Source organism: Sinohyriopsis cumingii, chromosome 15 (genome assembly GCF_028554795.1).
Source record: "Sinohyriopsis cumingii isolate HCF-2022 chromosome 15, ASM2855479v2, whole genome shotgun sequence".
NCBI classification, from domain to species: Eukaryota; Metazoa; Mollusca; class Bivalvia; order Unionida; family Unionidae; genus Sinohyriopsis; species Sinohyriopsis cumingii.
The window spans coordinates 103,444,862-103,589,040 of record NC_142975.1 but is presented as its reverse complement, the minus strand read 5'-3'; the positions used below and the strand labels follow the sequence as shown (position 1 = coordinate 103,589,040).

The 144,179-nt window shown below is 35.6% G+C and overlaps 1 protein-coding gene across 2 annotated transcripts; it reads right to left on the bottom strand.

The window, feature by feature from the left end:
- Positions 1-25,785: 25,785 nt before the first annotated feature.
- LOC149782402 (immunoglobulin superfamily member 10-like) lies at positions 25,786-126,008 on the bottom strand. Of its 2 annotated transcripts, XM_089933784.1 has the most exons (16): positions 125,880-126,008; positions 117,325-117,416; positions 113,949-114,269; positions 109,760-109,890; positions 99,297-99,528; positions 96,421-96,750; positions 92,812-93,093; positions 84,898-85,152; positions 83,312-83,611; positions 81,079-81,411; positions 78,444-78,755; positions 72,052-72,192; positions 71,422-71,452; positions 64,404-64,543; positions 30,461-30,555; positions 25,786-27,906 (listed from the first exon to the last, which is right to left on the bottom strand). In XM_089933784.1, exons 1-15 carry the CDS (start codon positions 125,903-125,905, stop codon positions 30,482-30,484), a joined length of 3,000 nt encoding a protein of 999 aa, XP_089789910.1. In that variant the 5' UTR covers positions 125,906-126,008; the 3' UTR covers positions 25,786-27,906; positions 30,461-30,481. The 2 variants fall into 2 exon arrangements, with proteins under 2 accessions (XP_089789910.1, XP_089789911.1); XM_089933785.1 differs by lacking the exon at positions 72,052-72,192.
- Positions 126,009-144,179: the final 18,171 nt, after the last annotated feature.

Here is a 144,179-nt window from a genome sequence, read left to right as displayed (position 1 = left end):
ATACATACATACATACATACGTACGTACGTACATACATACATACATACATACATACATACATACGTGCGTGTCTTCCGGAATGTGTGCTTGCGTACGTCAGTTATAGTAATAGGCCTTGGAATTCGGTGGTAAAGTATTTATTTGGCATAATATTTTGAAAAGCTGTGGCGAAAGAAAAAAGCATATCAGCATCGATGCGTAGAATCTCTGCGGGTTCAAAAGCATCGCGAGCTGAATTGAAAGTGTGTTAGGATTATGACGGTAAATGAACATGGCGCAAACACTTCATTGTAATTTGCTGCTGAAAATTTAATTACGCATTAGTGCAATGTTGCTTATTATATACGATGTCCAAGCACATGTAACATTAGAGGCTTTGATTATAGGCATGAATTTATTTGAAGTGCATGTTCAGAGCAGTAAGATAGAATTACGTCATGTATGATTAACGAAAATGGTCTTAATACCAGTTTCGGTAATTTAAATTTACTTGGTTGTGAGCTCATCTCCCCTCTCTGATAAAAATCTTATGAATTTCAACATCTGCCAACAGATGAACATGCAACGAAATGAAGCAATTAATGAATGTGCTGTATCCGCTAAAATCATTATGTATGCCCTGACGCAATGGTTGCTTTTCTTCTAGTAACAGAAGCAGCGAACAAGCTAAAAAAAGCAGAGGTTCTTCTCAATAAAAGAAGCAGAAGTTTGTCTATATCACTGAATTTACAACAGACACATTTTCACAAAACTGTTTGTACGTTATTGTTATATGGCTGTGAGATATAGAATTTGAGGAGAATTCCAATGTGGAATATGCATGTATTGACGTCGTAAGAATAGGTTTATAGTCAAGAAAATGTGGGATACTACATATATTATTTGGAGAGACCGATATGCTTATTACTATCATTTATATCAAAATTAGGGTTATGATATGATGTGGACTTGTTACTGAAGAAATGAAGGAAATCTCCAAAACATTAGATGATATTATCCAATATTGTGATGCTGCTGGTATGTAGCTGATGTTTATCAGTCATGTTTTAGTGATTTAGGAATGAATATTATATGGTTATTTCGGTAATTCACTTCTGCCAGTTGAATGAAAGAGACATATACACAGATGTGGCATTGTAATGTTTCACATGCCTTTACAGGTAGAGCCTATCAGATATTTAACAAAATTAATATTTATTTTTTAATCGTATAAATTCGTACAGCGAATGAAACTGAAAGGGAGTATTGTTTACATAGATATGTAAGAAAAACTTGTGAATTATGTTTCTCATAGAGTATAAGTAATGCATTTCAATATCTTATTCAATCTCAACATTTTGCTAAATTATGAAAAGAAGATAGCAGTAAGAAGTATTTGAAAAATGTTAATGAATACAAATTGAGTGACGAATTAAATAATACACGTGTTAAAGTACACATTACATTCAGCAAATATATATAACTGATTCTGAAATCATTATGTTCCATGTAAACTCAGAATAGTTGTATTGCTAAGAATGTCTCAATATCATTACCTTTTCTGCTCATGATGCCAACACTCAATAATAATTTGCATTGTTTGTGATCTTAAGTCTATTGTTAGACCTGGTTTGGCAATCAATTTGATTCGTTCTGTTCTAAGTGCTCTAATTTATCTGTATTTGTCTGTTCGTTTGTGTGTCCATTGTTTTATGCTAGTATTAATCGTATTTTCTTAGCTTTAATATGTATATTTTACAAGAATGCGTGTTGTATGGTAGCTTTTCATTGTTTATTTCAAATGTACTTATATTATTTCAGAGATATGTTTTTGGCGGTAATAGCTTTCCATAGGCTTGTTCTGCATTCGTAGCTGTTAATTCCTCTGCATGGCACGATGACTCACATTTCACAGAACATACTTCCACAAAATAGTAGGTTTTGATTTCCAAGACGTGAATTGCTTTCACTTTAGGGTCTCTTTCTCTTTTGTCATAAGATGAGACGTACACTTTATAAAGTGTTTTAAAATGTAATCCTATCTGAACAGTCACATCATAATAGAGAGAAGAACCCCATTTAATATCCATGAAGTAATTTTATCATGCAGATGAACAGATTACCTGAGATCCCAAAAACTGTATTAGAATTTAAAACGCTTCATTCTAAAGTTCTGCGTAAGTAGTTTTTTTTTTCTTTATTTAAAGGCGTTGCATCTGACTTTTTGAATTGTATATACCTTGGTATAATATATTCTGATATATGCACATGTTGAATACCCCCCTGAACACACACACACACAGGCACACACATACACACACACACACACACACACACAAACACACACACACACACATATATATATATATATATATATATATATATATATATATATATATATATATATATATATATCCATTTCAAGACTGTTAATGACCTGTGTGAACGTACTTAAGTGTGCATCAATGTATTATCACCTGTTAACACATTAAGGACACGTGGCAGATTAAGCTGTCATCTAAAATGTTAAATCTTCACTACAGCCAGGTTATTATGAGTATTATTATTATTATTATTAATGTTAGTATTATTATTATTATTTGAAGCTAGACAATTCGAGTACCAGATTGTTCATATCAGCATAAATTACATTCAACTTTACAAAGCATACATTTCGTCTGTGAACAACAGAGAAATCGGTCATTTACGGTCTCCTTGAAAGTCAAACATACTTTTCTAAAAATATTATCAAAACAAGTTCGGCGAAATCTGAGTCATCCCGCTATACAGTGGTAATATCAGTTAAAAATACAAATGACCCACTTTGAAATAACGACAAAAGCTCCTTACATATAGACGGTTACCAGATAACCTTAGCTATAATTACCAAAGAATCATTTGTGTCACGTGAAAACGTGTTTTATTTTTGCTTCTAAACGTGATCATTTCGACTTCGATTTCGGCTACACTATTCGTTCGATCTAGCAATTTGGCATCGCCATCATTGATGGACCTCAGGTAGATGCATTATATTTTGACAGTATTGTTATGTCAATAAGGTCATTGTTTACAGGGTACGATGAAAACAACGTCTTGACATCTATATACAACACTTGCAAACAAAAACACAATATTACAGCCTTCTATCAATCACTTTGAATGCCATTGTTCCTCATTATCATAAGGTGGCATGCATTGACATGTGAAACTCTGCAGCATGCGCTATATAGGTTCAGAAAAGGTAATATATGGAAGAAATAGAGTGAGAGAGGGAGAGAGAGAGAGAGTGATTTGGGTTTTTAACGTAGCTTTAACAATTGTTCAGTCATATCGCTACGATGCATGCCGTGTGGCATTTTATAATGATGTCTAGTACTGGAGCCTCATGCCGCAGTCATGTAGCATCATGTGTCACTGGGTCACATTGTTCTGACACCAGGCTCACCAGTTCTAGCACTAACCTCTTAATGTTGAGTGCCATGCAAGACATCTGCTAATATCATTTTTATACGTCTTTGGCATAATTAGGTCGGGGTTCGAAGCCACGATATCCATAATCTGAGGAGGACACTCTAATCACTTAGGCCACCGGGGCGCTTAGTGATTGGAAAGATTTGCCATGAAAAGAGAAGCGAATGTTTTGCACGCATGTACAGAAAACGTAATAGACCTTACAAATGATGGTATGTACAACTCAAGATGATAGTATGTACAATAGCCCAATGTGTTCAAGAGTTGGGAAAACACCGTTGCGCCCTGCAACTCAATGTTGTTACATTCAGAAGGAGAATGGATCGAAAATTTGTATGTGATCATTGTAGTGGTCAAACAACAAGCTCTACACCTATGGGAAATTGCATGCATCTCAGGAAGCTGACATATATACATGCGGTGATAATATAACTTTTCAAAAGGTTATTTATGATGTACAATCATGATCAAATAGAGTCTATTAGAACGTAAATTTTAATTTCACATAGAGGCAGGGGCGTAGCTACCTTATAGCAAGAATATGCGTAGCAAAGGATCCCAAGGATGCAAGGATGCAAAACAAATTATTTGTTAACACTATGGAGAGAAACTTTCAACAGGCAATATTACCCATCAAATATTGTAATTTGTGATTTGCGTTGACATTTGATATTAATACAAAAAAGGCAGGAGCCCATCGGGACCCTTTTGGGCCCAAATAGCCTAGTTACTTCATGGAGGTATAAAAACTCTGACAGTTGATCCTGATATTTTATAGTTTTACTACGGGGCGGTTGAAGAGATTCATAAAGCTGATTAAACATTTCCTAAATCTTCCTTTGACAAAATCACATAAAGTTTATTGAAAGATCTAATGCATTTATAAATCTGATTCCAGAACAAATGCAATATTCTGCAATCGAACATAACATTTTTGTCCACAATGCATAAGAAAGTTACAAGGCAGTATCTATATGAATAAAACTGATTGAGCCCTACATACTCACAACACTCTTTAAGATCTTCTTTCTCTAAAATATTCGAGACATATCCAGTATCTTTGGTTTGCATAATGACCGTCTTACTGAAAAAATTAAATAAATACAATATCGTGAAAATAGGAGACGGTGGAATTTACCATGATGTAAAGATACATATTTCAGAGAGAATGCGAGGGATAACTTTTGAAATGAAAAAGTTTAATGCTGTCTATTAAAACTCACCATGTTAGATTTGCTTTCTGCATGTAAACTACTTAAAAATGAATACATATTTAAAAACTGTATTTTCATGTAAGATATAAGTGTGCTTATTTACTAACTTATAAAATGTCATATTCGAAGTATGTCATCAGGCGACTTACTGTGTAAGTATAACATAATAAAATAAATTAAAACAGATAAAACGTACAACATATTAACATCATCATTATGAATAAAGTTATAGCACGAAAAGTAACTACTCATTTGTCATTATAACTGTAACCAATATTTTTTGAAAATAATATGATCATGTAATTGTTGTGGTAACATATCGCTTATTGCCTTGTAGAATAAATGAAGTGGGCAATCATATTTGACATCGTTTACAAACCATCGATCTGGAAGGGTGCTTTTGTCGGTAGCTCAGACGAGAATTGATTTGTATTCAAAATTAGCACAGGAGTGGCATGAAGTCACAACTCATCTTTCTCAAAACGTTATGTCCCTGATATTGATGGAAAAATAGGGTTAGACTTCCAAGAAGAACGTTACTTAAACTTTAGGACATATTTCTTTTGTCAGCAAAACATATATATATGTTAAACAATGTAATAGATGGAAGCGAAACAAACAATTTTAATTAAACCGATATATGTGTGTGTGTGTGTGTGTGTGTGTCTTATCAACATACTTTGTTCGACAGATTGAATTTAACTGTTCCTTGATACGGTAATTCATATAATCCCTCCCTTTTTCAAATGGACTGGAGACTCGCCCAACCCACACGTCACACACAGATGCAATTTAAACTTATACTACTGATCCTGTAATAAAACTTTGAAAATGTCTAGTTACTTTCAATTAACCTGAACAAATTAATTGTCAAACAAAATTAAGAACTTAGTTGCCTTTTCTCCCTTTGAATTTTACACGGTCTGTTTCATATATTGCTGTCAAAGCATGATTTAATGGAGATGTATTGATCAGTCCTTTATTGTTTGGCATATATTTGTGACCTGGACAAGTGCTCCACTAAGATGGCTTATTGTTTGCTTGCTTTTCTTACATTTTTTTAATTCCGTGACTGGCTGATAACGATTGGTGACACAGTATATAACATACCTTATATTACTCAACAATGTTCATTTACATATCATAGCATTCATAACCAATCCGAACTTACTTGCAGCTTCCTTCAAAGAGCAAGTAACCAATGGTACACCAGCTGCTCTTCAATCATTCTACTGACGTAAATTTCTGAATTTCTGAGAATGCAGGCTTGAATAGGTCTACACGTTTCTTCCCTGTAACAGGTTCCCTCGTTAAGTGTTGAAAAAGTATTTAATAATTGATCTCATTACTATTGACAAATTGCACACCTTCATAATCATCTGTTAAAAAAAAGAGATCAACATGTATCTCCTATCAATTTTTCATCACAATAAAAGGTATCGTAAATTTAAAAAGTACACGAAAACCAGAGTGCCAGAAAATATTACATGAGCGCTGTTTGGTAACATTGTTTCACGTTATTATCCGTACAATATGTTTTTACTTAAAAATTACATTGATATGGTTTTTATTATAGTGACTTTGTCTTGAAGCCAACTGTACAATATCCTGATAGGAATTTGCTATGCTTGACAAAAAAATCCACCTGGAATAAAGATAATCTTTTCAGGTGAGTTGTGAGAACAAGATTTTTAAAGAGACATTGTGGTAGCCATATTTTATGTATACTTGGCACCAACTAGGAACGTTAACGTATCTTAGTAAACTTCCATGTCGATATAGCCATCCATATGGAGAGGAATTGGAAAAGCAACATTTTAAGATATGAATTTCTATTCACAAGCAGTAGATATGCCAAATGTTTTACCATGACTGCTGAAATTCAGATCGGCATAATTTTCATTTGAGACGAAAAGGACATCATAAGAAATCTTCTGTTGAAAACCCCATGTCAATATGACTTTCTATTTAAGTAGAGCGATAACAAGATTTCAAGATGGCGGCCATATTAGATGCCAGATTGGCGCCATTGATCCTTAGGGCTATGAAAACTTATTAAGAAGTCTTTTAGTGAATACAAGATTAAAAAACTCGACACGCGTTTCCATAGCGCGAGCGATTGTTTCGAAGCTGGATAGGATGATCTTTTATATTAAATCATTCCTTTTATTAGTAATGGGTCTGCATACGACCGCCTAGTCATTATTCGCAGCTGACTGGTTACACTTATTCAATATTTGACTAGTTTCTGAAGGATCATGGGCGAATTTTCGGCGTCGATTCTATTGATAGTAATGTCTAGCCGCTGGGCCAAACCAGGTGGGAAAATGAGTAATTGTATATATAGGTTTTGGAGTTAGGTAACAGAATATTGATCTAGCCTACTATGTTTGGAAAGCTATGGAGAAACAAAAAAGCATGAAGTCCTTGGTGGGTAGAATATATCGGCGGGTTCAAAAGTATCGGGGCTGAATTGAAATTACATATTAGGACGATGACCGTCAATGACCATGGCGAGAACACCGGATTGTAATTTGCTGCTGATAATGTACATATGCAGTAGTGCAATTTAGCTTCATGTATACAAAGATCAAGCAGATATAACATTAGAGGGTCATCTTGAAACGCATCAATATATTTTAACTGTACTTGCAGAGTAGAAAGATAGAATGACATCACGCCTTTTTTAAGTAAATGGTTTTAATACCATCTTTTGTAATTTTAAATGCCTTAGTTGTTTGTGAGCTATTCTCCAATCTCTGCCATATGGCACACGATTTACATCAGATGTAAAGAGTTGATTATAACTTGAAATGAAACAAAGAATTAATGAGCTGTATTCGCTCAAATCATTATTTTCGACCTGACATAATGGTTAATTTTATTCTGCAGCAAAGATAATCATCGAACAAGTATAGGTTCTCCTCAATAAAGGAAGCAGAAGTGTATCTATATCATTAGATTTTAGAGCTGTTTAAGTTTGTGTGTCAATGTACTTAGATTTATTATCACCTATTAACATAGTAAGGACATGTGGCAAATTGGTGTTTCATTAACAATTGTGATATCGTCAGAACAGCAATTGTATTATTATTATTATTATTATTTAAAGATGAACAGTTCCATAATGAGATTATCAGATATATAGTACATGCATACAACGTCACACTGTATATATCTCCTCTGGGGGCAACAGAGCATTCAGCCCTAAAGTGAAAATGCTGTTCATCTTGAAACTCAAAAAGAATTTTCTAAAAATGTTAGTAAACCAAGTTCGGAGAAATCTGAATCATCGTGTCGTACAATGTTAATATCAGTTACGAATACTAAATATACTCCTTTTGACATAAGCTCGCTTTGAAATCGATGGTTAACAGATAGTCTAAAGTATAATTAACCACACTACAACATTCAATTTTGACGACACATTGTTTGAACTAGTCCAAACCACCCTCACATTGTGCAATGGTCTTTTTCTGCCTATAATGCCCTCCTCCTAGTAGAAGACAAGCTGGCTGAATCTCTCTTTATGTAGCAGTTTTCGAATCTCCTGGAGTACGGAAATTCGATAGGTGGCAACCTGATTATATTACCCTCGTTTATATTTACACATCGGTTTAGTTGGTAAGGTCTTCTGTGAGTAATGACATAGCTTGCAATGAGCTATCATTCTCATCTTTTAACTTCTGCCATCCAGTGCCATTCGCTGGTAGCCTGTAGGGTAGAACTGAAAGAGTAGCACTAGCCTAACGCCACCTAATGTGAATCTTACCAAACATAGACCTGGCTACTGAACAGAAGAAAGTTTTACAAAGATACAACTTGCACATGTTAATGATTACTCTTCCAATAAGCTGAGAAAACGTTTTGCAAGAGAGTACTAATAACATTTCCGTATTCTGAAAACTTTTTGACGATCAGGCACTTACGCGTCTTACTCGTTATACCGTTAATGAAACAATAAACTAATCAGATTTTTGTAAACGGGAGAACCAACAAGAACATGTGCACGCAATATATTAATTCATGTTGGAAGCAAAATAAGGATATGATATGTTTATATAAATACATTTTAAGGAGACTGGTACCGTGAATTATCCCACCAAAGAAACTTCAGCATTAGCAACAATATATATGAAAACGTACCTCATATAATGGACACTGACGTTCTGAATAGGCAAAGAAAATAACGAAGCACATGATCGACATTACATTCCTTCTGTTTTATGTCCACACATTCAAACAGCTCGTTACTAATAAATCTCGTTGCTAATAAATACTCACATGTATTGCATATTAATGTTCCATGCACTACATGTTGTAATCTTTCAAACAAGCGAACATCATTGTTCGCTCTCCGACGTACATGAAATCTAGATAGTTCTTTAAATCATCCTTCTATTAGAAGTTTTGACTAATCTGAATTGCGCGAAAGATGCCCTTTGTTACAAACGTCTGAATAGCAAATCACCCTGCCTGCAACTTCTGCCTAAGACTGACCACTGCCCCATACTAATATCTGGTATCGCAAATGCATTTTCACTTAACTAGAATTGTCACGTTGCGGAATAATTAAATGAGTTTACAGGTTGGGGATATCAGTAGAAAACTCGTTTATATACATTCAACAAAAAATAGAGTCGTTACATAAAAATATGAGAAAAAGTATGGCAACACTTTGTTCGTCATCAACAATAAAACTTGTATATACATAAACTACACATTACGTTATACACTGTTATATATGTAATATTGTTATCGTACGTACCATTAATTGTTGCAATGCAGCACTAACTGTTGCTACTATTGCTCTCAGTGTGACACGTGGAGGAACGATGAACCAGTCATCACGACTTTGTATTTCCTGCAACCGATGAGCCTGAATAGCTGCTTTCTGGGCCAGGTCCTCACCAGCTCCCATGTCATCCACTAAACATGAAACCAGCAAGTAAAGGCCTTCTATGTTATGCTCGTTTTCTAATTCCCTTAATCGCACTGCGAGGTCTCTATCAGTACAACCAATTTTTATGATGATTGGTGGAAGTCGCATAATTTAAACATTTCCTCTGACATGCCGTTCTCGTCTCCCTCCACCAAAAATATTTGCCAACTGTTTATTAAAAAAGAATATTTTAATGCTGATTATTGTGTCTCATGCCTCAATTGCTCAATACCTGCTACATATATCAATATAGAACCTGTCTCAAAAGATCATTCCTTCTATAAATAATAATGGTCTCTAAAGACAGGTAATTTCTCAGATAATAACATTATCTAATCAATAAAAGTGTTCATGGATAACCTTGCCTCTCAAGACAGATGGTCTCTCAACACAGGTTTTATTGTAGTGCTACGTGGTAGGACAGACAATTTGTCAGAAATAGCTTTGCAGTTTATTTTGGATAGGAGTCAGCTTACTGTCCGGTGAGGAGGAATCACTGTTTCTAGCAGCTTTCTAAAGGTAGTTGTCACAATGATGCCTGCAGTTTTAAGATAGTGTATGGTCCTACCCTTTTGTATCATCCCTGCTTGTAATGCTTCTGAGATACTGGCACTTTTGATGGTATTTTCAGACGTCTGGTGGGGAAAACAGCTACAAGCTGGCCACCCAGTTTAAAATTGTGCGCAGCTATATCAGGGTGGTATAAAGAAATGTTGTTTGAAAGCTTGTTAATGCCCCATCTTTTTTCTTCCAGTATAGGGATGGGTTCGGATATAGTACAACTTAAAAGCAATATTTATTAGACACCAATTTCAGGCTGGACTCATCGTAATGCTCTTAACTATGTGGAAATGCTTGAAACTAAACATGATGTCTCCATCTCTGCAATAGATCCTCAGGGTGTATTAATGTGTTATCATCCAGGACGTGGAACTCTGTACATGATGGGAGGTCTTCTGCCTGTTTACCAGTCTGTAGAATAAATGTTGATACAATTCAGCGGCTACCAATATTTCGGTATAGAGCTTGGCTCAAACCTTCTAGAGGTTCTAGAACTCTTTTCCTAGTTCACACTTGCTATTCTGCAGCTAATATGCAGAGGGTCAACTCTATCCTGGCTTGGGCCGCTCATTAACTATTTTTTGTGCACTTGTTTCAATCTTTAGCAGGCAGCCAATATATTTTCATGCCATGGACTTCTGCCTTTTCATTTGTTTTTAGCATCTATGACCCAGAATTCCAGCTGATGTGGCTTCCTTCAAGACAATTTCCAGATGGAGTGCATATAGTGTAATTTAGAATGGGCTATTGCTGCCTTGACAGTTTAATAAAGGTGTTTTCTGTATATATATTGCAGGTCGCACTGTTTCCATGTGGGATTGTTTGGCCTACTTTCATGAGTTTGCTTGCTTTTTGTTGGTTGTTGAGGTTACACCTAATGGATGATTTCAGCAGTGTATGATCAGATGTTTTCATTAGATCATCGTAATGTATTAAACTAAGTAACGGAAAATAGTGAAAACCAACATAATTTGTGAAATTCAACAATGTTCCTTGAATACAAAGTAAAAACTTAAAAATAACTAATAGTATGGTGAATGAAATCCTAAACAGTTCTAAACGTTCTATAACAAGTCCAAAAGTGTAGAGTATTCCAAATGAGTTCCATTGATGTTCTGAATGAGTGTGTGTGTATGTGTGTGTGGATTTGTAACGTAGTTTAAAAAAAGTTTCAGTCATATCGCTATGGTGTCTGTAGTGTGGCAATGTATGATGATGTCTAGCACTGGGGCATCATGCCGCAGACATGTGGCGTGATGTTCCACCCAGTCACATTATCTTGACACCAGGCTCATCAGTCCTAACACTAAACTCTTAATGCTGAGCGCCAAGCGAGGCAGCTGTTAGTACCATTTTTAATGTCTTTGGTATGACTTGGCCGGGGTGCGAACCTGCGACCTCCTCCATCTGAATGAAGTTCAATATATGGTGCGGATGTGCTAATAATCTTGATGTATCACAATGATATAATCCTAAACTCTTTAAACGAATTCGCGGTAATTCCAATGTATTTACTTAGTCCTCAAGTTTATGAACAACTTGTCATTACAATGAATATTTGAAATAAACGAATCCTCTCAAAACTAATTGAACACTCCTAAAAGAATTAATTCTTCTTCAGATATTTATCTAGGAATACCTAATTCTCAGGTAAGCATCTTTTAAAAAAACTAAGATGCAATTTCAGAAGCAGAATAAAGTCGAATAGCCATTTCGAAATCATTCTAACTTTCCTACAAAGTCATGCCCTCTAACATCCAACGAAACATAAATTATATCACCTGGTTTTCCTAGGATAAAAACGATTATCGCAATTCAAATTAGTGAACAAGATTTCTTCTACACCTTCCATGATTCTTCTGTCTAATGGCTTCATCCCAATGTACAAACGTTGTCTACCAAATGATCCTTTATAATCTATAATCATAAAAATGTATACACATAATATAGATATACATAACATCATGTGGCGCTATGTTTACAGTTCAAACATTGTCAATCAAGTTAATGGCGATGTAGGCAAGCTGGGTTTCAAGGGTTTTCATTGCCGAGGGTGGATGGTGCGGATGTGGGGCGGATGGGGCGGATGTTGGAGATCAGCACCCACTTCCCTTGGAAATCTCCCAATGGCTTGCGTCTGATAGAGCCTCTGACAACCAAATAGCTCCAGCCCTTCACGAGTGGCGGAACCTGTTTAAACTGACTGGAGAAGGGATGACAGGCGAGCTTCTGGCGCCTCAAAACCAGATACTTCGGGCAGATGGGGCTCGATAACCTTGGGTGGTCGCCCATCTAGGAGAAAGTAAACTCCGATTTCAAACCTTCGCTGCCTTGCGACTATACCCTCTCGGGCCAAAGGCTATGGGAGTAAACCTCAACAGAAAATCCGGAGTCGGAGTCCCTAAGGAGACTTGGCATTGATTTCAGTGTCATCTCGGCAACTCCTGCGACGCAGCCGGTGCCATGACGTATCGGCTTGTCCTTTCCCTTGGATCCATCAGCTGCGTGGAGGGGGGGGGGGAATCAGCTGCATGGGCAACAGTTGATTCTCCATATCACCCTGCCCAGGCTTTCGCCCTGGATAGGACACTGCAGCTTCGCCCGATAGTGTCGACACAACACAGGAAGCAGCAGTTTACCGGTTATAAGTCAACGCTCGATTGGCGTAGAGCCAGACGCTAGGGGATGCTTCTGACGGATGTTTCACTAGACAGCTACCGCCCGCCTCAAACTGGGCAGCCTCCAGCCAATAATGTGCCGTCCCGCCACAGTTCACATGCTTTGCTGGGTGCGTAAGGCTTAAGGTACGCGAGTACCTGACAAGAGGACTGCAACTACTGCACCAAGAAATAACAAAATAAAAATGAAGAAGAAGACTTCAATCCTCAAGCTAGATACCTGGAATGTCCGGACCATGCTGACTGTGCTTTCAGATGATCACAGACAATCAGTCATGTTCGTAAGACTTCAGTCATCAACGATGAACTTGCAAGGCTCCAGGTCGACATCGCCTCACTACAGGAGACACGACTACCAGATTATGTGACCCTCAGAGAAAAAAACTACACATTCTTCTGGCAAGGAAAGAGTGCAGATGAAGCCAGAGAGTTTGGAGTTGGATTCGCTGTCAGGAACACTCTGCTGGGAATGATAGAACCCTGCCAACAAGGAAATGGAAGACTGCTATCCCTCCGCCTCCACACCACAAACGGGCCTGTCAACCTGATCAGTGTTTACGCTACTACACTAAGATCCTCCACAGAAACCAAGGATGAGTTTTATGATGAGTTAAACTCGCTCATCGACAAAATTCCCAAGGAAGAGATCTGGGTGACTTCAATGCTAGGGTGGGTGCCGATCAGGACTCTTGGACCTCCTGTCTTGGCAAGTTTGGCGTTGGGAAGATGAATGAGAATGGTCAGCGCCTGCTAGAGCTGTTCTCGTACCACGAACTCAGCATCACCAATTCATTCTGTCAGACAAAGCCACAGCGCAAAGTGTCTTGGAGGCATCCCCGGTGTAAACACTGGCACCAGCTGGACTTGATCATAACAAGACGGTCAGCCATGAAGGGTGTGCTTCTTGCCCGTACCTTCCACAGTGCTGACTGCGACATCGACCACTCGCTGGTGTGCTGCAAAATGAAGCTTCAGCCAAAGAAGATCCACACCTCTAGGCAAGAGGATCAACCACGAATTGATGTGAGCAAGACATCCTATCCAGACAAGGCTGTGGAATTCACCTATGCTCTTTCCAAGACGTTTGACTCAGAAGCCCCCAACGGCAGTGCCAAAGAGAGATGGGATCACATCAGAGAGACTGTATACAGCACAGCCACATGGATCTTTGGTAAGAAGCAATCAAAGAACAATGACTGGTTTGAGGCTAACTCTGCCACACTCATACCAGCCATAGAAGAGCGTCGCAGTGCTCACCTGTAATACAAGCGATCCCCCTGTCAGAAAACACTATAGGCATACAGGTCTACCAGAAGCAAAGTACAAACATTAGCACGGCAGTGTGCCAATGAATACTGGCTTCGGCTCTGCCAGAGTATCCAGTCAGCAGCAGATATTTGAAATATCATTGGCATACACGATGGCATAAAGAAAGCAATGGGTCCCACGAAGAAACTGACAGCACCACTGAAGTCTGCCACAGGCGATACCATCCACAACAAAGGCAAGAAGATGGAGCGTAGGGTGGAATACTACTCCGAACTGTACTCCAAGAGAACCACGTGACCAATGATGCCCTCAACACCATTGAAAACATCCCTCTCATGGCCCAACTGGATGAGAAACCTACTGTAGACGAACTAAAGAAGGTCTTAGAGAAACTGTCCCTAGGTAAAGCCCCAGGGAAGGATGGCATCACAGCAGAACTCATCAAGTGTGGATATAGCGTGCTGCTCACACACATGCACGACCTCCTCTGCCAGCGCTGGGACGTGGGTGCAGTGCATCAGGACATGAGAGATGCTAACATCATAAACCTGTACAAGAACAAGTGCGAGACAAGCGACTGCAACAACTACAGAGGCATATCACTTCTCAGCATCGTGGGTAAAGTTTTCGCAAGCGTCATCCTGAACAGACTGTAGACACTTGCTGACATAGTTTACCCAGAGTCGCAGTGTGGGTTCCGCGCAGAGAGGTCCACAATCGACACGATCTTCTCTGTCAGGCAACTGCAGGACAAAATGCAGAGAACAACAGAGACCCCTCTTCCTGGCCTTTATAGACTCACCAAGGCATTCGATCTGGTCAGCAGAGACGGACTCTTCACAATCCTGGCGAAAATTGGTTGCCCTAAAAAGATGCTATGCATGATCCAATCCTTCCACGATGACATGAAAGGCACAGTGCAGTACGATGGTTCAACATACGACCCCTTTGACATCCGCAGTGGAGTTAAACAGGGCGGTGACCTTGCTCCCACGCTCTTCGGCATTTTTTCGCAGTCCTGCTAAAGCACGCTTTTGGGACATCCACAGAAGGTATTTACCTTCACAAACGATCAAACGGCAGACTGTTCAACCTGCCACGACTGAAGGCAAAGAGCAAACTTCGTGAAGTAACCATCAGGGACATGCTCTTCGCAGACGATGCTGCTCTAGCCACCCACACAGAAGCTGAGCTTCAGCGCCTGATGGCCCGCTTTGCTAAAGCATGTGATGAGTTTGGATTAACCATAAGCCTAAAGAAAACAAACGTGATGGTTCAGGATGCGGAACCCCAAGCATCATCATCATCAACAACTACGAGCTTGAGGTGGTGAGTCAATTCATGTACATCGGCTCTACCATCACCAACAACCTCTCCTTCGATGCTGAGCTCAACTAACGGATCGCAAAGGCATCAATGACTCTCTCCAGATTGTCGCAGAGAGTGTGGAACAACAGCATGCGGACCATGAACACTAAGATCACCGTGTACCGTGCATGCGTGCAAAGCACTCTCATGTACGCCAGTGAAACCTGGACTCTGTATGCCTTAAAAGAGAAAAGACTGAGCGCCTTTCACATGCGATGGCTCCGACGCAAACTCGGGATCACCTGGAGCGATCGAGTAACAAACAACGAGGTGCTCGAGTGTGCAAAGATTCTCAACATGATCACACTCCTCCGCCAACGCCGCATCAGATGGCTGGGCCATATACGTTGGATGGTTGACGGACGGATCCCCAAAGATTTTCTTTATTCGGAACTCGACTCTGGCAAAAGGTCGATCGGACAGCCACATCTCCGCTTCAAGGATGTCTGTAAGCATGACATGAAAGCCCTTGATATCGATGTCAACACCTGGAAGAGCTCGCTCTAGACAGATCAAGCTGGCGACATGCTCTGATCACTGGTCTGAAAACCGAAGAGGACAAGCAACGCTTGCTAGCTGATGAAAGACGATCGCAGAGGAAGAAGATGCAGCTCCAACCAACACCTGACACAACCTTCAAGTGCAGCAGGGACTGCCACTCCCGCATTGGATTACGTAGCCACAGCAGACGCTGCACAACCACCAACCGGGACATCTCTCATCGACGCAGTTCCATCGTCTCTCGAGACTAATGGATGCCAACCAGCAGGCAAGTTGGGACCGTGGTACTCAATCATGATGGTAAAATAAGGCTTGACAAGAAAACTGGTTGTAGGGATATGTTTTTTGGCTTCTAATGACTGCTAAGACTCCTTCGCCAACTCATTTTGGTTGTTTCCTGTACATAGTGATATTCAGATCACCACAAAGATGGTTGTGTGAGTTCTGCTGCACATGTCAATGAGTCCTTCAAGTTCTGCTAGGGAATTAATGAAGTCTGCTAAAAAAGATGTTTTCCCCTTATACACCATGAAGAGGCAGGGCAGGGTGAATGACATTAGCATGATGATTGCTCTAGTTCTCCCTCTCCCAAGTGAAGATGATTGATAGCATGGTCAAAAGATCCTGATCCTTTTATTCTGACCTCATTTTTCTTTCCTTCCCCAGAATCCAGTCTCCAGACTGTCTTGTCTTTCTCTAAGAAGGCTGTTCCTTATTGCCTTTCTCTTTCATAAATTATTTGTCCTAGCACTAAACATGTCTTTGTTTTTACAAGAAGACCACCTGGTCCCTTTCCTGTTTCACGAGGAAAGTACTAATCTCTTTTTGCTTCCCACAGAGTTGAGACGAAGTTTCCTCTTCTAGGAAATTTTCAGACTAAAGACTTTGAACTAAGGTCATCACATTAAATTTTGATTGCTCTAAAGTGTATGCCCTAATTTATTCTGCCCAATCGTAGGCAGTGGTCCCTAATTTTTCCCAAAGAAATAATTCCTTTCATCAGGTTTAGACAGCTTGGAATCTGTGAACGACAATACGTGACAATTTCCCCTTGAAAAAAAAGATAAGCGGACATAGGTTCCTACCAAGCAGTTAAGGTTTTTAGCTCAAATGTTTACTTTCTAAGGACTATGTTAAGATACCCCAGTCAATTTCACTGCATCAGAATGCTGTCCCTTTGAAACGTATACTGACATAGGGAGATGAAAGAAGAAAGGTTGTAGTGACCCCTCAGAACGACTTTTCTGGCTTAAATGAGATAAAATTTTAATGTTCAGTGCATTCAACTTTTAAAGTTTGATGCAATTCAAAATTTGACCCTTCACAACAGCATAAGCAAAGTTTATTTTACATAAATAGCATCAACCCTACCACAAGATGTTTAACACTAAGTAACACAAAAAAAAAACATCTTTCTTCTCTCAGGTTAAAGAGAGCGAGGTTGAGACTGTACACAAGAGACGTATTCATTATTTGTTTCAGTATGGAGCATATTTAAGTGTTATATAGCCTATATATATATATATATATATATATATATATATATATATATATATATATCTTTTTCCTTGATCATTAAACATGCTCTTTAGTGTTTATATAACTTATATATACTTTCTCCTTTGTCATTATTCCTCAAACATCCTCTTTAGTGGCATATGTTTATATAATTGAAGACAGATTTAATTCGCATCCTTATGTATACATATTCAGTTAGCTATGTATAATTTATAATACATTTTGATTAAGGCTAGATGTAACTGGCCATAATAAATAGAGAAAGAATTCAAATAGTTTGAAAGAATCTCTCAAAGTTAGTGATGTTGTACTGACCAAAATAAAGACAAAGAAACCATGACATATCCCATTTTATCCTTTTTTCAAAATTCTTTCTAAATGCAGGGTGTTGTGTCATCACTGATATTTTTGGAAATTTCTTCATCGAATATACACTACTTGAAAAGTTCCAGTCAGTTTCTTCACCAAACTGTGTTATTGTGTTGTGGCCATTTGGGATCCCAGACATTTATTTAAACAGATATTAACAAGTATCCTGAAATTAATCTCAAAGTAGTCTGGAATTTGTCTATAAGCTTTCTTAAGTGTATTTTTGAATAATTCTTTGCAAATTTGTGACCAGACATATCATTTCATGTGGCTCTTCCATCTTAACAGGTTCAAACTAATGTATTGCTAGATTCTAGTCTTAAACTAAATAACACTAAGAAGAAAAACCAGTTCATTTGTTAAAATTTAGAAAGCAATTTATTTCCCTATAATGCAAAATTAAATTCAAAATCACTTACTGTATTGTGAATTAAATCACAAATAATCCCGAAAGTTCTCTCACATGTCCAACAGTGTAGAATGTTCTTAATGAACTCACCTTGAATGTGGTGCTGTACCCAACATTACTGATGCATCCCAATGTGATAATGATATAATCCAGACTTTGAACTCATCTTGAATGTGCTGATGTACCAACATTATTGATGCATCTCAATGAAATGATATAATCCAGAATTTGAACTCATCTTGAATGTACTGCTGTACCAACATTATTGATGCATCCCAATGAGATAATGATATAAACCAGAATTCCTTTGAATGAATTGACAATAATCAAAAAGTATTCTTACACTAAAAAGTCAATGAGTATGTGTTATGTACGATTAATTTGCATGGTTTTATAGCTTTTTTTATAAAATTCATTTTATGTCATGGATAATGGTGTCTTGTATTTGACCTTGCACAAAATTAAGTTCACTGTGTTCTGACTAGAGTCACTGATGAGATTTTAGTTTGGCAAACAAATAATACATAGCTAATATATTTTATAGGAATGTGGGTTAAATATTAGGATTAGAATATAAGTTGATATACTATTAGGATCTGGTTCATGGCTATTGGAATTACCCCCATAAAAATACTTAACCTACCTGATGTTTACTGTATTCTATATTATGATCTTAGGTTCTTCTAAAATGGAGAATTTCATTAGATCATGGCATTTCCATAAAATGCTAAATGTGACCTTGGTCACGTAGAGGTCTTTATAATCTTGTTTACCTAAAACTTATTCATTCTTGCTTTAGCATCTTTAGGAAGAATCAATCTTATTGTTGTGTTCAGATTTGATTTGTTATTATTATTTATTCAAGTTAGTATTCACTGGAAATACAAGGCACTGTTAAATAATATTCTTGGACAAAAATATTAATTTTGGAATCACAGTGAATTCAGACAAGGATATATTGAATTACGTTATTGTGATTACTTAGAAGACTGTTAGTACATCATCACATTTCAGGCTACTTTTGCATTAGTACATTCAAGCCTAAAGACAATCAGCACCTTTGGCACTGGATCTTATTTTGAACACCACTGAAATTTAATTAGAACTTTATTCATTAGGAATGATGATAGAACATTTTAGACTATTTGGGATTTAACTAGCAATACAGTAACTTCTTAATACATTTTCACTTAGTATTTTAGGGAGATAAGTTATTTGTGAATTTCGCAAAACCTTTTGTCTTTTGCTCTTTTCTACTACTTAGTTTAAGACCATTGACTAGTAATAGTTGTAATTCCAATGAATAATTTAAATAAATGATCCTCTCAAATAGTTTTTGAACAAAGCTAAAATCTTTGATCATAGAGTTCCAAAGACTGATAAAAAACAAGAACAAACAATTGATCACTTAGCTCTGCTATTTGCAGACTGTCATCTGATCTATCGTTCAACAGATTTTCTGAAAAATTAGAGAAACATTTCACTAACTCTTAAGCAAAGTTAGACCTTAAATTTATCTTATTTACCACTTAGAATTATGAACAAAATAGGTAGACATTATATAACAATAGTCAGTTAGACCAAAAATCGATTCTCACTAACAGACAAAGTGCGTGCATATTTTATGAACTAGATAAGGTAACCATCACCCATCTACTGTATGTTACCCTGTTATCTACTATCCACCATGCAGTGATATTCTAACACATATGTATTTATTAGCCAATATTAGTCATTTGTAGTAACCATTTGCCAGTATTCTGCTAAACAAAATCAACATTATCAAATCAACATCCCCCTGGAGGGACTAATACCGACAGATCTAGTATCCAAACTTCACACACTGCCCAACACTCCTTTTTAGTGACTAATACACAGTGATGTACAATGCAGTTCCAATAATATGCAGTCAACATGCAGTTTGAGCGACCATTTTTACATCGTTCATTCCAGTCACGAACAACATCCACATTTTTAAAATGATGCTTCCATGGGACCTGGTTAAGTGCACCTTTGTAATTTTGATGGTTTTGTTTGATCTTATGTTTCTCTGTGTATTGTAATTGTCTTTGTTGTGGTAGGACAGGACGGAAATAATATCAATTTTTCGACGTTCACAGAATGATACTATATTGCATTTATCACACTTCAATGACTTTAAAATTTCCAACTTCAAATTGTTTTAAAAAGTCTTTTTCTAATTTTCTGTATCATTTGATATCTTCGTATTTGCTTTTTATTTTCAAACATGTTTTCAATTTTTATTTTCATGTTCTCAATTTGTAGTAATTATTTTAGTTTCAATTTTCATTTTCAATTCAGATTATAGATTTCACTGATTTACCATTTATTAATTTTCAAGATTTTAGTTCTCATTAACGTTCATTTTCAGTTTCGTTTTCTATTTCTATTTTGTGTGGTTTTCTATTTTTAATTTCTAGTCATAAAACCTAGCTTTTTCACATCTCATTTTGAATTCTCGATTCCAAGTTGAATATTTTAAATTTTCTTTCAAACTTTTGTCTTGCAATTTTCAATATTTAATTTCATTTTTCGGTATTCACTTTTTGATCCACATATTTTCATTTTTAATTTTAATATTTTTCATTTTAATCTTTTATTAACATTTGTCAGTTTTTTATATAGATTTTTTATTTGCTTCCTTTTTATTTTAATGTTCTTGTTCCAAAAGTCTAGTTTTTCATTTCTTATTTTATAAATTTGATTTTCAATTTTTAATTCCATTTATGGTTTTTCAATTTTATTTTGATTTACAGAAAAGGAAATATTTTGTTAGAGACCAAGCAACGCAAAACTTGAGTAACAATAACAGCGTCATCATTATAATCAGATCCATAGCTCAGGAGACTGTAGAACCACACATTTCTTCACCACTAATTCTCTCCATTCTTCCCAGTTTTCCACTTCCTTCTGTGTATCTCCGAACCCCATGCCTGTCCATTCTTTAATGTTTTCTTCCACTGCTTATTCTATCTGCTTCTTATGCACCTTCTCACTATGCATTGCAAGACTGTTTTTGCCAATCCCAATGATCTTGAGACATGACCGTGCTACTTTAGATTTTTTCTTTCAACGTGGTCAAGTGATCTTTGAAGGTTCCACTGACTTGTTTGATGCTGTTGTGTACCTCTTTGTTGGTTACATGGTCAATGTATAAGATTCCCAAGATCTTGCAGTAGCACCTCATTTTGAAGATTTGAATCATTCTTTGTAAATCATATTTGAGCATCCATGTTTCACAGTCATACAGAAAAATGGATATTACAATGGAGTAACATCAGCCTTATTTTAGAAGCAAGAGTAATGTTGGTATCCTTCCATATTGGTCACAGCCTTGTTACTGCTGATGTTATCTGGGCAATCCTGCAAAGTAGCTCTGGTTTGGACCCCTCATATGTGATAATTGATCAAAAGTATTTGAACCTAACTAAAGTAACATAACCTTCTACAACAAAAATTAAACAGGATGAATTACAAAGAAATTATGAATTTGTACATGAAGTGTTTGTACTTGACCAAAGAATAATCTGTAAATAAAATTGCAAAGAGTATGAGTAAATATACACACCATAGCAACAAACATATCTTGTCAGATCCAGTCTAGGTTTCACAGAATAAAGGAAAAACTTTGTTTCCTAAAATGTGTGATGCCCATCATTAAAGATAAAGAACAAGAAAGATTTTCTGTTGTTGTCTGCTTTGGGGTCTGCTTTTTATAGTTTTCTTTTGGCTTTTCACATTTTGTTTATTTATTTCTTTTGGATTGATTTCAATAATTAACATTTGTTGCACTGAGTATGAAAGGAAGCATGTTAAATATATTTTTATTCCTTCCTTCAAGGTACAACAAATTTACATTTCGAACAAGCAACAATTTCACAATTCTGGCTGATAATTATGAATGAAAGAAAACATAAATTCAACATGTCTGAACACGAAGTATTTATATTGTGCTTAGTGACAGGTCTATTTAGCAAATGTGTAATATGGCTTGCCATGCCATATCTTCTACATCTTCCTGATAACAGAATACAATTGTTATTTCAATCAATGGAAGGAATGGCATATATGATCGAAGATTTACAAATTGTCAATCAAAAATAGACTTCTAACAAGACTTCTGAAGACAGAAAAAAAACTTGACTATTTTCTAGATAAATCTCAAATTGAACAAGGTGTATCATACGAATTATAATTACTGTCTGATGCAAGCCTATCATCATTTATGTTTATCACTTTCGTAAGCATTGTAGCCTTGCACAGGAAATGGAATATTTTTACCATGAGGTATATTATAAATTATTTACAACTATATCTTTATTATGCAATATCAACCTTCTAAAAGAACAATAAGTGTACACTTACACCAGCATACTAGCATTGTCAATATTTGTATTTAGTCAAAATGTCTTTCAGTTGATCACTTAAATTGGAGTGCACATTAAATTCAAGCATATATTAATATAAACTATAGGAACTAGAAATCATTAGCACAAATGTCTGAGGAATCGAAATTATAAAGACACGTCCAAACTCGCACCTCTGGTAAAAATTCTATTGTTTCCTGTATATTTGTGATAAAGTTGTTATCAGTCTGGGCCGAACTTTAATAGTCCATGATCACCTGCTTAGAACAGTGATATGGTAGTTTGATAAGTGCATTTATTTTCTCCTGATAGATTTAATATTAATGATTTTAGCATTGATGATTTTTTATTTACTTACTGTGTCAATCGAACTGTTAATAGAATGTACCAGTTATCAAGTTGTGCTCTTTACAGTGTAAAATATGGTCCTATTTTGATTCATATACAAATGGCATTCTGGATTTATAGTATGAGGTAAGTACACGTTTACTGTTCATTGGTCATTACAAATGGAGTGTTGGATTGTATCGTCTGGGGTAATGGACAACATAAAACGGGGCATTGGTCACTACAAATCGCTTGGCCTGGCCCAAGACAGCAAGTGATGAGTGTGGGACCCCAAGCAAAACAACTGCATTGATGAAAGCGTGGGACCCAGGGTGGTTGCCTTGTTTGCCTTGCCCTAGGGCCAGGCCTGCAAACATCATACTATGTAGTGAATATGTGGCATTGGATAGTACATAACCAGGTGCTGGATAACAGATCACAAGGTATTGGTCACCTAACTAGTTCTACAATCGTAGATGATGGGTGATTGATAAGTAGACTGCATATTGAGAGTTTAGTGTGGAGTGTTTGATAGTAGATTACTGAGTATTGGGTAACTAGGTAAGCTGTTGGAACTCAAACAGAAAATGTTACTTCCCTTGTCGATGTTTGGTATGGTCCTAAAATTCCAAAGTTTAATGTAAGATTAAGATCAAGGTGTATTTAAAAAATATCGATTAGAATAAAAGTGTAAAGAAATTAACTGACATTAAAGAAGGTCACTGAAGTGTATTAAAATCTGGATTGAAAAACCATAGATTTTTAGCAAACATATTCAAGACCCAATTCTGCATGATGAAGCATGGTATTGCAACACTCTTTTTATTGGTGCTTATCAAGTGACAAATGGGTAACCAGCTAGTGACAGAATATAATTTAGGACAGCAAAATAATGTATTACAAATTTCAAACTCCCTTACTTTAAGGCTACATTTGTGACTATGTGTACATATTCCTACCCTTTCTTCCCACCTTGCTCTCTCTTTGCATGATAATGTATAAGGATATTTGTGTTTGCATTGCAACAGCAAGCCAATGTATGTACTTAAGTGCATATTTGTTCTTGAAAGATAAATATAGGAAGGCAAATAAAGAAAAAATACAGCATTACAAATTTTAAACCCTTCCTGGCTCAGAACATAATTTACAAAATGTTTTAACACACTTCTTGAATTGTAAAAGCTGGTCAATGCCTTTTGTTAAGTGTGTTTTTGTTCTTTTCTCCATCATGTTTTCTATCTATAGATATGTGTATGTGTGTAAGTACTGCTAATATTTGTCTTCTTTAACTCCATATATGATAGTGTATATGTATATTTATGTGCGCAAGCGTTATTACTTTTCTCTTTTCATTAACTCTTCATTAGGGAAGGATTGGAGGATGTGGGTTTAACATTGATTACAAGGGAATACTAATGAAGTTGTAGTGGGATAGGACCATTGTTGTCTTTTGGGGGGTTTAATACAATTTCTCAACACAAGATAGGCTAGATATGGCAGCTAGTATAAATGGAGGAAGAATGATAAGAAAGTTAGTTTTCTTATAAGCATTATAAATTCTTGTTATACCCATTCTTTTTTCCATCCTACCCTACATTTTCTCTTATCGATATACAGACCCATTACATGAAGGCTATATAAATTTTTTAAAATAGGTTTTCACACTTGTGCTGGGAGAGTCCCACGCATGCATATCCTAAGTAAACTTTTAACATTACATTTCCCGTTGTTCCTATAATGCCTAAACTAAGAGGCCTGACCTTAAGTTTCCCTATAACCACCCATCATGTTAATCCTATGGACATTTATACCATTACATTTCCCTTTAGAGGCCAGACAGTCCCCTAATGTTAAACCTATGGGGACAGTTTCAACATTACATTTGCCACTCAATGACAGAGAGTCTTATATGAACATTCCCCATAGATTTAATGCTAACTAATGTTAATTTTCTGTATAAAGCTAAAGTATCCCAATGGATAGTCCTTGATGGAATGGTTCAAGTGAGTTGGTAATTCCAGATGGACCTTATTTACAAACTTAGTGTGTTCCTGAAGCAAACTTGTGACCCACATCCTAGGCATTTTATATTGTATCTTAGATTATGTGACACTGGTATAAAATTATGTGGAAAATTTTTCATTCTCCTTCAAGTTCAGTCTTTAGAATTATTTACTGTTGTGTTCAGATATGATTTGAGAGAAATCATTTACTTAAATTAATCAGTGGAAGTACAAAGTGCTTGTTGACTTTTTTGGACAAAAGCAATACTTTGGAATAATTGTCAATTCCTTCAAAGTTATTCTGGATAATATCATTGTGATATGTCAATAATATTAATTGATACATCAACTCATTCAGTTCTACTGGTACTTAAGCACATTTAAGACTAGGAATTCATTTGAAACATTCTAAACGTTTCTATTTGTGATAGAATATTTAGGAGTATCTGAGATTTTAAAACCATCTAACACGTGCAGATTTTAAAAATGTTCTTGTTGGTGCTCCTCCTCAACAAAAAGACAAAGACATGCAATTATCTCCCTTGCCATATGGGCCACATAATTTCAAATACAAATTTTGCAGAATGCCTTTTTTCACCACTTTTTGAACAGATTTAAAATATGATGTGTAAGCATTATTATTAATTGTGTTCCATTTTATTAATTACAACTTTAAAACATCATCTGCCGAAGACTTGCTTTTTGTCTCCAGCTGACAATAAAACAGACAGCAAAATAAAACTGAATGCTGTAGTTATAAAAGAAATCTTTATTGAAGAAGGGGATTGTATTACAGTGTAACAAATTTTTACTCTACTTGCGATTTAAAGACATGTATAAAATATTATTTTTTATTTTAATAATGAGAACAGAATTCTTTTCAGTCAGAATTCATACTACCCAAAAACCACTACATGGCAACAAGTTATCTATATATAATAATTTGTAATGATTTTAATGACTGCAAGTTCTCTAGACCTAAATGTTATGTCTGTATACAACTCCAACTGAATTATAAATCAGCTGTTCAAGCTGTTCATTGAAGCATAATAGGAAGCTTAATTATATGTATGTATTATTTTGCTTCCACTGATTTAAGTTTGTTCCTCTTATGGTATTTCTTTCTTTCCACTGTTCTTTTGCATGTCATCAACCCAAGATTTGAAATGGCTTAAACATAACATGTAAAGAAATTTGTTTTTAATTACTGCTATTTTATCTGATTACTTAAATTGTCTCTTGTTCATGTCACTAGATCTCAGTGCTGGCTAGTACACATCTTTTAGTCAAGGCCATTCATGTGAGAAAGAAAGACAGAAATGCACTAAAATGGCCATATCGAGAAAGCTGCTCCATTTCTAAATCAAATATAAATGAGCAGTTTGATCGTGGGCCTCAGCACTGGTAGAAAATTCTCCTTATCCTTGAGTAAACAGCCCACTTTAAAAGGTCTTGATGACCCTGGACTATTTGTCTTGATGACCCTGGACTATTTGTTTGAGCTTGTATGCATCTGGCTGGGTACAGTCTCTCATGAATATGAATGAACTCCATACTGATGCAAATGTAAAATATTTTGGATATTTTCAAACCAGAAGTTTTTCCCAATTTCCTGGTTAATTGTTTCTCAAAACCATGAAAGTGGTGCAAATCTTTTTAAGGTTTAGTTCTATGTTCACATCATTATAAGAAGACAAATGTTATCATTGTCAACTTGAAATTCAATGCCATACAAACTTGTCTACTTGCAGTAGAAAGATTCAGGTATACAAGTTTCCTAATGAGAACTGGTGCATATCTTGATAATATAAAGGACCATCCTTAATCTCCGTGTCAATTAAATTAAATTATGAAGACTTGGGGAAATAAATACAATAATATTACACGATTTTCTCCAAAAACTAAATTTAAAAATTACATTTACCACTGAATATACTTGAGTGTAAGGGATAAATACTATTTATTTAGAAGAATCAAAAATGAGATAATTGTTAAACCACAACAATGACAATGATATTGATAGTAAGATCATAGATAGGGGGAGGATAATACATTTGTATTAATCTGTCTTTTTGTTTTCATTCACTCATTCTGGAGACCCAATTGACATAAAAGATGTGATGTGATTTTTATTTTTAACGTAGCTTTAACAATTTTTCAGTCATATCGCTACGATGTCTGCAATGTGGCAGCTTATAGTGATGTCTAGCACTGGGGCATCATGCCGCAGACATGTAGCGTGATGTCCCACCCAGTCACATTATCCTGACACCAGGCCGACCAGTCCTAACACTAACCTCTTAATGCTGAACGCCAAGCGAGGCAGCTGTTAGTACCATTTTTTAAGTCTCTGGTATGACTCGGTCGGGGATCGAACCCATGACCTCCCGTATACGAGGCGGATGCTCTAACCACTAGCCCACCAGAGCGGTTTGATATAAAAGAAACTGGTGTATGTTCATTCATCATTTTGACAATAAATGTATCAAAATTGACATCTTTGGTTGGTAAAGTAATAAAATTGTGCAATACATGCTGAACAGGTGTCTGACAAACCATCAAGTTTTACAGATTTTATCACTGACTTGTATGCACATTGCATGCAACTACCTAATTTAGGATTTTATATATTATCAGCAATGATACATGATAGGAGCTTCTTAACCAACATATGTAAAATCTAAGTATATAGGTACTACAAGAGAGAAGACAATTATGGGCAATTTAACAAAATATTCTATCTATATCTATCTATATAAGTTTTATCGAGATCCCATTATGGGTCAAAATTAACAATTATAATTAGGTAGACCTAACACAAATATTGTAGAGACTATGTTGACAGAAGTTCATACACCAGTTGTGTCAGGCTATTTTATCACTGTGTTTTCATATTTTGGTTCAGAATCTGAAAACAAGAGAAAATGAATATAACTACAGAATCATATTACTAAACTTCAATAAACATCAGTGCATGTACTTGAGCAAATAATTTATGATAAGAAGATAAGTGTTTATAGTTAAACAATGAATAAATGTTACAAAAAAACTACTAAAGTTTTGATAATAATTATTACTAAATAATAATAAATAGTGATAAACCTCATAAAAATATAACAAAGAGGCACACAAATACACAGACATGATATTGGTCTTCCATAAAAAAGCTGAAAAAATGTTAAGGGGGCTTTGGGGTCTTCATCCAACGGGGTCGTGAGGGGCAGCGCCCCTGATTTGGGGGTCCAGGTGGCCAAAGGCCCCCTGCCAAAAACACATTTAACACTCATAAAAAACTCCTTCTAGTGCAATTTTTGCTCATAAAATAAACCAAAATAATCATCTGAAAAACTAATAAACTTGCCAAAAATATTCAACTTGACTTGAATAATTTCACAATATTTATAGTCACATAAATTTGTTCTCCAATACTATTGATGCTGAAGTTATTTCATGTGCGTGTCAGTGTTCACATCATAATTAAGTCACAATAATTTCTCAGTTTTTCCAGCAAATATATTATACTTCTCTCTTTTCATAACAAATCTGTAAAATAAACACCCAAGTAAATCAACTATATACAAATAGTCCCATACATTCACTTGTCTTTTTCTCCATTGGACACAACCTGTTGATATGCCAGTCGAGCTGTTTTTGCAGCTTTGGCAAAGATTTCTTTAGCCTACCTTTTTGTCACCACTGACCTTTTTGGCTCAATGCGCAATCGTTTATTTTACTTCTCAATGAGAGCCTTTTCCCTTTCAAGCTGTTGCTTGTATTGGCAACAAGCAGTGCACATATTCTGACAAGGGGCTACATCTGTTCTCTCATGCAAGAAATCTTTCTTCTTATAGTAATTAATAATTAACTGCACCTTTTCCAGATGTCTTCTGAGCATCAATTTTTACAAATGAAGCTTCTTTTGTAGGTGCTGTTCCAAACTCTTCCACCGTTGATTACTGTAATTCCCATCTTTATTGCAGAGGCCACAAAATGCCAGCCCTCTAGTGTTTAGTTTTCTTATAAACTGACCAACTAAATTTCCGTCAACTTTTCTCTCCAGCCATTCCCATTTCCATCAGGTTTTTAAAATTTTATCTAAACTTTCTGTGTCGGGGTCTCTCTCAACAACTCCATGTTTTGCAAGCATGCTTTTTCTTTCCATTGCCATCAGTTTCCATTACAAGAAGATTCATTGGATGAATTTAAACCCTTGACCAATCAGAATAATCTTTACAAGAGTCGTATGCTAACCAATGTATGGAACAAATAATTTACAAGGGTTGTTGTGGAATGAGAGTGGACAGACCATTTTAAAAAAACTGGATTCGAGATGATATAAAAAAATGGACTATATAAAAAAATCTGATTCAAGTGAGGAGAAAAGGGATTTCCACTTTAAAATGGAGAAAAATTATGTTTGAATACATTAAGCTATTTTGCTTAACTCTGAAGATATATTAGCATTCAATATTAATTTGCCTGCATTATTGTGGGGTTTAATGCCATTTTTCAGCATATGATAGGCCATACATGGTGGCCAGTATAACTGGTGGAGGAACCCAGGGAAACCTCAGAAAGAAACACTGACCCATGGGAGGTTACTGGCAAGCTTTCTCATGTACCCACATTGGTCAAACCCAAGAATCGAACCCACACAAACAGAGGTTACAAGGCAGTGATCCATAACTGAGTTCTTTAGACCACTCGGTCACCTGGGGCCCACAATTTGCCCCTGTGTAAATTAAAGGAGTAATTTCTACTTAACACTGGTCCAGCAAGTTGCTGTTTTGATAACAACAAGGAATTTGACATTGATGATTGCTAAATTGAGCTTTAGAAACCCCTAAGGTATGAATTGGACATTGATGTTATATTAAGCATCATAAAGCACTAAAGTATAAATCTGACATTGAAGATGTCTACATCAGGCTTTAGGAACCATTCATTTTAGTTTTCTCAAAGTATGGAATATTGAACTGCCAAAAATATGACTCAACAAGGAAATGTACCATGGTGATGGAAGCAAAAATTCATCTTACTAATGCAGACATTATTCCTAGATATGCAGCTGGGACAAAAGTGTTTCCGAATACTTCTGATTAAAATAACATTGTATACATGAACATAGTTACCACATATAAATTTAGTGAAACAGATGAACACAAAATTGTACTCTGCCATACAAATCAGATGTTCAGCCCAAATGAAATGAATATTAGATCAACTTCCATGAAATGTTTAACTTAAAGGGAAACAGAAAACTATATAGTAGGACAGACTGACAAAAAATGACCAATATGTAGATAATTAAGAATGCATGTCATCTGTGAGTTACTATATACCTTAGGTCTACAGGAGGCAATCAGAAAACAGATTACATAATTATATTAATATGATCTAGTAATTTTTATTTCTGTGGTAGTACAGTTAAACAAATTTAAATACATTTCGAATGAAGTTACCTTTGGATGTTTCAGGGATCTTCAGCGAGCTATACATCTGGATGTCATTGTTTGTATACAGGTGCAATTTTTCATAGGAATCATTTTCTGGATGCCTAAAATTAGAAATTGGAATAATTACTAATATATAAACACTGCTGGAAATGAATTTTTAAAAAGAAGTATTCAACTATCTATTTGTAATAAAATGATCACTACTTGTACATACATTTTGTTAAAAATAGGTTCAGCAACTGATTACGTCTTTCATGTCAGTGATTACACTCCAGTGGCTTAAGCATACGTCTAGATTTAAAGACAACATTAAATAAAGTTAAATTAAACTGCTTAATTGATTTCTTGATTGGAAATTTGATCTGTTTTATTTGTCAATAATGTACATGTAGATAACCATTATAAACATGTAAAAATCAATTATCACGATTCATTCAATATTGACATCATGTGCCTGTACCTTATATTGGGATTTCTATTCTCTTCCAATATGATATCTGGGAAAAAATGAAAAGTGCAAAATACAGCATCATAAAATAATTAAAACACTACATTGTATCACAGTCTGATATTTCAGTGTATTGAAACTACAAGTTAAAAAGTGGAAATGAGAAGTAAAAGACGATAGTTTAATTGCATGAACCTTCATTTACATCGAACACATTGTCATGCCCATCCCAACCATCCTTTACGTAACACATTGTCATGCCCATTCCAACCTTCATTTACATAGAACACATTGTCATGCCCATTCCAGCCTTCATTTACATAGAACATACTGTCATGCCCATTCCAACCTTCATTTACATAGAAAACACTGTCATGACCTTTCCAACCTTCATTTACATGGAACACATTGTCATGCCCATTCCAACCTTCATTTACATGGAACACATTGTCATACCCATTCCAACCTTAATTTACATGGAATACATTGTGATGCCCATTCCAACATTCATTTACATAGAACACACTGTCATGCCAATTCCTACCTTCATTTACATGGAACACATTGTCATGACCATTCCAACCTTCATTTACATGGAACACACTGTCATGCCCATTCCAACCTTCATTTACATGGAACACATTGTCATGCCGATTCCAACCTTCATTTACATAGAACACTGTCATGCCCATTCCTACCTTCATTTACATAGAACACACTGTCATGCCCATTCCAACCTTCATTTACATAGAAAACACTGTCATGCCCATTCCAACCTTCATTTACATAGAACACATTGTTATGCCCATTCCACCCTTCATTTACATAGAACACATTGTCATGCCCATTCCTACCTTGATTTACATAGAACACATTGTCATGTCCATTCCAAATTTCATTTACATGGAAAACATTGTCATGCCGATTCCAATCTTCATTTACATAGAACCCATTGTCATGCCCATTCCAACCTTCATTTACATAGAACAAACTGTCATGCCCATTCCAACCTTCATTTACATAGAAAACACTGTCATGCCCATTCCAACCTTCATTTGCATAGAACACATTGTCATGTCCATTCCAACCTTCATTTACATAGAACCCATTGTCATGCCCATTCCAACCTTCATTTACATAGAACACACTGTCATGCCCATTCCAACCTTCATTTACATAGAACACATTGTCATGCCCATTCCAACCTTCATTTACATAGAACACATTGTCATGCCCATTCCAACCTTCATTTACATGGAAAACACTGTCATGCCCATTCCAACCTTCATTTACATAGAACACATTGTCATGCCCATTCCAACCTTCATTTACATAGAACACATTGTCATGCCCATTCCAACCTTCATTTACATGGAACACATTGTAATGCCCATTCCAACCTTCATTTACATAGAACACATTGTCATGCCCATTCCAACCTTCATTTACATGGAAAACACTGTCATGCCCATTCCAACCTTCATTTACATAGAACACATTGTCATGCCCATTCCAACCTTCATTTACATAGAACACATTGTCATGCCCATTCCAACCTTCATTTACATGGAACACATTGTCATGCCCATTCCAACCTTCATTTACATGGAACACATTGTCATGCCCATTCCTACCTTCATTTACATGGAACACATTCTCATGCCCATTCCAAACTTCATTTACATAGAACACACTGTCATGCCCATTCCTACTTTCATTTACATGGAACACATTGTCATGCCCATTTGAATCTTCATTTACATAGAACACATTGTCATGCCCATTCCAACCTTCACTTACATAGAAAACACTGTCATGCCCATTCCAACCTTCATTTACATGGAACACATTGTCATGCCCATTCCAACCTTCATTTACATGGAACACATTGTCATGCCCATTCCAACCTTCATTTACATGGAACACATTGTCATGCCCATTCCAACCTTCATTTACGTAGAACACATTCTCATGCCCATTCCAACCTTCAATTACATGGAACACATTGTCATGCCGATTCCAACCTTCATTTACATAGAACACACTGTCATGCCCATTCCAACCTTCATTTACATGGAACACATTGTCATGTCCATTCCAACCTTCATTTACATATAACACACTGTCATGCCCATTCCTACCTTCATTTACATAGAACACATTGTCATGCCCATTCCAACCTTCATTTACATAGAACACATTGTCATGCCCATTCCAATCTTCATTTACACAGAACACATCGTCATGCCCATTCCAACCTTCATTTACATAGAACACATTGTCATGCCCATTCCTACCTTCATTTACATAGAACACACTGTCATGCCCATTCCAACCTTCATTTACATAGAAAACACTGGCATCCCCATTCCAACCTTCATTTACATAGAACACATTGTCATGTCCATTACAACCTTCATTTACATAGAACCCATTGTCATGCCCATTCCAACCTTCATTTACATAGAACACACTGTCAAGATCATTCCAACCTTCATTTACATAGAACACATTGTCATCCCCACTCCAACCTTCATTTACATAGAACACATTGTCAAGCCCATTCCAACCTTCATTTACATGGAAAACACTGTCATGCCCATTCCAACCTTCATTTACATAGAACACATTGTCATGTCCATTCCAACTTCCATTTACATAGAACACATTGTCATGCCCATTCCAACCTTCATTTACAAAGAACACATTGTCATGTAAACTCCAACCTTCATTTACACAGAACACATTGTCATGCCTATTCCAACCGGCAATTACATAGAACACATTGTCATGTCCATTCCAACCTTGATTTACATAGAACACATTGTCATGCCCATTCCAATCTTCAATTACATAGAACACATTGTCATGCCCATTGCAACCTTCATTTACATAGAAAACACTGTTATGCCCATTCCAACCTTCATTTACATGGAACACATTGTCAAGCCCATTCCAACCTTCATTTACATGGAACACATTGTCATGCCCATTCCTACCTTCATTTACATGGAACACATTGTCATGCCCATTCCAAACTTCATTTACATAGAACACACTGTCATGCCCATTCCTACCTTCATTTACATGGAACACATTGTCATGCCCATTTGAATCTTCATTTACATAGAACACATTGTCATGCCCATTCCAACCTTCACTTACATAGAAAACACTGTCATGCACATTCCAACCTTCATTTACATGGAACACATTGTCATGCCCATTCCAACCTTCATTTACATGGAACACATTGTCATGCCGATTCCAACCTTCATTTACATAGAACACACTGTCATGCCCATTCCAACCTTCATTTACATAGAACACACTGTCATGACCATTCCAACCTTCATTTACACAGCGTCATGCCCATTCCAACCTTCATTTACATAGAAAACATTGTCATGCCCATTCCAATCTTCATTTACATAGAACATACTGTCATGCCCATTCCAACCTTCATTTATATAGAACACATTGTCATGCCCATTCCAACCTTCGTTTACATTTAACACATTGTCATGCCCATTCCAACCTTCATTTACATAGAAAACACTGTCATGCCCAATCCAACCTTCATTTACATAGAACACATTGTCATGCCCATTCCAACCTTCATTTACATGGAAAACACTGTCATGCCCATTCCAACCTTCATTTACATAGAACACACTGTCATGCCCATTCCAACCTTCATTTACACAGAACACATTGTCATGCCCATTCCAACCTTCATTTACATAGAACACATTGTCATGCCCATTCCAACCTTCATTTACATGGAAAACACTGTCATGCCCATTCCAACCTTCATTTACATAGAACACATTGTCATGCCCATTCCAACCTTCATTTACATAGAACACATTGTCATGCCCATTCCAACCTTCATTTACATGGAACACATTGTCATGCCCATTCCAACCTTCATTTACATGGAACACATTGTCATGCCCATTCCTACCTTCATTTACATGGAACACATTGTCATGCCCATTCCAAACTTCATTTACATAGAACACACTGTCATGCCCATTCCTACCTTCATGTACATGGAACACATTGTCATGCCCATTTGAATCTTCATTTACATAGAACACATTGTCATGCCCATTCCAACCTTCACTTACATAGAAAACACTGTCATGCCCATTCCAACCTTCATTTACATGGAACACATTGTCATGCCCATTCCAACCTTCATTTACATGGAACACATTGTCATGCCCATTCCAACCTTCATTTACATGGAACACATTGTCATGCCCATTCCAACCTTCATTTACATGGAACACATTGTCATGCCCATTCCAACCTTCATTTACATGGAACACACTGTCATGCCCATTCCAACCTTCATTTACGTAGAACACATTGTCATGCCCATTCCAACCTTCATTTACATGGAACACATTGTCATGCCGATTCCAACCTTCATTTACATAGAACACACTGTCATGCCCATTCCAACCTTCATTTACATAGAACACACTGTCATGACCATTCCAACCTTCATTTACACAGCGTCATGCCCATTCCAACCTTCATTTACATAGAAAACATTGTCATGCCCATTCCAATCTTCATTTACATAGAACATACTGTCATGCCCATTCCAACCTTCATTTATATAGAACACATTGTCATGCCCATTCCAACCTTCGTTTACATTTAACACATTGTCATGCCCATTCCAACCTTCATTTACATAGAAAACACTGTCATGCCCAATCCAACCTTCATTTACATAGAACACATTGTCATGCCCATTCCAACCTTCATTTACATGGAAAACACTGTCATGCCCATTCCAACCTTCATTTACATAGACCACACTGTCATGCCCATTCCAACCTTCATTTACATAGAACACATTGTCATGCCCATTCCAACCTTCATTTACATAGAACACATTGTCATGCCCATTCCAACCTTCATTTACATGGAAAACACTGTCATGCCCATTCCAACCTTCATTTACATAGAACACATTGTCATGCCCATTCCAACCTTCATTTACATAGAACACATTGTCATGCCCATTCCAACCTTCATTTACATGGAACACATTGTCATGCCCATTCCAACCTTCATTTACATGGAACACATTGTCATGCCCATTCCTACCTTCATTTACATGGAACACATTGTCATGCCCATTCCAAACTTCATTTACATAGAACACACTGTCATGCCCATTCCTACCTTCATGTACATGGAACACATTGTCATGCCCATTTGAATCTTCATTTACATAGAACACATTGTCATGCCCATTCCAACCTTCACTTACATAGAAAACACTGTCATGCCCATTCCAACCTTGATTTACATGGAACACATTGTCATGCCCATTCCAACCTTCATTTACATGGAACACATTGTCATGCCCATTCCAACCTTCATTTACATGGAACACATTGTCATGCCCATTCCAACCTTCATTTACGTAGAACACATTCTCATGCCCATTCCAACCTTCATTTACATGGAACACATTGTCATGCCGATCCGAACCTTCATTTACATAGAACACACTGTCATGCCCATTCCAACCTTCATTTACATGGAACACATTATCATGTCCATTCCAACCTTCATTTACATATAACACACTGTCATGCCCATTCCTACCTTCATTTACATAGAACACATTGTCATGCCCATTCCAACCTTCATTTACATAGAACACATTGTCATGCCCATTCCAATCTTCATTTACACAGAACACATCGTCATGCCCATTCCAACCTTCATTTACATAGAACACATTGTCATGCCCATTCCTACCTTCATTTACATAGAACACACTGTCATGCCCATTCCAACCTTCATTTACATAGAAAACACTGGCATCCCCATTCCAACCTTCATTTACATAGAACACATTGTCATGTCCATTACAACCTTCATTTACATAGAACCCATTGTCATGCCCATTCCAACCTTTATTTACATAGAACACATTGTCATCCCCACTCCAACCTTCATTTACATAGAACACATTGTCATGCCCATTCCAACCTTCGTTTACATTTAACACATTGTGATGCCCATTCCAACCTTCATTTACATATAATACACTGTTATGCCCATTCCATGCTTCTTTTACATGGAACACATTGTCATGCCCATTCCAATCTTCATTTACATGGAACACATTGTCATGCCCATTCCAACCTTCATTTACATAGAAAACACTGTCATGCCCAATCCAACCTTCATTTACATAGAACACACTGTCATCCCCATTCCAACCTTCATTTACACAGTGTCATGCCCATTCCAACCTTCATTTACATAGAAAACACTGGCATGCCCATTCCAACCTTCATTTACATGGAACACATTGTCATGTCCATTCCAACCTTCATTTACATAGAACCCATTGTCATGCCCATTCCAACCTTTATTTACATAGAACACACTGTCATGCCCATTCCAACCTTCATTTACATAGAACACATTGTCATGCCCATTCCAACCTTCATTTACATGGAAAACACTGTCATGCCCATTCCAACCTTCATTTACATAGAACACATTGTCATGTCCATTCCAACCTCCATTTACATAGAACACATTGTCATGCACATTCCAACCTTCATTTACATAGAACACATTGTCATGCCCATTCCAACGTTTATTTACATAGAACACATTGTCATGCCCATTCCAACCTTTATTCACATAGAACACATTGTCATGCCCATTCGAACCTTCATTTACATAGAACACATTGTCATATCCATTCCAAACTTCATTTACATAGAACACATTGTCATATCCATTCCAACCTTCATTTACATAGAACACACTGTCATGCCCAATCCAACCTTCATTTACATAGAATACACTGTCATGCCCATTCCAACCTTCATTTACATAGAACACATTGTCATGCCCATTCCAACCTTCATTTACATAGAACACATTGTCATCTCCATTCCAACCTTCATTTACATAGAACACACTATCATGCCCATTCCAACCTTCATTTACATAGAACACACTGTCATGCCCATTCCAACCTTCATTTACATAGAACAAACTGTCATGCCCATTCCAACCTTCATTTACATAGAACACATTGTCATGCCCATTCCAACCTTCATTTACATAGAACAAACTGTCATGCCCATTCCAACCTTCATTTACATAGAACACATTGTCATGTCCATTGCAACCTTCATTTACATGGAGCCCATTGTCATGCAAATTCCAACCTGCATTTACATAGAAGACATTGTCATGCCCATTCTAACCTTCATTTACATAGAACACATTGTCATCTCCATTCCAACCTTCATTTACATAGAACACACTATCATGCCCATTCCAACCTTCATTTACATAGAACACACTGTCATGCCCATTCCAACCTTCATTTACATAGAACACACTGTCATGCCCATTCCAACCTTCATTTACATAGAACACATTGTCATGCCCATTCCAACCTTCATTTACATAGAAAAAACTGTCATGCCCATTCCAACCTTCATTTACATAGAACACACTGTCATGCCCATTCCAAGCTTTATTTACATAGAACACACTGTCATGCCCATTCCAACCTTCATTTACATAGAACACACTGTCATGCCCATTCCAACCTTCATTTACATAGAACACACTGTCATGCCCATTCCAACCTTCATTTACATAGTCATTTACATAGAACACACTGTCATGCCCATTCCAACCTTCATTTACATAGAACACATTGTTATGCACATTACAATCTGCATTGACATAAAACACTTTATCATGCCCATCCTAACCTTCATTTACACAAAACACATTATCATGCCCATTCTAACCTTCATTTACACAGAACAGTCATGCCCATTCTAACCTTCATTTACATGAAACACACTGTAATGCCCATTTTAACCTTGATTTATATGACACATGGTCATGCCCATTCCAACATTCATTTACACAACACATTATTATGCCCATTCTATCTTTCATTTACATAGAACACATTGTCATGCCCACTCCAGCCTGCATCTATATAGAACACGTCATAGACATTCCAATTGGCTTTTACACAGAATACGTTTTCATGCCCATTCCTACCTGCATTGACAAAGAACACATTGTCATGCCCACTCCAACCTTCATTTACATAGAACACATTGTCATGCCCATTCTAACCTTCATTTACATAGAACACATTGTCAGGACCCTTGCAACCTTCATTTACATAGAACACATTCTCATGTCCATTGCAACCTTCAATTACATGGAGCCCATTGTCATGCAAATTCCAACTTGCATTTACATAGAAGACATTGTCATGCCCATTCTAACCTTCATTTACATAGAACACATTGTCATGCCCATTCCAACCTTCATTTACATAGAACACATTGTCATGCCCATTCCAACCTTCATTTACATAGAACACACTGTCATGCCCGTTCCAACCTTCATTTACATAGAACACACTGTCATGCCCGTTCCAACCTTCATTTACATAGAACACAATGTCATGTCCATTGCAACCTTCATTTACATAGAACACAGTGTCATGAGCATTCCAACCTTCATTTACATAGAACACAGTGTCATGTCCATTGCAAACTTCATTTACATGGAGCCCATTGTCATGCAAATTCCAAACTTCATTTACATAGAACACATTGTCATGCCCATTCTAACCTTCATTTACATAGAACACACTGTCATGCCCATTCCAAACTTCATTTACATAGAACACATTGTCATGCCCATTCCAACCTTCATTTACACAGAACACATAGTCATGTCGATTCCAACCTTTATTTACATAGAACACATTGTCATGCCCATTCCAACCTTCATTTACATAGAACACACTGTCATGCCCATTCCAACCTTCATTTACACAGCGTCATGCCCATTCCAACCTTCATTTACATAGAAAACATTGTCATGCCCATTCCAACTTTCATTTACATAGAACATACTGTCATGCCCATTCAACCTTCATTTATATAGAACACATTGTCATGCCCATTCCAACCTTCGTTTACATTTAACACATTGTCATGCCCATTCCAACCTTCATTTACATATAATACACTGTTATGCCCATTCCATGCTTCATTTACATGGAACACATTGTCATGCCCATTCCAATCTTCATTTACATGGAACACATTGTCATGCCCATTCCAACCTTCATTTACATAGAAATCACTGTCATGCCCAATCCAACCTTCATTTACATAGAACACACTGTCATGCCCATTCCAACCTTCATTTACACAGTGTCATGCCCATTCCAACCTTCATTTACATAGAAAACACTGGCATGCCCATTCCAACCTTCATTTACATGGAACACATTGTCATGTCCATTCCAACCTTCATTTACATAGAACCCATTGTCATGCCCATTCCAACCTTTATTTACATAGAACACACTGTCATGCCCATTCCAACCTTCATTTACATAGAACACATTGTTATGCCCATTCCAACCTTCTTTTACATAGAACACATTGTCATGTCAACTCCATCCTTCATTTACATGGAAAACACTGTCATGCCCATTCAAACCTTCATTTACATAGAACACATTGTCATGTCCATTCCAACCTCCATTTACATAGAACACATTGTCATGCCCATTCCAACCTTCATTTACATAGAACACATTGTCATGCCCATTCCAACGTTTATTTACATAGAACACATTGTCATGCCCATTCCAACCTTCATTTACTTAGAACACATTTTCATCCCCATTCCAACCTTCATTTACATAGAACACATTATCATTTCCATTCCAACCTTCATTTATATAGAAGACATTGTCATGCCCATTCCAACCTTCATTTACATAGAACCCATTGTCATGCCCATTCCAACCTTTATTTACATAGAACACACTGTCATGCCCATTCCAACCTTCATTTACATAGAACACACTGTCATGCCCATTCCAACCTTCATTTACATAGAACACACTGTCATGCCCATTCCAACCTTCATTTACATAGAACACACTGTCATGCCCATTCCAACCTTCATTTACATAGAACACATTGTTATGCACATTACAATCTGCATTGACATAAAACACTTTATCATGCCCATCCTAACCTTCATTTACACAAAACACATTATCATTCCCATTCTAACCTTCATTTACACAGAACAGTCATGCCCATTCTAACCTTCATTTACATGAAACACACTGTAATGCCCATTTTAACCTTGATTTATATGACACATGGTCATGCCCATTCCAACATTCATTTACACAACACATTATTATGCCCATGCTATCTTTCATTTACATAGAACACATTGTCATGCCCACTCCAGCCTGCATCTACATAGAACACGTCATAGACATTCCAATCGGCTTTTACACAGAATACGTTTTCATGCCCATTCCTACCTGCATTCACAAAGAACACATTGTCATGCCCACAACAACCTTCATTTACATAGAACACATTGTCATGCCCATTCCAACCTTCATTTACATAGAACACATCGTCAGGCCCCTTGCAACCTTCATTTACATAGAACACATTGTCATGTCCATTGCAACCTTCATTTACATGGAGCCCATTGTCATGCAAATTCCAACCTGCATTTACATAGAAGACATTGTCATGCCCATTCTAACCTTCATTTACATAGAACACATTGTCATGCCCATTCCAACCTTCATTTACATAGAACACACTGTCATGCCCGTTCCAACCTTCATTTACATAGAACACACTGTCATGCCCGTTCCAACCATCATTTACATAGAACACAATGTCATGTCCATTGCAACCTTCATTTACATAGAACACAGTGTCATGAGCATTCCAACCTTCATTTACATAGAACACAGTGTCATGTCCATTGCAAACTTCATTTACATGGAGCCCATTGTCATGCAAATTCCAACCTTCATTTACATAGAACACATTGTCATGCCCATTCTAACCTTCATTTACATAGAACACACTGTCATGCCCATTCCAACCTTCATTTACATAGAACACATTGTCATGCCCATTCCAACCTTCATTTACATAGAACACATAGTCATGTCCATTCCAACCTTTATTTACATAGAACACATTGTCATGCCCATTCGAACCTTCATTTACATAGAACACATTGTCATATCCATTCCAAACTTCATTTACATAGAAGACACTGTCATGCACATTCCAACCTTCATTTACATAGAACACACTGTCATGCAAATTCCAACCTTCATTTACATAGAACACACTGTCATGCCCATTCCAACCTTCATTTACAAAGAACACATTGTCATGCCCATTCCAACCTTCATTTACATAGAACAAACTGTCATGCCCATTCCAACCTTCATTTACATAGAACACACTGTCATGCCCATTCCAACATTTATTTACATAGAACACACTGTCATGCCCATTCCAACCTTCATTTACATAGAACACATTGTCATGCCCATTCCAACCTTCATTTACATAGAACACACTGTCATGCCCATTCCAACCTTCATCTACATAGAACACATTGTCATGCCCATTCCAACCTTCATTTACATAGAAAACACTGTCATGCCCATTCCAACCTTCATTAACATGGAACACATTGTCATGCCCGTTCCAACCTTCAATTACATAGAACACATTGTCATGTCCATTGCAACCTTCATTTACATAGAACACAGTGTCATGAGCATTCCAACCTTCATTTACATAGAACACAGTGTCATGTCCATTGCAAACTTCATTTACATGGAGCCCATTGTCATGCAAATTCCAAACTTCATTTACATAGAACACATTGTCATGCCCATTCTAACCTTCATTTACATAGAACACACTGTCATACCCATTCCAACCTTCATTTACATAGAACACATTGTCATGCCCATTCCAACCTTCATTTACATAAAACACATAGTCATGTCGATTCCAACCTTTATTTACATAGAACACATTGTCATGCCCATTCCAACCTTCATTTACATAGAACACACTGTCATGCCCATTCCAACCTTCATTTACACAGTGTCATGCCCATTCCAACCTTCCTTTACATAGAAAACACTGTCATGGCCATTCCAACCTTCATTTACATAGAACACACTGTCATGCCCATTCCAACCTTCATTTACATAGAACACACTGTCATGCCCATTCCAACCTTCATTTACACAGCGTCATGCCCATTCCAACCTTCATTTACATAGAAAACATTGTCATGCCCATTCCAACTTTCATTTACATAGAACATACTGTCATGCCCATTCCAACCTTCATTTATATAGAACACATTGTCATGCCCATTCCAACCTTCGTTTACATTTAACACATTGTCATGCCCATTCCAACCTTCATTTACATATAATACACTGTTATGCCCATTCCATGCTTCATTTACATGGAACACATTGTCATGCCCATTCCAATCTTCATTTACATGGAACACATTGTCATGCCCATTCCAACCTTCATTTACATAGAAAACACTGTCATGCCTAATCCAACCTTCATTTACATAGAACACACTGTCATGCCCATTCCAACCTTCATTTACACAGTGTCATGCCCATTCCAACCTTCATTTACATAGAAAACACTGGCATGCCCATTCCAACCTTCATTTACATGGAACACATTGTCATGTCCATTCCAACCTTCATTTACATAGAACCCATTGTCATGCCCATTCCAACCTTTATTTACATAGAACACACTGTCATGCCCATTCCAACCTTCATTTACATAGAACACATTGTCATGCCCATTCCAACCTTCATTTACATAGAACACATTGTCATGCCCATTCCAACCTTCATTTACATGGAAAACACTGTCATGCCCATTCCAACCTTCATTTACATAGAACACATTGTCATGTCCATTCCAACCTCCATTTACATAGAACACATTGTCATGCACATTCCAACCTTCATTTCCATAGAACACATTGTCATGCCCATTCCAACGTTTATTTACATAGAACACATTGTCATGCCCATTCCAGCCTTCATTTACTTAGAACACATTGTCATCCCCATTCCAACCTTCATTTACATAGAACACATTATCATTTCCATTCCAACCTTCATTTATATAGAAGAAATTGTCATGCCCATTCCAACCTTCATTTACATAGAACCCATTGTCATTCCCATTCCAATGTTCATTTACAGAGAACACATTGTCATCACCATTCCAACCGTCATTTACATAGAAGACATTGTCATGCCCATTCCAACCTTCATTTACATAGAAAACATTGTCATGTCCATTCCAACCTTCATTAACATAGAACACATTGCCATGCTCATTCCAATCTTCATTTACATAGAACACATTGTCATGCCCATTCCAACCTTCATTTACATAGAAAACACTGTCATGCCCATTCCAACCTTCATTAACATGGAACACATTGTCATGTCCATTCCAACCTTCATTTACATAGAACACATTGTCATGCCCATTCCTACCTTCATTTACATAGAACACACTGTCATGTCCATTCCAACCTTCGTTTACATAGAAAACACTGTCATGCCCATTCCAACCTTCATATACATGGAACACATTGTTATGCCCATTCCAACCTTCATTTACATGGAACACAATGTCATGCCCATTCCAACCTTCATTTACATAGAAAACACTGTCATGCCCATTCCAACCTTCATTTACATAGAACACACTGTCATGCCCATTCCAACCTTCATTTACACAGTGTCATGCCCATTCCAACCTTCCTTTACATAGAAAACACTGTCATGGCCATTCCAACCTTCATTTACATAGAACACACTGTCATGCCCATTCCAACCTTCATTTACATAGAACACACTGTCATGCCCATTCCAACCTTCATTTACACAGCGTCATGCCCATTCCAACCTTCATTTACATAGAAAACATTGTCATGCCCATTCCAACCTTCATTTACATAGAACATACTGTCATGCCCATTCCAACCTTCATTTATATAGAACACATTGTCATGCCCATTCCAGCCTTCGTTTACATTTAACACATTGTCATGCCCATTCCAACCTTCATTTACATATAATACACTGTTATGCCCATTCCATGGTTCATTTACATGGAACACATTGTCATGCCCATTCCAATCTTCATTTACATGGAACACATTGTCATGCCCATTCCAACCTTCATTTACATAGAAAACACTGTCATGCCCAATCCAACCTTCATTTACATAGAACACACTGTCATGCAAATTCCAACCTTCATTTACACAGTGTCATGCCCATTCCAACCTTGATTTACATAGAAAACACTGGCATGCCCATTCCAACCTTCATTTACATGGAACACATTGTCATGTCCATTCCAACCTTCATTTACATAGAACCCACTGACATTCCCATTCCAGCCTTTATTTACATAGAACTCACTGTCATGCCCATTCCAACCTTCATTTACATAGAACACATTGTCATGTCCATTCCAACCTCCATTTACATAGAACACATTGTCATGCCCATTCCAACCTTCATTTACATAGAACACATTGTCATGCCCATTCCAACGTTTATTTACATAGAACACATTGTCATGCCCATTCAAACCATTATTCACATAGAACACATTGTCATGCCCATTCGAACCGTCATTTACATAGAACACATTGTCATATCCATTCCAAACTTCATTTACATAGAACACATTGTCATATCCATTCCAACCTTCATTTACATAGAACACACTGTCATGCCCAATCCAACCTTCATTTACATAGAATACACTGTCATGCCCATTCCAACCTTCATTTACATAGAACACATTGTCATACCCATTCCAACCTTCATTTACATAGAACACATTGTCATCTCCATTCCAACCTTCATTTACATAGAACACATTGTCATGCCCATTCCAACCTTCATTTACATAGAACACACTGTCATGCCCATTCCAACCTTCATTTACATAGAACACATTGTCATGCCCATTCCAACCTTCATTTACATAGAACAAACTGTCATGCCCATTCCAACCTTCATTTACATAGAACACACTGTCATGCCCATTCCAACCTTTATTTACATAGAACACACTGTCATCCCCATTCCAACCTTCATTTACATAGAACACACTGTCATGCCCATTCCAACCTTCATTTACATAGAACACACTGTCATGCCCATTCCAACTTTCATTTACATAGAACACACTGTCATGATCATTCCAACCTTCATTTACATAGAACACATTGTTATGCACATTACAATCTGCATTGACATAAAACACTTTATCATGCCCATCCTAACCTTCATTTACACAAAACACATTATCATGCCCATTCTAACCTTCATTTACACAGAACAGTCATGCCCATTCTAACCTTCATTTACATTAAACACACGGTAATGCCCATTTTAACCTTGATTTATATGACACATCGTCATGCCCATTCCAACATTCATTTACAAAACACATTATTATGCCCATTCTATCTTTCATTTACATAGAACACATTGTCATGCCCACTCCAGCCTGCATCTACATTTAACACGTCATAGACATTCCAATCGGCTTTTACACAGAATACGTTTTCATGCCCATTCCTACCTGCATTGACAAAGAACACATTGTCATGCCCACTCCAACCTTCATTTACATAGAACACATTGTCATGCCCATTCTAACCTTCATTTACATAGAACACATTGTCATCTCCATTCCAACCTTCATTTACATAGAACACACTATCATGCCCATTCCAACCTTCATTTACATAGAACACACTGTCATGCCCATTCCAACCTTCATTTCCATAGAACACACTGTCATGCCCATTCCAACCTTCCCTTACATAGAACACATTGTCATGCCCATTCCAACCTTCATTTACATAGAAAAAACTGTCATGCCCATTCCAACCTTCATTTACATAGAACACACTGTCATGCCCATTCCAACCTTTATTTACATAGAACACACTGTCATGCCCATTCCAGCCTTCATTTACATAGAACATACTGTCATGCCCATTCCAATCTTCATTTACACAGAACATACTGTCATGCTCATTTCAATCTTCATTTACACAGAACACATTGTCATGCCCATTCCAACCTTCATTTACATAGAACACATTGTCATGCCCATTCCATCCTTCATTTACACAGAACATACTGTCATGCCCATTCTAACCTTCATTTACACACAACATATTGTCATGTCCATTCCAACCTTCATTTACATAGAACACATTGTCATGCCCATTCCATCCTTCATTTAGACAGAACATACTGTCATGCCCATTCCAATCTTCATTTACACAGAACACATTGTCATGCCCATTCCAACCTTCATTTACATTGAACACATTGTCATGCCCATTCCATCCTTCATTTACACAGAACATACTGTCATGCTCATTCCAATCTTCATTTACACAGAACACATTGTCATGCCCATTCCAACCTTCATTTACATAGAATACATTGTCATGCCCATTCCAACCTTCATTTACACAGAACACATTGTCATGCCCATTCCAAAGTTCATTTACACAGAACACATTGTCATGCCCATTCCAATCTTCTTTTACATAGAACACATTGTCATGCCCAGTCCAGCCTTCATTTACATAGAACATACTGTCATGCCCGTTCCAATCTTCATTTACACAGAACATACTGTCATTCTCATTTCAATCTTCATTTACACAGAACACATTGTCATGCCCATTCCAACCTTCATTTACATATAACACATTGTCATGCTCATTCCATCCTTCATTTACACAGAACATACTGTCATGCCCATTCCAATCTTCATTTACACAGAACACATTGTCATGCCCATTCCAACCTTCATTTACATAGAATACATTGTCATGCCCATTCCAACCTTCATTTACACAGAACACATTGTCATGCCCATTCCAACCTTCATTTACACAGAACACATTGTCATGCCCATTCCAATCTTCATTTACATAGAACACATTGTCATGCCCATTCCAGCCTTCATTTACATAGAACATACTGTCATGCCCGTTCCAATCTTCATTTACACAGAACATAATGTCTTGCTTATTTCAATCTTCATTTACACAGAACACATTGTCATGCCCATTCCAACCTTCATTTACATATAACACATTGTCATTCCCATTCCATCCTTCATTTACACAGAACATACTGTCATGCCCATTCCAATCTTCATTTACACAGAACACATTGTCATGCCCATTCCAACCTTCATTTACATAGAACACATTGTCATGCCCATTCCATCCTTCATTTACATAGAACACACTGTCATGCCCATTCCAATCTTCATTTACACAGAACACATTGTCATGCCCATTCCATCCTTCATTTACATAGAACATACTGTCATGCCCATTCCAATCTTCATTTACACAGAACACATTGTCATGCCCATTCCAACCTTCATTTACATAGAATACATTGTCATGCCCATTCCATCCTTCATTTACACAGAACACATTGTCATGCCCATTCCAACCTTCATTTACACAGAACACATTGTAATGCCCATTCCAATCTTCGTTTACACAGAACACATTGTCATGCCCATTCCATCCTTCATTTACATAGAACACACTGTCATGCCCATTCCAATCTTCATTTACACAGAACACATTGTCATGCCCATTCCAACCTTCATTTACACAGAACACATTGTCATGCCCATTCCATCCTTCATTTACATAGAACACACTGTCATGCCCATTCCAACCTTCATTTACATAGAACACATTGTCATGCCCATTCCAGCCTTCATTTACATAGAACACATTGTCATGGCCATTCCAACCTTCATTTACATAGAACACACTGTCATGCCCATTCTAACCTTCATTTACACAGAAAACATTGTCATGCCCATTCCAGCCTTCATTTACACAGAACACATTGTCATGCCCATTCCAACCTTCATTTACACAGAACACATTGTCATGCCCATTCCAACCTTCATTTACATAGAACACATTGTCATGCCCATTCCAACCTTCATTTACACAGAACATACTGTCATGCCCATTCCAATCTTCCTTTACACAGAACACATTGTCATGCCCATTCCAACCTTCATTTACATGGAACACATTGTCATGCCCATTCCATCCTTCATTTACACAGAACATACTGTCATGCCCATTCTAACCTTCATTTGCACAGAACACATTGTCATGTCCATTCCAACCTTCATTTACATAGAACACACTGTTATGCCCATTCCATCATTCATTTACACAGAACATACAGTCATACCCATTCCAATCTTCATTTACACAGAACACATTGTCATGCCCATTCCAACCTTCATTTACATAGAACACATTGTCATGCCCATTCCATCCTTCATTTACACAGAACATACTGTCATGCTCATTCCAATCTTCATTTACACAGAACACATTGTCATGCCCATTCCGACCTTCATTTACATAGAACACATTGTCATGCCCATTCCAGCCTTCATTTACACAGAACATACTGCCATGCCGATTTCAATCTTCATTTACACAGAACACATTGTCATGCCCATTCCGACCTTCATTTACATAGAACACATTGTCATGCCCATTCCAGCCTTCATTTACATAGAACACACTGTCATGCCCATTCCATCCTTCATTTACACAGAACACATTGTCATGCCGATTCCAACCTTCATTTACATAGAATACATTGTCATGCCCATTCCAACCTTCATTTACACAGAACACATTGTCATGCCCATTCCAACCTTCATTTACACAGAACACATTGTCATGCCCATTCCAACCTTCATTTACATAGAACACATTGTCATGCCCATTCCAGCCTTCATTTACATAGAACATATTGTAATGCCCATTCCAATCTTTATTTACACAGAACATACTCTCATGCACATTCCAATCTTCATTTACACAGAACACATTGTCATGCCCATTCCAACCTTCATTTACATAGAACACATTGTCATGCTCATTCCATCCTTCATTTACACAGAACATACTGTCATGCCCATTCCAATCTTCATTTACACAGAACACATTGTCATGCCGATTCCAAACTTCATTTACTTAGAACATATTGTCATGCCCATTCCAACCTTCATTTACATAGAACACATTGTCATGCCCATTCTAACCTTCATTTACATAGAACACATTGTCATGTCCATTCCAACCTTCATTTACATATAACACATTGTCATGCCCATTCCATCCTTCATTTAGACAGAACATACTGTCATGCCCATTCCAATCTTCATTTACACAGAACACATTGTCATGCCCATTCCAACCTTCATTTACATAGAACACACTGTCATGCCCATTCCATCCTTCATTTACACAGAACATACTGTCATGCTCATTCCAATCTTCATTTACACAGAACACATTGTCATGCCGATTCCAACCTTCATTTACTTAGAACACATTGTCATGCCCATTCCAACCTTCATTTACATAGAACACATTGTCATGCCCATTCTAACCTTCATTTACATAGAACACATTGTCATGTCCATTCCAACCTTCATTTACATATAACACATTGTCATGCCCATTCCATCCTTCATTTACACAGAACATACTGTCATGCCCGTTTCAATCTTCATTTACACAGAACATCCTTCATTTACACAGAACATACTGTGATGCCCATTCCAATCTTCATTTACACAGAACACACTGTCATGCCCATTCCATCCTTCATTTACACAGAACATACTGTCATGCCCGTTCCAATCTTCATTTACACAGAACACATTGTCATGCCCATTCCAACCTTCATTTACATAGAACACATTGTCATGCCCATTCCATCCTTCATTTACACAGAACATACTGTCATGCCCATTGTAACCTTCATTTACACAGAACACATTGTCATGTCCATTCCAACCTTCATTTACATAGAACACATTGTCATGCCCATTCCTTCCTTCATTTAGACAGAACATACTGTCATGCCCATTCCAATCTTCTTTTACACAGAACACATTGTCATGCCCATTCCAACCTTCATTTACATAGAACACACTGTCATGCCCATTCCATCCTTCATTTACACAGAACATACTGTCATGCTCATTCCAATCTTCATTTACACAGAACACATGGTCATGCCCATTCCAACCTTCATTTACATAGAATACATTGTCATGCCCATTCCAACCTTCATTTACACAGAACACATTGTCATGCCTATTCCAACCTTCATTTACACAGAACACATTGTCATGCCCATTCCAACCTTCATTTACATAGAACACATTGTCATGCCCATTCCAGCCTTCATTTACATAGAACATACTGTCATGCCCATTCCAATCTTCATTTACACAGAACATACTGTCATGCTCATTTCAATCTTCATTTACACAGAACACATTGTCATGCCCATTCCAACCTTCATTTACATAGAACACATTGTCATGCCCATTCCAACCTTCATTTACACAGAACATACTGTCATGCCCATTCTAACCTTCATTTACACAGAACACATTGTCATGTCCATTCCAACCTTCATTTACACAGAACACATTGTCATGCCCATTCCATCCTTCATTTAGACAGAACATACTGTCATGCCCATTCCAATCTTCATTTACACAGAACACATTGTCATGCCCATTCCAACCTTCATTTACTTTGAACGCATTGTCATGCCCATTCCATCCTTCATTTACAGAGAACATACTGTCATGCTCATTCCAATCTTCATTTACACAGAACACATTGTCATGCCCATTCCAACCTTCATTTACATAGAATACATTGTCATGCCCATTCCAACCTTCATTTACACAGAACATATTGTCATGCCCATTCCAACGTTCATTTACACAGAACACATTGTCATGCCCATTCCAATCTTCTTTTACATAGAACACATTGTCATGCCCAGTCCAGCCTTCATTTACATAGAACATACTGTCATGCCCGTTCCAATCTACTTTTACACAGAACATACTGTCATTCTCATTTCAATCTTCATTTACACAGAACACATTGTCATGCCCATTCCAACCTTCATTTACATATAACACATTGTCATTCCCATTCCATCCTTCATTTACACAGAACATACTGTCATGCCCATTCCAATCTTCATTTACACAGAACACATTGTCATGCCCATTCCAACCTTCATTTACATAGAATACATTATCATGCCCATTCCAACCTTCATTTACACAGAACACATTGTCATGCCCATTCCAACCTTCATTTACACAGAACACATTGTCATGCCCATTCCAATCTTCATTTACATAGAACACATTGTCATGCCCATTCCAGCCTTCATTTACATAGAACATACTGTCATGCCCGTTCCAATCTTCATTTACACAGAACATACTGTCTTGCTTATTTCAATCTTCATTTACAGAGAACACATTGTCATGCCCATTCCAACCTTCATTTACATATAACACATTGTCATTCCCATTCCATCCTTCATTTACACAGAACATACTGTCATGCCCATTCCAATCTTCATTTACACAGAACACATTGTCATGCCCATTCCAACCTTCATTTACATAGAACACATTGTCATGCCCATTCCATCCTTCATTTACATAGAACACACTGTCATGCCCATTCCAATCTTCATTTACACAGAACACATTGTCATGCCCATTCCATCCTTGATTTACATAGAACATACTGTCATGCCCATTCCAATCTTCATTTACACAGAACACATTGTCATGCCCATTCCAACCTTCATTTACATAGAATACATTGTCATGCCCATTCCATCCTTCATTTACACAGAACACATTGTCATGCCCATTCCAACCTTCATTTACACAGAACACATTGTCATGCCCATTCCAATCTTCATTTACACAGAACACATTGTCATGCCCATTCCATCCTTCATTTACATAGAACACACTGTCATGCCCATTCCAATCTTCATTTACACAGAACACATTGTCATGCCCATTCCATCCTTCATTTACATAGAACACACTTTCATGCCCATTCCAACCTTCATTTACATAGAACACATTGTCATGCCCATTCCAGCCTTCATTTACATAGAACACATTGTCTTGGCCATTCCAACCTTCATTTACATAGAACACACTGTCATGCCCATTCTAACCTTCATTTACACAGAAAACATTGTCATGCCCATTCCAACCTTCATTTACACAGAACACATTGTCATGCCCATTCCAACCTTCATTTACATAGAATACATTGTCATGCCCATTCCAACCTTCATTTACATAGAACACATTGTCATGCCCATTCCATCCTTCATTTACATAGAACACACTGTCATGCCCATTCCAATCTTCATTTACACAGAACACATTGTCATGCCCATTCCATCCTTCATTTACATAGAACATACTGTCATGCCCATTCCAGTCTTCATTTACATAGAACACATTGTCATGCCCATTCCAACCTTCATTTACATAGAACACATTGTCATGCCCATTCCATCCTTCATTTACATAGAACACACTGTCATGCCCATTCCAATCTTCATTTACACAGAACACATTGTCATGCCCATTCCAACCTTCATTTACACAGAACACATTGTCATGCCCATTCCAATCTTCATTTACACATAACACATTGTCATGCCCATTCCATCCTTCATTTACATAGAACACACTGTCATGCCCATTCCAACCTTCATTTACATAGAACACATTGTCATGCCCATTCCAGCCTTCATTTACATAGAACACATTGTCATGGCCATTCCAACCTTCATTTACATAGAACACACTGTCATGCCCATTCTAACCTTCATTTACACAGAAAACATTGTCATGCCCATTCCAGCCTTCATTTACACAGAACACATTGTCATGGCCATTCCAACCTTCATTTACATAGAATACATTGTCATGCCCATTCCAACCTTCATTTACACAAAACAAATTGTCATGCCCATTCCAACCTTCATTTTTACAAAAGACATTGTCATTCCCATTCCAACCTTCATTTACATAGAACACATTGTCATGCCCATTCCAGCCTTCATTTACATAGAACACATTGTCATGCCCATTCCAACCTTCATTTACATAGAACACATTGTCATGTCCATTCCAACCTTCATTTACACAGAACACATTTTCATGCCCATTCCAACCTTCATTTACATAGAACACATTGTCATGCCCATTCCAGCCTTCATTTACATAGAAAACATTGTCATGCCCATTCCAACCGTCATTTACACAGAACACATTGTCATGCCCATTCCAACCTTCATTTACATAGAACACATTCTCATGCCCATTCCAGCCTTCATTTACATAGAACACATTGTCATGCCCATTCTAACCTTCATTTTTAGCTTACTAGACACATTTCAGTTGTATGTAATAGATACAATCACTCTTCCTATATCTCTTATGAAAGCATAACCTGCAAGATTTTTAATAAAACTGAAATGGAATGAGTCCCTGTTAATTTAAAATATTTAGTGATGAAAGCCCATTATTCTTTCTAACATACAAGTTATATTTCTACTTGTTTGTTTTCTAAAAAATATACAAAATAGTGTTAAATTGTTAATAGGTCACAACTTTTAAAACATTTTTATCATATCTGAAACCGGAAAGTTAATAACTGAAAATAAAGTGTGTGTGTGTGTGTGTGTGATTTGGATCTGTAACATAGCTTTAAACAAAATTCAGTCATATTGCTATGATGTCTGCAGTGTGGCAGTTTATAGTTATGTCTAGCACTGGGGCATCATGCCACAGACATGTAACATGATGTCCCACCCAGTCACATTACCCTGACACCTGGCCAACTAGTCCTAACACTAACCTCTTAATGCTAAAAAAAAAGTAATTTTGCATTCTCCTTGCAGTAAATCATAAAATATGATGCAACTAAACAGATGAATAATCCGTATCTTGAAATACGATGCAACTAAACAGATGAATAATCCGTATCTTGAAATATGATGCAACTAAACAGACGAATAATCCATATCTTGAAATACGATGCAACCAAACTGATGAATAATCCGTATCTTGAAATACGATGGAACTAAACAGATGAATAATCCGTATCTTGAAATACGATGCAACTAAACAGATGAACAATCCATATCTTGAAATATGATGCAACTAAACAGACGAATAATCCATATCTTGAAATACGATGCAACCAAACAGATGAATAATCCGTATCTTGAAATACGATGCAACTAAACAGATGAATAATCCGTATCTTGAAATATGATGCAACTAAACAGATGAATAATCTGTATCTTGAAATACGATGCAACTAAACAGATAATTAATCCATATCTTGAAATACGATGCAACTAAACAGATGATTAATCCATATCTTGAAATATGATGTAACTAAACAGATGAATAATCCGTATCTTGAAATACAATGCAACTAAACAGATGAATAATCCATATCTTGAAATACGATGCAACTAAACAGATGAATAATCAGTATCTTGAAATACGATGCAACTAAACAGATAAATAATCCGTATCTTGAAATACGATGCAACTAAACAGATGAATAATCACTATCTTGAAATACGATGCATTACTAAACAGATGAATAATCCATATCTTGAAATATGATGCAGCCTAGCAGACGAATAATCCGTATCTTGAAATACGATGCAACTAAACAGATGAATAATTCGTATCTACAAATACGATAAAACCAAACTGATGAATAATCCGTATCTTGAAATATGATGCATCTAAACATATGAATAATCCGTATCTTGAAATACGATGCAACTAAACAGATGAATAATCCATATCTTGAAATACGATGCAACTAAACTGATGAATAATCCGTATCTTGAAATACGATGCAACTAAACAGATGAATAATCAGTATCTTGAAATATGATGCAACTAAACAGATGAATAATCACTATCTTGAAATACGATGCAACTAAACAGATGAATAATCCGTATCTTGAAATACGATGCAACTAAACAGATGAATAATCCATATCTTGAAATACGATGCAACTAAACATATGAATAATCAGTATCTTGAAATATGATGCAACTAAACAGATGAATAATCACTATCTTGAAATACGATGCAACTAAACAGATGAATAATCCGTATCTTGAAATACGATGCAACTAAACAGATGAATAATCCGTATCTTAAAATATGATGCAACTAAACAGATGAATAATCCGTATCTTGAAATACGATGCAACTAAACAGATGAATAATCCGTATCTTGAAATATGATGCAACTAAACAGATGAATAATCCATATCTTGAAATACGATGCAACTAAACTGATGAATAATCCGTATCTTGAAATACGATGCAACTAAACAGATGAATAATCCGTATCTTAAAATATGATGCAACCTAGCAGATGAATAATCCCTTATCTTGAAATACGATGCAACTAAACATATGAATAATCCATATCTTGAAATACAATGCAACTAAACATATGAATAATCCGTATCTTGAAATACGATGCAACAAACATATGAATAATCCGTATCTTGAAATAGTATGCAACTAAACAGATGAATAATCCGTATCTTAAAATATGATGCAACCTAGCAGATGAATAATCCGTATCTTGAAATACGATGCAACTAAACAGATGAATAATCCATATCTTGAAATACGATGCAACTAAACTGATGAATAATCCGTATCTTGAAATACGATGCAACTAAACAGATGAATAATCAGTATCTTGAAATATGATGCAACTAAACAGATGAATAATCACTATCTTGAAATACGATGCAACTAAACAGACGAATAATCCATATCTTGAAATACGATGCAACCAAACAGATGAATAATCCGTATCTTGAAATACGATGCAACTAAACAGATGAATAATCCGTATCTTGAAATATGATGCAACTAAACAGATGAATAATCTGTATCTTGAAATACGATGCAACTAAACAGATAATTAATCCATATCTTGAAATACGATGCAACTAAACAGATGATTAATCCATATCTTGAAATATGATGTAACTAAACAGATGAATAATCCGTATCTTGAAATACAATGCAACTAAACAGATGAATAATCCATATCTTGAAATACGATGCAACTAAACAGATGAATAATCAGTATCTTGAAATACGATGCAACTAAACAGATAAATAATCCGTATCTTGAAATACGATGCAACTAAACAGATGAATAATCACTATCTTGAAATACGATGCATTACTAAACAGATGAATAATCCATATCTTGAAATATGATGCAGCCTAGCAGACGAATAATCCGTATCTTGAAATACGATGCAACTAAACAGATGAATAATTCGTATCTACAAATACGATAAAACCAAACTGATGAATAATCCGTATCTTGAAATATGATGCATCTAAACATATGAATAATCCGTATCTTGAAATACGATGCAACTAAACAGATGAATAATCCATATCTTGAAATACGATGCAACTAAACTGATGAATAATCCGTATCTTGAAATACGATGCAACTAAACAGATGAATAATCAGTATCTTGAAATATGATGCAACTAAACAGATGAATAATCACTATCTTGAAATACGATGCAACTAAACAGATGAATAATCCGTATCTTGAAATACGATGCAACTAAACAGATGAATAATCCATATCTTGAAATACGATGCAACTAAACATATGAATAATCAGTATCTTGAAATATGATGCAACTAAACAGATGAATAATCACTATCTTGAAATACGATGCAACTAAACAGATGAATAATCCGTATCTTGAAATACGATGCAACTAAACAGATGAATAATCCGTATCTTAAAATATGATGCAACTAAACAGATGAATAATCCGTATCTTGAAATACGATGCAACTAAACAGATGAATAATCCGTATCTTGAAATATGATGCAACTAAACAGATGAATAATCCATATCTTGAAATACGATGCAACTAAACTGATGAATAATCCGTATCTTGAAATACAATGCAACTAAACAGATGAATAATCCGTATCTTAAAATATGATGCAACCTAGCAGATGAATAATCCCTTATCTTGAAATACGATGCAACTAAACATATGAATAATCCATATCTTGAAATACAATGCAACTAAACATATGAATAATCCGTATCTTGAAATACGATGCAACAAACATATGAATAATCCGTATCTTGAAATAGTATGCAACTAAACAGATGAATAATCCGTATCTTAAAATATGATGCAACCTAGCAGATGAATAATCCGTATCTTGAAATACGATGCAACTAAACAGATGAATAATCAGTATCTTGAAATATGATGCAACTAAACAGATGAATAATCACTATCTTGAAATACGATGCAACTAAACAGATGAATAATCCGTATCTTGAAATACGATGCAACTAAACAGATGAATAATCCATATCTTGAAATACGATGCAACTAAACATATGAATAATCAGTATCTTGAAATATGATGCAACTAAACAGATGAATAATCACTATCTTGAAATACGATGCAACTAAACAGATGAATAATCCGTATCTTGAAATACGATGCAACTAAACAGATGAATAATCCGTATCTTAAAATATGATGCAACTAAACAGATGAATAATCCGTATCTTGAAATACGATGCAACTAAACAGATGAATAATCCGTATCTTGAAATATGATGCAACTAAACAGATGAATAATCCATATCTTGAAATACGATGCAACTAAACTGATGAATAATCCGTATCTTGAAATACGATGCAACTAAACAGATGAATAATCCGTATCTTAAAATATGATGCAACCTAGCAGATGAATAATCCCTTATCTTGAAATACGATGCAACTAAACATATGAATAATCCATATCTTGAAATACAATGCAACTAAACATATGAATAATCCGTATCTTGAAATACGATGCAACAAACATATGAATAATCCGTATCTTGAAATAGTATGCAACTAAACAGATGAATAATCCGTATCTTAAAATATGATGCAACCTAGCAGATGAATAATCCGTATCTTGAAATACGATGCAACTAAACAGATGAATAATCCGTATCTTGAAATACGATGCAACTAAACAGATGAATAATCCATATCTTGAAATACGATGCAACTTAACTTATGAATAATCTGTATCTTGAAATACGATGCATCTAAACAGATGAATAATCTGTATCTTTCCATGATACATATTGATAAGAACAAATTATTATAGAGAGAGAAAGGCAGCCATAAAGGAATTTATTTCCATGAACTGCCAGATCTGTCTACCCATTTCTACTTTGAAGCATGTTACATGTGCTGCTAGTGATATGGCTAACATAAACTCAAACAGAATCAACACACTGGCTTGTAAAACAATCTTTACATTGGCTTGTAAAACAATCTGATAAATGAATTGACCTTGAATCACAACAGAGAAGGAACAATCTGATATTTTGGGGGTCATAAGATGTCATCAATGAGGATTGTTTGAACACAGTGCATCACTTTTCAATGACAAATTAGAACTTGACCAAGATGCTATATGTATACATAGAGCTCACCACATTTGAAAACTTCAGAGACGTATGAACAATGATGGCAACAAAACTGCTAACAGCTATTTTGTTAAAGTGAGAAACAAAACAATGATAGCAGCCTTGCATGATTAGCATGATGTTGATTTAATATTATCAAGTGCTTTCAAACTGAAAGCCAACAAATTTGGCATTAGTCACAATTATCTGCAGAACATCACAGATGCTCAGAAATCAGTGCTTTTTGAGCTAAAATTTCTGAAAACCATGTATCCACAATCAAAAGTTACTATTCAGTTCCCTGCAAACTTAACCAAGTATGGTACAATGGTCAAAGATCATTTTCCAAGTTGGCACCAAATTATCAGATGCAGCAGAGTGAGCAACACTAGCAGCATGCTACTTTAGAGATGATGATGATGATGATGATGATGACAATGATAATGATGATGATGATGATGATGATGACAAACAACAAGTTGTTGCAACTAGGACAGTTTTAGCCAAGACAGCATTGTAGAAGGTGATGCTGACATGAAACAGATGAAACCACTAACTATCACTGATACTGTAGAAAAGGGTCTTGGAATGATATTGCTGAAAGAACCTGTATAAGTTGGAAATAAACTGCCAGAGAAAATCCCTGCAGCTAAACCTTCCAATAAACTATCAGAGAATTCAGACAGTGACTAGACTGGCATGCATAAGTTACCTTTTAGAGCATACTGAGTGTTTGGAGACAATTTCACATCAATATCAAATAAAACCCAAAATGCAGGAAATTTTCCATACTTAACAACAATATACTTTTTCTCCTTTGCAATCTTTGTACACTCCAGGAAGGTCATTGTATTCTACTATAACAATGTCACATTTATGTACCCAAAAGATCACACATCATGTCCGAATGTTTATTCTTGCTCTGACTCTAAACTGTTTACCTGTGAAGTGATTTGTATCTCCATATATTCCTGACACTGCCTTATATTTTAGCATTTGTGAAATTCTTATAGGTCACCTATGTGTGGCCTGAGATTTACTTTATTAATAAATGTTTTGTTCTGTTCTGTTTCATTCTTACATAATACATGCATTTACCAATGCTTACTGTCATTAGTACTGGCCAGATTGAGTACTGTCATTAGTACTGGCCAGAGTGAGTACTGTCAGTAGTACTGGCCAGAGTGAGTACTGTCAGTAGTACTGGCCAGAATGAGTACTGTCATTAGTACTGGCCAGATTGAGTACTGTCAGTAGTACTGGCCAGATTGAGTACTGTCAGTAGTACTGGCCAGAGTGAGTACTGTCAGTAGTACTGGCCAGAGTGAGTACTGTCAGTAGTACTGGCCCGAATGAGTACTGTCATTAGTACTGGTCAGAGTGAGTACTGTCAGTAGTACTGGCCAGAGTGAGTACTGTCAGTAGTACTGGCCAGAGTGAGTACTGTCAGTAGTACTGGCCAGAATGAGTACTGTCATTAGTGCTGGCCAGATTGAGTACTGTCATTAGTACTGGCCAGATTGAGTACTGTCATTAGTACTGGCCAGAGTGAGTACTGTCAGTAGTACTGGCCAGAGTAAGTACTGTCAGTAGTACTGGCCAGAGTGAGTACTGTCATTAGTACTGGTAAGAGTGAGTACTGTCATTAGTACTGGCCAGAGTGAGTACTGTCATTAGTACTGGCCAGAGTGAGTATTGTCATTAGTACTGGCCAGAGTGAGCATATGATGTTATTAACAAAGTTCAATTCTTCTTACTGTATGTAATATCTAACTCTGACAAATACATACATTGTCAGAATGCACATGCAAAAATCAGTGTTATATTTTTGGCAGCTATTGAATATTATAAGATTTCACTTAAAGAAATCTTGAAAAACATATTAGTGTGTAACAGTTTCCTGGTAAGACATGCCCCATGATTGACAGAATATAGATTTTTATCACCTAATTTTGTTGGAAATGGCTGACTTACTACCTCAAAATTCACTGTTTACCTGAACAAACTAATGATCCAAACTGTAAAGTGCTTTCAGTTGTTCTTGATTTTTTTTTTAAGGAACGAAATGATTTTACCATTTTTTAAATTTATTCCTGTAAATGTTAACTTACAATATCAATGTATATATTATTAAATGTATCATGTGTATATTTATATGCATCATGCATATTCAAGTATTCACTCTTGGTCCTCTCTCTCATTCCGTCCCTGCCACACACATAATATGCAAGGTGTGTTCAAGTAGGGGAAAGGCTGAACCTAAATTGGATAACTTGTTGCCTGATCTTTTTTCTAGACATGCATTATGTCTTTGTCTTTAATTTTTAGTCTTCCTCCACCTTTGTAATATTCACTGAATTAATAAAATGTGTAACCCATAGTCATCACTTAAAGTAATCACCATTTCCATGACAATGGTACCTGTGTACATCATAGAATTAATAAAATGTATAACCTTAAGTCATCACTTAAAGTAATCACCATTTCCATGACAATGTTACCTGTGTACATCATAGAATTAATAAAATGTATAACCCTAAGTCATCACTTAAAGTAATCACCATTTCCATGACAATGGTACCTGTCTACATCATAGAATTAATAAAATGTATAACCCATAGTCATCACTTAAAGTAATCACCATTTCCATGACAATGGTACCTGTCTACATCATAAAATTAATAAAATGTATAACCCATAGTCATCACTTAAAGTAATCACCATTTCCATGACAATGGTACCTGTGTGCATCATAGAATTAATAAAATGTATAACACTAAGTCATCACTTAAAGTAATCACCATTTCCATGACAATGGTACCTGTGTACATCATAGAATTAATAAAATGTATAACCCTAAGTCATCACTTAAAGTAATCACCATTTCCATGACAATGGTACCTGTTTACATCATAGAATTAATAAAATGTATAACCCATAGTCATCACTTAAAGTAATCACCATTTCCATGACAATGGTACCTGTCTACATCATAAAATTAATAAAATGTATAACCCATAGTCATCACTTAAAGTAATCACCATTTCCATGACAATGGTACCTGTGTGCATCATAGAATTAATAAAATGTATAACACTAAGTCATCACTTAAAGTAATCACCATTTCCATGACAATGGTACCTGTGTACATCATAGAATTAATAAAATGTATAACCCTAAGTCGTCACTTAAAGTAATCACCATTTCCATGACAATGGTACCTGTTTACATCATAGAATTAATAAAATGTATAACCCATAGTCATCACTTAAAGTAATCACCATTTCCATGACAATGGTACCTGTCTACATCATAAAATTAATAAAATGTATAACCCATAGTCATCACTTAAAGTAATCACCATTTCCATGACAATGGTACCTGTGTGCATCATAGAATTAATAAAATGTATAACCCTAAGTCATCACTTAAAGTAATCACCATTTCCATGACAATGGTACCTGTTTACATCATAGAATTAATAAAATGTATAACCCATAGTCATCACTTAAAGTAATCACCATTTCCATGACAATGTTACCTGTGTACATCATAGAATTAATAAAATGTATAACCCATAGTCATCACTTAAAGTAATCACCATTTCCATGACAATGTTACCTGTGTACATCATAGGTATGACCTTCTCTTTCATGTCCACAGTTAATTCATTAGTGATACCTAGAAATAATTGCAATGAATGATGAATGTGGTCCCAAAATGTTTACAAATGTTTTAAAATTCTTATTGAAACAGTGGAGGAAAGAGTCTGGAATAAATGGAGATTAGTCATGGATGTAAAAAGAGTTAGCACCAGAATTCTGTGGCACAGGACCCTCTATATAATTTAGAATTTATGAGAATGAAAGCATAACTATAAATATGCTTTTTGTCTATAAAGAATTGATGAAAATAGCTGTGAATCATTCAGATTTGTGAGCCATCTTATTAAGATATTATTTAAAATACGCAAGATGACTTAACTACACAGACTTAACAAATTTATGGCAATAATTAAACAGAAGTTAATTTACCATTAAGTTGTAGATATTATTTACCATTAAGTTGTAGGTATTATTTACCATTAAGTTGTATTTATTATTTACCATTAAGCTGTAGGTATTATTTACCATTAAGTTGTATTTATTATTTACCATTAAGTTGTAGGTATCATTTACCATTAAGTTGCATTTATTATTTACCATTAAGTTGTAGGTATTATTTACCATTAAGTTGTATTTATTATTTACCATTAAGTTATAGGTATTATTTACCATTAAGTTGTAGGTATTATTTACCATTAAGTTGTATTTATTATTTACCATTAAGTTGTAGGTATTACTTACCATTAAGTTGTAGGTATTATTTACCATTAAGTTGTAGGTATTATTTACCATTAAGTTGTAGGCATTATTTACCATTAAGTTGTATTTATTATTTACCATTAAGTTATAGGTATTATTTACCATTAAGTTGTATTTATTATTTACCATTAAGTTGTATTTATTATTTACCATTAAGTTGTAGGTATTATTTACCATTAAGTTGTAGGTATTATTTACCATTAAGTTGTATTTATTATTTACCATTAACTTGTATTTATTATTTACCATTAAGTTGTAGGTATTATTTACCATTAAGTTGTAGGTATTATTTACCATTAAGTTGTAGGTATTATTTACCATTAAGTTGTATTTATTATTTACCATGAAGCTGTAGGTATTATTTACCATTAAGTTGTAGATATTATTTACCATTAAGTTGTAGGTATTATTTACCATTAAGTTGTATTTATTATTTACCATGAAGCTGTAGGTATTATTTACCATTAAGTTGTAGGTATTATTTACGATTAAGTTGTAGGTATTATTTACCATTAAGTTGTAGATATTATTTACCATTAAGTTGTAGGTATTATTTACCATTAAGTTGTATTTATTATTTACCATTAAGTTGTAGATATTATTTACCATTAAGTTATAGGTATTATTTACCATTAAGTTGTAGATATTATTTACCATTAAGCTGTAGGTATTGGGTGGCTTCAGCTTTTGTGAAGTGGAGTCCCTCATACTCCTTGCCACTGGCCACATCTTGTTTGACACAGCTGGCCACATCTTGTTTGACACAGCTGGCCTTTATTTGATTTCTTCTTGTGCTTGATATGGAACATAAGATAATGTTTTAATAAATGCATTTGTTACAATATTAATTAAAACCATGAATCAAGCTTTGACTAAAGAGTATCTTCAAACTAATATATATAAGATAGTGACATAATTGGCATTTATCCAATTCCTTCTTATCCTTGATACTGAACCTGCAATTAAGTTCTTATTAATAATTAACCAATTAAATAATGAAACAGCTAAGAAGAATGTCACAAATATAGTCCATGCAGCAAAATCAGCCCACTACATTACTAATATCATGGAAAGTTCCAGCTGCAAAGAGCTCTTCGAGATTACTAACAAGCTAATGTCAAGGAACAAATCTACACCAGTCGACCTTCCAGACATGTTTGCAAATTTCTTCCATGACAAAGTACAAACCATTAGTGATAAGCTTGACACCACAATTTCAATTGACTCTTCGTCACCATACAGTTGGGATACAGAATTTGAGCGGCAACCATTAGCAGCATCTGAACCTGTCCCTATGGATTTCGTACATACAATACTGATGAAAAGTGCACTAAAGTCATGTGAACTTGATCCAATTCCAACATCACTGCTGCTTGAGTGCTTAGATCCAATATTGCCTTCACTAACTGATGTTATTAATACCTCTCTCTCATCTGGGGAATTCCCATCATTTTTCAAAACTGCCATTGTAAGCCTCTGCTGAAGAAACCAACACTAGACCATAACGATTTAAAGAACTACTGCCAAGTTTCTAATCTCCTATTCATAAAAAAATCTTAGAAAAGGTTGCTCTATTCCAGCTTGTATTTCATCTAATTTCAAAGTCTTTTTAGCAATGTACAGTCTGAATATTGCCCTTGCCACAGTACTGAAACTACTCTTCTAAAAGTAGTTAATGACATTCTCTCTGCATTGGATAGCGGAAAGATTACAGTCCTCACCCTCCTTGATTTGTCTGCAGAATTTGACACAATAGACCATGATATATTACTTCACCATCTCCAGCATTTATTTGGCATTCATGATACAGCCTTACTGTGGTTCAAGTCCTACTTGGTCAACAGGACACAAATTGTATCTGCAAATGGAATTCACTCCAGCCCAGTTGATCTATATTGTGGTGTTCCACAGGGGTCTGTTCTTGAACCTGTTCTCTTCATTCTGTACACTCAGTCACTCTCAAGTGTCATAGATCATCATCCAGTGTCTCACCAATTGTACGCTGATGACACCCAAATATACAAATCTAGCCACCCAACCGAAGTTGATGCTACCATCCAAGGTGTAGAGAGGTGCATTTCTGATGTGAAATCATGGATGATATGTAACAAGCTGCAGATGAATGATGTTAAAACTGAAGCCATTCTGATCACAACACAAAGACTTTCTCATTCACATCCTTTACTTCAAGCAATAAATAGCAGCAGGTCCAACATTAAATTCACACAATCAGTACAAAACCTAGGTGTTACTCTGGACACTACTCTCACATTGCACCAATATCAGCTCAATTTGCAAATATCTTTCAGTTGATGCCACTAAAACACTTGTGTGTTCATTAGTACTTTCAAGACTGGAGTATTGTAACTCAGTTCTGTCTGGTTCATCTCAATATCTGCTCCAGAAACTTCAAAAAGTTCAAAACACAGCTGCTTGGATCATACTTAGAGTAACATGATCAGAGTACACCTCTCCACTGCTCTGTGCCATACACTGGCTATCCATTTGATCCAGAATCAAACACAAAATTTGTTCTCTGTGCTATGTTTCACTGTCTGACTCTAGTCCAATATACCTATCCGACCTCACCTATGTGTACATACCAGCAAGTTACATACACTCTTTTTCTGACAATCACATACTCATTATTCCCACCATGAAAACAAATTCATATGGACAGCGTTCTTTTGCATACTAGGGCCCAGCAACATGGAATGAATTGCCCACTGAACTTAGACACAAAGACACAGTGATCACATTCAAGAATGCTCTCAAAACTCACTTATTTTGACTGCAAGAACAAACTTAAAGACCTAATAATGTTTCCTACCTTAAATATTCTCAGCATGTTTTTAATGTTTTCTAATTTCATGGTGTTTGTTTTTGTAATCATATAATTATATGTTTTTTTATCCTATAGGTGTTGTCTAATGTTGTAAAGCGCTTACAGCTTCTAAAGAATAGGCGCTATACAAAGTCCTCAATATTATTATTATTTTTATTATTATTAACTGTGTCTGTTAGAATAAGAATCAAACACATTATTCAAGATTCAACTAAAGTGTATCCACAAACTAACATTTTTAAGATACTGACCTGGTTTTGATGCTTTCATCTTTAATGCATAATCAATCCACGAGTTGTGTTTTTTGGTTCAGAATTATGTAGATAAGGTTCATAATAGGTAGTTATTTCAATGTAAGAAAAGCAAATAAATATACCCCTTTATGAATGATAATATTAGCACTCTCTGACTTTTTTGTTCTTTTATTTGAATCTTTATGAGACCCCATATCCTGAATGGCATGAATTTGTATTACCAGCATATGTAAATATAACATGCTGCATCAATATGTTAGACACATGTAGGTAGGTCCTGTATTATTTTTGTAATTATGCTCTAATTGAAAAACAAAAATTACAATCTCTGAAACAGCAAAACATTAGAGTAAATTATGTTTCTCATGGAATATTTACTAAATTATATTAACATTATGTATATAAGCCTACTGCCTTTTGAATCCAGCCCTGCTAAAAAAGATGAAAAATTGTCTTTTACCATCTATTCTTTTTTTCTCATAGATCCAAAGTGCAGTAACTGAAGCCCATTACCATTGCTTGCCATCACCAGGCATTGTCAGTTTTTGAGTTGAGATATATGTGAAAATAGACGCTCACATGGTGGGGTGCTGGGTGGGGGGGTAAGTATTGTGATCAAGAAAACATAATTTGCTTTAAATATTTGTTTTCTCCTTCAAATATGTTCCCCAATCACATTAACAATAGGAGATTAGGTAACAGCATCCAATGTCTACCTCTGGTATCATTCTAAGGAAATATGCATGGAATCTCTATTGAATAATAATCCATTCTCCTGATAACCAACATGGCCCAGGGCCACATGATTGTGACTTCTAACCAGTTAAGATGGGCAGTGAAATCTTACTTTCTGGGCCACCATATCCAGAGTTTGTCTCTGTGAAGCTTAATCTCTGAGATAAATGCTTGAGAAGGTGGGCAATGCATGCCATCATACACTTATAGTATGTCTTGGATTAAAACATTGCATTCAAACCTCTGACATCAGCCAACCCTGACTGCACCACTGACCTAGGAATGATCATGTTGGGCATGATAATGACTTGTTGATCAAGGGGACCCGATAATGGGTGCCACTGACTACCAATGTCATCAGTAATGGGAGCATAATAAGCTAGACTACCTTAATCAAGTCCACTGCTGCAATGAATAATCTGAGGAGGTGAAATAACTTTCTCACTGAAATCTAAGTCTTGATAGAAACAGACTTGACCAGATCTATGATTCATATTATGCAATCATGGGGAAGCTGTGGCCAATTGATGATGAGAAATTCCATACCCGGGTGGACAAAACACTGGAATGAACGATGGTTCGATTGGTTCCAGTTCATAAGAATGCCTATGTGATATCAAAGTGAAAGAAAATCCTGTTTTGGAGTAGAATCAGTCTTACCGTATATGTTGGAGAATGTCATCCAAGTATACTGCTATTACTGTAGATGAATTCAACAGGATGATGACACAATTATAACCAATACTGGTAAAAGCCCCATGATTTATAATGAAATCAAATGGTAGGACTTTGAACTGATAAACCATGTCACTGTCAGCAAACAGACAAAATTTTTGTGATGCTGAGTGGATAGGGGCATAAAAGTATGCATCAAACCAATTGAGTGGATAGGGGCATAAAAGTATGCCTCGGACCAATTGAGTGGATAGGGGCATAAAGGTATGCATCAAACCAACTGAGTGGATAGGGACATAAAAGTATGCATCAAACCAATTGAGTGGATAGGGACATAAAAGTATGCATCAAACTAATTGAGTGGATAGGGACATAAAAGTATGCATCAAACCAATTAAGTGGATAGGGACATGAAAGTATGCATCAAACCAACTGAGTGGATAGGGACATAAAAGTATGCATCAAACCAACTGAGTGGATAGGGACATAAAAGTATGCATCAAACCAATTGAGTGGATAGGGACATAAAAGTATGCATCTAACCAACTGAGTGGATAGGGACATAAAAGTATGCATCAAACCAAATGAGTGGATAGGGACATAAAAGTATGCATCAAACCAATTGAGATGATGGCATACTCATCCTTTCTAATGGAGAAATGGAAGGCTCTTACCATCTCCATCTTTAATCTTCTTGGTGGGACATATTGTTTGAGGCAACTCAGGTTCAGTCTCAACCTCCTGAAAATTATAGTTTTATTTATTTTCTTCGTTGCATGATCTCCATCACCAGCAGTAACCAGTCTGGTGATGACAGACCATATCTCCAGCAGTAAAAATTCACCTGGTCTGACAGTACTTGCATAAGATGGGGTGAAGAGGAGCGGTTGGAAATTACATGGATCACCCAATCTTCTGGATGGATGAAGGGTGATACAGTAAGAACATTCGGGACCATAGTCTATTTTGAAGGCTGTCTTCTGTCACTGGGGTTATATCGACAATGAGTACTTGACTATAAAGATCCCTTATCCCTGTTCCAACCATATTCCCTCTTGTGTGGTCCTGATAGAACATTCCAAAATGACGGTGTGGGATTGGCAGTTCCTGAGATACTTGCCTCCAAACATCTTCAGTCTTCACTCCTAAGAGTAGAGGAGACCGAAACAAGGGGAGTCCTTAAATCTAGACTATGGTGCACCTTATGAGATGTGGAACAATGATGTCAAGTCAAACATCTTAAATCTAGACTATGGTGCACCTTATGAGATGTGGAACAATGATGCCAAGTCAAACATAGAGAAAGTGATAACCAGATTCCTAACTAGTCTGTCCACTTTAAAGAACAGTGGCTGGGACATTATGTACTGCCACCAGATTTGTATCTAGGGCTGGGATACAAGTACAAAAGGCATCTGAATGTGTCTTTTATCAGTGGTATGAAAACATCGCTGGTACTTGGCATTACCTGGATTACAAATGTGACCAGATATGAGGTCATTAATCCCTTTATCTTGGTAGACTGAGAAAGTATATGGACAGACAGTGTTTCTTCCTCAATGCTGAATGTACTGACACCTTTACCTCATAGTCTGGTTTGGTGGTGGTGGGTGGGAAGCATTCTAAAGCTGTCACCAACCTATAAATCTCTATGACAGCTGCCTGGAAAGTAAACTCTGTCTTTTCCATGGTAGGATCAGAGTATGGTTGGTTTGGAGTAGCCTCATCATTGTTACTGCATGGACTGCAAGTCCTAGCATTGGTCAGTCTGCATGTACAATTCAAACATCCCAGGTGGCAAAGATGACAATATCCCATCATCTCACACTTTAAGTTCACTAGCTCTTTCTTGCAAATATGCTGGGAACATTTTGACAATCTGTTCTGCTGGCTGAATGTGTTGTGCTTCGATGGATGGCTGGTTTACAAGGCAAAAAGTCAGCCTGGATGCCAGCTATATAAAATCTGGCCCAATCTTCAACTCTACTGCCATCGCTAAAGGCTTGGCTGGACAGATGGAATTTTCAGTAAATTCTCCATCATAATAAGGGAACTGTCACTGAAGGTGTGGCAAGACAGGTGGATCTATCACTATGATTCCCAAATACCATAGTAGGCTGGTCTGGTCAATCAGTCAAGTCCACCAATTGGCAGGATGAAATAATTTTGCAGTAAAATGCCCACCACAATATGGAAATGTTACTGAAGGTGATGCAAGATGGATGGATCTATCACAAAGATCTATGTAAAGTGTAACTGATTGCATTGTCATCTCTTGCACCAGAAAATGTTATTTGTTTCAAAGCAGATGCTTGTAAATCTTCAGAGCAATTTCCTCCATTTATGCTGATGTCATTGTAGCTGTTTTCCATCGTAGTTTAGGTGGAGAGGGGTCTCACACAAGGATTGCATTTTTGCATTTTGTGCATAACTACCAACCAGACCTCCTAAGACTAAGACTTATGTATGATGCATGGTAGAGAGGAAGTCTCTTTGGTGTACAAGTCACAAGTGTCTTTTCTAGCCTTGAACTTCCTAAAAACATTGTATACTTGGTTACCATTAACACTGAAATAATACAAAATAAAGATAATTATTAATACAATGTAGCATAAATAAAAATTAGCATGCAAATAAGATGCTAATACACACCCATTACTGATATAATAAAGGAAAACACTAAGTCATGAATAAATACTTGTTAAATGACAGCATATTTGCCATTTTATTATGCAATTACACAATTGTCCAAAATTATGGAAAAAGTATAAAATTAATGTGTAACAACTGTGTAGTAATGACCAAACTACACAATAACTTCAGTGACTGCCAATAATTTCTTTCTTAAATCTTGTAATATTTAGAAGGTAATTCTATGCGTATTTCAACATGACAGCCAAGCTTAAAAACTGGCAACACCTGGCGGTGGGAGGGGAATGTAAGAAGGCAAGAGTTATTTCCCTTTGTCTCTATGACATATTATGTAAGATGATTTTTCGTCTTTTAAGTAGTGCTGGATTTGGGAGGTAGTAGGCCTATATCCTTAACCTTAAAGTAATCAGGTAATGTATTTCACAAAGAAAAAGACCATTAGCTTCTTTATACCTTTTATGTCATTTTGTATTTGTGTAATATAATAACATGAAGTGAGATTAACACTTACCTTTCTTCATGCTCCTTTGCTACATCATTATCTGTAATTTCAATGAATAATAATTTCAGGCATAATGAAACAAAAAAAGTTGTCATATCGTTTACTAACTTTGATAAAGTAGCAATGTGACCAGCGAGTATCACCAGATTTAGAAAGCCATTAACATAATCTTAGAAACACAGGTATTTAAATCCTAGGGGCCATGGGTGGCCGAGTGGTCTAAATGCTTGCCTTTACAGATCACATACATATGGCCTCTATCTAGTACATGAGTTTGAGTCTCCAGGATGACCAATGTGGAAATGCAAAAGAACTTACCAGAAGTTTCCTATGGGTCAGTGGTTCTTACTAGAGTTTTCCTGGGTTCTCTCTCAACCATATTTCCTGGCCACCATGTATTCCTATTAAGTGCTCAAAAATGGCCTTAAACCCATCACAATAACAATTCAAATTCTGTTAGGTACAGTATGTGGGTGTAGCATTGATTGCACTGTGCCAAAATAATGATAAAATGTTAACAAGAAAGGCTATAAAAATAATTGATATAACTTGTGTATTTATTTTCCTCCATTCCTGACACACACATTTAAGATGACATTTGCTTTAATTTTTTGAGCTGATGATTGTAGTCTTTCTTACCATGTTCAGTTTTCTTTCTATGCTGATATCTTCTCCAAAGAAGTATGCCTATTACCACACATAAAATGACGACAAATCCGGCAATTATGCCGCCAGCTATGCCAGCAACTGATGTTCCATGGCTTGCAGAGGTACTTTCTACTACAAATATGAACAACAGTCATTTAAATTATATCTAATTGTAGCAAAGAGTTCATCTAATTAGTCATATACCTGTAGCAAAGAGTTCATCTAGTTAGTCATATACTTGTAGCAAAGAGTTCATCTAGTTAGTCATATACTTGTAGCAAAGAGTTCATCTAATTAGTTATATACTTGTAGCAAAGAGTTCATCTAATTAGTCATATACTTGTAGCAAAGAGTTCATCTAATTAGTCATATGCTTGTAGCAAAGAGTTCATCTAATTAGTCATATACCTGTTCCTGCTGTAAATAAAAGCACATGAAAATTCATATTATAGAAAATGGTCCAAAACTTTGAAGAAATTCAGGCAAGTGTTCACAATTAAAAACTACTGCCAAGTAATTTGATTCCTTTAGTAAGATCTGAAATAACCAAAGCATAGATGGGTAAATTTTGTGGTAAACTGTATTTAATCTGCATTTATTATCCTGGCATTTAAGGAAGGAATGGATTTATTATTAACAGCTATACTCCCTTTTTATCTATTTGTCTGTCCATCTATTTGTAACAAAGCTTGTCAATACTTCTTTTCCACACAACTTAGAGGACTTTAATTAAACTTTCTCAGCTAAATATGTACCTGGTGCAGATGTGGATTAAAATTACCTTCTGTTTGGCTTATTTTGGTGAGAATTTCTTGAAACTTTAAAACAAAATGGAGGTATACAATTCATCGTCACATCTCTTCATACACTGCTTGGAAGGATTTATTGAAGCTTCATTGGCAATATATATAGTGATATAGAATTAAGGCTTTACCGATTCATCTTGTGGGAAATTTCTTGAAACTTGTATTTCTTAATCATGATTCATCATCACTTCATCTCCCACATTGGTCAGAGGATTGTACTGAAATCTTACAGCAAGATATGGGGTTGGTATAAATGTGCAAGAAGTTCAATTGCTTTACTTCTCACTGTGCAGTTGGGGGGTGTGTAGTTCACCAGAATTTGGATGTCTGGGGAACATTTGAGATCAGCCATTTTGCCATGACCATGGTCAAACTGGAGTCAACCATGTCTGTATGAATAACAATGGGGAAACATGGAGTCGTTAGGGTCACTGAGCCACCACATTAAGGCAGGTTGGGTTTTATTCCAAGCCATCTGCTGATGGAGCCAGTATTTTACAAAACAGACAAAATGTCATCTGTTAATCTTTTTGACCTTACAGGTATATAACAATTTTCTTGTAATCATTCTAATGCTCCGGTGGCCTAAGTGGTTAGAGCATATGCCTTGGATAAGTGGTACCATCAACTGCTTTGGTTGGCGCTCAGCATTAAGAGGTTAGTGTTAGGACTGACTGGCCTGGTGTCAGGATAATGTCAATGGGTTGGACATGATGCCATATGTCTGTAACATCATGCCCCAGTGCAAGAATTACCATAAACTGCCACACTGCTGACATCATAGTGATATGACTCAGATTATTAAAGCTATGTTACAAATCCAAAACACACACATACACACAAGCCTGTAATTATTTATGACTGTTTTCAGAGATTGTGTTTTCAATTAGCACATCACATATAGTAATAATATTTTAAATATGAAAGTCATCAAGTCTAATTTTATCAAGGTTCTTTTCATTGTCTTTTTGGTAATTGCTCAGAATTTTAAACTACTCTTGCTTGCCTCCAATTTAGTACCACATTGTGATTATGCTACTATTCAATTTTATAAATAGGAGTTTAGTACCACACTGTGATTATGCTACTATTCTATTTTATAAATAGGAGTTTAGTACCACACTGTGATTATGCTACTATTCTATTTTATAAATAGGAGTTTAGTACCACATTGTGATAATGCTACTATTCTATTTTATAAATAGGAGTTTAGTACCACACTGTGATAATGCTACTATTCTATTTTATAAATAGGAGTTTAGTACCACACTTTGATTATGCTACTATTCTATTTTATAAATAGGAGTTTAGTACCACACTGTGATTATGCTACTATTCTATTTTATAAATAGGAGTTTAGTACCACACTTTGATTATGCTACTATTCTATTTTATAAATAGGAGTTTAGTACCACACTGTGATTATGCTACTATTCTATTTTATAAATAGGAGTTTAGTACCACACTGTGATAATGCTACTATTCTATTTTATAAATAGGAGTTTAGTACCACACTGTGATTATGCTACTATTCTATTTTATGAATAGGAGTTTAGTACCACACTGTGATTATGCTACTATTCTATTTTATAAATAGGAGTTTAGTACCACATTGTGATTATGCTACTATTCTATTTTATAAATAAGAGCCACTTGGCTTTGTCTCAGTTTAGTGAAAAACCTTGCCATCTAATTTCTGTATATAGCTTTTGATATGCATCATAGTTTTCTTCCTCTAAGGATCATTCAAAGCTGATATTAAAGGCAAGTACATTTTGTTTGGCATAAAATTCTAATTTAACAAAAGGTTCATTTTGGACCATCTGGGTTGGATAGGTTTATTCCCATGGAATTGGCTGGACTCCTTCAAGCTAATTTCTTGAAGTACATCAACATTAGCATGCAGTATTGACTTGTCTAACTGTATTTATCAAAATACAACAAAAGGAAACTGATTTCAGCCTCACCACACAGTGTAAAGGATAAAATAGATGAACTCAAAGCTTATGCTTTATGATCAACTAAACTTTTACTGATTTTCCAGGCACACATGCTGCAATGGGAAAAAACAATGTTTTGACCTTCACAAAAATCCATTTTATCAAATACACTTGTAAAGTTGCAGGAACTATTTTGTAAATAGATGAGCTCAGCTTTGAATAAAACTGATGAGACCAGAAGTCTATGTGCCATACCAAATCTGTTAGAACCAGTGGACTACAACTGAGGTCGACAATAAAAGGATCAGAACCAGTGGTCAAGTGGCCCTGGAATCAAATAGTTTTGATGCTGTAAATGGTTCAATATGTATATTCTGTAAGAATTTCTATTATTGATCATGATCTAAGAAAGTATAATACATGAGCTTTTATGTCACACACTAAGCCTTTAACTTGTTACAACTCTTTGATCTTCTCTGTCACACACTAAGCCTTTAACTTGTTACAACACTTTGATCTTCTCTGTCACACACTAAGCCTTTATCTTGTTACAACACTTTGATCTTCTCTGTCACACACTATATCTTTAACTTGTTACAACTCTTTGATCTTCTCTGTCACACACTATATCTTTAACTTGTTACAACTCTTTGATCTTCTCTGTCACACACTATATCTTTAACTTGTTACAACTCTTTGATCTTCTCTGTCACACACTAAGCCTTTAACTTGTTACAACTCTTTGATCTTCTGTCACACACACTGTCTTTAACTTGTTTACACATCTTTGATCTTCTCTGTCACACACTATATCTTTAACTTGTTACAACTCTTTGATCTTCTCTGTCACACACTATATCTTTAACTTGTTACAACTCTTTGATCTTCTCTGTCACACACTAAGCCTTTAACTTGTTACAACACTTTGATCTTAAAGTAATAGAAAACAGTGTATCAGAAAATTTTGTAAATTCAATAATTGATTTCCATAAAATTAAAAGTGAAGATTAAAAAAGAACCTAAAGTATTGTGAATTAAGTCCCATATATTCCAAAAAGTTATATCAAGAGTCCTAATCAATAAAGTTCTAATTAAATTCCAGTAGTGTTAGTAAATAACATTTTGAATAAATCAAACTCAAAAGCAGAACACAACAATACAAATTATCCTGCTTCAAATGATATTGCAAGAATGTGTGATGTGATGTGATTTGGATTTTTAATGTAGCTTTAACAATTTTTCAGTCATATCACTATGATGTCTGCAATGTGGCAGTTTATAGTGATGTCTAGCACTGAGGCATCATGCCGCAGACATGTAGCATGATGTCCCACCCAGTCACATTATCCTGACACCGGGCTGACCAGTCCTAACACTAACTTCTTAATGCTGAGCGCCAAGTGAGGCAGCTGTTAGTACTTTTTTTGTAAGTCTTTGGTATGACTCAGCCAGGGATCGGACCCACGACCTCCCGCATCCGAGGCAGACGCTCTAACCACTAGGCCACCGGAGTAGTGATATTGCAAGAATAAATAATTTTTCTAGTAAACAAGATTAAATAAAAACCCAAGAAACAAAAGTCTCTATGACTTGAAGGATGGTATAAAGTCTCAATGACTTGAAGGATGGTATAAAGTCTCAATGACTTGAAGGATGACATAAAGTCTCAATGACTTGAAGGATGGTATAAAGTCTCAATGACTTGAAGGATGGTATAAAGTCTCAATGACTTGAAGGATGGTATAAAGTCTCAATGACTTGAAGGATGGTATAAAGTCTCAATGACTTGAAGGATGACATAAAGTCTCAATGACTTGAAGAATGGTATAAAGTCAATGACCTGAAGGATGGTATAAAGTCTCAATGATTTGAATGACGGTATAAAGTCTCAATGACTTGAAGGATGACATAAAGTCTCAATGACTTGAAGGATGGTATAAAATCAATGACCTGAAGGATGGTATAAAGTCAATGACTTGAAGGATGGTATAAAGTCAATGACCTGAAGGATGGCATAAAGTCTCAATGACTTGAAGGATGGCATAAAGTCTCAATAATTTGATGGATGACATAAAGTCTCAATGACTTGAAGGATGGCATAAAGTCTATATGATGAAAGATGGCATAAAGTCTCAATGACTTCCGTGACTGTCCCAAGAAAAACATGATTAACATTACTCAAGCAAACAAGTTCCCTGAATTTTCAAGAATGTGCTGAATGCCACATAAATTCAATCAAAAGGAACATCATAAGCAAATCACTTTATTTATTTCATCAAAATTTCACCAGAATTGTAAGTCATAAAGTATTGTGCCTTAGTAGATATGAACCAGAAACATAAACTACTTTTAAATATTTTTTCTAATGTTTCACAGGGGACTGGGATTTTCATGTTTTAACTGAGAAAAGTTAGATCCAGATTTCTTAATTAATTTTCAAAAATGCTTATGTACTCCTCCATGTTGACAACGTTGGACATATAGTAAACAATTTATACTGGCACACTTAGAACTTGAATGTAATGGGAACATAATTTTCAAACAAGATACATACGGATAAATACATCTTAACATGAAAAAAAAAGATAAAGCAATAAGTTTTACTGTCCAATGAAAGTGTCAACATAGATATACACGTACCAGCCAATGAATCATAACAACCTTTTATGTGACAAAATATATATTCAATAACTTAATGAATAGTGAAATAGTCCTTTATTTAGTCTGATGGAATGAAATGGTATGTAGTCAACACAATCTATGCAAACATCATGTCTTATTCATTGTGGACAGTACATTTATTTCACACTCATTTTTTTCCCCATCTTGCTTCTATTCCTCATATATTCGTAGCTTGTGATTAAAGTGACTATTTTGTATTTTTCTGACTGGCAAATATTCAGTCAAATTTACAACAGTGTGACATCAAAATGAGCATGAGCAAATTCACTCAAACTGTATATAAGTAGTGATAGTTATGGGAAATTTATACATTATTTAATGTTAATATACATTGTTTCTCTAGCTTCAATGCCTTGGGTGATTAAAACGTTATACAACTGGACCAATTTTTAATCAATATGTGTACAAGTATGTGATTTATCTTTCATGACAGGAAAATGTGGAAAAGGAAAAAAAAAGTATAAAGTAATAGTTATCAAACTACACTATCATTTGAATCCACATATTGTTTAAAATAGTACAACTGTCATCTATACCTATCAAATCAAATGGTCTACTCACAAACTTCGTCAAAGCAGATAACTAGTTCCTGATTACAGTGTAATGCTTGACATGAATTGTCTTATAATTTTAATGCACATAATGAGTTCACTACCTATATAAGAGATCAGGTAACTATATCTTATCAGATAATAATCTGAAAGTAAGAAACTTTAAAGTCAGTCAAATGTCAGTCCTTACAGACATTTTCAACATATATGACCTTGTTACAGATTGCAAATTAATCCCTGACATAGGAAGTCTCATGCCAACATATATGACCTTGTTACAGATTGCAAATTAATCAATGACACAGGAAGTCTCATGCCAAATCTGATCAAAATTTAAAAATTGGTATGGTGTTTTGGAGACAAAGTAAAATATTCCATACATAAATGAATAATAGGTGTATTACCTTCAGGAATGAATATTGTAATTATAAATGAGTAGGGACTTCTGCCAATCTCATTCCAGGAGTACATCCTATACTCATAAGTTCCTGGGGGAGGCTGAGTGACATTAACAAAATAAGTTCCATTATAGGTTTGTGTTTCTTTTAGATCTGTAATACTTGAGTTCATCCAGAACGAGTCAGGGCTGGCTGTGGACCTGTATTCTATGGTAAATGTCTGGTTACGACCACCATTAAACCCTGGCTTAAAGTTAAATTCAACCTCTTTCTCTAAAAATCTGTTGAAGTGAAATTCGTCAACTATCCGGGGAGGACCTGCAAAAATTAGAAAATTAAGTTTAAAATTGCTTCATAAAATTTGAATGAATGTTTATAATATCTAGGAATAGACTGTCTGTCTGTCTCTCTCTCTAAAGTTGTTAATGCAAATGCTGGCATGCCAACCCCTCAGTCCTAGCTTCAACCTTTTTCAGAATCAATGCAGCCTGTATGTAAATTATAACATGGTCATGTCTGTCAACTTTAGCATATATTACTTCTAGATAATATCTCTATCCAGATACTCATTTACATAATGTAACTTTATCCATTTTGCAGGAAAATAATTAATTAAAGTGTATCTTAAATTGCGAACCAGTCATAACACCTGTAAATAATGACACAGACTGACAGCAACAGAACTCAGTTGAGATCTAGCTAATATCAAGCGGCAACCATAGTGTGGTAGAAATATAATAATAATTCCTGCCTAAGTCAAAACCAACTGCAAACAATATAGACTATTATTTCCCAATAATGTACCATAATGTATTGTACTACAATCAATAACTGATGGAAGACCACAAGGATGAATGGATGTATAAACAGGGAAGAATGAATGAATGTATAGACAGAGCAGCAATAATGGATGTATGAACAAGGGAATTATGAACTAGACAGTGGGGGTGATCACAAGTGACCACTATAATCTAACTAGGGGCAGTCAAGCAAAGTCCAAGATGGGTCTGTAACTTACAATTTAATTTATTATGAAATAAGTCCATCAGATAAGTAAGGCTTCAGTAAGAAATGTAGTTATTTATCAGAGTATACTTGGCAGAGGCTCAATCTTTGAATCACAGATCAAAAGAACATACACTTCATTTTACTGGTGTGGTTAGAGCATCTGCTTTGGATGTGGAAGGTCGAGGGTTCAAACCCCAGGTGAGTCATAACAAAGACTTATAAAAAATGGTACTAGCAGCTGCCTTGCTTGGCACTCAGCATTAAGAGGTTAGTGCTAAGATTGGTTGGTCTGCTGTCAGCATGATGTGACTCAGTGGGACATGATGCTACATGTCTGCGGCAAGATGGGGATGTCAATAGTTTCCAAGTTGTGATACTGAGACAGTGTAAGTTGATTTCATGATGTCCTGTCAAACGTTGTTGAAGTCTGTTCAGCAGCCTGTGAGAAGTATTGCATAGATTTCTGTATTTTAAACTATGAGGGTCATATCTGATGGCACATAGTACAAAGGATGATGGTCTCTACACCAGAATATTACCTATTTTAGTTGAAATTAGTTCATTGGTAATCACAAAACAGAAAATAGCAAGAGAGGACATGCAATGCACAACATATGAGGGACAATAAATAATTAGCTTAATTGGCCCATGGCCTGATGTAGCACAATATCATAATTAGCTTAATTGGCCCATGGCTTGATGTAGGACAATATCATAATTAGCTTAATTGGATCATGGCCTAATGTAGGACAATATCATAATTAGCTTAATTGTATCATGGCCTGATGTAGGACAATATCATAATTAGCTTAATTGGCCCATGACCTGATGTAGGACAATATCATAATTAGCTTAATTGGCCCATGACCTGATGTAGGACAATATCATAATTAGCTTAAGTGGCCCATGACCTGATGTAGGACAATATCATAATTAGCTTAATTGGTCCATGGCCTGATGTAGGATAATATCATAGCTTAACTGGCCCATGGCCTGATGTAGGACAATATCATAATTAGCTTAATTGACCCATGGCCTGATGTAGAACGATATCATAATTAGCTTAATTGGCCCATGGCCTGATGAAGAAAAAATTATAACCATAACCATCATAGATTGTTTAGTACTCAAGTGCCTTGCCAAGGACACATAACTGTAGACAACCAGGCTGATCCAATTCTAGGACATGAAACAGCACATTTTTGGTCACAAATCTTGCATGCTAACCATGGAGTCACTACATCTCCTTAAAATGGCCACCATTGTTGAATGTACTGCCACATTTACAAGATGATAAAAACCCTCCCTGGAAACCATTGTAGCTTCCACCCAAATGTAACAGTTGCATTACTATTCACTAGCTTCTACATTTCTTTTTCATACATGTAAAATAAACCCCCACTATTTAACATACAGTGTTCCAACCTGTATTTATCGTACAATGTTAGCTTGTGTGCATGCCATATATGCCAGTTCTTTATGTTATTGATTGTAGAATACACAGGCTATGAATACAAGTTTGTAATGAAAAATCAACTGGAAGGTATGAAAATGAACTATCATAAACTTTATATATTAAGAAAAGTTAATTGGACTCCTTTACAAAAAAATACACTGTAGGGAGGAGGCTTGCCTGCTGCATCCAGCTGCAATATGAACTCCTTTGTTCCCAGGAAATTCCTCAACACCAGGGTGTAGTTATCAAAATCATCCTCTGTTAGATTCTGAATGAAAAGATTTGCCATTGCAGCCTCAAGTTTAACTGGTATGCCATAAAATTTTGAATCAGTAACTCTAGTTGAGAGACTCATAGTGATCCTGCTACTGTTTTGTAGTCCAGTCCCATTTTTCTGAAAGATGAAACTCCCAATTGCTGGGTTGCTATAAAAGGGTATGGATATGTTGACAGAATGGCCAGTTAACTCAGCAAAATGAAATTCCTCTTCTTTCAATACAACTGGTGTTCCTACATGAAAAAGAGAAAAAAAGACTACTGTGAACAGTTTATACAGTTTAGGGAAAGACCATTTAATTTTCTGGTAGGGGCCTGCGACTTCTTTAAAAACATATTTTTGGCTTATTAATAGCTGGAAAAAAATATTCCTCTAATTCTGGGAAAAGAACCTATTAATATCATATTATATTAGTTCAACAAATTTAATTGGCTCAAGGCAAAGAGGAAACAATATCCCAGCTCAAAAAAAATCACTGCTTTCCCCACTCCCAGGATCAACTGCTCAGTCACTTATCATACGTAACCGTATCTCTATACAATGCAAACAGTTTATGTTCAGCTAATGCACCCATTGACAAATAAAAATAGAATTTGATCACTGTTAGTAGGTTTTAAGGCCCTGAATAAAGAAAATGACTCAAACTGCTAAAATTCATGGCCTCCAGTCTATGCTTAGTTGTTACAAATATAAATTTTCAAAATAAATGAAATCAGTGTAATGTCAGCTGCATAAATTTATTGTCAAGTTATACAATTTTCAAGTTTTCCCATGCCATTTTATTGACAGACTTGTGATGTGGTAACATATTATTGCATATTTCTTGTTACTGCCTTCCCCAAAAATGGAGGTATACTGACACAACTGCTAAACTACATCCTGGAATGTAATTTTCCTATCAGACTCTTGTGATACTATTTATAGCCATTTTGTTGCAGACATACATTTTTTGTCAGACTAGTGCTCACTATTGTCTTAATGTTGTATGTATGACTATTTTTATTTTAATTTTTGGGTTATATATTTATTTATGAAGCTGTAAAGTTTGAAAAGTAGAGTTTTTTCTATGAGCTTGTAGAACTATACAATTTAATATCATCTGTACAACATTTCTTAATTTGATCATGTACAATGACCCCTTTTAGAACCCCAAACTCGCTTTTAGTCTCAAAACTCTCCCTCCAATGTGTGAAGGGTTGGTAGATATTTAGTAACAACAGCAGCAGCTGTCGTATTAATGGTTGTTGTTGTTGTTGTTGTTGATGTGGGGTTTAACGCCAATTTTCAGCACTCGATAGGCAATACATGGTGGCCAGTATTAATGGTGGAGAAGAACCTGAGAAAAACCCGGGAAGAACCACCAACCCACGAGAAGCTACTGTCAAGCTTTCTCACATACCCACATTGGCTGAATCTGAGACTCGAACCCACGCAGACAGAGGTGAGACGGCAGTGATCCGTAATGGAGAGCACTTTAGACCACCTGGACCCTCGGGCCCCTCGTATTAATGGTAGAAAAATGTATAATTTTTTATTGTACCTGTATCTTTCATGAAATGGTTCCTATCTGAACCTGATACAGTATATATGGATGTTGACTGGGAAGTATTGACGGACATCATGCTGAATAACTTGAATATCACCTTGTATGCACATTATGATGTCCAAAATTTATGAGCATACATACATACATAAATACATGCATGCATACATACATACATACATACATGCATACATGCATGCATGCACACACACATGCACACACACACTCACACACTCATACATACATACATACAGATATACATACATACATACATACATACATACATACATCAGGCATTCAGGTAAACAATATCATCAGAAATAAAAATTTGGACTAAGTATAGAATATACCTAAAATATATCCAATTAAGGAAAATGTTGACCTATATCATGACTGTTTAACCTTGAAATCATACAAATAACAGCATAAAAATAAAGATGAAAATATATTATTTCGTGAGAAATAATAAAGAGAGCATAATGAAAAAGGGATCCAATGACTATTATCAAGCAAGCTGTTATGAAGGTAATTCATCCCATCAAGCAAACTTCCCATGATTCCTTGATCTCTAAATATACATGCTTGTTTACCTGTGACCTTGATGTCTACAGCACCAGTCTGTTCAAGCTTCCCATCAATTCCTGTAATATTATTGTCAACGGAGCAGATGTAAGTCCCCATATCCTGAAGGGATAACCTCTCTAATTTCAATGTATTGTGATTTGAGTTTGGAGTTCCCTGAAGATCCAACCTGATAATCTTATCTCCCCACCTCTGCTTCCAGGGATGAAACATATACTCAGCTGGATGTCCTCTTGCTTCACATAAGACTGTCTGAGTCATATTCTGAAGGGTTGGACCACTGACTGTCACACTCACATCTGGGGCATCTGGAAAAAGAGATCATATTCTGAAGGGTTGGACCACTGACTGTCACACTCACATCTGGGGCATCTGGAAAAAGAGATCATATTTTGAAGGGTTGGACCATTGACTGTCACACTCACATCTGGGGCATCTGGAAACAGAGATCATATTCTGAAGGGTTGGACCATTGACTGTCACACTCACATCTGGGGCATCTGGAAACAGAGATCATATTCTGAAGGGTTGGACCATTGACCATCACACTCACATATGGGACTTCTGGAAAAAAGAGATCATATTCTGAAGGGTTGGACCATTGACTGTCACACTCACATATGGGACATCTGGAAAAAGAGATCATATTCTGAAGGGTTGGACCATTGACTGTCACACTCACACCTGGGGCATCTGGAAAAAGAGATCATATTCTGAAGGGTTGGACCATTGACTGTCACACTCACATCTGTTGCATCTGGAAAAAGAGATGATATTCTGAAGGGATGGACCACTGACTGTCACACTCACATCTGGGGTATCTGGAAATGGAAATCATCTATTTCCTGTTCACCAGAAGACTATAATTCTGTCAGAATAAATTACCTACTGACATCCATTAATTAATTACACTTTATTTGGGATCACAGTAACTAAATAACTAATTAGAACACAAGCCATCTGATAGTCATAATGCACTCATCTCTCTACTATGTGTTTGTCACAACCCTTGTTGACTAAGCTCTGACATCTGGACTTATCTATCTTAAAAATATGCAGAAATATACCTTGCTATTAACTTACAGTTTTCAGCATAATATTAATTAACGTTTAAGCAGATAATCAACAGTATTGTGAGGTAAGTATGCATATTCTTCCATTTTAAAGGCTTTCATATCCTAATTATTAGGCATAGTTGATTACAGTTTACATATGCATACTGAAATAGTATCCAATCAACCATATGATATCAAAATTGAAATTTTAAAACATTTGGAAAGCAAATTAAATAAACTAAAGTATTGCATTCAATCTGCATATCTTAGAACTAATGTTTAATCACTTTTCTGTTTCAATTGTTATTGCACATCAAAATCTTTTATGTTGTATGTGTGTTTTAGGCATTTAAGTCATTACCACCTTATTTTCTCAAAAACATTTCAGTTGTTCATTTTGTCTACATGAAAGCACAGACTGGCTATTCCCCACATATGTAACTACATTTTTCCTGAAAAGACAGCCACACCTTATAATAAAAGCAGTGGCCAGTTGCAATCTATGTGTGGTGTACATCTCAGGCTAAAATACAACCTACATTGGACAATAATATTAAATTCCCTCTGGTTCCTCAGTGTCCTGTACTTGGATGAGTTGGCTGTGGCCTTGCAGGTGTATGTACCATCGTCATTTCTGCTGATGTTTTCAAATCTCAGCAAGCTACCATTTGGTCTCCCTGACCACAAGATCTGGTCAGGGTTTGGGTTCCCCGTTGCATTGCATGACACACTCAGGAACTGAGTCTCATTCACTGTCAGAGGAGTCTGTGTGTTGAATTGGATTCTAGGTAAATCTGTGATGGAATTAAAAAAGAATTGTATCAGAATACCAACGATCTGCATATCATACTCAAGGCCCATTAACATAAACTTATATGCCAATAATGTGTTATCATAAGATAAATAGTATTATTTTTTTAATTACTCTTCTTCAAACATGCTGGATCAATAAGAAAAACAAGTGAAAATGTGTATAAATAGGGATTTGATAATCACAGATGATGTTGGTGGTTCTTTCCAGTGTTTTCTCAGGTTCTTCTTCCACTATTAATACTGGCTGCCATGTATAGCCTATTGTGTGCTGAAAAATGGCGCTAAACCCTACAACAACAACAACAACAATGATGATGATCTCAATGTTAACAACTCTTTATGTGCTATTTTCAAAGTCAAAACCCCCAAATTAGTCAGGATTCTGTGAAATGCCTTTTTGCACCACTTCAAATGACATTTTTCAGGTTATATATCATTTATAACTATTCTTTACCTCTCACAAACATGGTAAAATGACCACAATCTCAAAAACTCATTAATACAACCACATCTCACAAACTTGGAAATATGACCAATATCTCACACAATCACCTGTCCCAAGTTAAATCTTTGCTATAATAAAAACAAAAGCAACACTCTCTGCCCATATATAAGTCAGACAAAAGTGATCTCCCCTTGAATATAATGATTGCTACCACATCATGTCCATACATCAGTTACTACTGGAGCAGAATGTATGCTCTGCCAGTAGATTACAACATGTTGGGAGGGTTATCTGTGTTATCATCAGATAAATATTATTTTTTTTAGTTACTCTTATTCATACATGCTGGATTAATAGGAAAGACAAGTCAAGTGAAATGTGTATAAATAGGGATTTGATAAACAAATAATGTATTCCTGCTTAAGACCAACATGTGGGAATTGACCTTTCATCCAAGTTTACAGCTGTATTTTTTATATCACATATAATTCATGGTGACTCATCTATTTAAAATATTCATTAAAATTACTAAAGTGCTCATTGACTGTTGGATTAATACATTATTTTGGATTTTGTGAACCCTTTAAAAGACATTGTAGGTTGCATAATTGTGTTATATTAAGACATTCAAGACTTTTGGATTAATACATTATTTTGGATTTTTGTGAACCCTTTAAAAGACATTCTAGGTTGCATAATTGCGTTCTATTAGGACATTCAAGACTTTTGGAAATCATTAAAAACATTCTATAATTTTGGACTTGAGATATTACATATAGGATTATTTAAAATTTAATTCACAAGATTATATTTCTTTTGAATTCTTATTTTGTGTTGTAGGGAAATAAATTGTTTATAGATGTTAAATAAATTGTTAGTTTTACTTTCTTTCTGTTACATATTTTAAGATGTGGTGTCATAACATATGTCTGCAACTCCATCATACTCTGATTCTTCCCCTGGTGTCAATGGGTCAAGGTGTGACAATGGTGCTTGAGAATGCAAGGCATTGCATACTGTGACTGTAGACATTACACTGAATAATCCAGGTATGATGTTGGAATATGGGCTTGCAATGTCACTAGAGGCATTGTATACTGTGACTGTAGACAGTTCACTGAATAATCCAGGTATGATGTTGGAATATGGGATTGCAATGTCACTAGAGGCACTGTATACTGTGACTGTAGACATTACACTGAATAATCCAGGTATGATGTTGGATTATGGGATTGCAATGTCACTAGAGGCATTGTATACTGCAACTGTAGACAGTACACTGAATAATCCAGGTATGATGTTGGAATATGGGATTGCAATGTCACTAGAGGCATTGTATACTGTGACTGTAGACAGTACACTGAATAATCCAGGTATGATGTTGGAATATGGGATTGCAATGTCACTAAAGGCATTGTATACTGTGACTGTAGACAGTTCACTGAATAATCCAGGTATGATGTTGGAATATGGGATTGCAATGTCACTAGAGGCATTGTATACTGCAACTGTAGACAGTACACTGAATAATCCAGGTATGATGTTGGAATATGGGATTGCAATGTCACTAGAGGCATTGTATACTGTGACTGTAGACAGTACACTGAATAATCCAGGTATGATGTTGGAATATGGGATTGCAATGTCACTAAAGGCATTGTATACTGTGACTGTAGACAGTTCACTGAATAATCCAGGTATGATGTTGGAATATGGGATTGCAATGTCACTAGAGGAATTGTATACTGTGACTGTAGACAGTACACTGAATAATCCAGGTATGATGTTGGAATATGGGATTGCAATGTTGGATTGCAATGTCACTAGAGGCATTGTATACTGTGATTGTAGACTACACTGAATAATCCAGGTATGATGTTGGAACATGGGATTGCAATGTCACTAGAGGCATTGCATACTGTGACTGTAGACAGTACACTGAATAATCCATGTATAATGTAGGAGTATGGGATTGCAATGTCACTAAAGCTGGTACTAAGTTATCATGCAACACAGGTCATATAACTATTCAAAAGTGATCCATGATGGCAACTGGCTGGAACAGATGATCAGTGATGGTACTGGACTGAGATAATTATGTAATAAACATGGACTAATTCATAGCCAGGACTGACACAGGTCAGTAAAAGCAAATGGGCAGCATAGCAAAATGATAATCTGTAAAGTTGAAATCAGCCAGGTACACTACATCATATAAACTTGTTGAAATGTGAACAATAATGAATTATGTAAATGCCAGAAAAGACTGCATGTCATGTTTTCTAGTGTGTAACACAGCTACCAGAGTGAAATCAGTCAAGCATCACCTAAGCTTATCATGAAGTGGATACTAGTGAAAAATATGAATGTCTGTAGAAATTACCTGCATGACTCTCCTGGTCTATGATATTAAGTACTTAGTTACTGAAATGCATTGCATAAACCTACCAGAAATGGATATTAGTGAACAAATAAATGTCCTGCACATTGTGTTGTCAAGTGTAACTACAGCTAATATATAGCCCACACAGATGAAATCATCAAGTATCACAAAAACATACCATTAAGTCGAAGCTAGTGAACAAAATAAATATCTGTGTGACCTTTATGTTCTGTAATAGAATACAGCAAGGGACAAGAAACATATAACAGGTCATGTACACACTGAGTACACATGTTAGTGACCAGGACAGGTACGACTAAATGGTGTTGACATGTATGACAAAGTTTTTGTTCAAATTATGTTAGAAAACTCTGACCTGGAGAGAAAGAGCAAGAAATCACTAGAAAAATAGAGTATCCAAGTGGAGATCACTCTTGTCTGGTTCAAAACTTTGGGAGTTGACAATTTAACATTTTATAACTAAAGTTTACCTTAGGAGGTCTGAATTTATAAGGTAATGGTAATAATCCTGAGACATTTTGATTGGGTAACATATCTGAAGAAGAGAGTAATAAATTACTAAATAACAAACCAATGCTGGATGACTGTACAGTGTGTCCAATTCTCACAAATGCATATACATATATATTATACTATCAAGGTGATACAATGTGATAAAAGAATTAAGTTGCTAATAAGAAATGTAGTGTGTATGATGTAACATTCAATATGCACTCAGGAATGTATTGCATGCAGTATCATGAATTATTGCATGCATTACAAACAATCTCATTAGACAGACATGGTTGCTAATATACAAGCTATAAGATAGGCATTGTACAGGTCAATGTCAGAGAGGCATTGTACAGGCCCATGAGATAGGTATTGTACAGGTCAATGTCAGATAGACATTGTACAGGCCCATGACATAGGCATTGTACAGGTCAATCTCAGATAGACATTGTACAGGCCCATGACATAGACATTGTACAGGTCAATGTCAGACATTGTACAGGCCTATGAGATAGGTATTGTACAGGTCAATGTCAGATAGACATTGTACAGGCCCATGACATAGGCATTGTACAGGTCAATCTCAGATAGACATTGTACAGGCCCATGACATAGGCATTGTACAGGTCAATGTCAGACATTGTACAGGCCCATGAGATAAGCATTGTACAGGTCAATGTCATTTAGACATTGTACAGGCCCATGAGATAGGCATTGTACAGGTCAATCTCAGACATTGTACAGGCCCATGATATAGGCATTGTACAGATCAATGTCAGATAGACATTGTACAGGCCCATGATATAGGCATTGTACAGGTCAATGTCAGATAGACATTGTACAGGCCCATGATGTAGGCATTGTACAGGTTAATGTCAGTTAGACATTGTACAGGCCCATGATGTAGGCATTGTACAGGTCAATGTCAGGTAGACATTGTACAGGCCCATGAGATAGGCATTGTGTAGTACACAGGTCACAGTATATTATGTAATAAATACTTAAGTTGTATATGCTGATGATGGATTAATGTGATATAGTATGAACTGCTAGACACTGACACACCCACACTCCAAAGTATCCTCTTTTTTAAAGTTCAAATATGGTAGCCCGATGTTGTGGAATATTTTATTTGTGATACATGAGAAAGCAGTTATATGCCACAAGTAAACAAACATGGTCTAGTCATTAGAAAAATCATATCACAAAAATACAATAACTAAAACTGTAAATTAGTTTAAGGAAAACCACAAGATGCAGATGTTGTAATTAGATTAATACATCACACTTCAAGATGCTCAGGTGAAAATTTTCTAAGCTACAGACATGAACTGACCTGAATGAATTATAACTGTTCAGCTGTATTCTGCTGATGTGAATGTATCTGATCCAGTGGTGGCAATCCACTGTGAATTCATGTTTCCAAAGACTCAATTACAATGTTGGATACCACAGACACATATTCCGAGGTTTAGTCTAGTTCTGATACTGTCATTGATGAAAGTCAATGGATGATGATCCTGATTCTTATTCAGACTATAATTCAGACTGGTTATCAGTGGTTGGATTATGATTATTCAGACTATAATTTAGGCTAGTTATCAGTGGTTGGATTCTGAGTATTCAGACTGTAATTCTGACTGGTTATCAATGGTTGGATTATGATTATTCAGACTATAATTCAGACAGGTCATCAGTGGTTGGATTATGATTATTCAGACTGTAATTCAGATGGGTCATCAATGGCTGGATTATGATTATTCAGACTATAATTCAGACTGGTTATCAGTGGATGGATTATGACTATTCAGACTATAATTCAGACTGGTCATCAATGGTTGGATTATGATTATTCAGATTGTAATTTAGACGGGTCATCAATGGTTGGATTATGATTATTCAAATTGTAATTCAGATGGGCCATCAATGGCTGGATTATGATTATTCAGACTATAATTCAGACTGGTTATCAGTGGATGGATTATGATTATTCAGACTATAATTCAGACTGGTCATCAATGGATGGATTATGATTATTCAGATTGTAATTCAGACTGGTTATCAGTGGATGGATTATGACTATTTAGACTATAATTCAGACTGGTTATCAATGGTTGGATTATGATTATTCAGACTATACTTCAGACTGGTTATCAGTGGCTGGATTATGATTATTCAGACTATAATTTAGACTGGTCATCAATGGTTGGATTATGACTGTTCAGACTATAATTCAGACTAGTCATCAATGGATGGATTATGATTATTCAGACTATAATTCAGACTGGTCATCAATGGTTGGATTATGACTATTCAGACTATAACTCAGACTGGTCATCAATGGTTGGATTATGATGTCCAGCCTCTGTATGAGTTAGGTCTGGATCTGGATCAGCTGGACAGTGAGCATCACTTTCCTGGTCCATAAATAGTAGCCATTTTATGCTCAATTTAATACAGCTTCATACATTTTACATATCATACTAATATCTTATTTTGTGTTTTACTGTATGTTCCATTTTCATTGTATAAATGACCTTACTAAGAGGTGATATATATGTCTATCTGAATTTACCATTAAGTCATTTACATTTATGTCTTCTAGGATGATAAAAAGTAGGACTAGTTAATGAATTTACCATTAAATCATTGACATTCATGTCTTCTAGGATGATAAAAAGAGGACTAGTTAATGAATTTACCATTACGTCATTGACATTCATGTCTTCTAGGATGATAAAAAGTAGGACCAGTTAATGAATTTACCATTATGCCATTGACAGTCATGTCTTCTAGGATGATAAAAAGTAGGACTAGTTAATGAATTTACCATTAAGTCATTGACATTCATGTCTTCTAGGATGATAAAAAGTAGGACTAGTTAATGAATTTACCATTAAGTCATTGACATTCATGTCTTCTAGGATGATAAAAAGTAGGACCAGTTAATGAATTTACCATTAGGTCATTGACATTCATGTCTTCTAGGATGATAAAAAGTAGGACTAGTTAATGAATTTACCATTACATCATTGACATTCATGTCTTCTAGGATGATACAAAGTAGGACTAGTTGATGAATTTACCATTAAGTCATTGACATTCATGTCTTCTAGAATGATGAAAAGTAGGACTAGTTAATGAATTTACCATTACGTCATTGACATTCATGTCTTCTAGGATGATAAAAAGTAGGACTAGTTAATGAATTTACCATTACATCATTGACATTCATGTCTTCTAGGATGATAAAAAGTAGGACTAGTTAATGAATTTACCATTAAGTCATTGACATTCATGTCTTCTAGGATGATAAAAAGTAGGACTAGTTAATGAATTTACCATTAAGTCATTGACATTCATGTCTTCTAGGATGATAAAAAGTAGGACTAGTTAATGAATTTACCATTAAGTCATTGACATTCATGTCTTCTAGGATGATAAAAAGTAGGACCAGTTAATGAATTTACCATTATGTCATTGACATTCATGTCTTCTAGGATGATAAAAAGTAGGACCACTTAATGAATTTACCATTAAGTCATTGACATTCATGTCTTCTAGGATGATAAAAAGTAGTACTAGTTAATGAATTTACCATTATGTCATTGACATTCATGTCTTCTAGGATGATAAAAAGTAGGACTAGTTAATGAATTTACCATTACGTCATTGACATTAATGTCTTCTAGGATAAAAAGTAGGACTAGTTAATGAATTTACCATTAAGTCATTGACATTCATGTCTTCTAGAATGATAAAAAGTAGGACTAGTTAATGAATTTACCACAGTCATTGACATTCATGTCTTCTAGAATGATAAAATGTCTGACTAGTTAATTATTCACAGGACCAGCAGCACTTTCAGGTTAGTGGTCTTGTCAAATTGCAGGACTTTTTGGTGAATTTTGTGCACTAATACGGCCATATGAAAATCAGGTCAAGTGATTTTGCTATTACACTCTGTATACAACAGATCTAAGTCTCATCCATATTTAAGAAAATAAACAGCTATCATCCAAATTAAGTAATTATAAATACATCCAAAGACATTAAGCTGTAAGAACAAAATAACTATGTTAATACAAATATTGAAAATGAAATGCTAATAATCGCTGTGCTATTCACTTTCAAGATGAAGAATGTCCAAAGACAACTTTGACAATGCATATCTCATGCCAACTTATAATTAAAGAATTCATCACAATTAGCTATTTGTTATGTGGTCTTGAAGCTAATGGCAATAGCAGATTTCCAAACTGAGTTCATTGTTTAGTCCACAGACCTTTATGGACTTACATTCAACATTAAGATTTATTGGCTCTGACACAGCATGCATATCCTTGTCTATGGTGTACCTGTTGACCAGCTCGCAGGATATCATTTTTCTATTGTCACTCCATATAAGTCCCATTATAACAAGATATCCATTGGCATCTGTGATTCCTCTGTCACTGATCCAGATGACGTTAGAAGTTGGATTACCATAGTCACTGCTGATACATTTCAATGTTCCATTCTGATTCTCAAGCCATGGAAAATAAACTCCATATTCCTGGACTTCTGGCTTGGTTGGCTGGTCTGACAAAGATTAAACAAATCAACATAATGTAAAATCATCATACTTTATTCATCACATTTTTTACATCCATCTAATTGTCGTTTCTATTATCTATCAATTATTATCTATAAATTATAGCTGTTTTCACAGGATTGATGCTTTACAGGCCAAAAAGAATTTCCAGGAACACAAGTCAGTTTCTCCATTTGTAATTCTTTTTACCTACTCAGAATTGTAATTATTCTTGACAAACTTCGACACACCAAAGATTACTACAAAATATTTTTCTTATAAAATGTCTAAGGGTGCATGATTGAAACTTACCTCTAAGTGCACTACAAAATTCTTTGTCATAGCATTTGAACTTGTCTCAGACAATGTCAATAAAAAAATATTATAATAAGTTTGGATAAATCTTTAACAGTGTTTGGGGAAAATAACTTTTTTAAATATCATATTTCAAGGTATTCAAATCTATCAAAATGACTATACACTGTATGAATATACAATGTATAAATACTGCATTTTTTATAAAATATTGTAAAGGTCAACATGACCATCCAATTAAACAACTATACACTGTATGAATATACACTGTATGAATACTGCATTTTTATAAACTATTGTATATGCAAACATGACCATCCAATTAAAGAAGTAGCAGATACAAGATTTTTCACATCATGGGAGTTTATGTTGGCATCATTTTCCTTTAGAACCATCTAGACATACTGAGAAATGTTTTAGAAAATACTTTATATTGAAATGACCATCCCTTCAACAGCAGCAGTGACAAAACAAAATTTTCAACATGGCTGACTGTGATCAGCACTGGTCAACACTATTTCAATTCAGGGCCAACAAGATGTCCAAAGTTTTTTGTGAAAAATCATTGTAATCAGTTCAAAAGTAATACTGTAATAACACAAGTTTCAAGCTGTCCACCATAACCACAAAGTAGAAGTCTTATTAGCACCATTCCATTTAAATCAAGTAGACATTCAAAGAAGTCTTATGAGCGCCATTCCATTTAAATCAAGTAGACACTCAAAGAAGTCTTATTAGTGCCATTCCATTTAAATGAAGTAGACATTCAAAGAAGTCTTATTAGCGCCATTCCATTTAAATCAAGTAGACATTCAAAGAAGTCTTATTAGCGCCATTCCATTTAAATCAAGTAGACATTCAAAGAAGTCTTTTAGTGAAAACCTGATGTGAATATGACCATCAGTTGAGAAAACTTTAAAATAGTGATAAACAAACTCCATGGTGAACAACACAATGGTAACGACACTATAGGAAGTCTTCTAATGAAAATCCTATGTGGCAATTACCATCCATACTGGAAACATTTTCAAGATAGCCACTGTGGTGGAAATTTTGGATGTAAGATCAGCACCATGGGACACAATGGACAAATTATTTTGGACACTCCACCTGGTGGTGGGAGTCCCAAGCACTGTAGGAACTTAACAGAAACTGAAAGAGGAAAGATATAAACCCAGACTCCCCAGCTAGGGGCAAGCTGCTTTTCTTGGTACTGGCTGGGGAGAAAGATCTTAATGATAGTAACAAATGCCCAGGGACTGGTATTTATTGTCCTGCTCAGTGATTCATGCCAGGCATGATTTAATATTTGAGAATAAGGGAAGATTGTGTTTTCTAGTATTGGAATGATCAGATTGACTTGGAGGTGCCAGCAACTTCCTCACAGCAGAAAGTGCCCATGATAACTCTTGGGATTGGCATGTTGGTAAAACCTTGAAATGGGAAATTCTACTAATCCATTCCTGGATCAGCAACCTGTTAACTTTGTTGAACCCATGCATATCAACCATCCCTCTGACATTCTGGCAAGATCAACTTGTCTGAATGTCTTGGTTAAGTTTTCAGATAAAATTTTCCTCTGTGTATGCTAAAGTCCTGAACCCTGCTAATGCTAGCTATCAGGCTTGAATTGCACAGTTAGAAACTCTGTCCTTCAAATATTAATGGAACTCTAGATTTCCTTTAACTCTACACTCTTTCTTACTCTATCTAACTCTTGGGCAAGGGCAAGATCATTTGAAAATGAAAACTTCTGTATCATACATAAATCCAGAAAACATGTAAAATTCCTTTAATGTTTTTTTTTTAATATTCATTTTATTCTCTTATAAAATTATTACACTAACTTGCATACCAGTCTTAAAACCCATGAGACTGCATAGCAAATGTGCTAACACATACATAGATAAATCTGTATATGTGCAAGCATGCACAAAATATGGATGTGTATTGAATCTGAATGGTGTATAAAATAACTCCTTTCTACCTGATCATAGTAATTACTTTAATGTCATAATTACCATACATCTACTGCAACTTTGAAATTAACTACAATGTTATGATTACTTACACCATTCATATACAGTACTGTAACTTTGCAACTAACTACAATGTCATAATTACTTACACAATACATCTACTGCAACTTTGCAATTAACTACAATGTCACGATTACTTGCACCATACATAATTATACTGTAACTTTGTAATTGATGGCATTGTTATGATTACTTATACCATACCTCTATGGTAACTTTGCAATTAACTGCATTGTCATTATTACTTACACCTTACATCTATTGTAACTTTGCAACAAACTATAACGGTATTATTACTTAAACTGTACATCTATTCTAACTTTGCAACAAACTACAATGTCATGATACTTACACCGTACATCTATTGTAACTTTGCAATAAACTACAACATCTTAATTACTTACACCATACATCTATGGTAACTTTGCAATTAACTGCATTGTCATTATTACTTACACCTTACATCTATTGTAACTTTGCAACAAACTACAATGGCATGATTACTTACACCACACATCTATTGTAACTTTGCTGTTAACTACAATGGCATGATTACTTACACCACACATCTATTGTAACTTTGCAACAAACTACAACATCTTAATTACTTACACCATACATCTATTGTAACTTTGCAATTAACTACAATGACATGATTACTTACACCACACATCTATTGTAACTTTTTAATTAATTTTGATGTAATGATTACTTACACCACACATCTATTGTAAATTTGCAATTAACTACAATGGTATGAGTACTTACACCATACATCTATTGTAACTTTGTAATTAACTACGAAGTCATGATTATTTACACCATATATCTATTGTAACTTTGTAATTACCTTCGATGTCATGATTACTTACACCACACATCTATTGTAACTTTGCATTTAACTACAATGGTATGAGTACTTAGTAAACACCATACATCTATTGTAACTTTGTAATTAACTACAATGACATGATTACTTACACCATACATCTATTATAACTTTGCTGGACACAGCAGCAATCTGCTGACCATCAATATTTCCACTACAGAAGATTTTCTGATTTATATTTTCCTTTTTTAGGGTGAGGGTTATCTCGCTCGTCCGTACATAAAGGCCATCAACATCAGTGACATCAGTATTAGTGATGTTGCCTGTAAGTTGGACAGTTCCTGTTTGTGATTCTAGCATCCATCTAACTGCAGGTACTGGTCGTGATGGACTACTGGTACACTTCAACCTTTGTGAAAAACCATCATAGAACACAAATGTCCCGGTTGTTGAATTTTCAAGTGTCATTGCTGTGACTGAAACTGTAAGAAATATACATATATAAAACAGCATGGTGCATTAAGAAATGATTCTTATGACATACTAGATAAACAAGGGCAGCTTCTATGTATAAGGATAAGGATGAGGCTATATCCAGTTTATGTCGAGTAATAAGGATGAGGCTTTTTCCAGTTTGTGTGGAATAATAAGGATGAGGCTATTACGTCTGTGTGGAGTAATAAGGATGAGGCTATTTCCAGTTTGTGTGGAGTGATAAGGATGAGGCTATTTTCAGTTTGTGTGGAGTAATAAGGATGAAGCTATTTCCAGTTTCTGTGGAGTAATAAGGATGAAGCTATTTCCAGTTTCTGTGGAGTAATAAGGATGAAGCTATTTCCAGTTTGTGTGGAGTAATAAGGATGAAGCTATTTCCAGTTTGTGTGGAGTGATAAGGATGAGGCTATATCCAGTTTGTGTGGAGTAATAAGGATGAGGCTATTTCCAGTTTGTGTGGAGTCATAAGGATGAGGCTTTTTCCAGTTTGTGTGGAATAATAAGGATGAGGCTATTTCCAGTTTGTGTCGAGTAATAAGGATGAGGCTTTTTCCAGTTTGTGTGGAATAATAAGGATGAGGCTATTACCAGTTTGTGTGGAGTAATAAGGATGAGGCTATTTCCAGTTTGTGTGGAGTAATAAGGATGAAGCTATTTCCAATTTGTGTGGAGTAATAAGGATGAGGCTTGCTCCAGTTTGTGTGGAATAATAAGGATGAGGCTATTTCCAGTTTGTGTGGAATAATAAGGATGAGGCTATTTCCAGTTTGTGTGGAGTAATAAGGATGAGGCTATTTCCAGTTTGTGTGGAGTAATAAGGATGAGGCTATTTCCAGTTTGCGTGGAGTAATAAGGATGAGGCTATTTCCAATTTGTGTGGAGTAATAAGGATGAGGCTATTTCCAGTTTGTGTGGAGTAATAAGGATGAGGCTATTTCCAGTTTGCGTGGAGTAATAAGGATGAGGCTATTTCCAATTTGTGTGGAGTAATAAGGATGAGGCTATTTCCAATTTGTGTGGAGTAATAAGGATGAGGCTATTTCCAATTTGTGTGGAGTAATAAGGATGAGGCTATTTCCAATTTGTGTGGAGTAATAAGGATGAGGCTATTACAAGTTTGTGTATAGTAATAAGGATGAGGCTATTTCCAGTTTGTGTGGAGTAATAAGGATGAGGCTATTACCAGTTTGTGTGGAGTAATAAGGATGAGGAGACACTCAGATTCTTTTGATTCCTGCATCACCTTCAGAACGTGAGGTGCGGGAAAAGAGTATACATTCAGCCATTCCAATCAACAGAAAGATCATCAATTATCCAGGCATTTTGGGTCAAGGACTAGCAAGACAAAGGTTGAGGTTTCTGGCATTCCATCTTGTCACCAACAGGTCCATCATAGGTCGATCCCATTGAGCATCTACTGAATAAAGGCTGTGGGGTGAAGAGACAATTCCATTTTCATTAGTTCCTTCTTAAAGAGCAAGTCTACCAATACATCAACCATATATATATGGCTTCTTCTTGTAGCAGACAATTTTGATAGGTGGACAATAAACTGATGGTTGATGACACATGACTCATGATGCACAATGAATGCTGGTTAAGCTGTCAAAATTTGCGAAACTTTTTATTGGGCACACATTGATCCTAATGATCAGTTCCTGGATACCAGATTAAAGGGAAATAATATGTGTACCAATCTGAAGTTAAGTCCACAATTTTTTAAATTCACAATATCCTATATATCTATTACTACCTAACATAATCTCCAAGAATTCATCCTCATTGATAACTTCTGAAATCCTCCATAGTCATCTAGAAAATCATCATGGTCGAGGCATCATAAATATCATCTGTCCTGGAGCACCTGCATAATTATTTTCGGTGGAGGGGGCAAACATGAAGTGGTCAGCTATTATATTTTACAAATGTAGCCCAAACAATGTCTAGAGGTGAAATCCGGGGAAAGGGTGGTGACAACTGCATCCTCAATCCCCCAAGCTCTATGTATGGGTGCCCATGCATCTGATTCCCTTTCATTTTCCCCACCATCATATATGTATGCTTAATTAGAGACTAAGCCTGAGCTATGTAAGTAACTCTTTGATCATACAATTTGTGAAATCTAATCAAAGTTGCAACTGAATGCATGTCTGTTGAGCAGCAAGATCAAATAAGCACCTACTGTTACTTGCCACTGTGCCACATTTGAGGCTTAATCAAAGAATTGTTCCAAGGGAAAACAAGTTATGGGATTATGGTCAATTATTTACTGGAAGAGTCAGACTTCTGCTGGGCAATGAATAAGTACATGTATTTACAGCTCAAAAGAAAGGATTGTCAACTAGCAAAGAATATGAGTGCTGCCTTTACAAGCACAGGTAGAAAAATTGTATACAGTAAATGGATACCCTATGGCTCATTTTATTAACCAGGTCATTACCAGTGGGAAGGTACCCGAGCAGCTGGATACCAGTGGCATCTTTAGATGCCTGACCATATTAAAAATGAATAGTTTTGCTTGCTTTTGCCTTACCTGCAAATCTGACTGTTCCTGTGTCTGTTGAATAGACGTTTTTTGTGGAATCTGAATACTCAATTCCACAGAAGAATCTGACTGTCTTGTCTGTGTTGTCAGTCCAAATGGTGTACATAGGAATGTTAAGTGTGCTGGTGTAGGTATCTTCCTTTGGCAGACAAGATCCAACTGATGATGCAGAACCATTTGTTACAATGTACAGACCAACTATGCTTGGGTTTCCTTGGTCCTGTAGAGATAATATATCATATAATAAGAGTTATCCAACCTATGGAGGATCATGCAAGGTTACATTCATATACATCACTTTCTTGTTACTCACAATATGATTACTCATTCACACACTTATAATGTATTAGGATTTATGGGTTCCATTTTATTTTAAATCTTGAAAAACAATACAAATATGGAACATTTTGTAAAACATCATTGAAACTGACCAACCAATATTATTCAATGTGATCAAATGATGAAAAGATCTATTTTTGTATATGTAATAAAATTGGAATATATGAACAAATCAGAATAGAGATGTTTATACTAAAATATGACTATGCACTTGTATGCTCAACAAACCGATCCACTAAGTGTTAATAATTATTATATCTATCAATCTGAAAGGAGCACTGAGTTTCATGAGGTAAACAACTCTGCCTTTTAATGGATGGTTGGACAAAAGAACAAGTTATCCACTCAACCATGAAGTCATATTAGTCTTATTAAACTGGATTGTACTATTTTGTATGTTTTGCAAAAGCTCCTGATTGTTGGTACATATACTTTGTTTAATGTGGTGATATGGTATTCTTTTAATGAAAATGTGTTTAATGTGGTGACATGGCATTATTTTAATGAAAATGTGTTTGATGTGGTGACATGGCATTATTTTAATGAAAATGTGTTTGATGTGGTGACATGGCATTCTTTTAATGAAAATGTGTTTGATGTGGTGACATGACATTCTTTTGATGAAAATGTGTTTGATGTGGTGACATGGCATTATTTTAATGAAAATGTGTTTGATGTGGTGACATGGCATTCTTTTAATGAAAATGTGTTTGATGTGGTGACATGGCATTCTTTTAATGAAAGTGTGTTTGATGTGATGACATGGCATTCTTTTAATGAAAATGTGTTTCATGGCATTCTTTTAATGAAAATGTGTTTGATGTGATGACATGGCATTCTTTTAATGAAAATGTGTTTAATGTGGTGACATGGCATTCTTTTAATGAAAATGTGTTTGATGTGGTGAGATGGCATTCTTTTAATGAAAATGTGTTTAATGTGGTGATATGGCATTATTTTAATGAAAATGTGTCTGATGTGGTGATATGGCATTCTTTTAATGAAAATGTGTTTGATGTTGTGATATGGCATTCTTTTAATGAAAATGTGTTTGATGTGGTGATATGGCATTCTTTTAATGAAAATGTGTTTGATGTGGTGATATTTCATTCTTTTAATGAAAATGTGTTTGATGTGGTGACATGGCATTCTTTTAATGAAAATGTGCTTGATGTGGTGACATGGCATTCTTTTAATGAAAATGTGTTTGATGTGGTGACATAGCATTCTTTTAATGAAAATGTGTTTGATGTGGTGCCGTGGCATTCTTTTAATGAAAATGTGTTTGATGTGGTGACATGGCATTCTTTTAATGAAAATGTGTTTGATGTGGTGACATGGCATTCTTTTAATGAAAATGTGTTTGATGTGGTGACATGGCATTCTTTTAATGAAAATGTGTTTGATGTGGTGACATGGCATTCTTTTAATGAAAATGTGTTTGATGTGGTGACATGGCATTCTTTTAATGAAAATGTGTTTGATGTGGTGACATGGCATTCTTTTAATGAAAATGTGTTTGATGTGATGGCATGGCATTCTTTTAATGAAAATGTGTTTAATGTGGTGACATGGCATTCTTTTAATGAAAATGTGTTTAATGTGTAGACATGGCATTCTTTTAATGAACATGTGTTTAATGTGGTGACATGGCATTCTTTTAATGAACATGTGTTTAATGTGGTGATATGGCATTCTTTTAATGAAAATGTGTTTGATGTGGTGACATGACATTCTTTTGATGAAAATGTGTTTGATGTGGTGACATGGCATTATTTTAATGAAAATGTGTTTGATGTGGTGACATGGCATTCTTTTAATGAAAATGTGTTTGATGTGGTGACATGGCATTCTTTTAATGAAAATGTGTTTGATGTGGTGACATGGCATTCTTTTAATGAAAGTGTGTTTGATGTGATGACATGGCATTCTTTTAATGAAAATGTGTTTCATGGCATTCTTTTAATGAAAATGTGTTTGATGTGATGACATGGCATTCTTTTAATGAAAATGTGTTTAATGTGGTGACATGGCATTCTTTTAATGAAAATGTGTTTGATGTGGTGAGATGGCATTCTTTTAATGAAAATGTGTTTAATGTGGTGATATGGCATTATTTTAATGAAAATGTGTCTGATGTGGTGATATGGCATTCTTTTAATGAAAATGTGTTTGATGTTGTGATATGGCATTCTTTTAATGAAAATGTGTTTGATGTGGTGATATGGCATTCTTTTAATGAAAATGTGTTTGATGTGGTGATATTTCATTCTTTTAATGAAAATGTGTTTGATGTGGTGACATGGCATTCTTTTAATGAAAATGTGCTTGATGTGGTGACATGGCATTCTTTTAATGAAAATGTGTTTGATGTGGTGACATAGCATTCTTTTAATGAAAATGTGTTTGATGTGGTGCCGTGGCATTCTTTTAATGAAAATGTGTTTGATGTGGTGACATGGCATTCTTTTAATGAAAATGTGTTTGATGTGGTGACATGGCATTCTTTTAATGAAAATGTGTTTGATGTGGTGACATGGCATTCTTTTAATGAAAATGTGTTTGATGTGGTGACATGGCATTCTTTTAATGAAAATGTGTTTGATGTGGTGACATGGCATTCTTTTAATGAAAATGTGTTTGATGTGGTGACATGGCATTCTTTTAATGAAAATGTGTTTGATGTGATGGCATGGCATTCTTTTAATGAAAATGTGTTTAATGTGGTGACATGGCATTCTTTTAATGAAAATGTGTTTAATGTGTAGACATGGCATTCTTTTAATGAACATGTGTTTAATGTGGTGACATGGCATTCTTTTAATGAACATGTGTTTAATGTGGTGACATGGCATTCTTTTAATGAAAATGTGTCTGATGTGGTGACATGGCATTCTTTTAATGAAAATGTGTCTGATATGGTGAGATGGCATTCTTTTAATGAAAATGTGTCTGATGTGGTGATATGGCATTCTTTTAATGAAAATGTGTTTAATGTGGTGATATGGCATTCTTTTAATGAAAATGTGTTTAATGTGGTGATATGGCATTCTTTTAATGAAAATGTCCTGGGCTTGAGAAATGGTGATAAATAGCACACATGAAATCCGTTGTAAAAATTTACTGCTTTTAAAAAATGAAACAGAAGAAAAGATTTAGCCTTTGTACTTAATTTTATTTTCTCATTAGCATAATTATGCACATACATTTACATTGTCATAGAAGCTTAACAAGTTTACAAGACAGTATATTCTAATTCCTGGGAAGCTGTGTACTGGAAATAAAATGTTGAAGTTTGTACATATAAATGGATTATGAGTGAAGATAACATCTGGCACTTAAAATAACACATGTATACAAAATGTATGAAAAAGCTGCATCACTGTAAGATTTGTAATGAAAAAGAAATAAAATATGTCCTGCCTAAATAACAGGGTCTATTCTAGGATAAGGGATTGCTGGATTCATGCTAATTTCTCAAACTTTGGAAAATCATCAAATGTGGTGAAAATTATGAACCATTATTCTGCAAGCCTTACCTTTATTCTTTCATAAAGTTAAACCTGTATTCAAAAAATTTCAAAATTTCTCCCCCAAACTTTACAGTTTTAGAACAGACCCTGAAATAACCATTTAATAGCATGTCACATTTCTATTCAATAGACTACATTAAGTAAAATTTGATATTTCCTATCATTTATGAATAATTCACTGTACACCAATAAAAGATATCCTACTTGCATACATCTTCCAAGGAAATGATATATATCTGTCACATATATTGGTTATATTGGTTATCTTGATAATGCACAGATTGTCAAAAGGCACTGGTGGGCTTATGGTAACATGTCAATGCAAAGGTAGTTGGCCAATAAATGTAGATCAGAGTGATTCTTTCTCTTTAATTTTCTCCAATGCTAGTGGTTGCGTATTGTTAAATATACAAGATTTCACAAGGATTTGTTTCATAAATATGATCTGATCACACATCATTTGTCAAATATTTAAAGGCCCCTATCCACATCTGCTCCGGGTCAAAGCTGGTCCAATTTTGTTCAGTGTTTTGTTCAGATGAATTCGCTTGATGTTGTTCCACTTCCAGCAACAGCAGCCATATTTGATTACATGATGGAATCATTTGTACACATCCAAAAGGCACTACAAAACTTGTGAAATTTGATCACATTTTGCTCAGTAGTTACTTATAAGACACCATTGAAATTTCATTTTATTTCCAGTTTGGTAATGGCAACAGTAACTAATCGCAAATCAATATAATTTGGATAAGTTAGAAAGCCCTCAATACTGGAATGCTTTGTTAAATTTAGCTAGAAAAGAAACAGTGTGACCAGACTCTGTATCATCTGCGAAGTGAAGGTTGGTGATTGTTCTTCTTTAGATGCTGACAGTGCCCCTGTGGTCATGCAAGGCATCCTCCATGATCCTTTCCAGGAAAATGTTAAAGAGTGTAGGTGACAATATACATCCCTGACTGATTCCAATTGTTGTTCAAAACCAATCTCCTCTGCTGCCATTAATGAGGACAGCACTGGTGGCTTTGTCATAGAGGTGCTCAACAACTTGCACCAGGTTTGAGCAGATGTTGTACCTTCTCACAGTTGACCATAAGGCCGCATGCCATACCCTATCAAAGTCCTTTTTGAAGTCTATAAAGATGTGGTATAGATTCTGATGATGCTAAAGGAGTCTGAGATTGAAGATTTGTTCTATGGTACTCCCTCCTGGCTGGAAACCTACCTGCTCTTCAGCAATACTTTTCTCTGCTTGAGGCTTTAGTCTGTTCAGAACTATCATCAGCATGAGTCTGCTCGGGTGACTGGTCAGACTGATGGTTATGTAGCTTTCACATAGTTGTAGGTTTCCTTTCTTGGGAAGCATGATGACCAAGGATTGAGTCCATGTGGTGGGCCATTCTCCTGTCTGCCACACCTTGTTGCAGGTTGTGGTCAGGACTATGAATATTTCTTCTACTCCTGTTTGAATGAGGTCTGTTGGTATGTTGTTAACACCAGCTGACTTTCTTTAGCGAACTAACTGCAATTTCTACTTCTTGACAAAGAATGGGGTTTCATCAATTTCTTCTGCCTGAGAGCAATTTAGTACTGCTGGATCTCCCTGGGTCTTAAGATTGTACAATTCTGAACAGTATTCTGTCCATCGCTTGGGGATCTCTTGATCTTCTGTGAGGCATTTTCCTGACTTGTCTTGGATGATGGTAATTTTCCCTTGTTTATGAGTTGTGAGATCTTTCACCAGTTGATATGCCATTTTGCTATCATTTTTACTCATACTGTCTTCGATTTTGCAGCATTGTCTTTCTATCCAGGATTCCTTTGCCTTTTTCATGCATTTCCTAATCATCTTGTTTATCTCTCTGTATTTTCTAGCTCGTTCATGATCCCTTTTTCCCTTTTTAAGTTCTCTTCTTTTGTCGCATAGCTCAAGGACATCTGTTGTGACCCTAGGTTTCTTTATTCGATGATACTTGCCAATGATATCATTAGATGTGCTAGTTACAGCTGTGTTGAATGTGGTTGTTAAGGACTCAAGGTTGGTGTCCTGGCTGACCAGATTTATCAAAGGTGCAAATTTACCACCTATCATTGTATAGAAGGCTTCTGCGACTTTTGAATCTTTCAATTTTTCAAGGTCAAATCTGATTATTGGCTGGTTAGGCCTTTACATCATTTACAGGTGGAGGTGAAACATTGTCATTAATAAATCATGGTCACTTCCAATATCTGCTCCTGGAACACTTCATGTTCTGGCAATATTCAGTCCTGTGCAGAATCATTTTTTCACCAAGATGTGGTCAATCTGGTTGTAATATTGTCTCTTTCATTTGTTTCTGCATTGTAGAAGGGTCCACATGTGCTCAATGCCAATTTGTGAATCAATTTCCACCTTTGCATTCCCGTCTCTTTGTACAAACATAATGTCCTTCTTGGGTTAGTTCTGAATTCTTGCAGCTGGTTGTAAAAATGCTCCAGTTTGCTTTCATAATATATGATTGTGATGTTGAAGGGAGTCATCCTCAGGTGGATGGTTATGAGACTGCATGAGACTGGGCAGCAACTCATAATAATGTTCGCAATGCCCTTGTGGACAAGAAATCCAACACCATGATTGTGTTTGTCCCCTCTTCCAATGTAGTTGAGCTTATGCACTACATCTGTTGTTATTTTGATAAAGTTTTTCCAGTGCACTTCACAGACCAATAATGTTCTAGTCACACCTCTAGTTCTTTCAACTTTCCCACAGCCCTCAGTGTTTGAACGTTCCATGTACATGCATGCATGCCATCCCCTGGTGATGAAAAAGTGTAATCACAGTGGACAAAGAGTGCAATCTAAGCAGAAAAAGAGTAATCCACAACTTCATTGAGCATATGTACAAAATGATTTATTTACCCCTCTAATCTTTTAACATCATTTACTGCTTCAAGTTTTCATATGTAGCACTTTTACCTTTAAAAGCAACAGACTGTCATGTTGCATTTCAAAACACTTTGTACCAGCTGAGACCATGAATGTTTTACACACCAGTAAAGCAGAAAGTACTGGGTTACTGAGCCTGGATCTAAATTCAGTTTTATTTTTGTTAACGTTACTGAGCAATCTCTCTCACCATTAGAATGATAAAGAACCAATATTCCTTTCATAACCTGACAAAGAAGATGAAACTTATATCTTCCAGTGATTGGGTCCTTTAGCCATGAAATAATTTGTCATTGCACATTAACTCTGTCAGAATGAAGAACATGGTAAGATATAATGCCAACTTGATACTTTAGGAATTCTTCTAATTTATCAGAAGCCTTTCCCGCAGCAAGCTGCATTAAATGATGGGAAAACCTGTTATGTACACTGATCTGTTATCTTCATTTTCAAAATATAGGATGCAACTTTTTTTATGAATTCCAATCACTGATGCATTATCAGTTGAAAAGCCCCATACAGTTCTGCCAACTTATGTCATGTTTCTTCAAATTATTATCATGCAAATCAAAAATGTTTTCTCCAGTGGAATCAACTGTTAATATTGAAAATGAAAGAAGAACACTGACTTTGTCCTCTTCATTGTCAAAGTATCTGACACAGACTGAATACAACTTTTTATTGTCATAATCACCAATCCTGTCTGTGGCAATACTAAACCGTCCAATTTTCATGGCTTCTCTATTTTAAATGAAGTATTTTCTGCTAAACACCAAAAAATATTATGATTTTGTTCATTGTACATGCATTTTTTGGCAATTTTGGAATCAAACGAATCACTTAAACAAACGACCAATGTGGTCTGCTACCGCTATGGGTAGCTTGTGTTCTATTAAGAACTTAGTAAATAACACCTCTGCATTTATAACATTCATGTCTGCAATTGAGCTCTGCTGTAAAGAAAAAAAAGAAGTTACCTATGTAATAGAGTTAGTAAGACGAGCTGGTTCGTGGTGTTTCTTTGTTTACAAGAGTTTTTCCACATCAAATTTACCACCATAACCAGTATTAAAATCATCTGTACAGCGCCTGCAATGGGCATGAGCTGCCCTAAAATGGAAAGCTGTATTATGTCAGTCATATATTCATCTTTGAATCTTTGGAGGAATCAGTTTTTTGTCTTTTTCTGATTCATCTGTGAAATTATTTCAAAAATGCTTTCTGCTCTAACACTCACAATGACCAGAATCCATTTGATGACTTTAAGTGCCAGATATTAACAATATTTCCACACAACCTGCAATTTACATGATGCTGTCCTAGAATGGAATGCTTTTATATGTCATTCAGGTATTCATCTTTGGAGGATTTTGTGTTGTTTTTTTTTCGGGGAGGGGGGTCTAATCCATCTGTGAAATTGTTTGAAAATATTTTTGCTCTAACACATGCATCTACTAGAATAAATCTGATGAATTTTAGTGCAACTACTTACAGACTGGTTCTGTATATAATATGAATTAGAATATGACAGCAAAGAATAAAAATTAGAAAACAATTCTTTTTTCTCCTAACTAAGCCATACAGCTGCTGTTAATAGAATATAATAATAGTGTGTGGGGAAAGTACATGCAGGTCTATTGTACTCTTGTACAAAGGCCAAGACATGACCTATAGCACACTAAAGATTGGTTCTCTAACAAACACAAATCATAACAATGAATCAAAGGTCTGAAAGTAGAAACCCGCAAAAAGGACGGCTGCTATAAATAGAACATATTAATATTGTAAGGAAAGTGCATGCATGTCAATGGACAAGTGTACTATTATGCTGTAGTTATGTGGCAGTTGTCTTTTGTAGAATATGATATGTAGGACTAATGGTATGTTAATAAGAATGAGAAAACAAATTATTGATTGTTTTGTAGGGGTATATACCAAAATGTATAATCTATATATATTTACACATAAGGCGTAATTTAGTGAGAAATAAAAGCATAATGATTATGTCAAAGCATAATGGTTGGCATGTATGAACATGTTTATTGTGCAATGAACGTTTCATTTTATAAAACGCAAATTAAATTTCCAATATTTTGAAACCATAGACATATGGCCATCAAGTTAAATAAAGATGGGGTATCTTGCAAAGATGTTATAAACCATTTCCCTTTCAACAGCCTCATCCCCTGTGTAGCCTCGGCAAGATGATACTGTCTACAGCTGACCAAAATCTAGGATAATTTAAGTACATGTACATGTAGCATGTAAACAGCTTAGTGTTTCACTTTATGCACATTGGTGCACCAGAAATGCATGCTGGAGATATCTGATGCACATTTTGTTGCCGTGCATATTTTTGATGCAAAGGATTCACACAATGCGATCAGGATTTATTCAATAATGATATAAAGATGTATTCAATATTCTATCCTTAAAATGAGGGTATAATTCCAGCATAGGCATTATTATGACAGAGTCACATGCCCTAAACTTGCGTGCTATCACACAATTTCCATTAAGCTCAGCAACAGACAAAATAACATCAGTGCTTGTCCAAACTTGAAAATGATCTCCAGACAAAATACCATCAGTGCTTGTGAGACTTGATCTCCAGATGAAAACAGCATGCACTCAGAATCAGCAGCCAAGAAAGTGAAAGAAGCAGAATACAACAGAGTAACCATGGATCTAACTTTGATGAAGCATGCTGAAAATAGTTCCCTTTACTGGAATACGGCACATCTGATAGGGTAATGTGTGACTTCTGATTGCTTGATTATGAAAACTGCAAAAGTGAATTATCCCTTCATGATAGGTTTTAAGAATTTTTAAAAATCTGCTCTTATTAGCCACAAGATAAACTCAAGAACATATCACATAAGGCATTCTTTCACAACAAAGAAATCAGTAAGCTTGCAGAGACAAATGCATTATTTTGGATTACAATGTCGGGGAGGGTCGTTGATGATTTTGTAAGTTTGTAACTTTGCTGCAATAAGAGAAAGATTTACGGGTTTAAGTTAACTTACTAAAAATAAGACGAATCATTAGCCTCTTTGACTTTTGGATAAATGTCTTCTGTGACGAAGTACAATAAAACTGACGAAAGTATACATTTTGACAGACAGTAAGTTAACTGCCATTTAGATAACAAGATTTAATTGGGTTTGTGTATTGGCTTATACTGTATAGTATAGTATATGTTAAATGTGATTCTGATGATGGGTTTCTATGGAAATGGACCTGGAGTGCAAATTAAATGGAATTTGATGATTTGTACTGTACACCAACTTCCATGAGTATTCTCCCGATAGTTTATGAGTTAGGACAACAAACAACTGATAATATACCTCATGAAATGTATGACAGATAACAAATTCCTGATAATGGCTGACATATGGCCATCACACTAAATTAATCTCCTCTGCTTTCCTCTTATTCTTCCAACAGTTTCTTCTTAATTATTCATTGGCAGTAAATCATGTTAAACTGAAGAAAAAAATGTCTCAGTCAAACCATCCTCAACATAAATTTATCATTGGTGATAAATTACCATTAAAGCATCATTTTGTGCAAATTGCATAGCACAATAAAAATGCAGTTTAGAAATAAACGTAACATACTGAATATGGTTTCTTCACTAAAAAGACTTACCCGATAAAACCATTTTATACTTGGAGGTGGATAAGTACATCCATTCGTCTTACATTGAATTGTGACTGAGGATAAGATCAGGTCAGTGTTTGTAATCGGTGGCTGAATGTATTCCAGTCCTTGTGGTATTGCTGGAGATTAAAAAAAGTACATATCATTATGCTGAAACTAAGTAACTTGCACCTACATAATCTAATTTCATCTCATAAAATTTTGAGATCACATAATAGACACTTATTACACCACTGTGATATACACATATAGGAGACAAAGTGATAAAATAGTAATATGCCTGCAACGCGATTTCTCATGAAAAAGGTGTAAACTTAGGTTGCACACTGGTTCACACAATGGCCTCACACAATCATGAACAAGAGTTGCATGGGTCTGACAGCCTGCTCATGGTGTTAATTTCCTGAACTATCACACTGTACTATCTGGTATTGGGATAATGGAGCACATCTGCAAATTTATCAGCAACCACATTCTTGCATACAAGAACCTCAAAATCACACCAGCACATTTCTAAACCAACACCAGCAAGTGTATCGCAACACCTGAATTACACTTGTGAATTTCAAATAGTCCAATATGGTGGTTTCAAAAAAATATTCAAGAGAAACTCTGAAGAGATACAGTTTGATGGGGGAAGAGAGTTTACGAGTAAACAGAGTTATGGATTTGTTCGAAAAAATAAAAAACAGACTACACTTTTTAAGGAACAAATGTTTAACAGAACCCTGACTACATTAGCGTGAAAGTGGTTCACCCAAAATGAAACAAGAAATTGGGCTGATGTGTTAACAAGGCTTAGATGATCATTACAGTAATATTCATCAGAGATCATTGGACAAAAAAATGATGCATCAATTAATTTACATACTAAATTAGAAATTGGTGAAACATTCAGAATTTCAAATAACAATATTTACAAAGGATTGCCTTCCTAACTTTTACCAAGAAAACATTCCTAATCAGGTAAGAGGTAAATAGGCAATGCAGTTGTTTACAAACTGAAAGGCTTCAAGGGGAGAAGATATAGATAGCATGTTTTAAAATAATCTACCTGCAAGGGGAGAAGATATAGATAGCATGTTTTAAAAATACTCTACCTGACAAGATGACACATACAAAGGTGAAGAGATCGTGGAGACAAAATGTTATATACTGCAAAATGGAAGAGATGATGAATAGTTCCAAAGAAACCAGCGTAAAATATTTCATTAAAATGAATGATCTGTCTCATACAAAGAGGGATGAAACACAATTCTTAGAAAACAGTATTAAGAAGCATGAATACCTGGAGCTGAACACATTAATAATGAGTATCTAGAATTTAAAAGAATTTACAATATACATACCCTGCAAGGAAAAAAGAAACCAACCACCAAATCATTGATGTTTTACACCAAAATGGTACACATAGCATGGTAATAAATGGCAAAACATACAAAATAAAAAAGATTACATTTAAAACATATGTTGATTCAGACTATGTTTCAAACAAGCTGAAAACCAAAATTCAATGTTAAGAACTGCAAGCTGGCCATGGAAATTCTGAACAATGTATCATAATAAAACAGAAACTGATGGCACAGTTAAACATTTCACCTATCATTTAATGAAGGTACAAGTGATTTATGTATATACATTCACATTCACTGCATTTTTATAAGACAAAACATTTGCCATAAACAATTTTCATAAAATCAATATTACCTTTAATCACGAAAGAATTTCCATAAAAGTAAGTAAAATCAGTTTATATGGGAAGACATTTTACACCATCCGGTATTAAAGTTTCAACCAATAAGCTTTCAATGTATACAGATAGCCATATTTCTAATTTTATGTTTTCACTGAAATTTATTTGACAGTAATTCAAGTGAAACTACTAAAAATTTATATAGACATAACTTGTTCTGCTGTAAAATGTAAAAATCAAAACAGAGAACAACAAACTTCAAAGAAAAAGTTGACAGCATTCAAAATTAAGATGATTCATACTAGGTGCTAAAAATTATGAAATGCAAATGTAGTGTGAAAGACAAGTTTTCCTGCAAAATCTGGAACAATTTAAGATAATGAAAATGTAAAAGATATTGATGAAATAAAGAGAACAGTTAAATTGGACTTTCATTGTAAGAAGGTACCAAAATAATTTCAAATATATACACAGTCGACTACATATTTAATTACCATGAACTTTTCATCACATCCATAATACTATCAATCACAAAGAATTTCCATAACAAATAACAGCATTCAGTCAATATGGAAAAACTGTTGCAAACAGCACACCCTCATATTTTGAACGTCCAATTTTCATACAAAAGGAAATCAGAAATAGAATTTACAGAAGGAGAGCTAAACATGTTTCCTACTGTACCAATTACAAAAAAATCTGAAACTGGCATCATAGACTTGGGATGTAGAAGCTCTCCTTGCTTGATTGAAGCAATTGGAAACATGGCTGGGAAATTTGTTCTGACAGAGATCGGTTGAGGTCAGCCAAGCATGGAAGTAGACAATCTGTGGGCTGTTGTGGAGGAGGGATCCCCGGTAATTCAAAGTAGGGACCTGGCTCAATCAATCAACAGGGAAGATCATTGAAACATGATAGCTGGGCAGGAGTGGTGAGATGAAAATGATCTGAGCAATGGAAGTTCTGACTCTTTGCAGAACTTAAGGCAGCAAATTTAATGATGTATGCAAATAGCCAATCCCATTGAAGACTGAAGGCATCTACTGTCAATGCTCCCTGATATGGGACTGGAGATATAAGGGAAGACTGCTGTTCAGCCTCATCACAATAAATTCACTAAAGAGAGTTTCTGCATTCATAACTGTAACATCTAAGTCGGAGAATTTCTCTTTGGGCTCAAAGAATGATGAAACTTTCTTTGATAAACTCTGCAAGGCAGCTAGATCCTTGCATTTCTTTGTAGAAGCATGTCAGGTTTTTATTCAATCATCCTTCCCCCGGGCTTCATGAGCTACGCTGATATGCTGACTGCAAACATTACAAAAGGCAAAGGTTTCACCGTCTTTCTGATCTCTGGATAACTGGAAAAAGTTGCATATATTCTGGTTTGAACCTAAGTGCCTATTGTTTTTGTGTATAGTACAAGTCACATAGTTCATGTACACACACTAAGTCACTTTTTGCAGCATTTTGGAGGATTTGATTACACATACTTCTGGCATTTATTCACTTTATTTCACTTCCTTGTTCATCAAAATTCTATTGAAGATTATTTTATAAATTTATCTATTTCTATTGAGTCTGTACTCTTCTACTAACTACTAATCCACATAGATTCAGCCAATTTGTGAAAAATAACTGCAGATCCAGGTAAGTAGCAAAAATAAATGTATGTTTTTATACAGTTTTCTGTAATTATGGCATGCAATATAAAGACTTATTTTATGCTCATATTAGGCTTTTTTGCTACATTTTCCCTTTGATCAGGTATCAGGGTAACCGATCATTAGGCATTAAGATAGATGGATACCCGGTAGAAATTTCAAAAAATTTGTACGTCTCTAAGCACAGGTTGTTGTAGCATCTATCTCCCCGGCAATTTAGAGTGTTGTCAGTTGTCATAATGTCATACTTATACTCTATAGTAAAAGTCACAGAGGTCATGTAGGCATTCAAAACCAACTATTTCAGTAATGGGTGTCATTTTTTAGAATGTGATTCTACATACCTTTAAGTGACAAGCATTCTCTTGATTTGGATTATTTAGTCATTCCGAGATGTGCATACAGCAGAATCAATGTATTAGTTCATACTTCAGAAATGTCAAAGACATGTATCATGATATAACTGAGCATCCTTGTTTTTGCTTCATGATTTTACTAATACTGAATAATGAAACAGACATTTCTTCATTATTTTCATATAAAATCATTTAATTCTGGTTGTGTTTATTATATCTGTGAAAGAGAATCACACAAAATCAATTGTCATTTCAAGACAAATATTGCTGTCCTTGTTAGTTACAACAGCATGATGTTGCACATATATATTCCACCTACATAATGTTTGCATTAAACTATTTCAATGTACACAATTTTAAAGAAAATTCATACTGTTGAAATCTGGGTACAAGTGTAGTTGTTTCCAAGGGTTCAATTTCATATATACATACATTTTAAAACATAAAGAACTTCTTTTCCTTACCATACACAATGATATTGATGGTTCCATTATATCCTTTCCCCTGTGCATTGTGGTAATTGCAGACAAAGACTCCTTCATGCAAACTTCTATTGAGACTGCCAATATCTAGAAAGGATCCTTGTTGATCCGCTGTAATGCTGTAGCCAGCCCTAACTCCAGTACAGAGTTGAACAGATCTGTAGCATTGTCCAAGTCTTGTTATACTTTGATAATACCAGGTAATTGGATTGTCATAGGTGTCTTGTACTAGGCATGATAATCTGATACTGTCTCCTTGTTTTGGAATGATAAGGTTCCCCTGCACTGTTACAACATCAGTCCCTGTTGAATAAAGTTTTATTATAATATGAACACAAGAATATAATAACATATGTTATTGTAGTCTCAGATAAAACCAACTTTATACTGCATGATGCCATACTTTAGATGAATAACATCAATGTGTTGCAGGAGACTTCAGTTTGTAAAATTAGTGGTAGACTGAGACACCTCTGGTACAGATTGGTCTTTTATAGAAAGTCTTTAGAATATTCTGTTTTTGGTCAAAATATCTTGAAAAGGTATCAAACCTGTCATATTATATATAAATAAATAATATACATGGCTCTCAGTTTTTCCCTAAACATCATGGGGTCAAACAAGGTGATCCAATTCCAATTTCCCATTAGATGTATATATATATATATATATATATATATATACTTTAGTATCAAAACCTTTCATAGGGACCAATATTAGTGGTTTCTGTTGCTGCCCTGAACTGTGAAATTAAAACCCCAGTGAAAAATTAGCCACTATGATGACAACCTTACTCCCACCTCCTTACATATTTTCTTACCATGCTTTGTTGCTATAGATTAAAAGGATAAATCAACATCAAAATTGCAGTCTGGTAATACATTATTAACTTTTCATTTTAACCCTTGAAAAGGAATTAATAATGTGTGTTATACTGTTTCAGTGCAGATGGTATGTTTTAGCAGTATTTTCCACTCACTGCCTTAGATCAATATGTGAAATAAATAAGGATAGAGGGAAACATGAAAAAACATAAAGTAGTCAACCACTATTAATACTGAAATAAAAGAAAGAATAATGAAAAAGTAGTATAAGAAAATTAAATTTAATACTTAGTAAGATCAATCCTTTATTCAAGTACAATTGTCATTGAAAAATGTATATCCTCCTCAAAGAATATTTCATTTTATCCATGCATTCTTAATCTGAAAGAACAATAAGCTTTTGCAATACTGGAACCATCACGTGAAGTGCCATGAATCACTAATTACCTCAAAGTACTGATGCTCACACTTCACTTATTTTTGGACAAAGACAGTGTATCAGAATCAACTAGATCAAAGGATGAATGTTGTAAAGTTTCATCCAATTTTTCATTGATTTTACATAACACTTATTATACAAGAGATGAATCAGCATCATACAATGAACCATGGACAATAGCCCACCCCATAAGCTCTTCTGGTCTAAGATCAATGAAGTTAAAAAGCTAGCAATGTGGGGTCTTAGTTAATACTTCAACAATGTCAAAGAAGAATTGCATCATGACATGATTGAGCATCTATTGCTTTGCTTTATGATTTTGTTAACAATATTTAAACTGACAACTCTTCCTTATTTTCATATAAAATCATATATTTCTGGTCATGTTTTATTACATCTGTGAAGCAGAATCACATAAAACTCTGGCCAGAAGTGGGCCCCATTGTGCCCACCAATTCTGATAGCGGTGGAAATCATAACCACAGTAATAATATAAACATTCAAATGGCTCCTGTGTGGTATCCAAACATTTCTGTGCTAGATTTTGATGCTAGGTGGAATTATTTATTAAAATTATTATTCTCTGGAATTATAAAGCGCTCCATAATATTGTTGGAAAGAGATATTAACTTGGAATTCAAACAAGGATATCTCTGGATTATGTTTCTGAGATTCATCAAAAGATTATTAGCACATCATCACACTTAAGGCCACTACATGCACATCAAAACCTTCAGTGTTGGATCTTATCTGAAACACCACTGAAAATTTAATTAGAACTTTATTCCATATAACTTGCAATAAAACATTTTGGATTATTTGGAATTTTAAATTACAAAATCTTAAGTTCTTTTTAACTTTTCTCTTTGTATTCAAGGGAAATAAATTGTTTAATTTTACAAAACTTGTTGGTTTTCACTCTCTTCCATTACCTTGTTTAAGACCATGGGGTCATAACATAGTCAAGGTTCAAACATAGAGAGAGAGGATCTTATCTGTCTGAAGTGACACATCTAACCTCCTGTCTGTGGGAAAAGTCCATACCCAAGTATACAACATCGTGAGACTGACATTATACATTTAGTGGTTTCACCCAATTCTCACCTTGGTTTCTGGCACAAAATTTTTCATGGTTACTTCTAACAACAGTTATCCATATATAACAACCTCATTTTAATCAAATTCTTTGAAAAAGCTGTCTTTATTAACTTAGTGTTTGAAGAATTCACAGTTGCTTTATATCTGGCAACTAAAACAAATATCCATGTGATCCCAGTTTTCTTCACATGTATTTGTAAATCTTCTCTTATAAATATAGATTAAAATAAGTCAAAATGCTTGCTACAAGGCAAACAGTACCAATTTTCTTTTGTGAGCATTAGGATTGTAACCTGATCTATTTTTATCTCTGTTTAATTAAGTGCTTTTGAGAGTTTATTTAGATAATTATTCTAGATTTATTCCCTTCCAAGGGTGTAAGTGTTTCAATTTGGTTGTTTTATTTGTATTCAAATGACAATTTCTAAGTCGGTTTGTAATTTGTTTTAAATTTCCCTATTCTTCCCTTTGGCAGTCCACTGATTCAAGTACCAATCTTTTAATTCACATTACTAGAAAAAGACTTGTGAATTGAGATATTTTTATAGATGGTAAGCAGGTCACCCACATTACGTATATTGTTTGGTTATCATACTCAGGTTTTTTCATTATTTTAATTCTGGATAGCCTTCCTGAATTTTTCCTTATAAGAAGCAATCATTGTTTACACAAGACAATTAAATACTGTGTAGGGGTGCCCATGAAGGGGCAGCCAAATATTCTACATAAAAAAGGTTGAACATGACAACATGGCAACTGAAAAATAAATTATGAGGGTCCTTCATGCCTGAAATCTGTTGGGTTCTCGTGTGTAAGGAAGATTCTGGTTCATCCTAATCAGAGGATGGAATTTTCATCAATCAGTCGGATATTTTTTTACTAATGCATTAATAACAGGTATGGTATCACTGGTATTAAAGAAAAAGACATATATGTACCAATAAACCTGTGTGAATAAGCGAACAAGACAAATGTGCAAAAATTAAAATATGCTTACCATACACACCCATCATGTGATATGGAATACTGATCAGAAGGTACATTTCACACAGATGCATCTGGAATATCATCATCATAAGAGCGCTTGTACTGGAAAATACAACAATTACATTTTCACCTGCATATTAAAGTATGCATCTTTGGTTTCATCACTATTTTAACATAACATTTTACTTATAGGGTGATCTCAACATTTTTTTAATTTTAAGCCATGATTTTCTTCGCTAAAGGATATCACTGCTTGTTCAAATTTTCACACACCAAAAAAACACACATGTGAATTCATGTGAATCTAATGTAAAACAAGCATGTAACTAGTGATGGGAATCGGTCAGAATTTCAGAAAAGATAATCGGTTCCACTTTACCAACTGATTATCGATTATAATCGGTTACTAAGAGCAAATTTTAATTTTTGCTTGCTAAACAATTATGTCTTTACTAAAGAGTTCATAATGTTAATAAATGTACAGGAGTAATCTGTTTTAATGACATGTATACTTTAACCTGATAATAGTATTACATTTTTGTACATTGTGTTATCTTTGTTCTCAAATTTGTTAAATGAAAGCAACATTTTATGGATGATCAGTCCGATGTAACTGAAATACTGTTGCAATCCCTATAAACCCTTTCATTCTTATCTGATGTATATAATTTAAAGTATACAAGGACATAGTTTTCTTGTTTGCCATTATTTGCAAGTTTTACAAAGGATTTTACATTTAAACTGAAAGAAATCATCAAAATGTGTTTAAATTTATTAACTCAACAATTTAACAGCTTAATCATGTAATCATGACTATGTTCCTAATTATAAAATTTTACATTTATGGAATAAGGTATGGTTTTATATTTGTAAGTTCTGAAGGGAATAAATAATTCAGATCAACTTCAGTGGATTGGAAGCCCTTTTAGCTTACCATTTCCACAGTAGTTTTACTAACCTTTGTGTTATGCATGCAACTACAAAGAAGTAGTCTCCCTTTACACACAATCAATGACGGAGCTTCACAACTGAGTATCTTATTGGTTTGTTGATAATCGATTATAATTGATAACCAGAACAGCACTACATATAATACTAGCATGTACTGCCTGAAATTGCACAGTAGTATTACTAACCTTTGTGTTATGCATGTAACTGCAAAGAAGTAGTCTCCCTTTACATACAATCAATGATGGAATTTCACAACTGAGTATCTTATTGGTTTGTTGATAATCGATTACAATTGATAACCAGAACAGCACTACATATAACACTAGTATGTACTGCCTGCATATGCTATTTCATGTCTGTATTGCCATTTATTGGAATGTAGTGACATTTTAAATTAAGTTCCCCCCCAAAATTGTACTTTTTCTGAGTTTAAAGCCTTTTCTCACAGTAGGCCTAACATTGCATCCAGTACTATATCTGGTATAACATTCACCCTGGAAAACCAAAGAACCACCAACCCATGGAAAAATACTGGTAAGCCTTCTCACATATCCATGTTAACTTAATTGAGACTCGAACCCACTCTGACAGAAGTCAGATGCTGTTAATCTGTACAGATGAGCAACTCTGACCATTTGGCTACCTGGGGCACCCAAGTTCAAATTATACCTTCATCTTTACAGAATGAGATTCAAATAAATTATGAACCTACAGGACATTAATTATACAGTGTGTGTGTGTGTCAAAATTGAACTCGAGTAAACATCTCATATATGACTTAAAATAATAACAAAAGTAAGGTATGCGAAAACTCCATCCATAATCCCCAATCATGAATAAAATTCATACACACAGCATAAATTTAATATATAAAACAGACATATCTTTACACAGTGGGCAAAGAAGAACAATGTATTCTTTCTGTGTTGCTACCCCATGCATCTTATAGTCATGTCAAAGTGCCATTGAATACAGATATTTCTTGGACCCATCAAATCCATGTATAATTGTTGCCTTGAAACGATTAATGAAGCTTATTTGTTCATGGATGCTATATTATGTCTAAAATTACATTAACTGTTAGCAATACGAAAGGTTTCCTTTATTTGAAGATTAGCTTTCACAACTGCTACAAAAAGTTAATATCGTAATCGAAATCCAAATTTCGGCCACTGAAACTTGCAACAAATTCATTTTCCTGACATGTTTTATTAAAACATGTATGTAATATAAAAGGTTTTTTTTTTATTTCATTTCTTTTATCAGTGTAAATAAAAAAAATTAAATTGAGATAACAGCTTGATTTGGGCTTTGAAAACTGAAGCAAGGAAAAGTGCAAAGAATGCTTCTAAAATCTTTACTAAATATGGTTGATTTCTTTCAAAACAGTATATATATTTTATATTGAAATATGACTGATTAAAAAACTATGTCAAATATTCTTGGACATTTGCTGTTTGTTTTTTTACAAGGCTCCATGCACCATATTATGTTGATTTTTTTATCTGAATCCTTACTAAAATTCATCTGAGTATTATGTGATAACAGTCGGTGCCAGGTGTGGCTATATAACTAACTTATATAAAATGTACTAGACTTCACATTCTTCTACAGTATTCTGGACCCTTCTGCCTGCTTTAAGAATCAAGATTAAGTTTTAATATATTTTGTATTTTTTATGAATTATTTTTAATGTTTGAACAGTTTAATACCCTGAAGTAATGGCAACTGTTATAGTACAATTCATACTGGTCATGTAGGCATTCAGTATTCACTTTATGTGGATCCTCATACAGTCATATTCCTTTATAAAGTCTTCATATTCACCCTGTCCTAGAAGTAAATTTGGCAAAACAAATGTTTAATTATGGAAATGGACATATTTGGATGAGGTCAACCTAAAGGTGTCAGTGTGCTGTAATCTCAAAATGAAAGCTGCAGCTGTTGAAAATAAAAATTGTATTATCCTGTTTGCTCTTGATTTCACCAGAAGTCCTTTTCTCTTGACAGAATTCAGAACCTGGCCACCTTTGTAAATGTCCACAGTGATCAATAATTTTAGTCTAGGGTCATCTATATATGACGTCAAGCAATTTGGGTGGATTTTTTTGTACCCTGCCCATGGCTAGTCACAAAAACTCAGCCCCCTCATATGACCCCAACCAATAAAGATTGTCAAAATTTAAATTAAAACAACACAATACTGCATTCTAAATTATTTCTCTGGTAGATGGCACTGGTGTTGGTTTTGTGATGTCACATTTTTTAAATACCCCCACCCACATCATCATACATGTTCAATCGCCCTCGGTGTATGATGTCATATATGGATGGCCTCTGATAACTTTTTGATAACATTTAGGGTGCAAAGTTAAAAATAGTCGGGATTGAATTGACTTTGCATAAACTATATTACTATTCATTTTTAGAAAAATTAATATTTATTTTCAGATGAGTAAATTCACCTACATGAAAATGCCAACATACAGTATACTAGAATACAAAGCTCACATGTCAGGAATCTCAGGCAGCAACACTAAAGACAAACAAAAACACAGTATCTGACATGTTTTATTTTTATTTATGTCACTGGGAGGATTTACTAATTGCAGTTATCAAAACTGTAACTTTGACAAATGTTGTTTGGAAACCTAATTAATAATGTACAAACACTTCCTCTGGCATTTCACACATACATTCATATTCCTTTATAAAGTCTTCATATACACAATGTTCTAGAAGTAAATTTGGCAAAAACAAATGTTTAATTATGGAAATGGATATATTTGGATGAGGTCAATCTAAAGGTGTCAGCGTGTTGTCAAAACGAAAGCTGCAGCTGTTGAAAATAAAAATCGTATTATCCTGTTTGCTTTTGATTTCACCAGAGGTCCTTTTCTCTTGACAGAATTCAGAACCTGGCCACCTTTGTAAATGTCCACAGTGATCAATAATTTTAGTCTAGGGTCATCCATATATGACGTCAAGCAATTTGGGTGGATTTTTTTGTACCCTGCCCATGGCTAGTCACAACAACTCAGCCCCCTCATATGACCCCAACCAATAAAAATTGTCAAAATTAAAATTGGTCTGAAATCCCTTTGCATTAGAAAAACAACACAATACTGAAATCTAAATTATTTTTCTGGTAGATGGCACTAGTGTTGGTTTTGTGATGTCACATTTTTTAACACCCCCACCCACATCATCATACATGTTCAATCGCCCTCAGTGTATGATGTGATATATGAATGGCCTCTGATAGCTTTTTGATAACATTTAAAGTGCAAAGTTAAAATTAGTCGGGATTGAATTGACTTTGCATAAACTATATTGCTATTCATTTTTAGAAAATTTAATATTTATTCTTAGATGAGTAAATTCACCTACATGAAAATGCTGACATACAGTATACTAAAATACATGTACTAAGCTCACACATGTCAGGAATCTCATTCAGCAACACTAAAGACAAACAAAAACACATTATCTGACATGTTTTATTTTTATTTATGTCACTGGGAGGATTTACTAATTACAGTTATCAAAAATGTTGTTTGGAAACCTAATTAATAATGTACAAACACTTCCTCTGGCATTTCACAGAGTGGTTTAAGCAGTGTGTTTCAGATATATACATCAATAAAATTTATTTTACTAATTAATGTGTATGATATGTGAAAAATGTATTCTTACAGGGTCAGTGGGCATTGCTCCCATGTAGTAGGGCTAATCAAGTCCCTACAGGGTTTCAACCTACATAACTTCACCACTGTTCCTGACCAATTGAGCTGCACAAGCATACATCAGCAATGGCATGTGCCAAGGGGATCAAAAATAAAACCAGTGCCACTTAACCATGTCATGGTTGCTAGACTGACAGAGAGCAGAGAAAGGAAGCCAGTGGTTTGTCAGACAGATATAGACAAAAAGTATGAATTTAAAATACAAATTATTTACCAACATAAATACCTGTTTAAAATTTTATTGTAGATGGAACATAGAGTTAACTATTTTTTTTACTTTCAGATTAAAATAAATACAGCAAACAATATAGCTTTAAAACTTTGTTTTTATTCGTCATGCTGATGCAACATTATTGAATTGATATGTAATAGAAAAATATTTATGTAAATGTACACTACAATTTCATCAAATATAACAAGTAATAAGGTGTGCATTGAGAATATGTGCAAAAATTATAGATGTCTAAATTAGGCACTGATATGAAGTAAACACAGAAACAATACAATTATTTTATTACATTTCTTTTGCATTTAGAGTACCGAAAGTGAATGAAACAGACATGTCTCATCTCTCTAGTCTGAAGGGAACACCACTAGAGTGCAGAATTGCACAAAACATCCCTAAAGTATCAACACCTCTAGGAGACATGCTGATCAGGTAAATAATATCGTATCAGATACTAACTGTAGTATGTTCAGTGTTCATCCTTAAATACATCTTGTGAAAGTGTTAGAAGGCAACACACTATCCATATTTTGTTGGCTTTTTGAAATAAAGATATAGGAATACAGTGTGATGAAAGTTTGTAATTTTAACATTACTTATCAGATGTTCTATATTCACCCTATGTTTGACAATTTTAATAGTCAAAAGTGCCTTAGAAGCTGTCATTTCCCTACTTGCTGATATGGTGGAATGTTTATTTTCAAACCAAGTTCATTTATTTCTTTTGCATTGTTAAAACCTTTGTCTACCATTGTCTACAGTTGATCCTGTAAATAATTCTGAAACAAACATTACACAACCATTAGGATCACAACCTATCAACCACTTTAGAGTTATTGCAGATTTATAATCACTATATAACTGACTCTGTAGGCAAAGCGCACTTGGAATTTGAGTTTTAACTTCAGTCCCATCTATAATAATAATGGTAGTGGGAAAATATTTCCTATATTCAGACGGCATATCTTTTACCATAGTATCTCTATGTGGCCAAATTGAAAGCTGGTCAAGTTTTAAATACAACAGATTGAGCCATCTGTTAAACAACAGCACTAGTTTAAACCAAAACCCTGCCTAAGCCTACATATTGTTAAAAAGAGTCCATCTTCCTGGATAAGGCTTTTTGTGTCCCTTTGTCCTGGTCACTCTATAGGAGCTAGAAAGGCCAGTAAAGCTAAAAATCACATGTATGTAATTCCTGTATAGTATTTAAACAAATTTTTCACTGTTTTCTTTATACTTCACAATTGCTACACTCAATGTTTGTTTCTTGGCAATTATTTTCTTCAGATGTTGAATTTCTTTATCTTTTGATGACACTTTAATTTGAAGCTCTTGTATCTCTCTTGAACTATTTGACAACTTGAGCCTTAGATCCTGATTCTCAGCTGCAACTGCTAACATATCCATTCCTGATATCCCTGAAAAAATAAGAAAAGTATTTCTTTTCTTCATTTCAGACAAAGTACCTGAGAGAAACTACACAAAAAAAACTGTGGTAATACATTTGTGACAAGTGTTTTCTACTGTGTTTACCAAATGAGTTCAAACTACTCAATAAGAACACAAAGTGCATAAATCCATGTGACACTGAGGCACAGACAAGAAATCAGGCCTTATTGGATCACTGATTACATGAGAAAAAGCAGACTTACAACATCTAATTTTGAAAAAGTAATAACAAGGAAATCTAAACCTAGTGAAAAGTTTATTCAAAGTTTTTTCTTCAAAAATGATGTGAAAGCCAAAGCTCTTGAATATGGTAAAAGACACGAGAAAACTGCTCAAGAAAAGTATCTTAAATTGTATCCTTCTAGGCATTTCCATGAGTGTGGCTTTGTGGTTAATAATGACTTTTCATTTTTGGGTGCCTCGCCTGATAGGAAACTATGTGACAATGGAGTCTGTTGAATTGTGGAAATTAAATGTCCCTTCTCTGCAAGAAAAATGACCATTGAAAAAGCATGCAATGATATACCAGATTTCTATTCACAGATGGATGAGCATGTATCATTAAAGAAAACATATAGTAACTTTGAACAGATTCAAGGCCAACTAATGGTTACAGGTTGTGAATTGTGTGGATTCATTGTGTACACACAGGAAGATATGTACATGGAAAGAATTAACTCAGACATTCCATTTATGACTTCAATGTTACAAAATTTAGCTGAATTTTACAGAGATTATGCAATTCCATATCTGCAATCTTCAGAATAAAAAGTGATTAATATACTTACATGGGTTTTCAGTCTGTATAGACACCCAGACTCACAGACTCACAATTCATGTCTGGACTGTTCAATCTGTAAGAAATAAATACTTATTCAAAAAGTAGTTATCATATATATATATATATATATATATATATATATATATATATATATATATATATATATATATATTAATTGATTGTGAAGTATAAAAATATTTACACAGTATCAGTTAATTAACTTGCTAGTTTTGCATATTTACTTTAACATTAATGTCAGAATGTATTCTGAAATTAAATTTAATTTAATATGTAAAACATGAATAAACCATGACATATTCTTGGCCCTTACGTAGTTGTGTTTTCTTCCAAATGCAGGCATTTGTGTTTATGTTGACTGGTTTCATTTTGTTGTGAAGAAGCTCTCCTCACTGGATGTTTTCTTGCTGACGTAGTATGTGAACCATCAGCATCAGTCTGGGTAATTCTCCATTGGTCCATTTCCTCAAACAATGTGCTGAAAAATATTATTTACAAAACAATGCATTATATGGCAATCAAGAAAGCAAAGTAAATCTGACATTTTATATTAATATCAGCAAAGAAACATTACATATCTATATTTTAATTTAGATGTATGGACAATGTAGTCTGAAATAAAGAATTCTTATTCTTATTCATGATGTAGTCATAACATAAATATATGCTCCATTATACACGCACTGATAATAATCCGATGTATTACCCTGTTGTTAATTCCTGCAATACAAGATACAAATATCAAAGGGGGCTGGTATGGGATAAATGTATGCTTATAATTAAAGCACAAATATTACAAGATGACCTGAATGCCCGAGTGGTCAAAGGCTCTCACCTTTACTGCCATTTCACTAGTACTAATATTAGTACCCTTACCCTCGTGGACAGTCTCAACCACAACAAAATCAAGTTGAGGCTACGACATCGTAGCTACCATCTAATCTACGTCCACATAGGTTCCAATCTCGGGCTTGGGCCAATATGGGTATATAAAAAAGCTTTTTAGTAGCTTCATGCTAGCTCTTCACAGGATTTTCATCCACCATTTAAACCTGGCCGCCATGCATAGCCCATCATGTACTGAAAAAATGTAATTAACACATGATAACAACAACAACAATTACATAAACCAGCCTTACGAAATGTGTATTAGATATGTTTCCTATTTAACATTACTTTCTAGAATACTACATATACTTATTTACCACAGTGAAATCTAAACTGAATTACCTTTGAGCAAACGGCCTTGTGTTGGTTTATTCTGGCGATATTAAGCTGTTCGTGCGGTCGACCAAACGCTTTGATCCATCGTTTCACCTTTTTCAAATCACGTTTTGGGGTCGGCAAACCTATAACACGACCTCCTTCCAACCTTTCCGGATATCTCTCACCTGAATTGCACGTTCCTCATGCGCATCGAAGGACCATTTTGTCAATATATCGCAAAAATCACTTTAGTTTGTAATGCAGCTGTATTCTCACCAAAATATTGTTGTGGGTAAAACATGGCAGACATTACCGTAGCACCGGACGCGGTATGACTAAAATGCGAAAAGTTACGAAAAGTGCGAAAAGTTGCGAAAAGTTACGAAAAGTTGCAAAAAGTTGCGAATAGTTACGAAAAGTTACATAAATAATGCGAAAGTTTCCAAAAGTTATCTTCGATGGCGATAGGCTCATTTAAAATTATATATATATATATATATATATATATATATATATATATATATATATATATATATATATATATACTGACCGACCCGACTATTTTGATTTTCAGTTTCAATTAGTACCTCTAATTTACAAATTAAATTATATTGTGCAATAACTCGTTCTGCATAGGATTTAATATGTATTTTTTGCATGTAATGTATTTCCAAAACTCTCCTTTTTTTTGCGAATTTTATCCTTTTTGTGTAAAGGCTTGCTTATCTGCAAAATGGCTCGACTATATTTAATTATTAATTGCAATCAGTATTTTAGCAGCAGAGAGGGTGAACAGACCACTTAAGGGAGTGGTCACCCTTGTGTTTGGACCAAAAAAAATAGTGACCCTTCATAGAGGTCAATACCACGTCTACGATTATTGTTTGTCCCAAACAGAATTGTAGACGCCCCCTCTCTGCTGCTCATCAGAAACGTTAAAAGATTTTATCAAGACCCACACGATATCTTGTTCTTGGATCATGCAAATTTATTGTTATAAATCCATGCGGAGTAGCTTGCGCTCGTGAGAAGAGATTTTTGAATTTAATTATATCCATGTCACCACCACACCAAGTTTGATGAATATTTCTAAGTGTGTGTGTGTGTCTACGCCATTAAACACAACTAAAATGTTGCAGTTGTCTCTGATCACTTTCAGAATTTGTGTGTATCGTTGAGTAACATAGATCACGTCTGTATTTTTATGTCTCCCTCGGGAAAATATTCTGGCTGGATTTGATTGTTTATCTAGCATCACATCGTCGTATACAACTAAATTATTGATAAATCCGTCTATGGAATCTACGGATGGTGCTTCATCAATATCGGTTATAAACTCTATAACATCATTACCCTCATCCAGTAATCGCGCGTTTTCATTGAAATCTTTAAGTACATAATAACATCGCTGATCATCAGCGGATGGTGCTACTAAATACAATTTATCCCATTTCAACCATCTCATTATCAGATTAAGTAATAATTGCGTCTTACCCGATCCAGATGGTCCTATGATAATCATTCTGATGGAATTTGGTAACGCAGGGTGGTGTTTAACTGGGTCTCGTTTTCTTGTTGCTGAGAAATCAATTATATCCATATATTTTATAACATGAATTTATATTGCTTACGTTGTAGAGTTAAAACTCCAACTACTGATTTAGCTACGGTTACAACAAAAAATAAAAAAAATAGCGTATGGTGGAAAATGTTCTGTATGCGGTAGAAAGAAATTTTCGTTTTTACCTAATAAACGCGGTGGTGATATTGCTAATTTGATGTCAAAGTTTCCAGGTGCTCCATGGGCTAAATACAGCGGAAAAAAACATCTACCGGGATATAATTATTGCGGTCCTGGTACCAGACTTGATATCAGGCTCGATAATCAAGATCAACCAAAACCAGGCGAGGAACCAATAAACGCTATTGATCGAGCTTGTCATACTCATGATGTAGCTTATAAAAGTCAAAATCTACAAGACAGACATATTGCAGATGTAAAATTAATTCATGCATTAAATTCTATAAAAAAATAAAAATATTAGAGAATCATTAGCTAATTGGTTAGTAAGATCCTCGATGAAAGGTAAATTAGCGCTTGGGGCTGATAATTAATAATGGAATCGATTTATTATTCACCAAGAGGATACTGGAGAGGCAAAGTAGCAATTGGTAAACTTGCTGATGCAGCAGCGGTTAAACATTCTACTGCTAAAACGTGGTTATCCAAACAAGCAATATGGCAAATTTATCTACCACGTCCTAAACGAATTCAGTACGCGTATTTCGATGTCAGTGTTCCTAATGAAGTTCATCAAGCTGATATTCTGTTTTTACCGCATGATACTGTGCGTAGAAAAACGTACAAATACGCGTTAACTGTAGTTGATGTTGCAAGTAGATATAAAGAAGCAGAGCCGCTATCAGCGAAAACATCATCTGAAGTAGCCGATGCGTTTGATCGAATTTATCAACGAGGTGGTCTGCGATGGCCACAGCTACTACAGGTTGATCCTGGTAAGGAATTTCTTGGTCCAGTATCATCGCTGATGAAACGACATAATACCAAAATACGACGAGGTCATACTGCAATTCATCGTGATCAAGCAATTGTTGAGCGATTTAATCGAACACTTGCTGAGCGGTTATTTGGATATCAATACGCGAGGGAATTTATTCAGGATAAAAGATCTCTCGAATGGGTTGCAAGATTACCAAGCGTGATAGCTGCATTAAATAATGAGAATACACGAACAACCAACATGAAACCCATTAATGCAATTACAAAAAAAAAATATACCAACACAACGAAAAGATGTTGAAAAACAAAAAATATTAAGTGATGTTACAGTTAGATATTTATATGAGCCTGGTGAACTTGAAGGCGGTAAAGCGAGAGCGACTGATCCTATTTGGAGTGTTACCACACACAAAATATCTACCGTGACAAGATCCTCAGGTAGACCTGCAATCTACAGATTAGATTCGGCTGCTCCTCAGCGTGGATTTACACTTGAACAACTACAAATAATTCCCTGGGATACACAACTACCGCCAAAATCACTTCAGTGATTTCGATCACTTAACTAGCACCCAAGGCGCTGGCGCCTCTACGTCGATTACACTCAAGACAGGCTAACATGGTATTTTCTCGTGTATGACCGCGACTATTATCTTTTCTATCTACGGTAAATTGTCTTGAATCATTACTCGAATACCTCCACAGCATTATGCAATTGCAACTGGCGCAATGATTGTTCTGCTGCTGTTTTAACTCAATAATAAATTTAACATCAAGATCAAAGTCGCGTTTATTTTTTTTATCAGATTGTTTGTATCCGATTAATTTTTTTCTTATTATATCATCATCGATGATGTTAAATTTATCAACGATTTCAGGAATTATAATTCTACGTAATTGAGATATATTTCTGACCCTCGATACCGCTAAATAAACTAAATTTGACCACTCGATGCGATCGTCTACAATCCAGACTCGTGTATCAGAAATAGTTAATCCCTGAGACGAGTGGATCATCATAGCGTATCCCGACACCCATGGAGATTTGTCAGCGTGTATTGCATCTTCGACCACACTGATATCAACAGCGACAATATCATTTAATACGAGATTTTGCTTCTCAGTCTGTCCTGGAATATCAACATTAATATTCTGTTTTCGTGTATCTGATGGTCTATAACACAACGGTACGGGCAATTCTGAGTATTTTTCTTTACGTAGTTGAAATAACTGTTGTTGTAAAGCGTCTCTGATTATTTTTCTACTTGCTACGATCAAATCGGTGGGTCTCCATAAATTTAAAAAATCACTCATTGAGGTCTCTGAGATCACTCCACGTATTATTTCACACTGAATTTTGTTTGATTGTAATCTGATTAATTTTTTAAATTCCTTCAAATTTGCATCAAGAGCTCTATGATCATCATCTATTTCTTCGTAATAATCAACGAAATTTTTTAACCAATCATGTGGAGATGGTCCAACAAAAGGCGGCGGTTGACCATGATCGCCACACATTATTATAGCGGTATTTTTCGTCAACAACCAATCAAGAAACGTTTTTAATGTATCTAATGACACCGTACATATCTCATCCCAAATAATTATTTTAGGTATATATTTTTCTCCCATCCGTTCAGGAGTCCATGTATCTCCGCGCCACCGAAAGAAACTATGATACGTACACGATTGTACTTGCTGCTGTTTCATCTCACGTGCAAGTCTATGTGTGGGTGTCAGCACGATTATATCTGAATTTCTAAAAACATTAATCGCTCGAGTCGTTTTGCCGCATCCACCAGGTCCATTGAGATATACTGTCTTATATCTAGTTATTGGATCAGTCAACGATGGTGCTTTCGACATTTCTGATATTTTATTACCCTTACGATAAAAATCTCTCATTGGAACATCTGCTGATTCTGCATAATTGTGTAATAATTCCTTTTTTATTCTCCACGAACCCCATCGTTCATCATTACTTGTAAATTTCATAACAAGTTCTAAATATTTACTTGAAATATAAAACGAATCTGTTGCGACTCTGACTGCGGTTTCAGGAAATCTATTAATCATCGATAATAAATTTATGGAAACATAAGCCAACATGGAAGATCTTAGATGAGTATATTGTGGGGAGACGTCATTTATGTAACTAACGATCGTACCCAATTTTGTTCCGTCGGATAAATAAACACTTTCTCGATTTACAAATATATTTTTCGCTGTTGTGTCAGCGATTATAAAATCGTACTCGGCATCATCTAGAATTAATCGTGCGTGATGTCTTTTATAATCCTATGCACCACCTTGAGTAAATTTACCTATAATTTTTCTACCCAGGTCTTTTGCGGTTTTGAGTTTATTAGGAATATCATCTTCGGAAACATCCTTAAACTCGCTAATAACTTCAGAATCTGACATGGGCAACTAAACTTTGGTCTGTGCATGATATGATATAATCGCCTCACTGACCACCAACGATGTCAGTATCATACAATCTAGCATGTATCGTAATAAAACTAGGTGCCCAACGTTTTTCGCAAAAATGTCTACCAAACCAAGCATAACAAATCTTGTGAAGATTTTCGTTAAACTCGAATGATTCAATACAGGCGAATCCAGTCAGATCAAAATCAGGTAATGGTCCATTAATTGCCACTCGCGTCATCTCGTTTGTTGGGTGACCAAATCTTTCAAAGTACACAGAACAATCTCCGTATCCCAGAAAACTTCCTGGATAACATGCAACCATATCAACCGAAATAACATCATTGTAATTATATTTGGTATTCCATAATCCGCCATGTCCGTATTCGACGCAACTTGCGCGTACGTCCTCGAGTAAATCAAATCGTGTTGGTTTCCATGAATTTCTTTCTCTAGCGAAATGAGCCGCAACAGATGGAACGGTAAAACAATTAGTTAGTAATTTTTCAGTATTTTCCGCGTGTTTGCACTCTAAAAACTTTCCCGCGAGATTTTTCATTTCGTCATGGAGGGATTCTGTTCGATATATTTCACCATTTGGTCTGACAAACTGATTAAATTCACCTTCCTCATTACTTTTAAATAACCATACCGATACAGGATCGGTTTTACTTATTTCTTTAATAAAATCAAATATGCTTGTATCTGTGGGGTAAAATCTAACAGTTCGATCACGTGGAAATATTGTTACTGCGTTAGTCCATGCGTGCGCGTTATGATCGATAATATTTATTGGAGCTCCTTTCGATTTATATTTAGATTCGTACAGAATTTCTCCCGTTATTGTCGCTACGGTTATTGGAAATTTTAATAGTTTTCCTAGTTCAGCAACAACTTTTATTGTAGCACCAGTATCCTTAACTGAATCAGCCCACGAGTTTATTTTTTCACGCCTTAAATCAGTTAATCCATTTCCACGCATCGCGTTTGTAAAGTGTTCTATTACTCGTTCGGCTACACAATTTAACCTTGAAAATTTCATCGGCGTTAGTTTATCAACGTTGGGTTTTTTATTTATCTCATAGATTCCATAAATAACCGCTGTTACAGGATACGCTCGCTCATAATACGGTTTGTCAATACCCGTCAGTAGACCCGGTCTGGAATTTTTACTTAATATGACAGTTTTTATTATTGCCAAGGACAGGATCATATTTCTCACGGATAATCCAACTACCTGTTTCTGTTAATACAATAAATTTTACTCTGAAGAAATATTTTTGATTGCCCTCGTATTCAGCGATGTAGTTATGGATAGTTGCCGCTCGCTTGTCGTTCATTGTGGCGTCCGTGACTTTGTCAGCTTTCTTGACTCCGTCAAGGCGTATGATCTTGAACGTTGACCATGTATGAGATGCACCATCCGTGTAAAATTCCTTCTTAGCGTCGTGAATTTTCGAGATCAAACTTTTATTTTTCGGATCAACCAAATCTCTCACTGGTAAGTCTGGAGATAATCTGTCAAGGTTGAATTTATATTTAACAGGCCTAGTTTGGGATAATCTCTCAAATTCGTTCATATAATTAAAACAAATATTTAAAATAAAAAATATTATATATATACAATGTCTTAATGCAGATGGTTGATGATCGGCTCAGTAAATCGATGCAACAAATCCTGCAGAAAGGAATTTTGCTGGATGCACTCACAAAACATACGACGAGGAAGTCTAGGACCAATACCATGTCTGCGGTGTGGTATTGGAGTGCGAGGAAAAACAGAATTATGTGGAAAGTGCGGCGGAAAACGGTTCAGAGAACTTAAAAGATATTATGACAAAAAAAATAATAGCGGTGAAAACGCTATAAAGTCCGTGGAGGATTATATATCAAGATTTCAGACAAACAATGATTTAAACAAATAATATTATTATAATGGAGCAAAATAAATTTGTCCCATATCCTGTCATAACAAACTATGAATCAAATATTAATGGTATCATCAGACACTGCAAGTTGAAGAGACAAGTTGGTTGTATTAATAATCATGGTTATCTAAGGTTCACATGCGAGGGGGGAAAGAAAAATTATTTCTGTCATCGTTTCATCTACGAATGTTTCTTCGGAGTGATCAAAGACGGTCTTGTTATTGATCATATTGACGGGGATCCTCAAAATAACTCCCTGAACAACCTTCGAGTTGTCACACGAAGCGTGAACTCTGCATGTGGTAATACAGGAAGATGTAAGACAATCGGAAAGAGGGCGGTAATTTCCACAAACACAGAAACTGGCGAAAAAATTATATTTCAGTCTATGCGTGCTGCTGCAAAATATTTTGATATTGACCCGCGTGTGGTAAAATATGTCGCAGAAAATATAACCAGATCTACTTTCTCGAAAAAATACAAACGGAAAATCACCTTTCAGTATCAATAATTATCATCACCACATTGAATTATATCATTATTTGAGGGTCCCAGTACTGTCTGATCGTATACTACTGAATTTTTGATTATATAAAAGGGAGATTACTTTGTAATATATTGTTTTCTTCGAAGATTTTTGATTTTTTATGATCGTAATTAGTCAGTTTAACTAATTACATCGTAATTAATTACTCGTAGAAGTATTATTTATGGTTTTTAAATATTTCCCATCATACAACATTACGAGAAATCATGATAATGTTATTGATCCGCAAGGAAGCTGTAATACAGGTACAGAACAGAAACCGTTGTCATGGTATAAATCGATCTGCAGGTGTGTTCATGCCACTGTTATTATTGATTCGCAGTCTGCTTAGGAAAAACGCTGTTTTATATTCAGAAACTGTTGTTATAAATACAGAAACTGTTGTTATAAATACAGAAACTGTTATTATTCAGAAACCGCTGTTTTAGTGTAAATATTGGTTCCTTGGCTATATATTAACTTCCGAAACATATGTTCGTAACAAGGTTTGATAGCTCAATCAGTATGATATTGGACTGTGACGCTCGCGGTCCAGGATCGAATCCCCATGGCTGACAATTTGTCGGTGGTGCGCATAATTGCGATTTTTATAATAATGGGGGAACCGCAAAACCCCCCGCTCAGCAAAATTCAACCACAATATTGACTGGTGGTTGATACATTTTCGTATCACCCACTGGATTAATTATTGTGGGTGGGATTTTTGCTGAGCGTATATGTTTGTACTGTCCTTAGTTAAGTTATATGTTTGTGCCGTCCAATGCATAATCTGAGCTCGCTAATACACTCGATAGGGGCTCTTCATTCATTGTATATATCCATTTCATTGTATATATCCATTTCCTTAATTAAGTTATATGTTTGTGCCGTCCAATGCATAATCTGAGCTCGCTAATACACTCGATAGGGGCTCTTCATTCATTGTATATGTTGTGTTGTCCTTGAAACATCCCGACGAACTCGCTAAAGACTCGATAGGGTTCTAGGGATAATTTTTTTTTTATTTTAAAGATTTATATATTATATAATGAACCATGAAAATATCAATGATGTAATTGTTGCTATTAAAAAATTGAAAAAAGATGGAATCAATATATCCGATGAACTAAATCCTGAAAAAATAGTTTCTGACTTTGAGATTTTACAAGAACGTAAAAACCAGGGAACACACACACTATCATCTGAATACAAGCTCATGAAACGGATTCAGGCGGCAATGTTTCAGTCGCTAGCTACCGTAGAAGATGATCATGTGAAGGAGTTCGTTCCCCTCTCTGCCGCCGTAGAAAGAATTAAATCGCTATTATCCCACGAGTACGAGGCAAAGAAAACAATTAGTACTCGTATAAGACAATTAAGAAAAATTATGTCAGAGAGTAACTTCGTTACTGGTGAAACGATCCAGAGTAACTTCGTTACTGGTGATAATGAAAATGAAAGTTTTGGTAACTGGGGTCCCTGTCAACGCTGACCACGTGTAGGCTAGAATTAAATTTTCAGAAAAAAAAAATATTTTTTTTGCAAGGTTGATTAATTTGTACCAAACACAAATTTGTACTAGTAATAAAATATTTTTTTATTTATTTTTTTTCTTCTCAAAATTTGAGTCTGAAATCCTCGTGTATAAAAACCCTCACGTGCTGGTATTAAGATTTCACATACAGATTTATCACAAGTTCTTCTCCACGTATGTCAATTAAGCGATTAAGGTGGTCTGTGAGCTTAAAATTTATTCGTGTTAACATATTATTGTGACACCGTAGATACACAGGATTAGTTGGTTCTTGCACGATTAAACTGCCAGGGGAAACTTGTGGTGTGAACGTGTATAGGATGTATCCTTGTTGAGCCTGATTTGATCTTCCGAGATCTATTTGATAGCTGCCATCGATTACGTCACAAACTAGATTAACCGCAATCGTCGACGTTATATTAACGATTCCCGGAGATACGTGTCTCCCGCCGCCATGTGGATCATTATCATATCTGAGAACAAACTCGGTGGAGTTATTTTTTTCCATGCATCGGTTATTTTAGGAAAGTTTTCATTGATAAGATCCTTGAGTGATTTTGTCAAGTCGTTGGTGGCAAATCCTGGTAGTATAAAATCTAATAAATCCGCTTCAGTTATTTTATAATGATCAAGATAGGTTTGTCTAGTACTTTTACCCGTCTTAAGCGGAAGAACACTTTCATTTATGACATCAATAAAATATCGATTAACGTATTTAAGATATAATATAATTTGATTCAGATGTTGTACTGTTTCAATAATTTTTTCTTTCAGATTGTTATTAGGATACTTCAGGATATAATTTTTAAACAACTGTGTTAATGTCGTTAATGTACTTGTAAACTCGGCCTTAATTTCGTCGGATATAATCCTGACGTATTCCTCACCAACAGTTGTGGTTGAAGCTGTCACATCAACAACAACAAAATGAGGAAATACTGGTGTGATAAGTTTTCCACCAGCAGCAGCAACAGAATCTCTCCATGCTGGATACTGGCGAGAAAATCGATATCCTGGAACTGTTATAAGCTTTGCTTCATCCGTGAGAAATTCACCTAACTTCGGTTCTGATGGTCCATGATATTCTGGCATGATATCAGGCCAACCTAGTACGGATCTTATCGTGGATTGATAAATATCAACGACGTAATCGGGAGAATGTATTTCAACCGTCGAGGACAGGGTCGGTTCATGAACATTAATTGATATTTTTGCTTCTTTTCCGGTTATTGATTTTATTCTACGTTGAAATTCCTCATTGATCTCTTCAATCTCGTAACTGCCAGTTGGTATTCCAACAACAACCCAGTCAGGTGTTCCATTGGGTTTGTTCTTGTTAGCAAATACAAGCGAATTATTTGCTGGTGTACCATTAAATGATTTTGATCTGATATTTGGCCAGCTGTAATATACTCGTAATTTCGCTAGTGCTATTTCTTTTACTGGAATTGCAGTAGGAAAATTAACACTAAATTCAGGATTAGACGAACTTACCGAGATGATCGTTATCTTTGGCGGAGTTGTGTTGGTCACGATCTGCTGGAGCAATTCTGTCATTATTAATACTTGTATCTTTAATACCGATACCTTCGTCGTATATTTTGGTCATCATTGAAAATTCGAAATCAGATATAATTCCATCACTGAGACTCGCTGATAACAACGAGGATAATTTCGAGTATGCTACCGTCGCTGTATGTAATTTTATTTTGTAATCGGATAATTTTTCGTTCGTGCAAGTACATATTTTTTTTGTGATGATATTAAGCACACCTGCAATAGTTGTTGCTGCTGAAATACAAATAGTTACAGCTACTGGTGCCATCATTGTCATCGCTGATAATATGACACCGGTTCCAGCAACAACAGCGGATACTGAATAAACAATCACATCAACGATAACTAATCGTCGTCGATATTTTTTTACTTTTACTGTATATTGATCGACTTGATCTTTTAGCGCCGCCTGCCATTCACGTGCTTGACTGTACGTGTATTGTGCACCGTCCATATATTTTTATGCAGTAACCAATTGAGGTGTTTCAGCTACAAATTCCAAACATCACCAGTAAGATGTTGTGATTAATTTCTCATCAGCTGCTTCCAGGATAAAAATTTATTCGGTTCCGCTATTTAATATAACAGATACAACCCCGGAAAACCTGTCTGTGGAATGACGCCATGGAAACGTTGTAAATATTTCAAATTTTGCAGCACTAAACACAGACAGCCTGTACACGCCAGTGACTGTTGCGGTATATTTGATAGTATTATTTTGTTTGGACCATGTTGCAAATCCCGATGATACCGTGCATACGATGTTTGTGATATGTCCGGGAGTTATTCCAGCTGGAATTTTAATCAGACTGGTTTTATTGACAATCTCAGGAATTCCCGCTACGATGTTTTGCTGTGTTTGTTTGATCGTGTCTAGGTTAGTTTTGATATCAACGAGTTTTATATCAATGGTGTGCGGAGTGCCAAAGAATTTATCAATGGATTCGTCGGTTTTTTGAAAATTTCTTCGAAGTCTTGTAAACGCGCCCACATGAACATCATACTCGGCTCGCAGCGTGGATAGTTTTCCATCCACGTTGTCGACGTATTTTTTTGTTGCTGCGTCTTCGTCAGATGTTGGATCTCTTAAAACTACTATTTTATTTCCGTTCATGCTGAGTTCACCCGTCATTGTGTCACCGGTGTTTTTCACACGATTAGCAACGTTTCTTGCAATTTCATTTCTAATTGTTGCTAATGATACACTTGAATCTCTGATTTTGCCGCTATCAGTAACCACGGGAATATTATCCGTAACTGCACCAAGTACTCGTCGAACTATATCATTCCATTTGATATTGCTCGTTTTTAGTTTACCATATCGATCTTGAAAAATAACAACCTCATCTGGGTCAACTCCAGCCAGGTTCATGATATCAGCCAGGTCATCTTTAGTCGCGTACTTTGACAAATCAACATCGCCGGGTTTTATCTTAACGCGTGAAGATCTTCTTCCGTAGATGTCAACCATTATAATAAGACCTGTTGTTTAAAACGCTTTACGCACAACGAATTGGTTACTTGTATAATCATGCACAACTTTATGTGGTGGTTTGGATGATTTTGATATAGCGTCGAGTACATTAATTACTTCACGGCCGCATATTGGCGGATCTGTCATTGTTTGTGTGGGTAGCGTTGAATACCAAACTTTGGTTGTTGCGTGAAGTGGTGCAACATACTTGATAAATTCAACAGGTGGGGCTAACCCGTACGAATCAAAATAAACGATTCCACGTGGATCAACCGCGTATGCGGTCCAATGAGTACCGGGTCCGGAACGTTCGTCAAGATTAATAATACCTGTTTCGAGTTTGTTTGGTTGTTTCGGTAATTGATCTCGCATAAAAACACCTCTAAAGGCTTTTATTTTTAATTTTTTAGCAGCATCAAGTAAATCAAAATGTGATGCTGGAACGTCTAACGAAGTGATCCTGGAAGCCTTAGGCCTCTCCCCCAACGAGATCCTGGCAATCTTAGACCGCGTCCCTTTTTATTTTGCTATATCGTCCACCAGTAATTTTATCAAAAATTCTTTTACCCGCTGCTCCAGCAGCACCTAACGCGACTGCTTTTGCTACGGCTGGAGCAGCAGATGCGGCTATCGCAGGTAACGCAGCTGCTTTTGCTGAAAGTAGTGCTGGTATTGCAGCTAATAGTGGGAAAAATCCACCTATTTTAATCATGTCTTTGATGGCGCTCGGAGAAAGATGTATTTGAACTCCAGTTTTTAATTCCAGAGCTTTATTGAAATGTTTAATCTGATTATTTGTCAACGATAATTTGTTTGGACCACCACTAATCTGATCTCGTTTTAGTGATATTTTAGTTCCGCATTTGCTGGCGGTTTTTGATTGGAGCTTCTTGATCTGACCGGGGGTCAGAGTAACATTAACATGACCATACGACATTTTTATATAAATAATATTTTTTCTGAATAATTAAAGATTTTCCACTGCTGCGTCAACGAATCTCATTCGACCACTACCACCTTCAAGTAACATGGCTTTATCGCTAAGTATGACCGCGATTGCTCTGTAGAAGCCGTGAACAAGTGGTGGACCAGGTATATCAGGAGGAGGGGTAGTAACATGAGCTCGAAAGTGTATATCAACGACAGATTGCTTGGATAAATCAAGATGCTCCAGCGAAAAATAATAAATCGGATATAGACCAGTAAAATCTAGTTGTGATATTTGCAAACCGGTATCTATATTTTGATCACGACCCATAAATGACATCAAACGATGATATGCACGCGCTACATGATTTTGATCAAAATTTAACAATATATCCTCAGCCGGTTCTTGATGTCCATTTATCCGCAAGGAAACTTCATTAACTCCAAGGTTATCAAATATCATATGTGAACGTTCTTGATTATTCGTCCGAGCATTATCTTTCAGCGCAATAAAAATATGTCGTGGCGCAGAAACACCCTGTTGTGATGCTATATTCCATGTAAATAAACCATTAATATTGCTTTGAACAGCATCTGTGGTTACTGTTAACCATGATATCAATGATTTACCGCCCTGATCCATGAAAGATAGTAATTTTTGTTCTTCAGTGATAGATGGTGTCATTACTAGCATCCACAATGTGAGTTTTGATATATTTACTTTACCTTCAGCAACACCAGCACCTCGCCAGATTGCATCATTATCATTATTTTTCTTACAAGTACAACTGTGTGTTTAGCTCCAAAGATTACCTTTCTAACATTTCTGCAAAATCCAAAGATGTGAGATAATGGAATTGGACATGAAAAATTTCTATTTTCTCCTGACAACGCTGCTCGGCGTGTTGCAAATCCTAGGTTGTAAGTCGCACTAACACTTTTTATAATATCAAAAGCAGCACCCGGTCTGTCTGTGTGTTCAAAATCAACCGGTTGTGGATTAGCAGCAGTATCTACTGGTGTCCGTAACTTAATATACTGAACATGATCAGCGTTGTCAGTAATATCCTTGGCAAACATCATTGTTGGACCGGCTGATCTTGTAAAGTCGTCAGAATATCTCGCTAGACCAATTATTGTTGTAGCAACATCAACATCCTTCTGAATCGATTCAATATTTTTTCCATCAATCATGTATGTGGCGCTATCAAACAGTGGCATAATTCCGTTGTTAACAAAACCAACACGCAAATTGGCAGCATATGGCGTATTAGCCACAACATTCGTTACAAGTCTACCTTCTACCCCAATAAACGCCTCAGCGGGTAAAAAATATCTACTTGTATCGTGAACCTGTAATTCGATTCTCCCCCGATCATTTGGTTGTCTTGCGTCATAGGAATAAAATTGATAATCATGCACCGATTCATCTTTGAGGACCGGTGTGTCCATGTCAAATGCTGGGTCGGATATACGTTTAAACATTTTATTATAATTATCATTTTTCCAAATGATGATAATCGTCGACGAAGACCGCTTCCTGCTATTAAATTTGCTGTTATATTTTTTTCCGCTTCTTCAGATAATTCCGCTAGTTTTTGATTTGCAGCTTGATTTATTATTTTGCTGACATCTGCAGGCATCACCTCAGTACTTGGTAATTTTACTGGTGGTTGTTGTTTTCGTCGCAGTAATCGTGCTAGTCTTTCTTTGATCGCCGAGAACGCCTTACCAGCAACATTGACAATTGCACCAGGAGCTTTTTCACGAACAGCCTCAATAGGCTTCATACCTAATTGTTTTGCAATCGGTATTGCTTTTGGGGCCATCCTTCTAAATAGACCCTGAATAACATCACCAAGTCCATCTCCGTAAATAACCCTATGGATTGGTAATCGTGAGTTTACCGCTCTGACCTGCACAGGTTTGCGATGATTATTATGTATTATCATCTTATTTTTATTTACCATTTATCTAACAACTAGTCATCAACAAGTTCATCGATAAGTTCTCGGTAAACTCCGATATCCATGATGCCGCCACGAAATAATCGCTGGCAAATATCAGCTGCTTCGTTAATTATTTCTGGTGAATTATTTCCGGCACGTTTTCCTCCTATGAGAACTTCTAACCGTGACACGTCATTGATGATATTATCAGGACAAACAAAATTATTTCCCAGACCACTGCCAGTAGCACCCGGTGCATCGTAAAATTCTTCTTCTGGAGATTGTGGTCGAGGAGGTTGTTGCTGCGGTGGTGGAGTTTGTTTTTTCTGTTGCTGCGGTGGTGGAGTTTGTTTCTGTTGCTGCGGTGGTGAAGAAGAAGGTTGTATTTGTTGTTGCTGTTTTTGTAGTTGATCAAAATATAAATCTATTGCATTAATAAAATTAATATATCTAATATCACTATTTCTAGCTTGGTCAACATCATAATGTATACGATATATCCACTTGTACCAATTTTCACGACTTATAATATCATCGCCATACTCGGCTTTTAAAGCTTCTTTTCGACGATCATAACTCCGTGCGGCATAATTAGCTAACATATCAATTTTTTCAATTTCCTTTATGTAATTAAGATGATCTTCATTAAATTTATCTTTTATATGAAACTTTTCCCTTGCTTCTCCTGTTTCTGTTTCTGTTTCTGATACATGATCTTTCATCTCACCTATTTCAGCACGAATTTTACCAATACCCTCAAGTATTTCTTCACCAACAGGTGGAGGCTGAGCCGCAGCTATATCAGTTGGAAGATCTCGTAAAATCTTCTTTGTCTGTTTAGTTCTTCTTGCTATTTTTTCAGTCTGCGCTGCAGTTTGTTTTGATACCGGAAGAAGATCTTCTTTGATGACTGCAGTGACGGGCTTAAACAGTTTTTTACTTTCTTCTTCGTACTCAACTTGTGCTTCTTGCTGCGCTTGCAGATTTTTTCTGAATGAGTCTCTGACAGGAAGAAATTTTTTAATTGCTTCTAATCGTTCTCGAGCTATTCTTGCAGTATGAGATTCTGGATGTATCATTTTATTATAACATAATGATTTAATTAATATCAGCAGAAGGGGTGTAAATTTAATTAAAAAGATATCGTTCATATAATGAACAACTGTGCGTGGTTACGTCAAAGAACAACAGATAAATGCAACAAAAGGTGCCGTGGAGAATATTGCAAGAAACATAATTATCTTATAAAGAAAAACCTTCATGCTGGTCCACGAAGTTGTGTTGGTTGTGACAACGGCGTTAGAGGATTATATCAGATTTGCAAAAATTGCGGTGGAGATCGATACAGAAGTTTGATGAACTATTATAAACACATAAAGAACATAAATCCAAAAATAGAAAAACCACCATCAGAACTTGAATATTTCTTGAAACATAGAACAAATAAAGATGAAACAGATGAAGATGAAACAGATGAAGATGAAACATGATTCAGATGAAAAGAAAAATATTCATCAAACTTAAAATTTCTTTACAACATGGATAGCAGCAGAGAGGGGGCGTCTACAATTCTGTTTGGGACAAACAATAATCGTAGACGTGGTATTGACCTCTATGAAGGGTCACTATTTTTTTTGGTCCAAACACAAGGGTGACCACTCCCTTAAGTGGTCTGTTCACCCTCTCTGCTGCTATTTTTGTTTCACAAATTAAATCATAATCTGTAATAACTGATTTTCAAAATCATTTAAGGTATATTCCAATAATTAGTGTTTATAGGTTCTTTTAGCAAATGGGGTCCTTTTCGCAAGCATGGCTTTCCGTCTGCTCTTACCACGGTTTCAATCACTACTTCGATTTTAAGAAATGTAAGAAGAATTATAAAGTTTGTAAGGATATAGACTTTTATGTCTTTATGGGAGGAAACTGAATTCATTCGCCTTAATTGGATTAACAGAAAATTTCGTCAGCACTGGTCAATCATTATCTACATCTGGCATAAGTAAAGTGACCCTTAATAAGCCGATGGCGGTTCTTAAATCTGCCGACTTCATTCAAAGCCGATATTGTAATGTCCACGATGAATAATTGACTTGATTCTCACACGTTTGTTTATTATAATTGGGTTTTTTGCAAGATCACAATTAATCATTTATGTGTAGGTAACATAAGGAATGTTGTGAATGCGGTAATTATCTTACAATTAATTGAGTTACAGATTTGTGACCAGGTCTGAACACTGACATCAAAGAAGAATTTATTCGGGAATCCCAGTTTGTATTTAAACTAAAAAATAATGATAATTGTTGCATATATAATATCTACCTTAAAAATTGCGGTCTGTATACTCTTGCTTTTATTCATACTTTGCTTTCGCTGAGAAAATGTCAAAGAAGTATACTTGTTCTGTTTGTTCACATGATAGTAAGACTGATTGTATTTATTGTGAGGTAAGTGCCTTTTTCTTCTTACCTAATTTATTAATTTCTGTTGTAAGGCTGTGTTAATTATATGGTGTCCCCTACATCAATGAAAATGACTGCATTAAGATAATGTCTCTTGAGAAAACAGGCAACTCTACAGAGTCAAGAAAAGTGAAGTATTTTTTAATGTAAAAGTTAAGTGTACATCATGCATCGGAACATCTAACTTGATTAATAAACTCTAAAATGTAACAAACATGATGCCATAATGTTAACTAAGTATCTGAAATCTTTGTTGGTTTTTTTTTTTTTGGTATACATATACAATCCTATAATATATCAACATAATGGCTAAAAGGCACTCTTTATAGCACAGTACAGATAACAAGATACATTTCCTGTATAATAAAATATTTCTGGTTTAAGAAGATAATATGCGCTCGTTTAGATTTTAGGATATTACTGTGTGAATGGAATCACATATAACGAATTAGGATATTCCTGTGTGAATGGAATCACATACAACGACTTAAGATATTCCTGTGTGAATGGGATCACATACAACGACTTAAGATATTCCTGTGTGAATGGAATCACATACAACGACTTAAGATATTACTGTGTGAATGGAATCACATACAACGACTTAGGATATTCCTGTGTGAATGTAATCACATACAACGACTTAAGATATTCCTGTGTGAATGGGATCACATACAACGACTTAAGATAATCCTGTGTGAATGTGATCACATACAACGACTTAAGATATTGTAGTAAATTTAGAGTATGTGCACTTGGTTGTAGTGCCTCGTTTTAAGCAGTTCTTAGATTTGTGTGATTACTTGTTTGATTATTGGAATTCGGCGCCATGGAAATATTCCTGGCCCGAACTAATGAGCTAATGAATAGGAGCAAACGTCACGGAGTGAAGTGTTAGTGTGTTTCCATGATGTCCTGGTTCACTAGTAGTGAATTCCGACCAAAACCGAATGAATGTCCCTGTCGTAAAAAGTACGTATTAAAATCTAGTGGTATACATTGGTAGCGTGACTGCAAGGACAGTACTTACGGTATTAAACCGGTAAATTACACAAGGGCATAAAAATAAAAAGGGACTTGACAGACACCGTTTATGTCGCCATGTGGGCGAATATGGTGCAGTTACATCGGCGAAATGTGCCTGGAAAGCATACATTGACTGGCCTAAGGTGGC

What these genes read in the sequence shown, in the direction of transcription:
- LOC149782402 (XM_089933784.1), bottom strand. Translation starts at nt 125,905, where the DNA reads ATGCGCATGAGGAACGTGCAATTCAG. An exon ending in ATTGCAGCTGGATGCAGCAG is followed by an intron (nt 78,756 to 81,078) that starts GCAAGCCTCCTC and finishes TAATTTTTGCAG; the next exon opens with GTCCTCCCCGGATAGTTGAC. An exon ending in GCAAAGGAGCATGAAGAAAG is followed by an intron (nt 64,544 to 71,421) that starts GTAAGTGTTAAT and finishes TTCCATATCAAG; the next exon opens with CACAAGAAGAAATCAAATAA.